The sequence below is a fragment of the Peromyscus eremicus genome, chromosome 1 (assembly GCF_949786415.1).
Source record: "Peromyscus eremicus chromosome 1, PerEre_H2_v1, whole genome shotgun sequence".
In the NCBI taxonomy this organism is placed as follows: Eukaryota; Metazoa; Chordata; class Mammalia; order Rodentia; family Cricetidae; genus Peromyscus; species Peromyscus eremicus.
Genome location: NC_081416.1, coordinates 51,162,423 through 51,302,361, shown reverse-complemented (window position 1 = coordinate 51,302,361; position 139,939 = coordinate 51,162,423). Strand labels below are relative to the sequence as shown.

Here is a 139,939-nt window from a genome sequence, read left to right as displayed (position 1 = left end):
TTTCTTTCTTCAGTATCTTAAAGGCTTTCACTTGCTTAGTTAGAGTTACCCCACGACACTTTTTTGAGGCTCTTGTGAAAGGCGCTATTTCCCTGATTTCTTCCTCAGTCTGTCTTTGTATATAGGAAGTATACTTATTTTTTTGTATGTTTATATTGTATCCTGCTACTTTGATAAAAGTTTCCTAATGGAGTGTTTAAGGTCTTTTGTGTATAAAACCATACCATGTGCAAATAAAGACACTTTTACTTCTTCCTTTCCTGTTTGTGTTCCCTTGATCTCCTTCAGTTGCCTTATTGCTCTAGCTAAGACTTCAGGTACTATATTGAATAGGTATGGAGAGAGTGGACAGCCTTGTCTTGTTCCTAATTTTAGTGGAAATGCTTTGAGTTTCCCTCTGTTTAGGTTAATGTTGGCTGTGGGCTTGTTGTAAATTCTGTTGAGGTAGGTCCCTAATGTCCACTGTCTTTCAGGACTTTGATCACAAGGGGATGTTGGATTTTGTCAAAGGCTTTTTCTGCATCTAATGACATGGGATGAGGCTCACCTGATCATGATGGATAATCATATTGATATGTTCTTGGATTCAGTTTGCAGGTATTTTATTGGGATTTTTTTGGATCTATGCTCCTGAGTGATATTAGTCTATAATTTTCTTTTTTGGGGGTCTTTGTGTGGCTTAGATTTCAGGGTAATGGTGGCCTTGAAAAAGAATTAGGAAATGCTTCTTTCCTTTCTATATCGCAAAATAATTTGAGTTACTGGTGTTAATTCTTCTTTGAAAGTCTGGCAGAATTCTGTGGTGAATCTAATTGGCCCTGAGCTTTATTTTTGGCTGGAAGACTTTTAATTAATACTTCTACTTCACTAGGAGGTATGGGTCTGTTTTAATTATTTGATCTTGATTTAGCTTTAGTGGGTCATATATGTAAAGAAATTCACTCATTTCTTTTAGGTTTTCCAGTTTGGTAGAGTACAGATTTTTAAAGTATGTCTTTGTAATTCTCTGAATTTCCTCAATGTCTGTTGTAATGCCCTCCTCCACCCCAGTTTTTGTTTTTGTTTTTGTTTTCTTTTTGAGACAAGCTTTCTCTGTGTAGCTTTGTCTGTTCTGGAACTCACTCTGTAGACCAGGCTGGCCCTGAACTCACAGATCCTCCTGCCTCTGCCTCCCGAGTGCTGGGATTAAAGGTGAGTGCCACCACTGCCCAGCATAGATCCTATTTTCTAACCCAGTCTGTTAGCCTGTGACTTTTTATTGTGGAACTGAGACCATTAATATTGAGAGTTATCCATGAGCAGTGTTTATTTATTCCTGTTGTTTTGTTGTTATGTTGTGAGTTTTTTTTCCTCTCTTTTGATTTACTGGTCTGGGATTATTTATTCTTTGTGTTTTCTTGGGTGTGGTTACTCTTCAGATTGAAGTTTTCCTTCTAACACCTTCTATAGAGCTGGTTTTGTAGTTAATGCTGCTTAAATTTGGCTTTATCACGGAATATTTTCTTTCTCCATCTATTGTGATCTGTTGTGCTGGGTATAGCAGTCTGGGCTGGCATATTTGGTCTCTTAGAGTCTATAGAACATCTATCTAGGCCCTCTGGCTTTTAGAGTCTCTATTGAGAAGTCAGGTGTCATTCTTATGGGTCTGCCTTTGTACGTTACTTGGTCTTTTTCCCTTGCAGCTTTTAATATCCTTTCTTTGTTCTGCCCATTTAGTGTTTTGATTATTATGTGTCCTGTGGAATTTCTTTTCTGGTCCTGTGTATTTGGTGTTCTGTATGCTTCTTGTACCTTGATAGAGACCTCCTTCTTTAGGTTGGAGAAAACTTTTTGATTTTGTTGAAAATACTTTCTGTGTCTTTGAGCTGGGTTTCTTCTCCTTCCTCTATTCCCATTATTCATAAATTTGGTCTTTTCACGGTGTCTCGGATTTCCTAGATGTTTTGTGCCTGGATTTTTTTTAGATTTAACATTTTATTTGACTTCTACCTTCTCTGTTGGCGAGGCTTACCTCTGAGGTTTTTCATTTTCAATTGTATTTCAGTTTGCGTTTCCATTAATGATTCCATTTCTACTTCCATGTCTTGAACTGTTTCCATTATTTCATTCAACTGTTTCTTTTGTTTCCATAGTCTTCATTAAACGCTTTATTCACAACCTCTTTAAGGTCCCTGAACATATTCATAATTGTTATTTTGAAGTCCTTGTCTTGTGCTTCAGCTATGTTGCACTTCTCGGGGCCAACTGTAGTAGGATTACTGGGTTCTGGAGGAGCCGTATTGTCTTCTTGTTCATATTGGTGTTGTTGTGCTGGTGTCTAGGCATCTGGAGTTACGTTTGAGGAGTTTCTTGCTGTTTTTTCCAGTCTTCCCCTTATTAGGTGAGTGTTCTGTTCTTTGTTGTTGGTCTCTCTGGATCCTAGATGAATGTGGTGGCTGTGAGGTCCCCCTAGGGGACTCTGTGAATTGATATCCTCCTCCATCTCATTTGGGAAACTATCAGCTTGCTTTCTCTCTCTCTCTTTCTTTTGACAGAGTCTAGTCTCAAAGGCACATGTAGTCAAGAGTGACTCCGAGGCATTGGTATATGCCTGTAGTTCCGCCATGCCTGGCTTGTGTGATGCTGGGTACTGAACTCTCAGTTTCTGGCTTTCTAGGCAAGCATTCTATCCCTGGAGCTGCATCTTCAGTCCTGGTCATAATTGCTTTAATTTTTTTCTGCCCTAATCTTTCTTTGTAGCAGGGTCCTTTCTGTTGTTCCCTTTGGGGGAGGGGGCCAAGTAGGCACAGAGTCAACAGCACACAGACTCCAGGAGAATGTCAAAACAACAAGCTCAGTTTATTCAGGAAGAGGCAAGCCTTATATACCCTCCACCCCTCCCTGGGGGGAGGTCTGATGAATATGCATCAGCTGGTGTGACATGGCTGCCTCTCATTGGTCCAGGTCATCTCTAGATCATGTTTCAGCTGCTGTTGCTAAAAGGCCCTTAGGCAAACCCAGGCTGGATCTCAGAAAGTATCTTTTTTACTTGACTGGGCCTCAAGCCTGCTAAGAATGAGTCATCCCACATATCCACCCTTTTTATTATTTTATAGGACATGCTCAGTGGGAGCTAGGGTGCATTGCCCTAACCTTGTTGACCCCACCTCAGGAGAGCTCAGCATAATGGACTGTGCCTGTCTTAGATTGGCTTGCCAAACAAGCTCGTATCTGTCATTGACTACCAGCCCTGGAAGAGCATCAGTCCTGGAGAGTTGTCTGGGTGGTGGGCTTCAGGCAGTAGCCTTCTGTATCTCAGTGAGCCAATAATCTAAGTATCTGAGAGCCAATAAAACCAATAGGGTCACCTTTGTGTCTGCCTTCTGTTGGTGAACCTGTTGCAGAAGATATTTAAACAAGAGAAGGATTAGTAAAAATTTCAGTCTCAATGACATGGATGGGACCCCAGTCATTTTTATATGAAAAGTGCCAATCGAAGTCCTTCTGGTGATGTATAATTGACCTCGTAGGGGGTGAGACAATTGCTTAATCTCTAGGGTCACATGCCAGTGATGACATGACCTTTACTAATATCACAGTAGCAGGGCAAATCATACATTACCCCTCTGAAGCTTCTTCTTTGTCCAAAGTCTCTTGGTCTGTTGCCGGACGCACATCTCTGGAGGGTACCCGTATTGGTGTGATGGTATTCTGGGGAAAAATGCGAGTATACCCTCGCCCCCGGCTTAATAGGGGAACAGAGTGTTGTCACTGAAGGGTGATGGGATCCCTTCAATGCACCAACGGCAATGGTGTCTCAAGGCAAGTAACTAAACGTGTTGTCCAATTTGGGCTTGTGTGACAGAGTTAATATATGGTCCTCGGCCCGTGAGCATCTCAAGAGAAACAGCAATGTTGAACTGTATATTAAAATGAGTCTGAGCCTCGGCCTGGTCATCATAGGCAGGTTGCCAATTAAGGAAGACTACAGGCTCCAACACAGCCTTCATCAAATGGTGCCAGTCATAGTAAGTCTGTAAATGCATTGCCCATTGTCGTAGGACTTGCTCAGAATACGGTGAGTCAGGACATGATTCATTAGCAGCCTTACGGACCAAAGACAGGTCTGCAAGAGGGGTAGGTATCCATGACTGGTTAGCCGCATTGAGGCCCACATTAACTGGAAATGCCATGGTGGGCATGTGCGGCACCATAGGTACAACAGGCTGGGAGGTATGCGGAGCAGCTGTCTCAGTAGGCAGACATATAGTCAAATTACTCTGTGGATACTGCAGTGAGGGGGTAGCCACTAGAGTCATGGGGGGGGAGCAGAGAGAGGGGCTGCCGATATAGGCTTAGATGCTGCCGCAATTATTCCCTCTCTCTTTCCATCCCTTTCCTTTCCTTTACGCCTATTCTCATGCCTCTCCTTGCCAGCAGAGGCAGAGGAAACATCAGGCATGGATGGAATGAAGGCAATAGATAAGTTGGTGTTACATTTGTTTCTGACAGTGCTTGTTGTGGGCCTTAATGACCTCCTCAGTAGAGGATGACTTTAGGCCAGCAATTATAGTCAACAAAATGGGCATAAAAAAACAATTGGAGAGTTACTCCTGAGGCCACTTCTCTTTTTCTGGCCAGGAACAGAACTCTTATCCAAAGATCAGGTTCCCACATTTTCTCTGAAGGAGCAGCAAGTACTCTTAACTGCTGAGCCATCTCTCCAGGCATCACAACCCACAAGCACATGCATGCATTCACAAACACACACACATATACATACACATACACACATACACAACTAAAAATAGACTGTGGCTCTGTTTCCTGAGGGACCAGCCCTTATATGGAAACACCAGGCGAGCCTGGACAAAAGTATGTGCCACCCTACTGTACAGAGAGACTCACAAACAAGACAAACAGAAAGAAGAAAGTGGGGGTCCCACCATTTACCTGCTGAAGGGACCGAATTTACACAACGTAGAGGGGCCTACTCACCGAAATATAACGCTCAAGGGGGCTGGCCACACATGAGTAAAGGGAGACAAACAGACCCTGTTCCAGTACCGAATGCCCCGGGTTTCGGACCGTTTCTTTCCTCTCATTTTGAGATTGCAGGTGCATGCACGCGAGAACCTGACAGCGTCCAACGCTTACTTCCCTTTTCCAGCCTGCCCTGCACCCACTTGCCCGTGAGCATTGCTCTGGAAAAATGCCATTTTCCTCTCAAGTTCACTGGCTTTTCTTCCGTAGTTTTCGTTCTACTGTTGGATCCCACCCACCGAATTTTATTCCAGATGTTGTGCGTCAGTCTACAATCTACTTCATTTTGTTTTTGTCTCTTCATCACCCACAGTGAGCTGCTGCAGCTCACCAATGGGACTCATTCGCCCCATGTGCTAGTTTGCCTTTACTTTCTATGCTCACAACAGCTGCTTAGAAGTCACTATCTGCTTTTTCAATGCTGGATTAATTTATGTTGTTTTATAAATATGGTTATGGGTCATATTTTTCTGATTTTTTCCCCTAATACTTAAGTTTACACTTTATAGTGGACATTCTGAATACTAAAGTTTTTGGTTGTCAAGATTTGGTTGTGTTTTTTTTTTCCCCCAAGCAGACAGTAATTTATTTATCTGGAGTCTTTTGAGCCTATTTTTAAGCTTCCCTGGGAAGATCTATTTAGTCCATATTCTAGGACTAGGGTAGCCCTACTCCTAATACATGGCTTTCCTTTTATGTCTTTTTAAGATTTGTTTTGAGACAGGGTTTCTCTGTGTAGCCCTGGTTATCCTGGAACTTACTCTGTAAAACAGGCTGGCCTCAAACTCACAGAGATCTGCCTGCCTCTGCCTCCTGAGTGCTGGGATTAAAGGCTTGTGCCATCACCGCCTGACTATTTTTAATTTTTATTATATTTGTTTAATGTATTTTGTGTGTGTTTTTCCTGCATGTATGCATGTGCACTATGTGCATGCTTGGTGCCTGATGAGGTCACAAGAGGTCATGGAATCCCCTGGATCTGGAATTAGAAATAGTTGTGTGTTGCCGTGTAGATACTGGGAATTGAACCTGGGTCCTCTGCAAGAGCAACAAGTGCTCTTAACTACTGAGCCATCTCACAAGCTCCCAATTTACTTTTATTTTATTTTAGGTGTATGAGTGTTTTTGCCTGCATGTACGTGTACCATGTGTATGCCTAGTGCCCAAGAAGGTGAGAAAAGGCATCAGATCCTTTGGAACTGGAGTTACAGTTGTGAGCCATCATGTGGGTTCTAGGAACCAAATCTGGGTCCTCTGCAAGAGCAACAAGTACATTTAACTGCTGAGCCACCTCTCCAACCCCAGTAAAAAAATCACATTGATTGATTGATTGATTGATTGATTGATTGATTTGTGTGTGTGTGTGTGTGTGTGTGTGTGTGTGCGCGAATGCATTCAGAGTTCAGAGGACAACTTGCAAGAGTCATTTCTCTCCTTCCACCATGGGGTCCTTGGGGATAAAATTCAGATTGTCAAGCTTGGTGGCAAGCACCTTTACCCACCTAGCCCTCTCACCAGCCCAAGGCATGTTTTTCTAGAGTCTTAGTTGAATGTAAAGAGTAAATAGTGAGGTCTCTTGACCCCAGCTAACAGAGTTTTCTATATTCCCCCCAGCACGGTGAGGCCCATAAGCTACTCTCTGTCAGGCTTATGGAGTTCCACCCCAAACCTGCTTAAACGTTTAGCATTGATTGAAGACTTCAGAACTGCATGGAGCTACCTTTCTGTGCTCTCTCCTTTCTCACACACTGATCCTCAAATCCCAGATGTCTAAGCCATGTGCCAGTCTTTGCATGCTCTGCTTGGAGTCCCCACCGCTGCAAACAGGAGAAGGTGCGCTCAGGAGGGAGCCAGGGAGATCGGAGGACTCTCTTTGTTTGCTTCCTTTCCACCAAGATTCACAGTTTCTCACTGTTTACAAACAATGCCCATCAATTGCTTCATCTATTTTGTCCATTTTGACAGTGGTTTATGGTAGGAGGGTGGTCACCATGTAGAACTTCAAATGCCATATTTATGTAACTTGTCTCTAATTTGAAGGACATTTAGGTTGTTCTGAATGATGGTAGAGCGTGCAGCTCTGCTCAGTTCTTCTGCTACTTACTGGTTCTGAGTCCCTCGGGAAGTCGTCAGCCATGATGAAAGGATGTATGCTGACAGCAACTGCCTCAGAGTCCCTCTGGTAAGCACAGGAGACATTGTACATAAAATGCTTAGGATGATGAGATCTGAGACATGATAAGTCCTCAAAAATGTGAGATAATATTATTTATTATTTTACAAATAGCACAATAGTCAACAGTCTAGTACATAATTTGTTTCCAGTTATTGTATGAGTGTGTATTTGGAAATCCTGACTTATTGACTATAGGCCTTTTTGTTTTGGTTTGTGAGTTTTACTTATTACTGTGTATACATGATGTGTGTGGGTGTGCATGCCACGGCATGCATGTGGATGTCAGACAACAACTTTGTAGAGTTAATTCTCTCCATTTGCCTTGTTTTTATGTTTTCTTGGGTTGAACTCAGTTCATATGCGTGTGACACGTGGAAAACTTCCCACTGGGAAGTTTTGCCAACCTTTGCTGCTGTTATTCTGTTGTTCATTTTTTCTTCTGAGACAAGGTCTCCTGTAGCCTGGGCTGGCCTTGAATTCACTATGGAGCCACATGACCTTGACTCTCGATTCCCCCCACCCCTCTACTTTCTAAGTGCTGTGTTTGCAGGCACACGTGACCACATCTGGACCGGTTCTGAGTCTCTTATCAAATCTTTCCTTCGGCCCCAGTACATTTTAATGGCCCTATTTTATGAAAAATTCATGGTTTTGTGTTTTATGAGTTATGAATGATATCTGATAAGGAAATGTGTTCATGTTTTATTTACCAAGCTAACGCAATCACTCAGGAGCTGCCAGAGCCCAAAGAAGGGCAATTGTGCGTGCACGCATGCATTCCAGGAGGAAATGGAGATGTTTAGTCAACCACTAAGCAACCCTATTCCCAAAGCAACTGATCTGACTGAGTTAACCAGCTGAGTTTGAGTGTCCAGGTAATGCACTGATACTGAAGGCATTGTGTTGTCTAACTACTGTTGTGCCCATGTCGCGGAGCTACTGCAAGGACTGTGTCTTTTGTTCGTGATGCTCCCAGAAACTGCTTGCTCAAGTCTCAGGAAACTGAACTTGAGGCCTGATTTCTGAGAGAAGACGGCGCAGCCTGTTATGGCGTCTGTTTGGTCCTTTCACTACTAGCTCTAGGCCAGCTCATTGACTGTCATATGCTGTAGCCAAAGAAACCAAGACAGATGGTCGTGTGATCTCTAAAAGCCCTTCCATTACCTGTTTGCCAGATTGTTGCCCAGTCTAGGCCTAAACCTGTAAAGGTTACCAATCTGATAGGTGTGATGGAATTTGTTTTTAAGTTTTGAGACACAGTTTGAGCATCCATTTATGCCTATTGGCTCCTGTGTTTTCTCGCGACCACCTGTTGTCATCACTCATTGTGATTTTAAAAAATATTTAGGTTCATTTATGTTACTATTTTATGTTTGTGGGCATTTTGTCTGCATGTATGTCTATGTACTACATGCATGCCTGGTGCCCTCAGAGGTCGGAAGAGGGTGTCAGATCCCCTGAGACTGGAGTTACAGATAGATGGTTGAAAGCCACCATGTGGGTGCTGATCTCTATGGCTTACTTGGTGGATGGAGAAGTACCATTGGGTATAAATTCAAGTGCAAAGGAAAACCAGTGGCAGATTTTAAGGAGGAAACTGACATGAACTTAAGTGTTAAAAATCTCTCCAAGACGCTGGGCAGTGGTGGCGCACACCTTTAATCCCAGCAATGGGGAGGCAGAGGCAGGCGGATCTCTGAGGCTGAGGCCAGCCTGGTCTACAGAGTGAGTTCCAGGGCAGCCTGGAACAGAGAAACCCTGTCTCGAAAAAACAAAACAAAAAAGATCTCTCCAAGGGCTGGGGAGATCTCTTGGTGGTACAGCGTGGCCTACTTGGTCCAATTTCAGGGCAGTGCCTGAGGAATGATACCCATTATCCTCTGGCCTCCAAATATGCACACAATTGCTTCAGTGAGCTCTCTCTCTCTCTCTCTCTCTCTCTCTCTCTCTCTCTCTCTCTCTCTCACACACACACACACACACACACACACACACACACACCAAACAGCAGCAAAAACCTGTCTAGCTGCTCCGTAGAGAGTGGACAGGAGGGATTCAAATGGAGAGAAAGGCGGAAGGCTGGACAGACAACTGAGGAATCAAGACAAGCGACCCAGCTTGAGCAGGAGTGCAGCCCCGCAGACAGAAGGAAGCGATGTTTGTTTCTAGAGGTAGAACTAGCTGAACTTGGTACTGAGTCAAAGCGTGTGGTTTCAAAACCTGCTCCTCTTCGGCTTGGCTTATCAAGCCAACAGTGTTTGTAACAACGGGACAGAGGAGAAAGACCGAGAAAGGGAGTGTGTTTAGGAGCAGGGAGGAGACGGGGAAACTTGAGCATGGACATGTGAACTGGGTAAGACGCCCCAGTTGAAATGGCAAGAAGGCACTGAACACACAAATCAAAGCTCAGAAGAGTTTGGTATGGAGGCACAGGCCTGTAATCCTAGCACTGAGGAGGTTGAAGCAGGAGGATTGCAAGTTCAAAGCAAGACTCTGACTTAGTCACAGTGTCTCTTCACAGCAACAGAACACTGACTAAGACACAAATCCAGAGGAATGGGCCATGAAGCGGTCTTCCACACGGTTTAACCGAGGGGAGTGAGGAAGCATTTAGTAGGGAAGGGAGCACCCCACTGCAGGAAGGATGCTGCAGTCTGAGCCTCCCCCAAGTGTGGGTTCTCCTCCATGAGCCAGAATCACTTGACCACATACCGAGAAAAAAAAAAATCCCATTCTCCTCAGTTCTTAAAAACCAAGTTTAGATGTTACAGCACCTGGGAAGAGGCTCTTTTTTTCCAGGGCTCTATGATTAGCCTTTCTAGATGAGGACTTTAGTCTGGGGACAGTAAATAAATTCATGTACAGAAAGTGCTAGCCCACAGTCTATATTGACTGATCTGCTATAAAACCAAAAGACTGTAATAGAAGGCATCTGCTTGAAGGGTTTAAGCCACTGCCACCCCAGAACCCAGTCTCATCAGATAAACTTGCATGTGTTCTCAAGAATCTCATGTCATACGGGACTTAAAAACACGGAGAAGGAAACAGGAAGAAAGCAAAAGAAACTATGACCAACTTGCATAAGTTGTTTTCCAAGGAAGGTGACTGGCCTAGACAAGTAACCTGAATGTCAGAGTTCTTGCTATTGGTTGCTATAGTAACCTTCACTACTTTTAGGTGAAAAGTCTTGAACCATGCAGGAGAGAAACAGAAGCACAAAGAGAAGCAGAGTTGTGAAGCTATAGTTACCCTGAACAAAGGGAGTCACTGTGGAGTGGCAACAGTTACCGTCCTAGCTGGACTGTACCAGTTGTAACCATCATTTCAATGTGTTGCTGGTTTCTGCACATTTGACTGAGCTACCTCCATTCTGGGACGGGCAAGATTCCCTCCTCAAAAGGGCTCGGTATTCTCTGAGTCTCATCATAACTGATGTGACTCCTTTTTCTCAGGGTCTTTATGAAGGTTCACATCCTCCCTTTTGTATGTGTGTCGGGGTAGGGGAATGCATGTGTGTGCACCTGTGTGTATTCATATGCATGCACAACTGTGTTTGTGTGTGTGAGCCAAGGAGTGATGTTGGTGTCTTCTTCAGTCACTCTCCACTTTAGTTTTTGAGAGACGAGTTTTAGCTTTGGAGCTCACTGATTCAGCAAGAGTAGCTGCCAGCGCGTCCCAGGGTTCCTCTGTCCACCTCCCCAGTGCCGGCATTAGAGGTGCACAGTGCAATGCCCGGCATTTTATATGTGCTGCAGATAGAGCTCAGGAGCCCTGGGCCACACAGGAGGGAAACAGACACGTGAGAGGGGAAGCAGAGTCAGCCTCACGAAACTATAGGTAACACCGGAGCAACAGAGGGCGTCGCTGTGGGGTGGCAGCAGACGTCATCCTAGCTGTCTTGTGAAGTGTCATGGAGTCCAGGCCACCCTAAGGCAGATGTCACTGGCAGTCTCGTGACAAAGGGAAACTTTCAGAAGAAGGCGCTTTGCTAGGGTAATACACCACGGTAAGGATATGAAGCAGAGGAAGCCTGTTCAGCCCATAGCTGGGATGGAAGACAGAGGAAGAAGTCGGTGTTGCTCTATCTCCTCCAAAGACACGCTTTCAGTGAGCAGAAGGCATCCCACCTTTGACACGTTCTGCTGGAACCTGATGGATCATTCTCCAAATACGAAGTACATTTAGAATAGAATTAGATATTCATTTGCTATTGTGATTGTTTGGATAGAACATAGGCAGGTCCAGAGACCCTCTCACTGTGAAGTATAGGGCTTTGTTCCTGAATGGTGAGGGCCCACAGTCCTGAGGGGAGGTAGGCGACAGAGCTGCAGGGATACCAAAGAATGTGCAGCAAATGCTTTAAAAAAAAAAATCACTGAAATTTGTCAGCACAAAACAAGAGCCAAAAAAAAAAAGTTTTTATCATGTGATTCACTCATTACACATGCAAATTTATCCCAAGAAAATGCTTCAAAATACAAACCAACATCTGTACCCAAAAATGCTCATCATAATATTTACACAAGCAAAAAGCTCTATCCAAAGGTCTGACAACAGAGAAAAAGTTAAATACATTGCATGTGTATACATACACACATCATATAGCATTTTAGTCAGTAAGAGACCGTGTGTATGTGTGTGTGTGTGTGTGTGTGTGTGCATGTGTGTGTGTGTATGTGTGTAACAATATTCTGTAAGATTATAGTGGTGCTGAAAACTTTCTGTCGACTAGTGGCGCAGGGAAGAACGTATGACACTCATACTTGTGGACATGCTGGTATCAGCAAACCTGCTATGCGGCCAGTCATATCAAACTGCAGTGTACACGGTTATGTATACAGCATACTCGATAATGGCGATGAAAGACCATACTACAGGTCATGCATTAGCATTTTTACCTCCTATTGTTATTTTAGGATACACGCTTTCTCTCATAAAATATGCTGTTACACTAACCACCAACTGACTCGTATATCTCACATTTACTTCGCCCTTTCTTTTGCATTTGCGTGTGACATGCATGCACATGTGAGTGTTTGAATGTTTGTAGGTGTACCTGTGCATGGGCACATGCATGTGGAAGCCACAGGTTGACATCAGGTGTCCGTCTCAATCACTCTCTACTTTATTAACTGATACAGGGTCTCTCACTGAGCCCCGAACTCATCAGTTAGTGCTGGGGTTATGAGTGGCCCACAATACTCACCTGGCTTTTATGTGGGTGTTGGAGACCTGAACTCTCGTCCTCGTGTCTGTACAGCAAGTGCTTTATCTGAGCATCTCATGGTAGCACAAAGAGGCCATAACAAGTGACTGACCTATCTTGCCTCAGTTGGGTAAGGGTAACTCCAGGATGTTTGCACAGTGATGAAATTGCTTAATTGCTCAATGAGTACATACATAAGTGTACATGTGAGTGTGCGCTGCGTGCAGTGATGACATGATACATTGAAGAATCCCCTCATTCCGAAACTCAGGGGAGCCTTTTTGTTCTGTACCTGAGAGATCCTGTGCAACACAGCATTAATACCTGCAAAAGCTGCAGTAATGAGCCTTTCTTTACTCCCAGCACTCTGAGGCAGATCTCTGTGAGTTCTGGGAAAACCAGAGCTATATAGTGAGACTCTTCAAAAAAAAAAATGAACAAACAAACAAAAAACTGCAAAAAAGCTTTCATGAAGCTTGAAGCACTCCAGATCAGTTCCCAGGAACAACCTGAAGGCCTGGAACCTGCTCTCTTTCATTTGAAAGAGGCAAGTGCACAGGCTAGGGACAAGAGGGCAGTCAAAGAGGCCAGAACAGCAAGACTGAGCCATCCTCTTCTCTGAACTGGGAGGTCTTGTACCAAAAGCACACACTGAACCCGATTTCTAGGAACTCCTCCAGAGGGGATCTGAAAGTCAGGGAGGAGTTGGCAGTGAATCCCAGCCCCAGTTTGCCGGTTTGCTGTGGGTGACTCCAGCTCCTGGATCCTCCATCATCTTATCTCTAAAAGACAGGGTTCAGTAGACCTGCCTCTGGGTGTCTATGCTCTACACAGCAATAGCAGGAAGACTGGATAAGTTCTTGTGATCTTTTTCTCCACCAGACCCCTCTCAAGCTCTTGCACTTCTACAACATAGGAAAATGAAAGAATCCTGTCCCTCCTTGGTTCCGTCTTTGTGGCAGAAGAGAGGCTTTGGGGTGTCTCTCCTCAGCTGGGCACTGTGTGCCTTTGGACCCCTCTCCTCAGCTGGGCACTGTGTGACATGCTATCTCATATCAATCTTACTTGATGTTCATCTGGAGAAACATTTAGCTAACTATTGGTGTAAATATTAAGGCCACTCCACGTAGTTAAAAGGAGATTTATTTAATGGCGTAACTTACAAATTAAGGGATAGGTAGGTCGTGGGATCTGGGGAAGGTGTATCACAGTCCAGTGGTGTTCTCTGGAGCTCTGCGAGATCCAGATCTAGGGTCCCCAGGCGCCTCCCTTGGCCCCGCCTTGTAGGCGTGACAGTTGCCGAAGTCTCAATGGGGGTTGGAACTTCCAGATCAAAGCTGGAATGGCTACCCACTACAGCTAACTCCTACTTCGTGCTCAGTGCAGGCCTGCAAGTTACCAACCTTGACAGAAAGCCAGATTCCCCACAGTGAAGCTGATCTTCCGAGGCTGGAGGGGCTTGGCCAAGCATCCATCTCTCTTCCTCCTGTGCTTGTCGACTTTATAAAGCATACCGTGCATCAATGGTCCAGTAATTACGGCATAACTCTGTCAAAATGGCCCAGTACTTGAGCACCCATCCCAGGCCATCCCAATGGCCTCTAGCAGTTCTATTAGTCAAACTAGACCTGATTCAAATTGTCACTGGAGCTTTAATCTTTTACTTGAAGGGCAGATTTATGGAGAACAATTAATAGTCACAGACGTCATCCTGGAATTAAGCACATGACGAATATCATGAATACCGAGAACTCACTCAGGATTAGCAGAGCCCCACAGGCAATGGAGTGATCTACCACACACCCCACTCAGGTTTAGAACTGTGACTTATACTCTGTATGCCTTCTATGTAGGAGGGTGGGGACATAGAGGGTAATGGGACTTGATGCTTACAGACTTGTTATTTTTCTGGGTAGAAAGCACTGCACAACACATTCATGTGAGATTCCACATAGAACTCCCAACTAGGATACTTTGAACACAGTCATAAGTTGTTCCATGATGGGGCATGTGTTCTGAAACATGTGCCTTTAGGGGGCAATCCCACCATCACAGGAACACCACAGAACCAATATGGTCCAGCCTACCTCACATCTAGCCTGTGTTGTACATATGTCTGTTGCATAGACTGTCACTCCTACAGCCATTATAGACAATACAATATTAATTAAATCATGCATAAGAAAAAGGATGCACTCAAGACCTCCAGTAAACAGCAGGGGGCTGCTTCTGACATAACACTGGGCATTACTTGGCAGTAAAACATTTTTGTAAACAAAATAGTACATCCTAAACAGTAAAGCCCTGGCAAGATGGTTCAGTGGGTAAAGGCACTTGCCACCAAGCCTGACCACATGAGTTCAGAGACCCACACGGTAGAAGGAACAAACTGACTCCCATAGGTTGTCTTCTGACCTCTGCGGAGAGGTCAGAGAGAGAGAGAGGGAGGGAGAGAGAGAAGAGAGACAGAGATCAACATAATTTATTACAAGATTAATTTATATATAAACATGATTAATTTATATATACAATTTATTATATGATTATGATTATATTTATCAATGTAATTTATAACAAGGTTAACGTAATTATAATAAAAAGGAACACAGCAAAAGCAAAGACATGCCGAGAAGCACAAATGAAATAAATGACTGAACTACACTGGTGACTTACCTGTCCATCCCCTCCCCCCACCCTGTGACTTGATGGGTCCTGACACAAACAGTCTTGGACTAGGTGTTCCTGCACCAACCAAACTGACACTCCACAAATGTTGAGGAAAACAATGAATAATGTTGGGTAGGTGGAGTTAAGCAAGAAATCATCCTACTAGTGGTATTTCTATGTAGCCCAGGCTGGCATGGAACTTGTAGCAGTCCTCCTGCATCAGCTTCTTGAATGTTGTGATTATAGGCCAGACAGGAACCACTACTCCTGGCTATGTTGGTTTTATTTTTCATATTCTAGAGTAACTTTACAATCCCAATTTAAAAAATAATAACACTCATTAAAAAAATTCAGGATGTATTAAAGACTATATAAATTATCTTCCTCTGCCCCAAGGCAGTCACTCCTATAATTTGCTTCTAGTTTCTTTCAATTGAACAATTCTTGCCAAAGATGAATTTCATTATATTATTTTTAATATCTGCTTAACATTTCTTAAAATAGTAATTAAGGTATTTCTGGGGTTTTGTTGATGTCAGACATACTGGTTCAATGAATTTTTTTCCTAATAAACATTTTCCTTAAAAAAAGGATCCATAGAGGAGCTGCAAAGAAGACTCAGTCCAAGTGTGGAGATGTGATCTTGGATCCCCAGCGCCTACATAAAGTCCCCTGTGGTGATATGTACCGGCAATCCCAGAGCTCTTATGGTGAGAGGGCAGGCAGAGGCAAGAGAATCCTTGGAAGACACTCACAGGTCAGTCAACAGCAGGAGATGCTGTTTCACATATGCTGGAAGGTAAAGGCAGACACCCAAGGCTGTCCTCTGCTGTGTGTGTGTGTGTGTGTGTGTGTGTGTGTGTGTGTGTGTGTGTGTGTGTTTTTCTCCAAACACTAAGAAGAGATCGCCATATGAACTGGCTGTACCACCCTGAGTATTGACCCCAAGGCCTCCAAGTCAACAGAGCTTAGAGATACCTGCACATCGGTGTTTACTGCAGCGCTGTTGACAGTCGCTAAGGTATGGAACCAACGCAGGTGTCTGTCAGAGGGATGGATAGAGAAAGCATAGTGTACACATACAAAATGGAATTGTTTTTCAGCCAGAAAGGACAATGAAGTTGTGTTCTTTTCAGAAAAATGGATGCAACTGGAGACAAATCATATTAAGTGAATTAACCAATCCCAGAAAGACAAATATCATATGTTTTTTCCAGTTTGTGGTTCCTAGATTTTATATAGTTGCATAAAATCGTATATGGCAGATATGAAACAGGAAAGTAGAAGCAGGGGCTGGGAGAAGTTTTCGCCGGTGAAGTGCTTGCCATGTAAGCTTGAGGACCTCAGTTTGATCTCTGGCAGCACATCCAACGCCTGGTGGAGATGGTAGGCTCCCTGGGGCCTACTGGACTGCCAGTCTAGCTAAATTGGCAAGCTCAATGACAAACCCTGTTTCAAGCAGAAGGTGGAGAGCTCTGCCTGCCCCTCCACCAAATGAGTAAAAGTAAAACTGCCTAGGAAAAGAAAGGGAACTAATTGGGAAAGATGGTATGAAAGGGGAGTGTGAGAAGGCTGGGGGAAATTTTCCCAATGTATAATGTATTCTTACATGAAACTTTACGATAACTTAAAAGTGTATGATCTATAGCCTACCTCCCTAGGTGTAGAACCACCAAGGGCACTTGCAAGGTTCTAAATATATCTGTCAGACTATTTTTCCAAAAAGGTTAACCGAGGCTGAGGGTGTAGCTCAGTGGAAGAGCACTTGCCTAGCATGCACAGTGCACGAGGGCCAATCGACCCCCAGCATGGGAAGAAAAGATAAGAACTCATAAAAGGTTAATCAGGACCTGCGTCTGTTTACATCACTAATCAGGAAATCCACACTCCTTTGATTCCTACTCTATTTCTACCTGTCGATATCGCTCACATCCTGACCACTTAAACTTGTTCCTTGGTTCTCATTGTGCTGGCCTGTTCTAGAGAGTAGAAGAATTTTCTTACGGTCAGATCTTGGGGCTGTTTCCAACTTTTGCTATTGAATGTACTAATTTTTGCACCTTTGTGTCGTCTCCCACCCCTACTTTCCCAGGAGTGCAATTACTCCACCAAAGGCGCACAGACTGATTTATAGCTCTCTTACGCACTGCCAAATTGCTGGGCAAGGCTTTTTTAGAAAGGTGTATTGGCTGTTGGGAGGGGTAGCTGCAGGGACTGCCGCTCTTGAGCAAGGGACCCATGGAAGTTGGAAAGCCTGAACATCCCCAGGGGGAGGTGGTAAGTCTCCTCCTCATTCCGAATCTCTTCTCTCGTCAGTAGACAGAAGATGCTTGTCTGCCGAGCTTCCCCTAGCCTGTTGTCCTAAGTCACCCTCTCAGGGATGGCAGGGGCTCAGGTTTACACCACTTGCCAAGGTCTTTCCTCCCCAGCAATGGCTTATGCTCATGGAATGCTCAAGAGGAACTGAGGATCTGGAAACGTTCCTGTGACTTTTACAAGCCCTCTGCCTCAGTCCTTTCACGAGGAAATATTTCACTGTGGAGAAAACAGCTCCATGAAGTGCTTGTTAAAGAAATGAATGGGAGCTGAGGCTGGGCATGCTGCTGGGTGGGAGAGCCACTTGCCTTACAAGGCCCTAGATCTGAAGAGCCCTGCAAAACTGTACAAATAAATAAATGATAACAAAGAAAACTGAGCACCTCCATACTGGGTCTCCTCAGGTCAGCTTCAGCGTCTAAACTGACCCACTCACTACCTTCAGGCTGTGTTCCCCTTCCTCTTCCTAAGACCCAAAGACCAGAGTTTTAGTCTTTGTTGCCAAGTCTCCTGGGGCCCCTCCAGGCTAGAGGACAAAGGCTTGAAGTTCTGGGCTTTTCACCTGGGCTGCCCAAAGGTCAGGGGATACCGGCATCACCAGTCACAAAAGATCTCAATTTATGTAAGAAACAAACCAGAGATGAAGACAAACAAGACTGCAAAAACTGTGGAGCATTTTTAACGTTATACTAAGTAAATTAGGCCACCACCAACCTGTGGACCACCACCAAATTCAATAAGCGATAAACACTAAACTGGCAAAGGCTCTCAGAGAATTATTTTAGGCAGCAGAACAGGCCCAACACTTTGGACAGTGAAACACTAAGAATTTTGATTCATATAGGGTCGGCCCTGGTGACCATGGTGAAAGTTTTCATAGCTTAGAGCTGAGTGTGCCCTCCCCACTTCACCAGAAACCCTGCCCACAAATAGCCTTGACCCCAGCTGCAGGGGTCAGCCTCCCAAGCCCATCCTCTTACCAAGAGCCCTACCCCAGCCTCAGCTCTTTTCTTCATCTGTTTTTGTTGCTGTTGTTTGGTTATTTGGGTTTTGTTTTGTTTTGTTTTGTTTTGTTTTGTTTTGTTTTGTTTTGTTTTGTTTTGAGACTGGGTTTCTCTGTGTAGCCCTGGCTGTCCTAGAACTTGCTCTGTGGACTGGGCTGGTCTCGAACTCACAAAGATCCATCTGCCTCTGCCTCCCGAGTGTTGTAATTAAAGGTGTGCACTGCTGCCCAGCTTTCTATTCACCTCATTCGAGATAGGGTTTCTCTGTGTAGCTTTGGAGACTTTCCTGGAACTCACTCTGTAGCCCAGGCTGGCCTTGAACTCACAGAGATCTGCCTGCCTCTGCCTCCCAAGTGCTGGGACGAAAGGCATGCGCCACCACTGCCCTCTATTCACCTCTTAAATTACTGCCTCTGTATACAGTGAGCAGAAGCAGTACTGAGTATGCTTGTGAACTGCAACCTAACAGAGTATATTCTTGCAACAAATAACAGAATCTCAATCACATCAGCTGAACTATCAGCCAACCACAGGCTGCAGATTGCTCAGAAGTGTGTTCACAGGCAAATGCTGAGATGTAACTAATCAGATTCTTTCTGCATGTCACTTCCTTTTGCTGTCATAAATACTACCTGCCCACTTCGCTGCATGGAATTTTCTGACCCTTTCTTCGCTCAGGCTACTCTCTGATTCATAAATCTTTTCTTAGCAAAAATAAAGTCTGCTAAATTTAATTAGTCTGAAGGTGTTTTCTTTTTCTTTTAACAGACTGTCGTCAGAGTGAGATTTAGTTGACCTCCAAAGTGACCCCACAGGATTACCAAGTGACCAAGTAAAGGTGCTCACTGGGGCCATGGAACTCCAGCATCAGTTGTGAATCAGTTCTACGTCCAGTAAACCTCCTGGATTTGTGTTTAGAGCTCTCAAGTCCTCTTTGAATAGTTTTAACTGGAGAGGAACCTTGACTTGATCAGACCCAACAAGTCTCTAGTAAGAGCTTAGGGATTTTTTGAAAAGAGGTCTCCTCAAATCTAAGAAGTCTGGGAATTCAAGAGTCTAGAATTCCATTTTCTAGAATCTCAACTAACTCCATATACAAGAAAAAGAAGTCCAGAATGTGTGTACTTAGAAAAAATGAGGTCGGGCAGTGGTGGCGCACGCCTTTAATCCCAGCACTTGGGAGGCAGAGCCAGGCGGATCTCTGTGAGTTCGAGGCCAGCCTGGGCTACCAAGTGAGTTCCAGGAGAGGCGCAAAGCTACACAGAGAAGCCCTGTCTCGAAAAACCAAAAAAACAAAAAAGAAAAAAAAAGAAAAAAAAAGAAAAAATGAGCTAGCACCAGAGGTAGTGGCACAAGCTTTTAATCCCAGCACCCAGGAGGCAAAGGCAGGTGGATCTCTGTAAGTTCTACTGTTGTGCCCAGGTCACAAGACTCCCAAGCAAGACCACCACAGAACCAATATCCAATGCAAGCACACAGAAGTTTTTTAATAACAAAACAGGCAAGTCCAAGAGTTGGTCTGCATCCAACATCAGACACAGCAGGTGAAGGAGAATGCCCCCGAGCACTCACTTTAAGAGGTTTATATAGGAAAAGTTTACATACAGCTTGGGATTGGACGAGGGGGCTGGGCGTGAGGTAGTTCTTTGAAGTTACTGGCTGAACTATAAGCATGAGGTTACTGACGGCTAACAGGATTCAGGGTATCTACAGAGACATAAATTTTTACTCCCTATGTCCTGCTTTTGTTGAACCCAGGATATATACATTCAGATTTATTGTTCCAGTCCTACTCTCCCCTGAGTTCAACTTCTGGTCAGTTGAGCCCATTACTCCCCATATCTTGTTTTGCCAAGTCCAGGATGCATAGATTTATTGTCCCAGCCTTATAAGTTCAACTTCTGGTCATTTCTAAAATTGCTGGTCAGCAGATACCTTTGGAGGAGGAGAGGGGGAAGCGTCTCTCAAAATGGCTACTGATTTTCCCTTTCACTACATATTGAGTTCCAGGCCAGCGGGGACTACACAGTAACACCTCCAAAAGGAAAGAGAAGTGATCTGAATGAAGGATAATTTAGAATTACAACGGCCACAGTGAGGAAGCTTTAACCTGCAAAAAGTTCTTCACTGGGGAATGGCCTGGGAGAGAAAGCTGAAGCTGCAAGCCAGTGGGAGCTGGGCTTTCACGGTGCCCAGAAGCAACTCAACGACTAAATGAACCAGAGACTGCCTCTGTAAAAGGCTTGTTACAGAAAGCCAACGAAGCCATCTTAAAAGTCTTTTTTTATGAACATAGTCAAGAACTTTAGCCCATTAGTTTAGACAGGAAACATTGTCCCATAGGCCACAAAAAAACAATTTGGGTTCAGGGAACTTGTACCTAACACACAGCTGAAATCTGAGAGTTAAATATGTAGACTCTAGTCCGGGGATGGTGGCACATGCCTTTAAGCCTAGCGCTCAGGAGGCTGAGGTGCACGATCTCTGGGAATGTGAGGCCATCCTGGTCTACATTGTCAGTTCCAGGCCAGCCAGGGCTACGTAGTGAGATCTGTCTCAAATAAAAAGTAGAACATACTCTCCTCATCAGCTTACATGGTGTGCTTATATGTATGAAAGGTTTGATTTTTTTTCTATTTTCGTCCAATATTGTCAAGTTAAACTATAATTTCTAAACTATAAACTATACTAAAAACTATATAATTTCATTGGATTTAAAGCAAACATGCCTTTCTAAATAAAATTTTCTCCTCAGAACATAAGAACTATCCCAAATGCTTTCCAAGTACATGTGACTCAGGTAATTACTTGTGATAATGTTGATGGTTCACTTAAAGCAGCTGTATCTTCAGAAATTTCAACACGAAGTAAATACAGATGCACAACTTTTCTTATATATGCTTATCAGCAAAAGGAGTGTATGTTATCTTTTTTTAAAAGTGTGTATGAGTGTTTTACCTGCATGTATGTATGTGTAGTATGAGTGCACCTGGCGTAGGGGTCAGAAGAGCATGTCAGATCCCTTGGAACTGTAGTTAAAGATGGTGTGAGCCACCATGTGGGTGCTGGGAACCAAACCCTGGTCCTCTACAAGAGTAACAAGCTCTTAACTGACAAACCATGTCTCCATCCCGGGCTCATGTTATCCTTTGGAGGCTTACAGGTAAAATGGACTTTTTTGAAAAATTTTCAGCAAGAAAAATAAGTTGATGTTAGCATCTTAATACACTATCTTTGTAAGCAACGGCAATAATTATTCTATCAACTTGATTGGATCACCATCATCTAGGAGACACACCTCCAGGTATGTCTGTGAAGGTGTTTCCGGAGAGGATTACCAAGAGGGAAAGCCTGCTCTGAAAGTAAGGGGCACAATTCTACAGCCTGGTATCCTGGACTCAGTGGGGCAGCCCGAGGGGAAGGCATCTGAACGTGAACAGTTGTTTGCTCTGTCTCCTGGCTTACCGAACGTGAGCAAGCTGGCAATACCACAGCCGTAAGCTGCTCCTGCTGCCATGGCTTCTGGCCAAGCCCCCATCGAACCGTGAACCAGCAAGGTAGCTCAGCAGGGCAAAAGCACTGTCTACAAGCCTGATGCCCTGAGTTCAATCCCCAAGCCCCCCCATGGTAGAGGGATAGAACAGACCCCTACAAGTTGTCTTCTGACCTCCACACATACTTGCATACCTGTGCATGAGCATGGGAACGCACACACACACACACACACACACACACACACACACACACACACACGGTGAGGGTCTTCAGACTCCTGGAAGTATTCCTGTTCTACCATTGAATAAAGATGATCAAGGACTTGCCTCCTGAAGCAGCAGGCACCCTAGGACACAGACAGCCCTCCCCAAATCACCTTGTCATCACTTTCCTCCTCCATTTTTTTTTGGGGGGGGCTCTCCTAAGCCCCCTCCTCCACTTTGTGGGTGTGTGAGCATGCTTGGAGGTCAGAGGACAACTTGTGGGAGCTGGTTTTCTCCTTCTACCACGTAAGTCTCTGGGATTAAACTCAGGTCTTCAAGCTATCAAGGGCCTTCATTATGCTGACCCATCTCTTGGTTCCAAGAACTACATTCTTCTAAGTCAAAAGTGTTAGCCAATCACAGCAGACATGCCTTCTGCTAGCCTTGGGCTGCAGAGTGCTCAAACTCACCCAGAAACACCTGTAACTGTGGCCAACCAGGCTATTTCTTTATGTCAATTCCCTTTTCTGTCCACACATACTACCTGCCCACCTTGCTAGGAAGGGGGTCTCTGAACGTCTGCTGGGTCAGGGTGCTGTTCCATTGCTCAAAGCGCTGTGTTTAATTTGTCAAGCGTTTCCTTGGGGGCAGGAGATTGATAGAATAAACAAAGCCCAGGGTTAATCTCCAGCGCTGCATAAAACAGGGCATAGTAACCCAAGCCTGTAAACCCAGAACTCAGGAGGATCAGAAGTTCAAGGTCATTCTCAGCTACATAGTGAGTTTGCGGCCAGCCTGGTCTACATAAGAACCCATCTCCAACCTATTTTCTCCTTCATACGCCTACACCAAGCTTCTCCCTACGCCCACTTGGGGCCTCCACCTCAGCTGCAGCACGCTGTGGCGCACCCACAGGAACCGTTATCCTGTCGGTTCCTATGATGCTCAGCAAAACCCGGGCCAGAAGTGGAATCGCCTGGTGACCGCTTTCAGGCACCCGCGAGGGGGCGCGTCTCTGGCAGCTGGACGCAGCAGAAATCCCTCCGAAATCCCGCCGGGGACGTCGGTCCTTGCTGGCCCGAGAGAGGCGGAGCTCGCGCCCCACGCCACTCGGCTCAGCCAATGGGAGCGCGCGCCGCGGTCCGCGCCGAGGGTGCTGAAAACCCTGCGCGCGGACGGCGGTCCCCGGGCGCGCGCTCTCAGCAGCCCGACGCTCCCCGAACTCGCGAGGCGGGCGTGCGCTGTCCCGCGCCCCGAGCGCGCGCCTCTCCGACTCCCGATTCCTTAGGCAGGCCGGCTATGGCTCCCGACCCGGTGCCGACCCCGGTCCCGGCCTCGGCCCAGCTCCACCAGCCACGCTACTTTACATGGGAGGAGGTGGCGCAGCACTCCGGGCGGGAGAAGGAGCGGTGGCTCGTGATCGACCGGAAGGTGTACAACATCAGCGACTTCAGCCGCCGCCACCCAGGGGGCTCTCGGGTCATCAGCCACTACGCGGGTCAGGATGCCACGGTTAGCGCGGACAATGGGCGCGTCTGCACCACGGGCGGGACACAGGCGGCAAGAGAAATCTCCGGACCCGGGATGCAAGCGCGGGAGAGACCCAGGCTAGAGATAGAGGCCCGCAACAGGCACACTCAAACAAAGGGCTGGCTGCACGTCGGTGCTTTGCCTCTGGAGTCTCAGGCGTGGATTGGATCCTGAGCTGGGCTAGGAGTGAGCGAGCTTGCTGGGCACTGGGACCACGGTGCTGCTTAGGGCGGCCGGAGGAGGAGTCAGTTCAGAGAGAGGGGGTCACGTCCTGTCTGCTGGGCTGGGCGGGTGAACGCTGCCTTGTCTGATCTAGAGCGGGCCCTCACTCGGGATCCGGAGCGGGAAGGGAGCCGGAGAGGACCGCTCGCGATAGGGATGACACTGAGAACCCTGTGGTTTGCCCGCCCCCTCCGCCCCGCGCCCCCGTACTTGTGAAACCGGGAGGGTAGGGTATGGACCTGCGCCGGTCCAAGAAAGCCTACGAGGATCAGTCACTGTGGGTAACCGGAGAGATGTGACAGTAGGAGCGTCTGCATCTGCATCTGCATACACCTAGGTTGGGATCCCAGAGTTGTCTTCCGATCTTTAGTGCGAGGTCACGTGGCGGTAGGCCAGGGTGGTCTCCAACTTTTTTAGGAAGAGGGCCCCCGGGTGATTAGACACTTAGGAGGACAGCGTCCCTTTTGCCTTGGAGCTTACTGCAGGCCGAGTCGGTGCGCACCCCCAGCCTCTGTCTGGTGGCCCTGTTTGTTCTCTTTATAGACCATATCCTTCCTCAGAGCCTCGGGTGGAACTAGGACTCTAAAGTTAGAACAGAGCGCTCTGTGACTGGATTGCCAACTGTTGCCAACCTTGGGGTCCATCGTCTTCTAAGTCCTTAACGCAATCTCCCCTACCCTTTATTCCTTCTCTGCCAGTCTAATGTGCTTCCGGAGTGACAAGGGTTCCTATTAACCCTTGAAGTTAGATGCTGAGAGGTGGCGGGCACTCTGATAAAGCAAGCAAACAAACAAAACCCCACAGCCTTAGAGACCAGGCTAGATAGAGCCAGTCAGCGCAATCCTACGCAGACTCTATGGAGCAGACCCGCACTGTCTAGGCTTCCCATTCTGTGTGATTTGGGGGACCAGGCAAAACCAGCGATTGGTCTGGATGTGTGGTGCCACTGCCCATGACTCCGCCTCCACATGCAGCTTCTCTCCCTAAGGCCTAAGGTCCTCCCTTCCACCTTGAATAACCCATATTAACTCCGGAGCAGTGAGTAGTTAGAATGTTGGGGGAAATAGGAAACTTTGCCTAAAGCAGAAGAAATGTGAACAGTTCCCCAGCTCTGGCGTAGGGAATCTTCCTCATCACTGTTTATAGAGAAGCTGGCTAAGAAACGAAAGGACTTGTTGAAAGTACTATAGGCACAAAAGCCTTGTGACCCAACCTATACCTTGCAAGCCGCTTCTCTCCTGTACTAAATTCCTGCACCAAGTATCTGTAGACATGAAGGCTAGCCTGGGCAGGCCTTTCTGTATGGCATCCAGGGGAGGGTTCCCATTCTTTGAAGTACTGCTCTTTCAATGGGAACCCAACTGCTGAGTGATCTGGAGCTGGCAGAAAGCTAGAGGTACAGTAGCCGGAGGGAGGTGGCCTTTGCTTCAGCATGGGTGTAGACCTTGTTGCTGGCCTGGAGAATGGCCTTTGGTGTGAGGCTCTTAGGAGCCTGGAGGGCTAAGAGGGTCCTCATGGTCTTCTCCCCGTTCTTGCAGGATCCTTTTGTGGCATTCCACATCAACAAGGGCCTTGTGAGAAAGTATATGAACTCTCTTCTGATCGGAGAGCTGGCTCCGGAGCAGCCCAGCTTTGAACCCACCAAGAATGTGAGAGGCCCTGTTTGCTGTTTGGAGACTTGGTTGTGGAGGGAGAGGGGGCAGATGCCTGCGTAGGACTACAGGTGACAGTTCTTGGGGGTCCCAAATAGTCATGGGGTGATAAGCCTGCGGGAGCAGGAACTTCTGTTTCTTCCAATGATGCCATCACCAACAGCAGACCTATGTACTGAGTACCGTGTGCCAATGTTAACTCACATAATAATCTCTACATGTATACACATGAGAAAATAGAGGCTCAGAGTTTACGCTGCAGAGCCACAGATCACACACAGTGGGGACCCAAATTAAGTCTGCTGAGCTGCTGGACATGATGCCGTTCACAGTAGCTGCTTCTGTCAGATCACCCTTCCCCATCAGGGCATCTGCCAAAGACTGTGAACTTCCCACAGATACCTCCATGGGAGGTTCTCTGTGAGGGTTGGGGTGCTGCTGGGAAGAATTACAGCCCCACTCTCCCACAGAAAGAGCTCACTGATGAGTTCCGGGAGCTGCGGGCCACGGTGGAGCGGATGGGCCTCATGAAGGCCAACCACCTCTTCTTCCTGTTCTATCTGCTCCACATCCTGCTCCTGGATGTGGCCGCCTGGCTCACCCTTTGGATCTTTGGAACATCCTTGGTACCCTTCTCCCTCTGTGCGCTGCTGCTCAGCACAGTCCAGGTGAGTGCCTTCGGCATTCTTGGGATTCCTAGGGAGACATCAAGGCCAAGAATCCAGCCTGCTCTCCCGCCCCGGGATCTGAAGATACAGAGGCGAGCTGGCCCAGGGAGAGAACACACATTCTGTTGTGCATGACTTTCTTCTGCTCTTTAGTCACACGCATGTTTTGGTTCGCTCACAGCCTCTCCAGTTTCTCTTCCCCACGTCCCCTTCTTCCTGTGTGGTTTCTTCTCTAAAATCTCAGGTTCAGGCTCTACCACACTCCAGGTATGCCAAGAACCAATGCTTGGCTCCCTTCCCACCACCGGTATCACTCAGCATGCCAGTCACAGCCCAGCACCAGGATTTGGACTTCTGGTCTCTATTCTGCCCGTCTATCCTAAGTCATGTCACTTCAGAGGGAAGAAGGGACCGTGGTCTGCCTCCACGTCCATGTGACCCAGTGGCCAAGAGGGACCTGGGACCCAGGTTCCCTGACTTACCCCAGTGTGCTCCCTTGAGGCTGTGCTCTGGTCCAGTGTGGGGAGGCGGAAGGGGCTGCTGAGGTTTGTGAGGGGGACCCTAGGTGCGGGCTGCTCTGGGCACTAACCTTTCTCTTTTAGGCCCAGGCAGGTTGGCTACAGCATGACTTTGGGCACCTGTCAGTCTTCGGCACCTCTACATGGAACCACCTGCTACATCACTTCGTGATTGGCCACCTGAAGGTCAGTGAGTTGATGGGGCTCCCCTAAACCCCGGTCATCCACGGCTGCCAGAGGGTGGGAGAAGTGCTCGTGACACTGGGTTTTCTTTCTCTTCAAAAATTATTTGTTTGTGATATGTGTGCGGGTACCATGCTTGCATGTCTGTCTGTCTGTCTGTCTGTCACAAGTGAGGGCATCAGATCCCCGGGACTGAACTCAGAGGTAGTTGTGAGCTGCCATGTGGGTGCTAAACATTGAACCAGGGTCCTCTGCGCTGGGTTTTCACTCACATTTGCAACTCTCTGTAGGGGGCTCCTGCCAGCTGGTGGAACCACTTGCACTTCCAGCACCACGCCAAGCCCAACTGCTTCCGCAAAGACCCCGATATCAACATGCATCCCCTCTTCTTCGCCTTAGGGAAGGTTCTTTCCGTGGAGGTGAGCTGGGTGTCGGTACCGAGGGGATGGAGAGTAGCCTGTTCAGCAGGCGTAGGGAAAGTGCTTGCTCAGTGTTGGCGAAGGTAAGCTGTAGGGCTCTTACTTTCTGGAAGTTGTGGAGAACAAGAGGCTGTAAACCGTCACTGTCCAGGACAGAATCAGCAAACCATTACTACACAAAGGTACCCCATTCTGCCAAGGATTCAGTGGATGACAGGACATTCCTGGCAAGCCTCTGCTCTAGGAAGCCAGCCACCCCCTGCACTGTTTCTGTCTCTTACACCAGATACCCTGCTGCGGGGCAGCCTGCCTTGTCTGGGGCTTTCCTGTATCACATCTCTGATATCAGTGCCCAGAACACTCCCCCTGAACACAGCTGGCTTCTGTACCCTTAGATTCTGCATCTGTGGACTTAAGGAAATATTCAGAAAAAAATACATCCATCCTGAACGTGTCCAGGCTGTTTTTAATGTATTTATTAGTACACGTGTGTGCCCTGGCACTCGGGTAGAGGTCAGAAGGCAGCTTTTGTGGAGTCACTTCTCCCCTTACACATTTATATGAGACTTCGGAATGAAACTCAAGACACCAGGCTTGCATGGCAAATACCTTTACTCACTGAGCCATATCACCAACCCTACTGGGATTTTCAACGTGATTTATTTATCATTGTGTGAGAGCATGCGTCAAACTTAGTGGAGACCATTTTCCCCTTCCGCCTTTACCTGGGCTCCAGGGGTTGAACTCAGGTCATCAGGTTTCCTCAGAAGTGCTTTATTCTCTGAGCCCTCTCAGGGAGCTTTCTCATCTCCCTGGCTCTAGAGTGTTCTTGATTATTGGTTTCTAAAGAACACATCATAACAACTATTTTTACATAGCACTTACACTGTATCAGGTATAACCGGTCTAGAGAGAATTTATTATATACTGGAACGAGGCTGGAGAGTAGCTCAGTGGTAGAGCGTTTACCTGGCTTGAGTAAAGCCCTGGGTTCCACATACAGCACCAAAAAGAGAGATAGGAAAGGAAGATCAGGTGGGAGGGAAGGAAAGAAGCCAGGCATGGTGGTACATACCTGTAATCTCAGCACACAGGAAGCTGAAGCAGGAGGATTAAGGGTGTGAGGCTAGCCTGGGCTTCATAGCAAGACCAGTCTCAAGAGGAAAAAAAGGGAACAAAGCCTCATCTCTGCAGCCTGCAGGGCTACTGTAAGACATACCGGGAGGGCATGCATCAGTTATCCCAAGTAGCATGCCTCTTCATACAGGGGACTTGGGACGTCTGTGGACACCCTGGAACCAATCCCTGTGGATAGAGGGACAGCTGTACCCTTCCCCTCCCTCCGTGGTCTAGCCTGCCTTCTAGCGTGGTCAGTATTGGCTATGAGTAGTCAGCTGAGGCTGTGAGCAAAAGCTATAATGTAACTGCTGGAGGAAGAGTGCCCTAGGGCGGAGAGCTGCTGAACTGGCCCTGCGTAAATGATAGAAACTTCCAAATGCCCAGCAGAATTCCTTGAAAAGTTAATTAAAAACCCTTCCAGAGCTCTGCCAGTCCACCCCCCTCACTCGATGGCAGCTGTTTACATTAAGCTGTTGGGCACACAGTTCATTTTCAGACATGAGTTCAAGCTAGCCTGACTGCCCTGTCCTCTCTGGCAGAGACGTGCTGTGTGGAAGAGGCTTGGCAGCATGGGCTGTGCTGGCACAGGGCACTCATAGCTTGAGACTGGGACTCCATCTGTCCCTAATGCTCCCATTTCTCCCTCCCCAAGCATTGGCCTCTGCTGGCTTGTTAGGAGGGTTCCCCTCTGTCCCGGCAGCAGGGCGCAGCGGGGAACTGGCCCGAGTCTTTCTGAAACAGGGCAGACTGCTCATCAGGAAGAGCACTGGGCGCTAAGCACTCCCGTTGTTACCACAGATGGTTTAAGGAGAGGGGGGACCTTTGCTGGTTCTTCGTTCTGTGGCTTTCAAGAAACTCTGTTTCATGAACATGGGGGGGGGGCGCTAGGGAGACAGCTCAGTGGGTAAGGTGCTTGACACACAAACCTGGGGACCTGAGTTTGGATCTTGAGCATCTGAGTAAGCCCAGCCCAGCAGCTGTGACTAACCCCAGCACCAGGGTGAACGAGAGGGAGTGTGAAGACAGGCACATCCTGGGGATTTGCTGGCCAGGCAGTCCAGCAGAAACTGAGCTCCTGGTTCAGCGAGAGACTCCAGCTCAAGACATAGAGAGCAATAGAGACCCCTGAAGCTGACCTCTGGTCTTCACATGCATGGGCAAGTATACCTGCACACACGCATACACCTCTCTCCCTCACCCCCACACACACAGAGAAATGAGAACGAATGGGTGTGGGCTTGGTTTGGTCTCCAGGGACAGCTTAACTAGATAGCGATGCCCTGGTTAGTGGCTTCTGCCCAATGCCTCCTAACACTCCTGGAGAACAAGGAGGTACAGGGGACATTTGCCCTTGACCTTCTGACCTCTGAGAGTCTGAGCACAGTGGGGCAGAGCCTAGTGGCACTTGGTCACTGAGGAGCAGCAGTGGACAGGGTTCCTTTCCATAGCAGTTCCTCACTCACCCCACCAGCCAAGAGAGGTCCTTTCCTTCTGTGGCATCTCCTTGGTTAATAATATTGGGTGGCTTGTCCACCTGTCTTCAGACTGTATCCTAAGTCCATCAAACTCTCCAGCTCCAGTGCCATCTCTGTCTTGTAAACTGTCCACTTTCTGTGCTATAATAAAATAGCTGAGGTTGGGTACTTGGTAAAGAAAAGATAGGTTTAGTTCACTGTTTTGAGAGGCTGAAAATTCAAGATGGAGCAGCCCCATCAGTTTGACCCCTGGGAAGAGCCTCGTGAGAGATGCCAGACTTTGGTGGGAGCAACTATGAAAGCTGGGTGAGATAAGAAACCAGGTTGTCCTGCTGTCTTTAAAACAATTCACTCTCAAGGGCAAACTCACCAGGTCCCCGGAATCACATGAATCCCTTCAGAGGGGTTTCATTGACTCCAGAGGGCTGTACCTCCTGGCATCACTGCATTGGTGACCAAGCATGCAGCGTGGTCGCCTGGAAAACAAACCACACCACACCATAGCAGCCTACCGGGCCCATCTCTGCCTCAGTGGCCCCTGTACCTCTGGACTAAGCCACCAAACACAAAACACTGAGCAGATCATCTATGAGTGAGTTCAAGGCCTGCCTGGGCAACAGAGCACAGTACATCCACCCTCGCCTTTACCAGGGCTGAGGGCCTGGGTAACCTGGCCTTCCTAGCTTCCAAGTGTGATGGGTCTCAAAGCTTTGGTTCTGGCTGTGCCCTGGGCTTTGAAGGCTTGTCTTCGGATTTTTACATTCCTGACACTTCTCATGGTTCAGGTATCAGGGCCCAAGGGAAACCAGGCCTGAGCTGCTACCTTTGTCTGTCCTGCTCTCCTGTCTGTTCATCTGTAAATTATCTTGAACTCTGTTTACACATTTATTAGTGGTTTCGTTTCTCCAGGTTATAAGATACATGTAGGTAAGAAGTTCATACTGTTCACCTCTGTGCTCTCAGCTCCCCAGTGACTGAAGAGTGCTATCCCCTCACCTCCAGTGCTTGCTGAATAACTCCATGAATGCAGAAAGATTGCCTCATCTAGCCAAAGCAGCTTGAACAGAACTGTTTTTGATAAATTATTTGTGGATATGTAAAAGGATCAGCCAGATTGTGCTTTGGATTGAAGTCACCAAAACTAATTGGGGCAAGAAATGCCAGAGCCATGGAATGAGACAGCAGAGTATATATGAGCCTATGTGAGGGGCTCTGGGCTGATTGGCTGGCCTGGTGCCTCCCAGCCAGTCTGTTTAGTAGTTTGGCTTAAAAAATAACCCACCCAATGAGCAAAGCTTTGCCAAAACCTTCAGGTTGCGGGATTGTTCTTGGTAATCTTTCTACATATATTACTAAACTTTCAAGGAGGCTTATGAAGGCCAGGTTGAAGTAAAAAAGAGAGGGTCAAGAGATGACTCAGTGGTTAAAAGCACTGGCTGCTCCTCCGGAGGATCTGTGTTTGATTCCCAGGACCCACTTGGGAGCTCACAATAATCTGTAACTTCAATTCTAGATAGTCTGCTGCCCTCTTCTGGTCTCCAGAGGCACTGCATGCAAGTGGTGCACAGACATACATGCAGGCAAAACACCCCTACACTGAAATAAAAAGACAAGAGTCCAAAAGATTGTGATAGAAAGACTCAGGTAGCCGGGCGGTGGTGGCGCACACCTTTAATCCCAGCACTCGGGAGGCAGAGCCAGGCGGATCTCTGTGAGTTCGAGGCCAGCCTGGTCTACCAAGTGAGTTCCAGGAAAGGCGCAAAGCTACACAGAGAAACCCTGTCTCAAAAAACCAAAAAAAAAAAAAAAAAAAGAAAGACTCAGGTACCTATGTAGGGTCAAAAATAGTTTTCCATAGAGACTCTGAAGTCCAAAGAGTACCAGAAGCAGGAGGGGGTTGGACCTGGAAACCATGAGACAGAAACTTCAGATAGCCGTCAGGAGTCCTGTAGACGGCATCCTGTACACACCTGTGTGTTCCCTGTCACAGTACATTCATAGGTCACCATCCAGGGCTGCTTGCTCCAGGCATGGGCCTGCCAGAGCCTTCCAATGGCAGCAGCTAGCGGAAGGTTCCTGAAGTAGGCCTTAGAGTCAGAGCAGGGAAATCTGGCCTCTCATAGGGGATGGAGTGGGGTAGGTGTCTGGTCTAGCTACTGACTTATTTGTTTCTTCACAGCTTGGGAAACAAAAAAAGAAGCACATGCCATACAACCATCAGCACAAGTACTTCTTCCTGAGTGAGTATCCACAGGGAAAGCGGACTCCCCTGGGATGGCCTAGGAGGAAGTACAGCCTGCTGATACCCCCCCACACACACACACACACCTGGGAGCAGATGGCCTTTTCCACTGAGTAAAGTCAATGAGCTAATGCTTGGTTAGTCATTTGTGTTGGGGGACAAACTCAGTCCTCCAGTCTCACCCTAGCTTCCAGGAAGAAACTGAGGGGTCAGCAGGGAGCTCCTGGTTTAATTATAAGCCTCATCTTAACCCTAGTCACACAAAGGTGGGGTCAGTTAGGATGACTCCTTGGGCAGTGGGACCTGAGATGAAATGTTACAACTGAGCAGAAGACATTTTGGTAATCCATTCCCTGCCTTCAAAGCCTACTGCATAATGCCCAAAACTGGGTTTAAAACTCCTTTAAGACTTCCAGTTTGGGGAAAGTGAGGGGGAGTACTTTTATGGGTTTTGTTGTTGTTTGGTTTTGGTTTTGTTTGAGAGGGTCTTGTGTAGCTCAGGCTGGCTTCAAACTTGCTATATAGGCACGAGCCACCACACCTGCATGGATTTCAAGTTTTTAAAGGAAGAGAGGGGAAGAATTAAAGGAATTTATTAGAACTGCTTATTGCCAACTGTCCCTTCTAGAGAAAGCTGGACATAGTCGAAGAGTTGAGTAAAGACTTCCATAAAAATAATTTTAGTCTGGGCAGTAGTGGTGTATGCCTTTAATCCCAGCACTCGGGAGGCAGAGGAAGACTGATCTCTGTGAGTTTGAGAACAGCCTGGTCTACAGACCGAGTTCCAGGACAGCCAAGGCTACACAGAGAGACCCTGTCTTGAAAAACCAAAATAATAATAATGATGGTGATGTAGTAATAATGATGATGATGTAATAATAATGATGATGTTGTAATAATGATGATGTTGTAATAATGATGATGATGATGATGATGATGATGATGATGATTTTAGGACTGGGGAGATGGTTCAGTTGGTAAAGGGCCTGCTGTGCAAACATGAGGACCTGAATTTGGATCTCTAGACGCCACATAAAAATCCAGGGGTGGGGGCTGGAGAGATGGCTCAGAGGTTAAGAGCACTGACTGTTCTTCCAAAGGTCCTGAGTTCAATTCCCAGCAACCACATGGTGGCTCACAACCATCTGTAATGAGATCTGGTGCCCTCTTCTGGCCTTCAGTCATATATGCTGTATATGTAATAAATAAATCTTTAAAAAAAAAATTCAGGGGTGGTGGCACATGCCTGTAATCCCAGCACTGGGTATGGACAGGGTATGAGGGGCACAGAGATGGGTAAATCCCTGAAGCTCATTGGTCAGCCAGAACAGCTTCACACCTAGTGAGAGACCCTCTCAGAAACTAAAGATGGAAGATCAGTGAGATGACTTAGCTGGTAAAAGCCTGACAACTTGAGCTTAACGCCTGGAACTCACAGTGGAAGGAGAGAACCAATTTACACAGTCACCGCCTCCACTCCGGTGTGTGTGTCTCGGACCTCAGCGTGTGTGCCACGGCCCACACTCACACACACACACACATCGTACATGTATCAGGAAGGGAGGGAGGGAGGGAGGAAAGGAATTTTAGAATCTGTGGCATATCAAGATGAAGAAGCTATGGATGGGGATTGTCATGCAGTGGTTGGAGTAGCATCGGTGTACCTCAGACTGTGAAAGGTCAGCAGAGTTCTCCCCTGCCCTTTGACCTGCCTGGTGGAGCAGCAGCAGGAACGTGACAGGATGCGGGTGTGTGTGTGTGTGTGTGTGTGTGTGTGTGTGTGTGTGTGTGTGTGTGCAGGGCTGTGGTCCAGGCACTGTGGGGAGTATTAATGTGCCCTTGAAAAGGCCGGGACTAGAGAACAGGCCATGCTTGAGGCTTAAGCTCCCCCATGCCCCTCCTCCACAAGGAAGGGATACTGCTCCCAGCCCTCGGCCTCCCGTGTGTTCCTGCCCACCCTCAGTGCCCGTGACTTGCAGTTGATTGAGGGGCACTAAGGCAGTGAGGGGGGCGACAGGAGGCAGTTCTGTGCTGGGGAGCTCACCATAGCAGTCCTCAATCACCCCCAATTGCTCATGCCCCCTCCCTGTGTCCTTTGCCTCCCCAGTTGGACCCCCAGCCTTGCTGCCTCTCTACTTCCAGTGGTATATTTTCTATTTTGTTGTTCAGCGGAAGAAATGGGTGGTGAGTATCCCCGGCCGCAAGTCCCACGTGCCAGGTTCTCCAGAACCCCGCGTGAGGAAGGGTGTGCTCGGAGTGGCATAGAGACTGGCATAGGAGTGGCTGAGAGCAGACTAGAACCAGGTGGAGATGCTCCTCTCTTGATGAGATTCAGTGGCTCGGGCTCATGCGTGCCCCACCTCCCCATGACAGGCTTCATCAGGCTAGTCACCTGGGGTCCCCAAGCTGCCTGGCACTCAAGGAACTGTGCAGAAAGCAAAGGGAGAGAGACATGGGGCATGGTCCCTGCTCTGAGGGAATGTAGGATGAAGCTAAAAGTGATAGACCCGAGAGGGGACGTGCAGCAGAAGAGGCTTTGGGGATCCCCCAGGGGGCTGGCTGGGTCTGCTTTTCCAGCTGGCCTCAGATGTAGGACGCAGAGAAGACAGGTTCCGAGCAGACAAGCTGGGACCCGAGGTGTGAGCTGGACATGGTGCAGAGGGCCCAAGTGTTGTGGGAAGAGTGTGCGGCTTGGTTCACTGCAGAAAAGGACCTGGAGCTTCAGTCAGTACAGTGGCATAGACAGAGCCTTGGTCCTGAAACATTCGTCGGGCAGCATTGAAACAGGGTGGGGAGGTGCTGTAGCCAGGGAGACTGGGGGCCCCTGGGAAGGGACGGGCAGGGCACTGGAGTACCACCGGGAACAGAAGAAGCTGTGCCATTAGGTGTTGCAGGACAGGCAGCTAAGAGCAGCTGAGGATCAGACACACAACCCGGGAGGAGGGATGACCACAGCAGACAGAGATGGGGAGGGAAGGAGCAGTGGCTGCTGGGACGGTGCCACTCTCCCATTTCCCCTGCAGGACTTGGCCTGGATGCTCAGCTTCTATGTCCGTGTCTTCCTCACTTACATGCCCCTGCTGGGGCTGAAAGGCCTCCTGGGTCTTTTCTTCATTGTCAGGTAGTGTCTGATGGGCACGTGCAGGTGATGGGTCTGGGGGCCATGCTGGCTGGGGTCTTGGAAGTGGGAGTCGTTTGGGGAATTGGCTTGGGCGAGCCACGGGTTGGTGTTGCTACTGGAGAATATGAACTCTGTGCTCTGCTTGTACTGTTGGTGGCTGTCTGCCACATTCAACAGGTTCCTGGAGAGCAACTGGTTTGTGTGGGTGACACAGATGAACCACATCCCCATGCACATTGATTACGACCGGAATGTGGACTGGGTCTCCACCCAGGTAAGGGACAGTCACTTGGAAGACCTGGACATGCCACAGCTACTGAAAAGGGTGGGTGGTGGACCGAAGAGGGTGACCAGAGGGATAGGGGACAGTTCCAGAGAGCCTCCCTAGGGAAGACGGAGCACTTTCACACAGAGTCTGCCCTGCCTTGACTTTCTCCTCCAGCTGCAGGCAACCTGCAACGTTCACCAGTCGGCCTTCAATGACTGGTTCAGTGGTCACCTCAATTTCCAGATCGAGCACCAGTGAGTGGGGAGAGCCAGGAGGCAGGGGGTGGGGGAGGGGCAGAGGAGCCGACGCCACTAACTGCCCTGCTGTCCCTGAAGCCTCTTCCCGACGATGCCCCGACACAACTACCACAAAGTGGCGCCCCTGGTGCAATCCCTGTGCGCCAAGTACGGCATCAAGTACAAGTCCAAGCCCCTGTTCTCAGCCTTTGCCGACATCGTCTAGTGAGTCTGAGCCTGGGGAGTGGGCAGCAGGGTGATGGGCATGTGGCACGGAGTGGGGTGGGTTCCTGGCCATCTGCAATGGCATCACCATGGCAACGGCAGGGTGGTGTTGGTCCATGACCAGGCCAGCGTCCTCTAACTAAGCAGGGGCGGTAAAGCGTCTGAGGGGAAGGGGATGTGTCTGCAGGTGGATGACACAGCCCCCACCTCTCACTGTCTGCTCCTGTTGTCCTACAGCTCACTGAAGGAGTCGGGGCAGCTCTGGTTGGACGCCTATCTTCACCAATAGCAGCGGCAGTCCTCCGTCTGGGAGGGGAAGAGGACACTGGAGCCAAAGCAGAGGGAGCTTGCGGGGCAATGCCACTATGAATCGAATGTTGGAAGGGTTGGGGACGTAGATGTTTGTGCTCACACCTGTCCCCTTGCCTTCTAGGTACCAAACTTGAGGGAGAACTGTTGGGGTAGGGGTGCAAAGCTGTTCTGTTGTTTCTTCAACGTTGGCAGAGGCAAATGGGGGGACCTCCAGAGCCCAGCATGAAGCAGGGACCCCGCCCTAGAATTCCCCCCTTGTAAAGTGTGAGCCCATTTCACTGGGCTATGTCTCTGACTCTCTACCCTCCCTGTTAGTCTCCGGGCCAGTGTGACCCCTTTGAACAAGATTTAGAAAGGGGGCATTCATGCGTAGAATCCTGAAGCCTGGCACAGCTCCCTGCCCAGGAGCTTAGCTTGCTGCCGAGAGCTGGGTGTGACCATGTCCGCCTCTGGCTTCTGGGAGAAGCTGTTTTTCAGTTTCAGAAGCAGGCAGGGCAAAGGCCAGGACTATGGTTTGGGAGGCATTTGGCCCTGGAGGATCCTGGCACGAGTAATCCTGGTTTCCTGTTCCATCCAGGTTCCAGAGAGAACAAGAGATCCTAGCTCTTGACAAAATGGATGGCAGAATTACTGGCCTTTAAAAATCTGTTGATTTTTAAATCAACACAAGGAAGGAAGGGGCTTTCCTCCTCCTGAACAATTCCCATAGTTTCCTTTTCTGTCACCGCCTGTCATTCTAACAGCCACCAGCACAAGTGGCTGAGGCTCCTGTCCTAAGGGTCAGAGCTCTGAGCAGCGGCGTCCCTGTCCCCTGTGTCATGTTCCAGCATTGCACAGCACATTCCATGTCACAGACAGGAGGGTTCTGAGGTCTGTGAATGCCACCGCTGCTGCTGTTCCTCTTTCTACTTGTTCAAGAGTCTTACTCTTCTGGAGGCCAGACAGGCATTCGGGACGACTTCTGACAAAGCGTGTCTAACAGTGAAGTAGGGTTTTGTAATCTTCTGATTCTGTAAAAGTTAGGGACAGTTTAACTCACCCTTCCAGAGAACACAGGAACATGCCCGGAGAGCCTAGCCCTGCACATCCACGTCCACGCTCTCGTTCCCCAAACCCACGGAATTATTCCGTTGCCTGCTCATCAGGTATCTACTCAAAGCATATTGACCATCTGTCTGGAATCAGAGAGCCCCAAGCAGAAGGCAGAGCGCAACGCCTCTGTGGAGAAACGGCGGGTGGTCAAGATGAGGGCATCTGGGTAAAGGACGTTGGGGTACGGCGTGCTGACAGGCAGGGTTCCTTGAGTTTCCAGGACAATGCCCAGGGAGGGCAGGTTGCAGAAGAGCACAGAGCTTTCCCAGGGACTGGCCCTGCTTGAAAACGTCTGAAGCAGGCTGGGTAGGAAAGTCAGGATTAGAGTGCTACCTTTAGTGACTCCTTCCCTCCAGAATAGGTGCTGCCCCCCCCCCCCCCCCCCGCCATGCCTGCCTCCCTCCCTGCCACCTGGGGTAAGGGTGTGGCACTGCCAGCCTGCCAAGCCCACTGCCTTTGAGCCTTTAGCTGCCAGTCAGAGCAAATACCAGCGAGCTCAGTTGTCCCCAGACCAGGTCTTCAGAGCGCCCGAACCACTGTGGCCTCCCCTCCTCAGCCTTCACTGTGGCTTTTGTGTAGCCGCAGGGGACGCTGAGTGGTAGGAACGGTACAGTGGTAAAGCCAGGTGTCTCAACTCCACCGACAAGATAAGAAATCAGGATCAGAGGGAAAGTCACCTCTGCTCATGGAGATAGTGGCCAAACATTTGAACGGAACCTTGTTAACTCCAGCTTCCATGTGTATCTTTATTACCTTCGTCTTTCTACTTCCTGGCCGGAGGCATTTCCTTTAATTGGGCCTAATGTCAGTGTCTGTGTGTGCCAATGCCGTTATGACATCCTGATGAAACTAAAAAATAAAAATTAATTTCGACCAAAGCATGTTATTATTCATTTAAAATCCACACTGCTTGTCTGCACATGTCTACCAGATTCCCTGGTGCAGGGCAGGGGAGCTGGCTCAGCTGGCAAAACACTCCTGTCCAAGCCTGAGGACCTGAGTTCAGATCCCCAGAACCCATGTAAAGGCCAGATGTGAGGTCTATAACTCAGCATAGGACAAGGTGTATCCTTGGAGCTTGCTAATCAGCCACCTTAGACACATCGGTGAGCTTCCGGTTCAGTAAAAGACCTTGCCTCTAAAAATAAGAGTGGCTAAGATAGATACTTGATATTGACCTCTGCCTTTTTGGCATTCAAACATGCAGGAACATGTACACATACAAATGTACATACTATTCCCTGGTGCTGCTGCTCTAAGTCCCTGCCCCGCTGTGTGCTCAGCTCCCTTGGGAACACAGATCGCTGCCAGTTCCCTAGTATAACCTGGGCAGGATTGTGTAAGTCTGACAAAGCCAGGTTCCTCCCGTGACACCCATTTGTGGAGATGCTGTGCTGCTGCGGTACTCCGGCCAGCTCATGGATGTTACCGTTCAATGTGACATCCTTCATCCTTCAACTTTCCGTTTTGAGTCATTCCCCCTTTAAGCCCATTTCTAATTTCAAAATGGTTATACTTTCTAGTCCCGTTTGTCTGTCTCTGCCAATGCTGCCTCAGTCAGACTGCAGAGCAATGCCTCTCAACTCTTCATTGTGCTTAAACAGCTCTCCTGAGTGAAACATCACAAGCACACACCAGGAACCTTGGCAAAGGCTAAGCAGTTCAAATTTAAAGAAGCCAGAGCTCTAAGTGCTTGCTGACTACAGGGTACGAGCCCGAGAGCCGCTGGGCTGAGGCAGAGAGTGCAGCCTGGGCACGCACTTAGCACACTGCCACTGCAGATCTAGAATCAGATTGTGGAATCAAAAAATCTCAAATAAGTGCAGCTCGCTTTAATCGGGCAGTCAGTTCCATGCTGCCCTCAGGATACAATTTACAGTGTCTGTATTCACCCAAGACTTCACTTAGAAAATACTGATTCAAGGCTTACCCATTCTATTAGAGTTCCAGGCCAGCCAGGGCTACGTAGCAAGACTGTGTGTGTGTGTGTGTGTGTGCTCGGGGGCGGGGGCAGGGGGGGGGGAGGGGGGGGACGGGCAATGCTAGGGAGGAGATGGAAAGCCATTGTGCAAAGACACAGCAGGTAAAAACCCTGACAACTTGAAATCAATCTTCATTAACACGAAGTGGAGAAGATCTGAAATCTGACCTCTACACATGCTAACACACACATACACACGCACGCACTACCACACACACACACACACACACACACACACCTGCCCCCACCATATAATAAAATTAATTTTTAAGGACTTGAAAACCAATAGTATTAGTCTTCTCAATCTGTCAAGGAATTTTCAACTTAAAGTTGTGTGCTATTAACAGAACTGTGAAATCAGAACCAAAGGCTGGCTCCGAACTAAGCTTTACCAGCTGTAACGGCTGACCTTGGGTGTCAACTTGACCACATCTGGACCAACTAAAACCCACGCAGCCGGGCACATGTGAGGAGGATGTGAAGTAGGAAGAGCAACCCTAATTCTGGGCCATACTTTCTTGCGGCAGCCCACACAAAAAGGACGTGGAAGGAAGCTCTTGCTTCTTGACTGTGCACCCTCTCTCCCTGAGACATTCTCTCTTGTATTAGAACTTGCTTCTTTAGGATTCTTCATGGAGACTGAAGACCAGCTGAAGTACCCCTTGTGGACTCTACTGAATTCTTGGCCTTTTTGCCAGACACTCATTGTTAGGACGAGCAGGACCACAGCCTGTAAGGCACTCTAATGAACCCCTTTCAATATATATATAACGCATTCTGTCTGTCTGTTCCTCTAGAGAACCCTAATGCACCAGGACTCTACAGCTTTCAAACATTCATCCTGAGAACCTGAAATCTCAATAGGAAAAAGGTTTCTGAATGGCAGCTATTCACCCAGTGGCAAAACAAACTGCCTGGATGTTATGAGGAAGTTAATCTAAATTACAAGACTGTTCAAGGGGACTCCTTTACCCCACAGACTAGGTGGAACATGTGAAATCCAGCCAAACTAAAACTGAAGCACAAAAGCCTGGTGCCACCATAGCTGCTGTGGCCACATTACACGGGATATGGCGCCACCTTGTGGTCACTCTTAAACAAACCACTTGTTACCAGAGCAATCCCAGCCTGTCACCTAATTTTAGTGGGAAAAGGAGATCATTATAGTCTACAGGAACTTGAAGCACTAAGGGTGTTTTCAAATGTCCTCAAAGAACACCACATTCTGGTCACTTTTATAATTTTATTGATTTTTTTTTCTCTTCACATCTATTAAAATAGAAATAGCACATGAACAATAGCTGCTTCTCCCAAAACCTCAATTCAATTGATTGCTCAGAAAGGCCATCAGCAGTGTCTCTCAGGGCTACAGTCAGTGGTATGCGTGCTTGCTTGCCTTGCCCTGGGTTCAATTCCCAACACTGGAGAGGAACGGGACAAAAACAAAACTACAAATCCAAACCTCCAACACTGCCCCTTCCCTCCCCTGAGAAAGCCCTGGAGACCCACAAGACACAGGCAGGCAGTAATCGAGGCCGCTGTCAGCCGACTCCTGGCTGCATGCCCTCCTCCTTACAGCTCCTCCGTCCACCAGCTAAGCCTGGGCTGGGGGCTGAAGAACAGTCAAGGTCCACAGTCACCCCACCCACAGCGGCAGCCAGGGAACTCTCTCCCACACTCCCACCCCAGTCCATCTTTATCTGCTTCTTTCAAAAGTGTTGCTTTCAGCTTCACAGCACAATGGGTGCAGTGTCCGATAACCTGCCTGAGAAGTGGTTTGAGTCTGACATCATTCCTGAGCTAAAAACGAGGACAAGCAAAGCTGTGCCTTCCTGCCGCAACGTCAAGTAAGAAGGGGAGGCTCTGAAGGCAGTTCTGGGAAGAAGCAGCCTCTCTTCCAGAAGAGGAGCAAACGCTGAGGGTACGAAGCAGACATCCGGTCCGGGGACAATGGAAGGAGGACACGTTTATTTTCCCCTCTTGAACTTCCCAGCTCCCCCCGTCTTTGCTTTCTTCTTGGCAGGCCCCTTGGGTTCTGGCTCCTTGCGCTTAGCTGAGGAGAGTGAGCCGGTCACCTTGAAGAAATCGTCTAGGCGGCCCTGGGTGCTGCCCTGGCGGCTCTTACTCAGTCGCTTGACCCCACTGCGGATTCGCTCCTCAGAAAACTGCTTTTCCCCACACATGAATCTGACCAACTCCTCCTCATTTGGCTCGCTCCACTTCAGCTCCACAGACTCGGGGTCCAGCACCTCAGGCTCCAGGAAGAGCTGCTGAGCTTCCTTGTGGAGCCAGTTTTCTGGAACAGGGTATTTGTTGGGATCCAGCTGCCGCACGATCTCCTCAATGCTCTTATGCTTCTGGATGAGGTCCACGGCCCGCTTGGGCCCAATGCCCCGGATGCTCTCGCAGTAGTCACTACCCAGCAGGATGCACAGGTCTACAAACTGCTCCTGATTCAGACCCAGCTCCTGCAGGACTCGGCTCAGGTGGAACTCTTGAATGGGCAGCTTCTTGGCCTCACTGGCAGTCAGATGTCGCATTAGTACGGGGCTGCCAAAAGTGAGGCAGTCCATGTCCTCCGTGGCTGCGGCATAGACTTTGCCAGCCTTCACCAGGGCAGCGCAGCTGGCCTCCGCCTCACTGGGTGCATCGAGGTACGGGATGCCCATGAGACTCAGCAGGTGTTTGCACTCATCATTGTGTTGCTTGGTGACCTTCACCAGCCGCTTGGTGAACTTTTCCACCTCTTCCTCTACCCCAGCCTCCTGGGCCTGCTGCAGCTGCTTCTCGGCCTCGGCACGCCTCTCACTTCGTTTGGCCAGCTCACCTGACTTCAGCTGTGGTGGTTTGCCATCGAAGACATAGACAGGCTTGATGCCGTTCTCCATCATGCGGATGGTACGGTAGAACATCCCCATCAGGTGGCTGGTGGTCTCCCCTTCCTCGTTCTGCAGCACATCCCCACCCTGACGAACAGCAATCAGGAACTGGTAAATGCTCATGGAGGCATCAATGGCTACCTTGCGACCAAAGTAGCTCTTGATGTCATTCTCCCGGATGGCACTGGGAGCCACATCAGCAATTAGTTTGGCAAGGCCTTGAATTCCCATGGTAACACAGGAGCGATGGCTAAAACAAAGAGAGAGAAATAAGAGGGGGATCTCGGAGGACAAAAGGACAAAGGTTATAAGTGGCAACATCCACCAATTTCACGTTTAATCAAATTTAATGAGAAAAACAAGACTCCGAGTCAGCAGAAGAAGCTAAGGTGAACAAGATGCATCACTCTCAAGACATCTACAGTGCACCCAATTAACACCCCCGAAGTACCGGGAGCTGATCAGGTGCTTTGGGGAATGAGACCCCGGATGTCCCTGAGTAACTTAAGGGTTCCAAATAACACAGCGGCACAACCTGTCACACAAGGATCACATCAAGGATCACGGAGGACAAGAGTGCGTGGCTCAGTCTGAAGGACCCTGAGCTCTGAGCTCATCAGCAGAAGTGTGCCCTCAGGAGCAGGTAAACACCAGCTATGCAAATACGGCCCTGTCTGATTCACTGTTTCTCTGCCCTGAAGGACCCACTTCTGAATGAGGACCGGGGCGGTCTCACACGCTGCTATCCCTCCCCCCTTCGGCATCCCTGGAGTTTGTTTTCAGCAGGATGCTGGAGGAGTTTCAAGTCCTCCTCTTTGTGCTTTCTTCCCACCACTAAGTCTGAAACGTGAACCTCATGACTCCTACCACAGGTCCTGATTAAGGGCTGGCAAGCTGGACTCACACAACCCAATACTGCAATTCTGTGGTTCAAGACTTCCATCAACTTGTTCCTGGGGTAGTGTTTCCAAACTACCCTCACAATTTTGGCCCCTCCCAAATGAAACAGAATTTTCCTTCATCTAATGTTTTTCTTTAAATGGACTCTAATGAAAATAAAAGGGAAAGGGAGGGGGACTATTTGTGAGTTTGGGGGGGAGTTGTTGAGACAGGGTTTCTCTGTGTAGCCTCAGATGTCCTAGAACTCACTTTGTAGACCAAACTGGCCTCTAACTCACAGAGATCTGCCTGTCTCTGCCTCCTGAGTGCTGGGATTAAAGGTGTGTGCCATCATTGCTGGGCAATGGCACACGCCTTTAATCCCAGCACTTGGAAGGCAGAGGCAAGTGGATCTGAGTTCAAGGCCATCCTAGTCTATATAGCAAGTCCCAGGCCAGCCAGGGTTACAATGAAACCATGTTTCAAAAAAACAAACAAAAACTTAAGTTGGGAAAGAGAATCCACCTTAAGCAAAAATATCTGCATGTGTTGAGCAGTGGTGGCGCACACCTTTAGTCCCAGCACTCGGGAAGCAGAGGCAGGTGGATATCTGTGAGTTCAAGGCCAACCTGGTCTACAAAGCTAGTTCCAGGACAGCCAGGAATACACACAGAGAAGCCCTGTCTTGATGGGGGAGGGTGTGTGTGCATATATCAGTCATTTTTTGTGTTAAATGCATAATGAAAGGATTTTTTTTTTTTTTTTTTTTGGTTTTTCGAGACAAGGTTTCTCTGTGTAGCTTTGCGCCTTTTCCTGGAACTCACTTGGTAGCCCAGGCTGGCCTCGAACTCACAGAGATCCTCCTGGCTCTGCCTCCCGAGTGCTGGGATTAAAGGCGTGCGCCACCACCGCCCGGCATGAAAGGATTTTCTAATACATAGTTTACTAATGTCATTTTGCTTGCCCAATGATAGTGTTTCCACACAATAAGAAAATCTTATCAATTCTTCTCTGAAATCTAAGTGACACTTATACTCCCTCCACCACCACCCCCCAGTCCAAATACCTCAGCACACACAGCAGCATAATCTACCTGTGCAGCAGGGAAACCTAATGAAAAGCCCTGCCTCTCTCTTTTGCTCAGCTGTGTCTTCTTCCTGCCATCCTTTCTCACTTCTTCCTGGTTTGTATTATTGTGGTTCCCCCATGAATACAAGCAGCAAAAGTTCAGCCTTAGGGCTGAGGACTGTAGCTCACTGGTACAGCTGAAGTTCCGGGTTGATGCCCTGGCACTAGAAATCAAATAAAATGCCCAGCTTTGAATCCAGCCACCATCCGTGAAACCACTTGGTGTGTTGAGCGTGTGTATAACAATGGGGACTGACCTAGGACCTCACACATGCCAGTGCTCTACACTGAGCCACATCTTCAGCTCTGTGAAACACAATTAAGTCACTTATTCTGTGGTCTGAGTTGTAAAATAAGAAGCATTTCTGCTTTGTAGAACTGGTCAAGCGACACACCAGATGGAAAGCACACATCACCAGATGCTGTGCCCATGTTCCCCATTCAACCCTCTGGTTCACACTTCACTTACTGCTTTGCTAGAGTAAGTGCAAGACAGTACCCAGTGTCACACAGAGGGGGACCTGTTCTGTCCTGATATCATCACAGCCCTGCCACCTTCCAGATGGCAAAGCCTTAAATGGAATGGCTGTAGGGAGGATAAAAACCCCTGCCCCAAGGTCAACTGATCAACCACCGTATTAACTGGGTCCAGTTCTTCAGAATCTTTCAGACTTCCTTTATCCAGAAATGTCCCTAGGGCTTTTCCAACACCCCCCTCGGCCAGAAATATAACAAAGCACAGTGTCTCGGGGGCTGGAGAGATGGGTCAGGGGCTAAGAACACTGGCTGCTCTTCCAGAGGACCCGGGTTCGACTCCCAGCGCCCACATGGTAGCTCACATCTGTCTGTAACTCTAGTTCCGGGGCTTCTGACACCCTCATACAGACATACCTGCAGGCAAATCACCACTGAATATAAAATTATAAAAAAGAACCCAGCTTCGTCTACAAGCAACAACAACATAAGCACAGTGTCTCTTGACAACAATAACAACCCCACTCCCACCCCCCCAAAAAAGAAAAGATGTCAGCAGACCTTGGACCCATTTCCTTAGAGGTACAAAACCACCCCGCTCCATACTCCTCACAAGGGCCCCCAGAGAAACGGGCTCTGGTCTCTCCCGGTGGGCTGAGGTTCTGCTTCGGAGTCCCCGAATGCCGCCTAACAAACTCTTCGCCTCTCTCGAACCCCGTTTCTCCCCCAAACCTAGCAATACCCTGATAGTCGTCTTCCTCTAGCAGTACCCCGCAGACTCGGGCAGGAAAGGGGACTGAACAAGTCGTTTCTAGTGGCTCTGGTACAGGGCCTTAGTCCTCACAGGGGAAGATTATCGCCTTCCTACCGGTGAAGAGAGGGAGGCTCGGAGCAGCGCCAAAGGTCCAAGGCCGGGGCCGCCTGGAGCTGCTCCCGCGATACTCGCCGCTTTCAGAGTCGCTTCCGCAAGGCCTCACCCTACCTCCACTGCCCGAAGCGTCGGCAGCTAGTGGTGGTCCGGTGTCCCCAGCGTCCTCAGGACAGTCCCGAGCCCGCGCTTCTGATGCAGAACCAAAGCCTTTTCCAGCTTCGCCGCCTTCCAAAGCCCGCGCTCCGGTCACGTGATCCACCGCCGCGAACAGACTCCTGGGAAATGTAGTGCAGACCCCGCCACTTCAGACAGCAGCTTTCGTAGTGGGTCTTATTTCCGGGAAAAACGGATTAAAACAGAGACCCTGCACTACCCTCCCCCACAGTCCGACCCCACGCCACTCACACCAAGTCCTCATGGTCCCAGTTACCGCTACATCTGAAACCACGGGACTACAAATCCCACAATGCCACGGTGGAGGGACTACATCCTCTTCCTGTTGCTCAACGCGCTTGCTCCTGCCGACGTGTTCTTCCGGTGGTGGTGGTGGACCGGTGGTTTATCCTGTGCGGGGCAAAATGGTGAGATGGTGGGAGTTGTGGACAAGGCTGTGGGCCAGGATTCCTGGATGTCCGGTCCACACCGCGTTCTTCCGCGGAGCCCTCAGCATTCCGTGTGCCGAGGGTGGGTCGCTGCTGGATCCCATGTTTGACTTAGGGGACGGGGAAAGCAAGCCCCTTGTCATGGATTTCTCACACTGAGGTTTCCATCACAATGGCCTTATGATATCGTTGACTCTAAGGCTGAGGGGCGTGGGGGTGCACTTTGAATACTTTCGCGCTTTTATTTCTCTTTCCTGTGATCAGTTATCGCTCTCTGGAAAGTTTCCCCTGCTGAACTCATCCTGCAAGGCCCTTGGGTAAATTTCATTACCTGGTGAAACACTTGCAATACTCACAGGCACTTGTCTGTCTGCTGGGAGCTCAGTCTCTATACGCCTCTTGCCACGTTTCATGGACTTCTTTTATCTGCCACGCCTCCTAGTGACTGCATCTAGTTCTGGGATGCTCTCTATTCATCTTTGTATTCCTGTTGCGAAACACTGGGCCTGCAATTGGAGGCTCCATAAATGGCCGCAATTGTCTTTGGCTTTTTTAGGGGGGCAAGGGGAACATAATTGTTTACTGAATTGAATTCCTGTGTCTCTTAGAACAATGGGTTCAGTTTACTTCTCGGGAGTTGTTATGTTCTGGACTTTAGAAGCATTGGCTGGCAAGTGACAATAGAAGTTAACATTTGTACAGAACTTTACGTTTAGCCCTTTCACGGGCATTATCTCATAATCTTCTCTGCAACCTTAGGAAGGAAACAAATACCTATTGAGCAGTTACTCTATGCCGGGCAGTAAACTAGGTGTGTCAACATATATCATCTTTCTCCAATCATGCATCAGACCTGTGAAACAAGTACTGTTATAACTACTTAACTCAAACTCCAATGATTCAGTAAAGCCAGAATTATCACAATTGTCTTCTGCCAGGAGGTCCCTGTGGTTCCTGCCTAATGTAGTGAAAAGAGTTCTGAATTAGAACTTGAGATCTGGGTGCTAAGCCTTGGCTTCCTGCACAGATTAGTGCTTTAGAGTCTGGACACACGTCCAAAAGCAATGGAGATTGTGGGCAAGCTTTTTCTTTATGTGTTTTTTCTCCAGACAGATCCATGATTGTCTTAGTGGTCACTGGCTAGAAAATCCTAAGAGCTATTTATCTCTATCCCTTTCTATACCTGAGCCTCTGACTCAGCTTCTCTTCTTATCTCATGGAAAGAAAAGCTGCCACCTCCATACTTTGTTACTGTTTTTTTGTTTGTTTTTTCCAGTGCTGGGGATCACACACAAGACTTCATGTATGCTATGCAAATGTTCTACCACACAGCCTGTCACATGCCTACTTTAAGATGTGATTGTAAGGCTGGGGAGATGGTTCAGTGGATAAAAGGGTTTGGTGTGCAAGCCTAACCTAAGTTTGGATTTTTAAAAGCCAGTTGTGGTAATCCCAGAACTCATAGCAAGATGGCAAATGGAAGCAGAAGTGCTCAGAAACCTGAGGGCCAACTAACCTGGAGTGCGTGTCACAGTGACCCCCTCCCCAAAAAACAAAACAAAACAAAACAAAACAAAAAACAGAGAAAAAAAAGAGAGACCTTGCCTCAAGCACAGCAGAAGGTGACTCTCAGAAAGTTGTCCTTTAACCCCCTCACAAATTTAAAAAGAAAGTGGGTAGTGAGGCTGACCTGCAAAATGGTTCAGCAGGTAAATACACCTGCTGAGTCAAGCCTGGTGACTTGAGGTCAGTCCCTGGGAGCCACATGATGGAAGGAGAAAGCCAGCTTTTGCAAGTTGTCCTTTGACCTCCCCATGCTACACCCACATACATGCAGAGTAGCTAAATTTATAAACTTTAAAAATGCTTACACATATGTACATATATATATATATGTATAGACACACACGCGCACACACACACACACACACACACACACAAAATTATTGGAATTTCTATTCCCATAGTGAATCACTTGAAGGAGTTCTCCATTTCCCAGGCTGAAGTGTGCCTCTAACAGTCTCAGTAGTACATAGCTGCTCCAGAGTCTTCCCAGATTGAAACTAAGATTGATCTCCTTTCTTCCCTAGGAGCTCGAGGCCATGAGTAGGTACACCAGCCCGGTCAACCCGGCTGTCTTCCCACACCTGACTGTGGTACTTCTGGCCATCGGCATGTTCTTCACCGCCTGGTTCTTCGTGTATCCTTTTACTGAACAGCCAGGGAGCCAGAATTAGTGGCCAAAGAACTGAGGGAGAAACCACATTGGGTAACTACACCCTGCTACTTTTTTCCTTTAGGTGGGGTTGAGACAAGGTGAGTATAGGAGGAGGCTGGTGATGCCCAGGGCAGGCCATGGCCTTGGTTTCCAACTTTACGTTAATTCAGTTTGTTCTTGAGACAGAACTAAGGTTCGAAAGATGGTTTGTTGGTATTTAGGGGATTGGTTTTGTTTTGAGACAGGGTCTCACTGTGCAGACATGGCTGACCCGAAACTCACAAGGGTCCACCTGCGTCTGCCTCTAGAGAGTGCTGGGATTACAGGCGTACACCACTGCACCAGCAGGAAGGTGATTTAAGCAGGGATATGCTCAAGTGTCAGGAAGTCTGGTGCCTAGTCTTAGCTGTACCATGAGTAAGATGTGATTAGAGGTGATTGGCCTAACTACTGCGGGCTTCTTTTCCTCGTGGGTGTTAGAGGTGTGCTGTGGGGCATCGGAGCCTATGTCGTCCCTTGGACCCCTCTGCCTGGCTGCACCAAGCCAGACAAGCCTCCCAGGAAGCCCTTAGCCTATGTTTCCCCACATTGAGTAATCCTAGACAGCTCCTTCACTGTAGCCCAGGCTGGCCTCGAACTCACAGAGATCCGCCTGCCTCTGCCTCCCAAGTGCTGGGATTAAAGGCGTGCGCCACCACTACCCAGCTCTCTCTGCTTCTCCTTAACTGTCCTCCTAGTTACGAGGTCACTTCCACCAAGTACACACGTGATATTTACAAAGAGCTCCTCATCTCCTTGGTGGCCTCACTCTTCATGGGTTTTGGAGTCCTTTTCCTCCTGCTCTGGGTTGGCATCTACGTATGAGTCCACAAGGGTAAGAGCTGTAACAAGATGGTACATGCCTGAAGAAGCCTCCTACAGCCATATCAGTGCGTCATGGGGACAGAAACACTGGGGTACATCAGGACTCTTCCCCCCACCCTCATGGGGATTTGAGCCAAGTGTGACCTGGTGTGTCAGTTCTGAGTTCTCCACAGTACACAAGGCCTCACTCAAGCTTCGGGGTATACTTGGTAGGGCTGTGGGTGAGGGCTACCTGTGTTTTTACATCTGCGTTCTTCCAAGTCATACCAGTGACTTGGAAAGGATCTGGGCATTAAAACAGATAAGCACCCAACAGGTTACTGAAAATCCATTCTGGTGACCATCTTCAGTGACTCTTGCACAGCCCTTGTGCTCAAGGAGCACGGGGCTACAGGGAGGGGCTGTAGAAGGTCATTGGGCTCATTCTTAATTCTGCTTTCCTCTTCCAGGTACCCACCAGGCAGCTTCACCAAGTCCCTGCTTTTGTAAATTAATTTTTTACCATTGCGACAAGTGTCCCACCTGCTGTTTACAATAAAGACAGATGTGTGACAGACCTGCCTCATGTCCATTCGGGGCGGGGGCGGGGGCACTGGGGTCTCCTTGACTGTTAAACTCCCACCCTTTGCCACTTCTTGGCTGCCTTTCACCTGATGCTGGGAGTTGGTGTTCTCTTCATGGGCCAGGGCTGTGTGGCAGTGTCGTCTTGTCATTACTTTGAGGCTTACCTGTCAATGGGAAGGGTCCAGGCCTACTTATAAGTTGTTTTCGAACAAACTTCTCCAGTCAGTTTCACCCTGGGCCAGTCTTCTCTGAACTCAGCCACCCTTCTGTGGGCTGTGGTCCTCTAGGCTCAACTGTTCCCTTAGCTAGATTCTTTCCAGGTGGGCAGTGGCAGGTCCATGGAGAAGGTTTGCTGGAGGTGTATGTGGCCAACCCAACCCTCAAATCCAAGAATGAGGGGCATGAAGATCTGGAGTGGCTCTCTGGCCCTCTGGTGTGGGGGCCAGGATATTCTAGGCCCCTCAGAAACTAGATTCCAGCCAGCTTGGCCTGAGATGGCTCCCCTCCCATCAGAACAATCTCAAGAAGACGCCAGGAGGCAAGTTCAGATACAAAGCAGTATTTATACATTTATTTATATATGTATATTTACTTCAGAAGAAAAGGACAGTTTCGGGGACAGGAAGCAAGTAGGCCCAATGGCTTCCCTCTGCATTCCTCAGAGTCAGTGAGTACATGATAAATAGGAGTCAGAGCTCAGGGAGAAGACAGGGAGTTAACGGCAAGGGGACACTATGAACACACAGGCCACTAAGGGGTAAATCATGAGCACGGGTCTGTCCTGGGGGGCCTATATACAGCTTAAAGCAAGGGGGAGATTAGCCCAGTGGCTATAGGAACCCACCAGAAGGGAGAGGGGAAGGGAGGACCAGCCAGGCTGTCAGCTTCCAACCTGTGGCCCTTTTACCTTCCCCTAAGCCCTTTTATACTTGGGGCTTAAGGCAACTTTGGTCCAAGGTTGACCCCCTCAAGCAGCTTGGAGCCCACGTTTGGCCCACCTCACACTGAGGACCGCTCCCCAGGTGTGCAGACAGGCAGCTGCCAAAGGGCCTAGGCTGGCTGTGTCCAGATGGACTCCAGGGGTAGTGGAGGGTCACTTTCCAGTTAAGGACTGAGGGGCCACAGTCCAAGAACACGTCCCCCTCTGGTGAGGGAGCTCCAGCATGCTACTAAAAGCCGTGGGGCTGGACAGTCTTAGGCACTGCAGGAAGAATACGCTGTGGGAGGGCAGAACGAAGTGGTTTAAGGCAGGCATGGCCCGTTGTGGGGACCATGATTCCTATGGCAGAATGAAGGGATGGAGCCAAGTCGGGGAGAAAGCTTGGGGGCAAGGTATCCCTGCTGTTTCCCTATCCTGAGGATAAGTGCTTTGAGATCCATGGCAGGACCCATGGTTCATAGGCTTCTCGGACTCAGCTCCCCTATAGAAAGGCCTCCCATTTAGGGCTGAGAATGGGAGGTTGGAAAAGGCAAGGCCAGGTGTTCAAAGGGTCAGAATACCACAAGGTCCGAGCCGTTCCCTCCCCACTGCTGACCCCATGACATGTGGCTGAATGACTGCAGTACTCCTTCCAGGAGCTGCGTGTGACCTCAGAAGGCTGCAGGTGCTGCTAAGAAATGCTGAAGCTGTCACTTGAGTGAAATCTTCTAACCCAAACCCACCACTCCTCTCCTGGAGGTGGAAGAGGCGGAGATGGGGCCCACCAAGCATGGATCCAAGCCTGGAGAGAGGAACTTTGATCTGGGGGGACCAGGGTCTTCCTGTCTACTAGTATCCCTCCAAGCTGAGGCCCACTCAGCTTTCCAGCTCCTTCCTACTCCTTGCTGCCCTGGTTTAAGTGCATTTAGTAATTACATCATTAATAAAAGTTATCTGCATCCACCTTCCAGCGGAAACCAGCCTCCTGCTTGCAGGGATTCCTGCTCCTCTGCTCAGAGAATGATCGTGTTACTAACTCCATCATGAGCTTGGGCAACTCCCAGGAACACAGATCTTGGGAGCTCACAAGGGCACCTCCCCTTCTAGGATACTCCAAGTTCAGGGGTCCAAGGCTTACCTGACTTATTGGCCCCACTGGTTCAGGTCTGTGAGGGTGGCTCCATCAGGCACCAGTAGACTTAAGTAAGGCACAAGGGCAGCTTCTCCAGCCATCCAGGGCTGGCCCTGACTGCCTCAGGGATTCTTAAGAGCTAATCTCTCCCGGGGAGAACTCTCCTGAACCAGCCACATTAAAGCTTAGAAATCCAGGTCTAGTGTAACAGTCAAACCCCAGAAAGTCTACTACCAAGCTGTCCCTCCTGGGAACAGCATAAAGGGTGAGAGTTATCAGCTCTCCATGGACTCATGGGATCCAGCTAGGTGTTACAGGTCTGGGTCCAACCCCCACAGGCCTTCTCTCCACCACAGCTCATAAGGAAAGGCAAGGAGAGTGGGAGGGAGTGGACCAGTCAGGGACGTAGCTTCCCCATGCCTACAGGGCCCCTGCACCCAGCCCTCCAGCAACCATATCTAGACAGCCATGAATTGGTCCTGTGCTGCCCCAAGGAGGTGGCCAGAAGGAAGGCCCAGGATGCTGGTCACTCTAGCCCCCTCTATGCAGTGTGAGGGTGACCAGCTTGCCCAGCAGCTCCAGTGTGAAGATTTCCAGTCTCCCCAGTCAAGGGGAGGCAGTGAAGAGCAGAAAGCTGGCCTGCAGCAGGCTCCAGTGTAACACATTGGCATCCAGTGTTGAGGGCCCAGGGGAACCGATCCCGGCTGTGGCACTGCCTCGGGAGACAGCTCAATCACACAGGCGGTAGAAGTGGAAGTAGTAGTCTGTGGCCGGCTGGATGACGGCCTCGGAGCTGCAGTTGGCCTGACCCTGTGCGGAAGGGATGTGAGGATGGATGAGGTGGTTGCCCCAAGCCCCACCATGCTTCGCAAAGCCCTTATTCTTCTCCCAAGGCCCACACTGCATAGACGCGCCCTCTGCCTCTGTGGGCAGGAGGGCCTGTGTGCTCACCAGCAATGCCACCCGGAAGTGGTATGTGAATTCACGGAAGGACAGGATGGTCACTGGCCACCGATGAGAGGTGCCCTAGAGAGGGAAGGAAGAGAAAGGTCAGGGCAGCCTTGTCCTAACCATCATTCCTCACTGAGAGAGCAGGGGCAGCCACCCTCCCATGCCCTGCCTTTCCTAGCCCTGGCCTCCCTTTGTCTTGGAGTTCCTTGTGTGCTAGGCTTGTGCAAGTATCTCATTAACCCTGCCCACAACTGCTACCATCTGCATCTCAGACAGGAAACAGTCGCTTGCCTCCTCAAGATGCACATATGGCAGAGCTGGGTTCAGCCCCAGGTCTTTGTGGCTATCTATCACAGTATGGCATGGGGACCAGCAGTGAACAGCTTACCTGTCTTACCTAAGGCTTTGACTTGGCCTGTGTTGTGTGGGTTTAGGCCAGAGCCCCACTGCTAAAAGTGACTCATGGGCTGTCCCTCTGCTCTTAAGTGTCCCTCTTTGTAAAGCCATGGATCTCCTCTCTTCCCTTGGGACCCTCGTCTACTCCCTCCTCAGCTCAAGGTATTTTATGCATGTCTTCTCTCCCTCCCTGGAGAACAGGTTCTTGGAAGCTCAGGAAAGGAGACAAGAGAGGCCTGAACAGATACTTGTTGAATAAACACAACTGAGCAATACTCGCCATGAGCTGGGCTGCAACAGGACCTCAAGGAAGCCTTCTACCTTGAGCCCAGGGCTCTTCTAACACCATCTGTCAATCTCTGTCTTGCCCTGAGTCTGAGGGCTGTGGACTCCACACTTGCCTCCCGGGGAGTGGGGGTGGGGAGCTCAGCTCTGCCTGCAGTGGGCACTACATGCTCATCCCAGATCAGTCCCTATAAGCTCTCCTCCCCTGGCCACTGTCACAGGAGATAGAGGTGCCCAACAGAATGGATGAAGACTGAGTCGCATGTCCTCTCCCCCAGACACAGGAGCCCAGCTGGGTGTGTTCCAGTAGACACCCTTGCACTCTGCTTTCCATCATTTGGTGATCACTACCCAGAGAAGAGGAAGGTCTGAGCCCTGACCAGTGCACAGCTTCCTCCCTGCCCCTACCTGGGTGTCCTGATGGGGGTGGAGCCTCTGCAAAAAGCCCCCCTCCTCACAGGGCTCCTCCTTTGACGTCAGGCTACACAACACCACGGACACAGGGGCAGAGGAACTAGGGAATAAGTGGGTTAATGCAATGGGCTTCCCATCTGAGTAGCTGTAGCTCCCCCATCTCCCACGCAGCCAGTCCCACCCACCATCCCATGTAGTCCCAGTGAGGCAGGGGCTTATAACCCCTCTGCAGCCCTTCCCCAGGCAGCCTGGGCCCTCCGTGTAGGAAATGTAGGGGGCACTCAGCTTTGACTTTTCTGAGACTCTGGAGGCTTCCTCATGGTTCCCTCCCTCCCCTACACCAGCACTCACTTCATCTGTAGGGTCAGGCTGAGGTGCAGTGGCGTGCTGCTGCTGACAGGGATGTGGTAGGTGAAGTTTCCAAGCCTAAAGGGGCAAAGATGGTACCTCAGCAAGGCCACTTTGCCAGCCTCCCTCTCTCTTCCTCAGCCTCCTTCTGTACTGAAGCCCTGCCCAAACTTGTGGGAAAAGTTCCTCCTCAAAGGGCCACAATCTGAGCATCCAAACTCCTTGGGCTCATGGCACCTGAGGGGCCCTCTTAGGAGTGACAGGAGGGAGCCCAGCCTACCTGCAGGCATCCTCTGGCACACAATACTGGGAAGTAATAGGCATGGAATTCTCCAGCAGCTGGATGGAGGTCAGGGATGGCACTGGGTCTGTAAGAAGAGAGGCTGTTGGTCTGTGAGGAAGGGGACGGGGTAGAATTATAAATGACAGCCACTGGGACTTCCGCTCACACCTCAGTGAGAGCAGTAAGTCTTCTTCCCAGACCCTCACAACAGGATCACACCACACCCTTTCCCCAGCTGCTCTAGAACCAGCTAGTTCCTATGAGCCTGAGGTCCGCCTCCTTCATAGACCCAAGTCACCCAGAAGCAGGGAGAGGTCCTTCCTGGACCAGCAATGCACAGGAAGGCATTCTCAGGCCTCTGCTCCTGGCCACACACATTTCTTCCCAGCCCTGGGTTCAGCAGGGGTCACCCTGGCAGCCAGAAACCAGCCATGGAAGGGCAGAAGAGCAGTACACACAACGTGGGCTGCCTCCAGCATGTGGTCCTCGTGGAGCAAACCCTCTACTGAGGAGTCACGAGCAGCGCGGAGTTGAGGAGGTGTGTGCATTTCGATGTCTCGGGCTTGCTGCTGCCTAGTCCTGTACCCCAGAAGTGGGAAGCTGTGGTCACTGGCCTCTGAACACTTGCTTGACCTGGTACATTTTCAGTTCTTTGAGGCATAAACCCAAGGTTTCTAGCAGCACCCACAATACCCTGTGAAGCCACCTGATACAGACACGATGGCTTTCCTCATAGGCAACCCCCGGATGTCTTTCAAAGATGGCTCAATGTCACCTCCTTAGGGAAGCCTTCTCTGGTTGCTTTCCTCCTTGGTCGCCCTAGACTAAGCTCCCTCCCTACTCCTGGGGACCCATCACTTTGAGGTGTCTTCACCTCTGCACACTCAGGCAGAGCCATGCGTGTCTCGAGCATCATATCTGTCTCGAGCATCATATCTGTCCCGAGCATCCATGGAGCGGAGGTGAGCTCCCCACCCTTGGAGCTGCCCCACCACTTTGAACATCTGTCTCTGCACAGCCCAAAGTGTCTAGGTTTCTGTTTGCTAAGCCACAAAGTCAAAGTGAGGAAGCCCACATCTCAGTGTAGAGACACTGGTTAAGGCTACCGGGAGCCCAGAGAATACACACAAGTCAGCCTGAAAGAACGCTTCGGTGCTAAAGAGTTCTACCTTGGTGAAAACCAAAGATTTGAGGCTGAGGTCCTAGGACCTCATCCTCTCCACCTTGGCATAGAGACAGAGTGAACATGATCTGGAATTTGGCAAAGTGGAGACATAATTTTAGCTGGCCTGATGATGGGCTATAGGACCCTTCACCTAAGTCTCCAGTTCCTCACTGAAACCATGGCAACAGTGCCTTCCTCTTTTTGTCCGAGACAGGGTCTCTCACTAGCTGGAACTTCATCAAATAGGCTAGGCTAGCTGTCCAGCGAGGTCCAGGGATCTGCCAGTCTCTGCCTCCATCTTGCTATCCCTGGGATTACAAGTGTGTGCCACCACACCTGGTACGTTCTAGGGATCGAACTTTGGTCTTCATATGTTCAAAGCAAGTACTTTGCCTCCTGGGCCATCGCTCCATCCAAGTTGTGAGGACTAAATGACATGATCTGCATGAGGCTTCTGACCTGATCCCTAGTGTCTGCTGACTGACAGTTCTGTGCCCAGGCAGCCTTGTGGCTGGGCCGGCTATAAAGAGTTGAGAGGGCAAGTACCTAGCTGGCCCTGGGTCTGAGCAAGTTGGGCAGGGCTTGGGCTGGGTTGAGGGGCTCCTCTGCGGGCACGACTGTGGAGACCGAAGCTGGGGATGTTCTTGCCCTTGCTCTGCCCCCCAGGAAAGGGGACCACAGGACTGGCTAGAGGGTCCAGGCTTTTGGAGTGCTTGGAATAGCCGATGCCATTAGCTGAAATGCCCCAGGATTTGGCTCTGATGTTGGTGACTGGCAGCGGGGCCATCTGGCTGGGGCCTATAGACAGAAGCAAAGATAAGCTGAGAAAAGGAGAACCAGCTGCCTCCTGTCCTGGGTTTCTGTGAACCCTCTTGTGTTTCCTGGTTCCCTTGGGGGTGACCCCCCCCAATCCAGGAATCCCTCCCACTTTCCCTCTGGGGCCTTTCTCTGGATGCAAATAATACCAAACACCCCTGCCCACCCTGGTTCTGCCCCTAAAACATCCATACCTGAGTGATTGGGGCTGGGGCTGGGGCTGGGCCTGGGGCTTGGAGCAGGGGTAGCCGTGGGGCCAAGGCTAGGATCTGTAACAGGACTGGAGGTGGGAATGGAGCAGCAGACGACGGGGCAGGGCTGGCTGGAGCACAGGTCCAAGGTACGGAGAGCTGGACCTGAGGCTGAATTGGTAACTGAGGAAGCCAGAAGCTCTATGAGCTGGAGGAGGACCCTGGAGCCCCACACCCAGCCACCTGCCCCACCTCATCCCTCCAGACACACACCCAGCAGCAAAGAGGGTTGTGTGCTTGGCATGCCGGTGGTCATAGAGGACTGTCGGAGCTGCGTGGTCCCAAAGCTCTGGCTGGACCTGCTAAGGAAGGGTAGGCTGAGCTCAGAGGCATCGGGAGAGCCCGAGGTCAGGGGGTAGGAGGGCTGGGAGTCCCAGAGAAGCAGGGGTGGGCAGGAGGTGGTGGAGAGGGAATGTGGAGCAGAAGCAGGAAGGAGGGTAGCAGGAGGCCGAGGAGGGAGGGGTGTTTGGTCAGACACATACCATGGGCACATGGCCTCACTCCCCCCAGGATGCTGGGGCCGGAGCAGGGCCAGGAGACAGGAAGTGGACACGGCAAGAGAGCTAAGAGACAATAGAGAGACCAGGAGGGGGACAGTCACAGGGGAGGAGAGAGAAAAGACACAGTCAGGGGTAGCCCCAGGAGCTGGGGCGTGACAGTGACAGACAGAGCCCAAGGTCCTGCTCTGGCCCTCCTTCCTGGCCCTCCTTCTTCCTACAAGTGTTCTCCAGATGGACTACCTGAAGGAGTACTGAGCAGGCCAGAGAGGGCCTGTAGAAAGCATCCACTATACAGGAGCCAGAGAGGACCTGTAGAAAGCACCCACTATACAGGAGACCTCCCCTCCCACCCCAACAGGCTGTGGCAGATTATAAACCCAAGGTTGGACCCCGTTAGAGAGAGATGCCTCTGACCCAGGCCACCCTCCATTAGTCCCACCTGGCCAGAGAGCTTAGCAGCAGCCTGATCTCTAGGGACATACCCATCAGCATCCACCAGGTCCTCTTCGGAGCGCAGGCTCAGAACATACAGTGTGGACATGGACACCACGCTGGGAGCCACAGAAAAGGGTCACTGTCTGAATGCAAGCCACCACCCAACACTGTCTCTCTATGGCAGACTCTGTGGTCTTCCCAGGTGATGTCTGCAAATAGCCCTTCCCAGACCCCGGGGGAGGAGACAGACTAGGCAGCCCACCTTCCCCAACCTCAGCTGCTTGATTCCCAGTCCGTGGTCCTCCCCAACTGCAGGGCCTGGACCCAGGCACATCTGACCCACTGGGGTAAGGCAGCTCTACTCTCTCTTCCAGCCTCCCCAGAGTCTAAGAGACAAGTCACCTGAAGGCCATGACCACCACCAGAGCAATGATAGTTCCCTGCAGGAAGCGCTGACTGATGCAGGCCTGGTCTGGGACCACTGGTGATGACTGGCGACCAAGGGGAGAGAACACAGCAGAAGATGGTGGACTTGGGAACCCTCCTTCCTGGCCCAGTCTCCCCACCACCACTCTTCACGGTCAAAGGGAAAGGAAGCAGGAAGGGATAGAAGGGCCACAAGGTCAAGAGCGGAGAGGGGAGGGGTTAGAGCTGGAGTTTGACGAGGTTGGAATGGTGCCAGCTGGAAAGGGGGAGGCCGTGGAGATAAGGAAGGCCTGGCCCTGTGAGCCTCCCAACCCTGCACAGCCTCACCTTACTGGCCACCTTAGGGGGCCTCTTCTTGTGGGGGACACTGCCTGCCCGGCTAAACTGGCTTCCTGCATGGCTGCAGTAAGAGGACAAGGGGTCAGGATGCTTTGCAGAAGGAGGTCTCTCCTGCCCCCCAAGCCCGCCCGGTACCCCCACCTGAAGGCGCCAGAGCTGCCAGTTGACTTGAGGCTGTCAAGGCGACGCAGTTTGGCCAGCTTGTGGCTCCAGCGCTCCAGCTCATCAATGCGCGTCTCCAGGTTGTCTGTCAGTTTGCACAACTCCTTCACAGCCCCCACATTCTCCATGAAGATTCGCTCCTGCCGGGCAACAACAGCCTTGAGGACACCATCAGCAGCCCAAGAAGTCCCCAAGCTGCGGGCTGGATGGGGGGCAGGAGCAGAATCCCCACTCTCCACAGCCAACAGAGGCCCTAGACACATCCCTGCCTGGAGGTGGCCTCTGCTCCAGCCGAGCCCTGGTTCACACAGCATGTCTTTTGGCCCCTGCCTAGGCTGAATATCTACCTGAACAGCCTTGCCTCTCTCAAGCCAGAGCGCCAGCCCTTGGGTCTGCTCCCTCAGGCAGGTAAAATGTGCCATCTGTCTGTTTCTGTACACAAGGTTCATGGCGCTAAGTGCAGATATTCCCTTCATAATAAACCGTACCTTCGAGTCTTGAGACAACTACGTGACACACTGAGCTATCCTCTTTTAATTGACGGGGGTGGGGGGAGTGCAACCTCAGTGGGATTCATCTTGCCCTGTACCAGACAGCCTCCAGGGGTTAACTTGTCCCTCCACCTTGAATACTGGCCCCCTTCCTGTGTGGTGGGGAGGGACTCTGGAGGAAAGTTCTTCCTTCCTCCCTCTGCCAGCCAGTGCCCCCCGCTGGCTAGCCCCTCTGTCCCAGAGCTTCATCCAGTCCCCCATAACTGACCTTGTTCACTACCAGGAAGTTCTCTATGGTTTTCCCGTTGGCAAAGACTACATCTCCTGTGTCCTTCACAGCCTCAGGCAAGATCTCCTTCACTTCCTGTGCGATGACACCTGGGGACAAGCCAAGGGTGTGTTGTGTGGCTGGGGGTCCTGCCCACAGCTGCTCGTAGCTTCCTGGAGAAGTACCTGAGAGTTGAGTTTTGAGGAGCCCTGGAGCAGGGGCTCCCTCAGACAACTGTCGAAGTTCCCAGGCTCAGGATGTGAGATTTATGGGGAAGGTAGGATCCTAGCAGTGTCTTAGGGGAAGGAGGTGGGGTTCTGAGAGGATGCAAAGTCTCTGAATGCTGTGTGACAAAGATTTCAGGCCAGGTGACGCTTAGGATGACGAGTCCAGGGGCAGGGATCCAAAGATTTGGGAGACATGCTAGTCCAGTAGCAGAGGGGTCAATATTTCAGAGGGTGGAACTCCAAAGATCAATGCAGAGGGTTCTGGGAACAAGTTCCAAGAGATAGGACAGACTGGTCAGAACTTGAGGACACAGGCACATCTCTACCTGTCTCTGGTGCGGTGGCCTCAATGCCCGCGCTGGCAGCGAACTCGGGCTTGTATCTGTAGTGCACCAGCCGCATCCGCGAGATCCGCTTCAGCTGCTCAGTGGTGTCCACCTGCCAGGGGATAGAGCCAATGAATGCTGAACCCTCCTCCCCTCCTCCAGAGCAGGCCTCAGGTACAGCTAGGTGGCAGCCTGGGGCTGCAGTGTGGAAGGGAGACTCTGGTACAGAGGTGCAGAGTCAGCCTCCCCACCCCTACTCTGGCATCCTTCCCACTGGTCCTACTCATCACCCACAGCACTGCCCCTCACCTGTGGCCTCAACCCTACCTCCTGTACATGCTCCTTGGCCCGCAAATCTGAAGGGTGCATGAGAGATCCCATGACCTTGACATTGCCGTGCACAACCAGTGCCTCGTCGGGCCGGTCTGTGTTGATGCCCACACGGCCATGGTGGAAGACAGTGTCTGGCAGCTGTGCCCGTTGCCACAGAACGTCACTGTCACTCTCAAACTGGCCTGGGTTAGAGGCCTACGATGGCAAGTTGGATCTGGATCAGTCTTGGAGTTAGGGGGAACTTCAGGGCCCTGAGAAAAGGGGAAACCCCAGGAACACCCTTCCTAGTCAAGTCTCCTTGCCCCGACGTGTTCAATCAACTGCCCTGCTCCTTGTGACAACCTTGAGTCACTTGTGGGACCCAGGAGACTACTAGGTGTGATCCACCTTCGTGCTTTACGGTGAAAAGGACCCTGCGGCCTAGATAGGGTCACGAAGCCCAAGGCCACACAACCAGGGCCCAACAAGAGGTGCACCCAACCCAACCCCATCCCATAGTATTTTCTTGATGCCATTTCTTCTAGCTCAAGGGAGATGTTGCCCCTGGGGGGAGATGACTCTCACCCGCACAATGATGCGCTCTGAGATCTGGGCTGCCAGTGTGTAGTTCTGGTTCTGTGCATGCGCCTGGAGGGCCACCACCAGCATGAAATACCTGGGATACATCGGGGACTCAGTAACACTCAGGGGTGCCCCTAGCCACCCTCCCTGGGCCAGGTGCCTGGGTACACTGCCTCACTCTGTCATCACACCCCGGGAGGTGGAGTTATCCCAGGATCCCAGAGGAGAAACAGGAGCCTCCACTAGGGGGCAGAATTCCTCTCTGGGTCCACCACTAGGAGCCCCAGAACTGTTTCTGAACTCAGTCATCAGTCTTCTGAGCCTGAGTCCCTAAATCTGCCAAATATTTTGAACCTCAGGTTCCCATTGTGGACCCTGTCCCTGGCTTGCCCCATGGAGGCCCCTATTTGACCCGTTGCTCGGAAGGGAGAGACTCATGCGGCCAGGCTGGCTTGCTCACCTCTGGTCAGGGTTGGGCTTGCCTTTCTTTCGCATGTTGTTGGCAGTGGTCTCACTGAAGTGGAGCCGCCCCACGGTCACCTTTGTGACCTGCTCAGGGGGAAGATTGACCCTGCAGAGGATGAGCAGATGCTCAGGGAGCAGAAAAGGAGGCTGCCAGGAGCCGTGCAGCAGAGCGACCGCAGGCAAAGCACACCGTGCGCGCCCGAGTGTGTCTCCCTGGCCAGGTCTAAGATGGGCCCTTCCAGGCACCACCCCCACAGGGCTGGACACTCACGTGACAGGGTTGAAGGGCCTCTTGCTTCTGTCCGACTGTGACTGCTCAATGTTGATAGACTGGTTCAGGGCCTCTAGCTGGAGAGGAACAGGCCCAGGGCACCTCAGGATAAGGTTCCCCTCCTGGTCTTTTCCTCCTTCATCCCTTCACCCTGGTCTGCAGCAGAATTCTGCCTCCACTTCACTTTCTCACACACTCAGGGGCCTCCCCATCCACACTCCACACTCCCAAGCCATTTCAATGACACACGTAGCCTTCACGTCAGCTCACAGTTCATTACTTCCGCTGCTTCCGTATGGTGAGGTATGGTCACCTCCATGATGTCAACACGTCACCGTGTCATCCCTAACTTCTCCATGCACATCCATGTTTTCCAGTTAGTCTTATGACCCATACCCATCCCTGCACACTCTTCTCGCCTGCAGCCAGCCCCCTCACACACACACACACACACACACACACACACACACACACACACACACACACAGCATCTCAGTCACTCTCACATACCGGTACATAGCCTCTCAGAAACAGTGGCTGAACCATGCCAACACGCCAGGCCCAGCCTGTGACAGAATCAGACACACCTTGTCTTGTCCCCAGGCAGCTCATGGGCTCCAGTAGCTGTGCTATGGAACCCCTCAGTCACAAAGGGCCTTGGGGGAGGTTTCCCAGAGGGACAACAAGATGGCGTCTGCCGAGAGGAATGGGACTGGACTGGGATGGAACTTCAGGAGGGCATCTCAAGGAGTGCAAATGTGGGACCCAGCACACGCGGCGATGGATTTCTAAGGCCCTGTGGGCACAGCTTAGAAGACAGTGGGAAGACTCTGGAGTCTTGGGAAGGAAGGGGTATACTGCAACCACATGTGTCATTGGGATTGGGGCCAGAGTAGAAGCTGATTGGATATTCAGACATGGGATGACTCAAGCCAAAGGAGAGGCCGAGGGGTGGAGGTAAGGGCTACTCCAGAGCCTCCAAACAGAGCCAAGTGTACAGCAAGCTGAGGTTAGGAGGGTCCCTAGATATCTGGCTTGAGTAGCCAGGACCCTGAGGTGGAGCAGGGGAGAGGGACAAGTGGCAGGGAGTTTGGTTTGGTTCTGAGAGCTGAGGCATCCACCAGAGGGCCAGAGGATGGGTCTTGGCTTGGAGGTGAAGCCTTGAGGTCTGGGGTGGGGAGGAAGGCAAGGCATAAGGGAGATGGTGAGGTCCGAGCAGCCCCACATCTAGGTGGCGGGCACTAGAAGAGGCGGAGGTGGAGGGCAGCCATGAGATACAGCTGTGGGGTATCTCCTCATCACTTGCATCCCTGGTCCTGCTGCTCTCCCTTCCCAGCCAGACCCCAAACCTGCCTTCACTCCATGCAGCTTCAGGTAGAAGCAGTCCAGTGGCTTGAGGCCCTCTGGCGTCTTCACATACTTGGGCTCACCCAGCATGCCGATGTACACGGTCACCTGGAAGTGGTTCTTCTTCTGGCACACAAAAGCGTCGTCACCCACCGAAAAGTTGAAGCCCTTGTCGGCGTCCACCCGGTAGGTGAGCATAGGCCTAGAGGCGGGGAGGGGGACGGGGTCGAGACTCACCAGTAGTCCCCCAAGCTACATACGGAATAGTGCTTCCTCCTATAGGCCCTGTTCCAACGCCATTACTTATTCTGTGTCCTCCAAGATCCCTCAAACCACCAAGGGGTCCAGTCCCATGCTCGCCTGGAAACTAAAGCCCCCAAGAGGAGCTGCACAGGTTTTTTTGTTACATGCCCGGGGCCACCCACTGTTCTATGCTGGGATGAAGGAAGCAAGCCAAGGCTCTAAAGGCCCACCAGAAGTGAGGGGACTCTAGAGGAAGGCCTTGGCCACCCTTCAGCACACTTAACCATTTCCCACACACTGCCTTGAAACCCCCTCCCTTGTGGGAGATGGGATGAGAGGGGCCGCATCTGCAGAGTTTCACTGTGTCTGACAGCTGGTTGCCATGGAAACGGTGGAACCAGGAGCCAGCTCTGCCTTGGGCCCACCCTGACCCACCCTGGCCCACCCCCTTGCTCAAGGCCCCCAGTGCCCTCATTCTGACTCCCACAACTGCCCCAGAGAGGGGAGTACTTCTGGTTTCTGACCTCCCCCTCAGGAACAACTGAAACTTGCCGTCTGTCACTGAGCCAGTGTCTGGAGCCTTAGGGCACCTCCAGGGGCAGTAAAGAGAGCACTTACTGACTTAGGACTTGACTCATCCTCCCCTGAGGTACCCCGCTGGACACCCACAGAAAGCTGGACAGGGAGAATGCCTCTCCACTCATGAGCAAGTTCCAAGGGAGGGCCTGGTCTCACCCTCTCTTCCCTTACAGGGCTCACCCATCTGTCTGACCTAAGAAAATACCAGAAAGTACCTGGGCCACACTGGGGACCTCTGCTGCTAGCTCTCTGGCCTTGGGGCCTAGATGGGGAGATAGCAAAGTGCCTAAGGAGTATGGAAATGTGAATAGAGGGATTTCTCTCCAGGCCATAGGGACCAGATCCCATAAACACCATCTAGATCATTTCAGTGGCCATCACAACTGGGCATCGCACCCCACCCAGCCCTGGGAGCTACAGGATAGAAATCCCACAGCTCAGGACACTCACTCCAGGAAGCCTGTCTCAGCCCCAATCATCTAGCTCCTGCTTGGCTAAGTCGGAAGGACCTTGAGGGGCGTCATCCTCTGACGCACCCACTGGCCTTTTAGGGGAGGAAGGAGGGTGGTCCCCACTGGGCTCTTGGCCTGGGGCCTGGGAAGCTAGATCCGTGTGGTGCTGAGGAAGAAACAGGAACGCCCTGGGCAGCCACACCCCCAGCCTCCCCTTCCCCTCCTCCCTCCGCAAGGAGGGGGCTGCTGTAAGGGCCTAGCTTCTGTGAAGCCTCTTGCTACCTTCCGGGAATGTAGGAGGAGAACCTGGAGGAGGGGCCAGGAGGCATGCCTCCGCCCACTTCTTCCTGACTTGGCTCCCATGGCCCCTCCCTGGTAGATACCACTACCTTTAGAGAGACCTGGGCTGACCAGAGGCCCTGAAGCCTGAGCCCTGGGCCTAATTCTTCCCTGAGCTTGTTGGCTCTTCTGTCAAATGTGATTCTTTTAAAACCCTGAGCACTCGGAGGCCCTGACTTAGGACCTCAGTGGGGTCCTAAGCTGTCCCAAGACAAGGTGGCTAGGTGGCACGGGTCACTCACAGCTCCTTGTAGTTGGCGTCATACAGGGTTGCCCACTTGTTCTGCTGATGCGGCTGCCACTTGATGGACTGGTAATTGGGGTCCAGGTAGGAGCCACTGAGGCTATCACTGTCCTGCAGGAGGCCTGGAGGGAGGGAATACTAGGTCAGATTATATACTAGGAGCCCAGGGCTCCCACTCCCCTGCTGCAATGGTCAGTCAGTCACCTACCTGGGGAGGGTGCACCTGGTGGGTGCCAAGGTGGAGTCTGGACTCGGGCAATGCTGAGGGGCAAGGAGCTGGTGCCAGGTGAGAGTGGGCCCTGGGGAGGCCATGGTGGGGATGGTGCTCTGGCGGGGTGTGGGGGCAAGGCTGTCACAGTCCCAGGTTCCTGCTTGATCATTCCGTTCAACATTTGGGCATTGAGGGTGTTGGGGGGCGATTCGGAGTGCTTCCTCTTCTTTGAGGGGTGTGGAGGGAGTCTGGGAAGCAAAGGTGAGTGCCATGGGGGCCGGCTCTCTCTCCCTGAGCCTTCTCCTGTGCAGTGCCCACCACTCTCCCCTAGGCACCATTTCAGCAGGCAATGCCCAGCCAGGAAGACGCTTCCTACAGGAAGCCCTCAGGTACCTTCTCAGTACTCTAGCCTGTCACTCAGTGTTCCTATTCTCTGTCTTTGCTACAGTCTTACCCCTACCCTGATGGAATCCAGGAGGGCGGGGGTCTGTGCCTCCACAGAGCAACAGAGCATCTGTATCACACAGAGCACCCTACAATTGTTACTCTCAGAAACCTGAGGATAAGCTGGGGGGGCGGGGGTGGTGGTGGCGGCGGCGCTCGCCTTTAATCCCAGCACTAGGGAGGCAGAGACAGGGGGATCTCTGTGAGTTCGACGCCAGCTTGGTCTACAGAGTGAGATCCAGGACAGGCACCAAAACTACACAGAGAAACCCTGTCTCAAAAAAAAAAAAAAAAAAAAAAAAAAAAAAGGAAAGAAAAGAAACCTGAGGATTTCAGTAAGTGGGCAAAAAGGCATTGGGGTCTGGATTAAGAATTCAGTTCCAGCCGGGCGGTGGTGGCGCACGCCTTTAATCCCAGCACTTGGGAGGCAGAGCCAGGCGGATCTCTGTGAGTTCAAGGCCAGCCTGGGCTACCAAGTGAGTTCCAGGAAAGGCGCAAAGCTACACAGAGAAACCCTGTCTCGAAAAACCAAAAAAAAAAAAAAAAAAAAAGAATTCAGTTCCAGTTTCAAGTCTTGGCTGTGCCTTTTCCTAGTCCATGACCTGGGAGAACTATTTTCTTTTCTTAGAACCTCAGTTTACCCATCTGTGACTGGGGTAGCTGTCACTAATCAGCTATGGCCGTAGGCCCTCCAGGCATCGCTCCTGTAGGGCCTCTGTTTTTCCCTAGGGTAACCTTGTCTCCCTGCTCTCGACACCCTGGCTCCCACCCCACCTTCCTCCCACCCCACCTTCCTGCCAAGGAGGCTCTAACCAGGCCTTACTCAGCTCCGTGCTGCTGCAGCAGCTGGTGTAGCACCTGAGTCTGCTGGGTGTGGTGGAGTTCGGGGGGCACCAGACCCGGCCCCATGGCAGCATAGGGGGGTACGGGGGGCTCAGCCTTCATGTAGAGGTCCCGCTGAATGACAGGGTAGTGAGGTGGGGGTGGCGGGGGTGGTGGGGGGCCTGGCAAGTGGGCTGGAGGCGGGGGCGGGTGCTCCAGGCGGGAAGGAACTCCCACGTGGCACAGAGTCTCCGGGGTTATGGTGCGCAGAAGATGGGGGTCTGAGAAAGAGAGGGGAACAGGAGTCAGAGACCCACCTCACCCATTCTCCCTAGGCACGACCTCTTGCTTCCGTGCCCTCCTGAGCCATGCCAGAGGCTGGGTGGGGAGACTGGAAAGCCAGCTACTAGAGTCTGGACAGAGAAGTCAGACTCTGTGCCGGGGTGGTTCCTCATCCTAGCCAGCTCTCTCCCCTAGGCTGTCCAGGCCAAGCCCCTCTGGAGATCCCCAGTCTCTAACTCCTTTGAAGCCTGAAGAAAGAGTCTCCGGGAGACCCCAGCCCAGTCCCCCACCCAGCCTCCTCCCCACGGCCGCCCCACTCCCGTTCCAGGGGCCAGCCCCCCCAGCCTGAGGGGGCTGCAGCTCCCTTTGTTCCTCAGGAAGCATTCCAGGGATGTTTTGGTAGGATAAACAGAACTCTTGACCCCTCTTCAGTCTGCCCGTGATCATTCTACTCTTGGCCACATGGGGGCCCACTGTGCCCCTCAGCGCCCTGGAAAGGTGGGCCCAGCAGCACCCTTCCTCAGCTGTCCACTTACCGCCAAAGGGCGCGTCCATGATGGCGCAGGGGGCCAGACGGTGGCATCACCAGCGGGGACACTTGCTCTGAGGCAGGACCAGGCTCCCCACCCGCCCATGGGGGAACAATAGCCAGCGCCGAGGAGTATTTGACCAGCGATAATCTGGCCCGTTGGGCAGCCGCTGGCCCCCTCCCTCCCTCCTCCCTCTTTCCTTGATAAGCCTGCACCAACCACTTGCCCAAACCCAGAGGGGGAGGGTGGCGCTGCCCGCTGGACTCACCATTCACCTGCTGAGGGGAGTAGGCCTCAGAGCCTGAGTCTGGGGGCGAGTCTGGCAGTGTGCTGCAGGGGGCCGGAGGAGGGAGACGGTTGGGCCAGCAGTTGAACCCCCAGACCCCACCAACCCTCAAGCCTGGCAGCTCCTCTGGTGGGCAGGGTTGCAAAGATCCCCCCCCCCCATCTTCGCCAGAGACTGAGGCCATTGAGATCTCCTCACAGATACCCCAGGGTATCTCTGTTCAACTATCCTAAAGCCCTGGAAGGATCCATGGCTTAACTGTGGGTGAAGGACTTTGGGATCCTGCCCTGGATCTCCAAACCTAATAATGGTTATCTGTGGCTCAGTGGCCAGGTCTCTCTCTGATGGTGGTACAGGGATTGAAGGATCCCCCTCCTCGGAACGAGGGGACAAGCCTCCACCTCCCTTCAGCACCCACTGAAGCCTCCAGCTTCCTGGAAATCCTTGGACCTGGGGGCTGGGTCTAAGGTGGTTCAGTGGGTCACCAGGAGTTGCCTTGCCATAGGCAGGTGTGAGCCGGGGTGTGAACTGGGCAGGGAGCCAGCTTTTCTGGCTGGTTTTTTTTTTTTTTTTTTTTTTTCCCTTGTAAGTTTTATTTTATCAGTGGTTCAGGCAAAAGAACAAACGCAAGCCCAGAGGTCAACATGTCCTGTGCAAACCGTGTCCTCGCCCAGAGAGAGGACGACTGCAGCTGCCCAGGGATCCGACTTTGCTTTTGGTCATCTGTCATCTCCACATCTGGAGAGACTCCCCTCCACCATGCTCAGGGACCACCAGAAAGGCTTCAGGGGCTGACTGTAGAGTCTTACTGCATCCCTGGACAAGCCATGCCCACTTCTCTCCCCGGCCCCCGCCGCCCCCCACTTGTGGAGGCCTCATTACATCTCTGAAATCAGCTCAAGAATAAAGATCCTGAATCTGATGCAGTCATGTACCCCAAGTTACTCAGGAGGCTTGAGAACAGAGGATCACAAGTTCAAGGCCTGCCAGGGCTACAGAATTAGTTTAAGGCCAACTTGGACAACTTAGTGAGACCCTGTCTCAAAAAGTGAAAGAGGGGGCCCAGGATGTAGCTCAGTGGTTGAGCACTTGCCTAGCATGCATGAAGAGCTCCTGAGTTCGGACCTCAAATAAAAAAAGTGGACCCCAAAACAACGGTCCTAAGGATAACATGGGACAGTAGGCAGGGTAGGGCCTCAGTCCGTGTGCTGACCCAGCTCTACCCCAAGTCCACCTCCCATCTGGCCCCCGTACCTCCTAACAGTGTCTCTCACACCCTCTGGTCCCTGACGTCAAATGTCCCGGCTCACATGAGCCTGTGTTCTTTCATATTCTCACTTGTTATTTCCTGTTTGGTGGTGTATTCTTTTATTTTTACAGTGCTGGAGAGGGAATCCAGGGCCTTGCACACACCAGAAAGTACTCTGCCACACACCCTCAGCCCTGTGGTACATCGATGCCTCTCTCACCACCCATTGTGGGGCACATGTCTGTCTTGTTTATTGCTTAGAACAAAGCCTAGACCAGGGTGCCATGTGACTCTGAACCAGCTCTGCAGGGGCCATTTGAGCTGGTTCAGGGGAAGGCCAAGGAGCTCACTTGTGCCTGCTAAACCCTAGCCCTCTCCCTTCCACATCAGGCAGCTTAGACTTAGAGACATCCTCAAGCAACTAAGGTTTGTCCCTGGCACAGTGTGCCTGGCCTCCACTACAGTCACCCTAAGCCAGGTCCTCAGGAGCCTCTGTTGACAATGTGTCAAATATATCGACCCAGTACTTCCTCCTTCCTCTCTGCTTTCCTCCACTTAGTTTCCACCATGAATGTGGGCTCATGTTAAAGGTGAGGAAACCCAGCCTCTGGCAGAGGTCATGGGTCACCAAGCCCAGAAGCTGACGAATGGGAGGACTGGGCTGGTGCCAGGCTACTGGACACTGCATCATCTATGCCCCCTGTAGCCTTCTACCTAAAGACAAGACCTCTGCCCTGCTTCACTGAGGTCTGTGGAGAGCCTGGTGGACATGTCCCCTTGAGCATGCTCTGGAGCACAGGTTCTCAATTTGTGGGTCATGACCCCTGAGGGGGGTGTCAAATGACCCTTTTACAGGGGTCACATATCAGATATTCTGCATATCAGATATTTACATCACAATTCATAACAGTAGCAAAATCACAGTTATGAAGTAGCAATGAAAATAATTTTATGGTTGGGGGTCACCACAACATGAGCAACTGTATTAAAGGGTCATAGCATTAGGAAGGTTGAGAACCACAGGATCTGGAGGCTGGCTGGGCCATAGCTGCAGGTGGTCAAAGCCAGGCACAGGGTCAGACCTGGGTCAAGACATCAGTGCAGTCAGTCATAGAGAGATGGGGAAGGCTGGCAGAGCCAAGTTCCCCCCAGGATGTAACTGATCTTGGCTCCACAAGGTAAGAGGCCACTCACTGGTAACTCTCGGGGACACAGAAAATGTCAGCTAAATGCTCCATAGGTCGATGGGGGCATGGGAGCATGCTTGGGTGCCCTGTGGGTGAGCATATGTATGTTTGGGTTCCTGTGAGTGCTGACTGGGGTCCTGGGTCTTTCCGATTCTGTTCCAACATTTTTCTAGCACTACCATCCATCCTCAGTGTTCTCAGAACCCTGGTGGCTGTTCGTGGCCTCAGAAAAAAGCACATAAGTCTCCTAATACCCTGGTGTCACCCCTATTGGAACCCACCCATAGGGAGTCTGTTATTTAAACCCTACCCACTGTGAGTTCACAGGCCAGCATCTGCCCGACAGTGGCCGCTGTGCCCCTGTATCCTGTCCCCACCCACTCCCTGCCCCCACTCACCCTGGGGCATAGGGAGGCTTGGGCTCTGCCTTGATGGGAGGCCCAGAGCCCCCCAGGAAGGGCTTGGGGGCGGTGCCCATGCCGTTGTTGTTGTTGCAGTTGAGTGGGGTGCCGTAGGTCGGGGGTGGGAGGGGGCCATGGCGCCCGGGGGATGGTCCACTCCCAGGGGGGCTCAGGTGGTGGAGCCCGCTGGAGCCAGGAATGGCTGGTGGCCCGTGGGGGAAGGAGGCTGTGCTGGCTGGTGCAGAGATGTCAGGGAAGCAGCTGTGGGGAAGGGAGGAGGGCTCAGCCCCCAGGTCCCCAGGCCCGAGGGGAAGTTCCATCCCCTCCCGCAGGGAACTGCCCAGAGGTCTCAGCTGAGGTGACTCACAGATCAGAGGCGTCCTCCTTGCCAATGTACTCCTCCAGGATACTGGTGTCTATATTGGAGGGCTCCAGGGCACCGCTGATGTCATGGCCTGAAAAGCAGAGGCAGCTGGATTTGAGACAGCTCCCCGAAGACCCTAGGCCTAGCGCCCACCAGTCCTCCCCAGACTAGGCTCTCTGAAACATATGACCCAGCTGCTCTCTACGCACGGTCTTTCACTGTCCACCCCTGAGGCCCCTCCAAAAATAACGCCTGCCCACAACCCTTAAGGATTTCCCAGATCAACAGCCCAATGTGTAGGGTTGGGGACACAGAAGTCACTCTTGTCCTTCCACATCCTTTCTCTGGCTATATGACAGGACCATCTCGCTCCCTCTCATCTAAACCTCTATCTTACAGAGTGCTCTGAGGAGCAAGCAAGACCCTATCACCCCAGTGGCTCAGACCGAGAATGAGTTTCCTGCCCTGTACTTCTAGGAGACCCAGCCTTGAGCATGTGGAAGCATGAGGTCTGGCTGGGCAAAACACACACCCTGGGGCCCAGGAACTCAAGGACCCATGGCACCCCAGACCCCAGCTTCAGGGAGAGTTGGAGACCAAGATCAGCAGTGCCATGGAGGCCCGTCTCTGATGGCTAGGCCCACTACCTCAATGCTGGAAGTGGGGAGCACAGCCCGACTCTCCAGAGGAGACGGAATGAGAGAGGCACAGTCCTGGCCTCACACAGGGAGGGGCAGTGGTCAGAGCTCCGCTCTCTACCCTCCACCTGCCTGCCTGCCTGCTCTCCTTCCCTGGCCTCGGCCCTACCAAGGAGAAGGACAAAGAAATGCAGTCCAGGGCTCCTGGGCATGGCAAGGAAGGAGAGGGGGTGGTGATGGCCTTTCCTCTCCCAGGGTCACCTTGTGGGGCGAGGAGGGGGGCAGCCAAAGGGAGGAGTGATAAGGGGGCTGACGTGAGAGATGCGTCAACCTCGATAACAGTGGACACCCCACCCACACCGAAGATTCGGGCTGGCCAGCTCCACTGAGGCAGCAACGACCCTCTAGAGCAGTGCTTCTCAACCTGTGGGTTGCCACCCAAGGGGGTTGAATGACCCTTTCCCAGGGGCTGCATATCAGACACCCTGCATATCAGATATTTACACTATGATTCGTAACAGTAGAAAAATTACAGTTATGAAGTAGCAACAAAAAAACTTTAGGGTCGGGGGTCACCACAACATGAGGAGCTGTATTAAAGGGTCCCAGCGTTAGGAAGGTTGTGAACCGCTGCCCTAGAGCCTCAAGTCCTGGGTTGGCATCTTGAGTTCCTCCTCTGAGGAGTCCTGGGAACAGGGCTCAGGCTGGTCAGGACAAACCCCACCCAACTCAGCCTCCTGTGTGACCTAAAGGAGGTCATGCTCTCTTTGGGCCTTGGTAGCTTTAGGAAAATGGGGAGTGAACAGCTGTTTTCTTGGAGCAATTGTGATAACTGTAAAGCTGTAACGATATGGATCATAAAGTGCAGTATACACAGTGGGAGCCCTGCAAATGTGGGGGAGCTGTCCTCACCTCCTGAACCCAGCACCCTAGGGTCTCTGAGCCCCCAGCCCAGGCCCCTCCCTGGCCCCAGCAGGCATTTGAAGAATGCTGAACCCCGCTTAGGTGATTAATGAATTAATGAGCATGAGTGGCTAAGCCTTCCTAGGAGTCACACGCTGCCTGCGACAGGCCAGGGCCTCTTACTGACCCCCACCCAGGCTCACCCTGGCTGTGAACAGAGGGTACCCACCCACCATGCCTAGCTAGTGCCGACCATGCCCTGTGGGGCTGCACACGGCCAGGCTGTCTGCCCAAGCCCCGACTCCACCTCACTCATTTCTGGTAGCCACAGCTCCCAATAACTGAGTGCCTACTGTGTGCCACATTCATCACCAAGTTCACTAGAGCTGAGGCATTCTGCCGACTTCATAGGTACGGTGTCACTAAATCCTAGCAACCCCTGGGAACAATGAGGGAAGTGGCACTGTTGGCCATGGCAGCTCATTATGAAGTGCCCACCAGTCCTGAACTCACGCTGTGCTGATGACAATAGGGAGGTTCACACTCTCTGGTCCGGCACTAGTCAAGTCCTTACACACTGCATTTTACCCCTCAGTCGCTCCCACGAACTTGGTGTTACTACCTCCGTCTCCATTGTTCAGAAAAATCACCCCTCACCCACCCCCAAAGCCACACGGCAAAATGAGCCAATCTGACCCCAGGGAGAAAGGTGTAGCTGATGTTTTTGTGTCTTCTCCCAGCCCGGTCCCTGCCCCACAGCATTGCTGAAGGATCTCTGAAGAAGGGAGGAGAGCCTAGGGCCCCACCCCCACTCTGCCCCAGCTGCTGAAGCTGCAGGTTTTTGAGACTGAACTTGGCACCTTGGGTGAGTGATGGGCTGACGCGGTCATGGGCTGCTGTTTATAACCATCCTAGCCCCTCCTCCTGGGCCCCTCCTTCCCTGGCCAGGAGCACTCCTAATCGCCCCTAATCCTCCTATCCACCTCCCCCAGGGGGATGGGGGCCTCAGGCCCAGGCATCCTGGGAGACCCTAACAAGAACCAGATGTGGCTAGGGGAGGAGGGACCCTCTCGTGCCAGGGTCCGGGAGGACCGAGGTGGGAGGAGGAGGCTGATGGCAGAGTGAGGTGGGTCTTGGGCTCTGGAGGGGGAGAAGCTGAGGCTTCCTGAGGCATGCAGGATCCCCCTACTTCCTTCTCCCCACACAGCCCAGACACCGTGCAAGGGTCCCAGTCTAGCTGGTAATCAACCGATCTCTATTGGCATAGAGGCTTGTGGAAATCCGGGGATCTTGAGGCTGGAACAGGGCTCCCCAAGGGCCCAGGAGAGGACACAATCCTCAAGGAACACTCTAGGAGTGCTGCCCTACTCTCAAGAGAACCAAGGAACACTGGATCCCAATGAGGAGCACCCGTAGGGCTGGAGACTCGGGACAGGACACATGCCCCCCACCTCCAATCCTCAAGACCACCTGGAAAGTGAGCACTGCCCTGCCACAGGCCACCCAAGGCCCCACGTCCAGAAAGTGGTACCCCAATGTCACCAGTCAGTATCCATCCTCCCCCCCCGCAAAACCTGCCAACAAATTCGCCCAGCAAATGATAAACCCAGAACCCCTCGGCTGTCCAAAGCCTGGCACTGGCTGCCCTCCTCTTGCCCCTCAGCCTCCTCCTCTGTGCCACTGTCTGGAGCCCAGCTCCTGCTTCCTTCCTGTCAGGGACAAACACACCACCCATAGGCCTTTGCGTATGCTGTTGTCTCCACCAGAGAAAGCCAACTCCCGTTCCTTTGTAGGTTTTTATTGTCCAAAATCCCAGCCCAAGTGGCCTCCGCGACTCTTCCTTTTGCCCTTCTTCTCCTCTCGTGTCAGGCTGTCTACCTGCTCCCCCAGCTGGCTCACACCGCCCTGGAGAAGGGGAGTGAGTGCCCACAATCTGACTTCCACATTCCAAAGAACATCTCTCCCATGAGGCCGCTGTCCTCTATTGTACAAGGGAAGAGACTGAGGCCAAGAGTGAATGTCTTGTCTATAGTTCCAGGGCAGGAATGAGGCTATGGCTCCCGTGTGTCTCTGCAAGGTAAGAATCCCAGTATACAGCCGGGCGGTGGTGATGCTCGCCTTCAATCCCAACACTTGGGAGGCAGAGGCAGGTAGATCTCTGTGAGTTCAAGGCCAGCCTGGTCTATAGAGCTAGTTCCAGGACAGCCAGGACTACACAGAGAAACCCTGCCTCGAAAAACCAAATTCTCCTTCCCCCTAAAAAGGAATCCCAGTATACAGCAGGCAAGACTAATAGTCACAGAATGAATGAATGAACCAGATGATGAGCCAGGGACTAGAGGTGGCCTTACCAGGCCTGGAGACCTTGGACAGGCCATGTAGGACCTGGAGGCCAGGGTTAGACAGGGCCTCTCCATGTTCCACATTGTCCTGCAGAGCCTCCACACTGATTAGGCCCTTTATTACCTGCTTGAAACAAGAGCCAGACCCAGATGCCATTTCTTCCCAGGCAGGCCAGGGTCCAGGCTGTGGGAAAATAGCCTTTCTCCTTTTCTCCTCCTCCTTTTCAGACTACTCATCTAGGCACAAGGGAACCAGGACACCCAAGCCAGGTGCAGGAGGCGAGCGGGCAGGGGCCCAGGTGCTCCCTCCACCCTGGACCCTCCCTGTCCCCCTTCTCATGCCTCCCCCCACCAGCTGTGGCTGCTGGCTGAGTCTTGGCCATTGTCCTGGGGGGTGGGGAGGGTGGGGACACAACACAGTGGGAGTCTTGTGCCCTGCCTACCCCCTCCCCTGCCCCGTCAATGGAACACTTGTCAATTCATGCCTCAAACATGGCGGAAATCCCGTCAGCCACGTGGCCATGGGCAGGGTGGGCTGATCTGAACTCAGGGTAGCCAGGGCACTGACTGAGTGTCAACCTCAGGTGTCTGAGGATACCCTGACTCCAGCAGTGGCTCTGGTCAGATGCTTCCTACCTTGGTATCCTTGTGGTTCTCTGAGAGGCCTGGCTACCAGCGTGGGCCTCAGCTTAGCTGCAGAGTGACTTCCTGACCCCTCCGAGCCTCTGCATCCTTCTCCACCAAGTGTACACGGGTGGTCAGGCACCCCAGAAAGCTATCCTTCAGTCAACATAGCCGCTCTGTTCTCACTGTCCCTACTCCGTTCCTGCCCTCTTGCCTCTGACTATGTAGTTCAGCTTTACTGGTGCCTTTGAACTTTCCCGTACCTTTGCGTTTCTGAGAGCCCCTAAGTCCCTCCAGGTATGTGACCAGGACTATACTGCTTCTCCAGCATACCCCAGTAGGGATGCCTTCTGTGCCTTCCTCCCAGCCTGCCCAGGCAGTCGTTCCCCAGCCACCTAGCCGCGGAGGACCCCCGTGCCATGGCCCGTCTCCCGATGTGAACTGAGCTACAAGCTCCAATCAGTCCACACAGAGGCAAGGCACAGTGGGTTGTCACAATCCTTGGGCCTGGACTTTCTATCTTCATTAATACCCAGAACTGCTTGCTGGCTCGGATCAAGTTGAGACTGGAGCCTTCTCGATCAAATGCCTGCAGCTCGGATACTTGGTTGCAAAAGCAGTTCATTGCACTGATGCATCCGATTTTCAGTCAGTTCTGGCCCAGCAGCCACACCTGACAGCAATGCAGTTCTAGCCCTAGCAAATCCTTAAGCCTAAATCACGGCTGTTGGCGTTCCCCACACCTCCCCACCAGAGAGACGGGGCACCATAGCCTGCCTGCAGCGACGTTTGATCCTCAGCACCAAATAACTGAGTATGGTGGAACATGCCTGTAAATTGAACACTCAGAAGTAGAGGCAAGAGAATCATAAGTTTAGGGTCATGCCCAGGTACACACTAAGTTCAAGCCTGAGCTACATGAGACCCTATATCAAAGAAGGAGGGCTGGCTGGATTAACTTGTTAATTGACTTTGTCCCTTAGAACGTCAAATGCATGTGGCAGGGGGCATATGTTTGTTTCGTCTCTGAAGCGAGGCACTGTGAGAGCTTGAAGAAACCTTCCTGAACAAAGGAAGGGGCCCATGGAGAACATGCAGGTGTGTGCTGCAGATCTCTTCTTGGAGTTGTACCCCTAGGGCATGCTGGTGTGTTAACACAAATCAACAGGAGTACTTGATGAAGAGCCAAGTTCTCCATGCTGCAAGATCCTCCCACAGTCTGTGTGGCAGGTCCACCCTGGTTCTTGTGAAAAAGGTTCAAAGGTACTGGGTGGGGCTCTCTTTGCCCCTAGAGTTAGAGCCTTGGGCCCCCAAAGTGAAGTGCAAGTCTCTGGGAACAGCGTGGGTTTCCCCAGAACTGACTACAGATTGGCCGGCTTCAGGAGCATCTTGGTGCTGAGTTCAGACTGTGTTATTCTGAGCATAAGGTGATGGCTGTGTGGGAACTGGGGGATGATGTAGCTGTAGCCCAGGGGTAGCTGAGATTCTGACTCTCCTAGAAGAGCCGAGTCCCTGATGGCAGGCCGGGCCTGGTGGGGGGGGGCCACTTCTCTTTCTGGTACAGAATTGAGAGGGAACCCAGACAACTGTAGCTTGGACTTAAGGACTCGGTGGGATGGTTTGTGCTCTGTGCATGCCAGATAAGCATTCTACCAGCTGAGCTACATCCCCCAGACTTTTCATTGTAGTTTCATGGGTGCCAGGCTGTAATGAGAAAGCCTGTGAGGCCCAAGCCTGTTGGCCCAAGTTTACATTTCCACATACCTCCAAGGCATGCCTCAAGTGCAGCATGCACACTAAGAAGCCTGGCCTACAGCAGGCTCCCAAGACAGTTTCATATTCCTGGGTCAGGGTCCCCCAGCACAAGCTTCTTCCATTTTCTTTGCTCCTATCCTCTCCTCACAGTCCAAAGTCAGACCTTCCCCCAGCTGCAGCTGGAGTCAGGTAGGACTGAGCAAATCCACGTCACCGGCCCAAGTCCCCCAGAACCAGCCTCATTCGGTGGGTGGTTTAGAGGCCACAAACCCTGCACAGAGGCAAAGGGAAGGCAGGACACCGGGGACAAGGACAGGTCAAGCATCCTATAAGCCAGCAGGGGCTCTGGAGCCAACTGTGTCCCACCTAGGCGCTTTCCTCTTCTGCCCCCCCTCACTTTTCTCACCCCCCCCCCCGACCTGGGTACGCTTTGGGTCTCCCTGCTCACTCTCTGTAGCCTTGACCATGTGAGTGAGGGCTGTGTGGTCCAGGAAGGCTGAATGGACATCATCTATCATGGCGACCAGCAGGTCAGGCCCCTCAGTATGCAATGAGATTCCCCTTCCCTACCTACCCTAGGAGAGCTCCAACTGTGGTCCAGAATCCCATTCCTGTTTCTGCGGCTACCCTGTGTGAGCATGGCACCTCACCTTCAGCTCCTTCCTCTTGGAAAAGGGGTCTTACAAACTATCCCCCTGCTGTGTTGAGGTCTGCATGAAGAACATCTTCAGAGCACTCTAGCCCAAACACCCCACAGGCTGAGATCAAATTCCTCTCTGTTCCACAGAACAGGTTCCTCATCTCCGAGACTGAGGAGGAGACACGCTTGGTCCTGTCACACCAGACAAAGCAAAGCCAGGCCTATCACAGTACAGTTGCCTGCATGCAGAATCCACTCAGCAGATTACGACCGCCCTCCTCTTGGAGTAAGGTTCTCAGAGAGGGTGAAGGTCTCTCTCAAAGCACATAGCACCAGCTGTAAAACCTGAACCCAAGTCTAAGGCATCAACCTACTGCATGAGTGGGTCAACCAACCTGCGGATGGGCACACGCCGTCTATCCCAGGCCACACAAAGGGGCTGTGGGAGTCCTTGGGATGTTAGTTAAATAGGGCTGCTATACAGTCGTCAGGGCACTATCCCAGGCCCTTCCCAGGCACTATCTTACACAACCCCACAGGAGCTCTGGGAGGTGACCGCTAACTAGTCCAGCTGTGCTGCCTTCTGACAGCTGAGACAATAGAGCCCAGCCAGCTGTGGTGACAAACCCAAGAGGAGAGTCATGTGGATAACAGGGCTAGCTGCAGCCCCCACTGCCCACTAGTGAGTACACAAAAATCCCTGCACCCACTGTCCCCGTCCCTGATCAATGGGCCACCCACACCCAGTGGGAATGGCTGGCGACCTTGAGCTGGGAGAGGAGCCATGCCAACTGAGGGAAACTGAGGTGCGGAGGAGTGCCCGAGGCCTAGGCCGTGAGGAGGAGGAAGGGAAGGCAGGCTGTCTACTCAGGGCGGGGCCACCCCGGTTAATAATCCAGTTAATGATTTCTGCTTTGTCCTTATCAGGGAGGGCAAAGTCCAAAGGCAACAGCCAATCAGCAGCCTAGCTTGGTGGTTACCCAGTAGCCTCTGCTGCCAGGGCCCCCAGAGATGTAACCCTTTGGGAGCTGTCTGGGCAGGTCTCCCTGGGACATGCCATTCTACCCAGAGTGGTCTGTCCCCAAACCGCCTTCTTGGCTCTGCCTAAGACCTCAAGGGGTACTCTGCTCAGCACCCCCAGACTGAGGAAAGGCCTAGGACCAAGGGGCTGGTAACCAACTCTCCTGACCCCTGATATGACCCCAGCCACTCCCAGAGAGTGGCTTTCCATGACACATCCCCACCCAAGGCTCCTGTTACATATAGAGGATCGATTGATCATGGTCTTTATTGGCAGGGAGCACTTCCTGCCTGCCCTGTGTTGTGTGTCTCTGTGATAGGTGTGGGGACATAGGGATGAGTCAGACCCCCTCTATTATCTCTCCCCTCCTACCTGGCTCAGGGCCTGAAGGGTGGGCCCAGACATCAGCTCACTACAGACTGGGGCTGGGACGTAAGTCTTGAGTAGGGCTGGGGGTGGGCTCCGGGGGGCCCAGGAGGCCTCTTGTCTCTTCCCCAGGAAATAGAATCTGAGGGATTAAGGAAAGCTGGCATCTGGTGTCTCCCTACCCACCTGCTTCTGGGTGTATCACCAATGACAGATGACACAGGCCATACAGCCACCCCCATCTCACAGCCCAGCTAGCAGATGATGGGTGGTATCGTCTCTCCTGAGTTACCAGGTAGCCTCCACCTGAGATTTCTGCCCTCTGGAGAGGATGCAAGGATGTTGTCCCACCTGGCTGCCCTTTCCACAAGGCTTTGCTGGCCGAGGAAAAAGCTGGGGACTAAAGTCAGCCTAGACTACCCAGCTAGCCTTGTCTCTCAGAACCTCAGTTTTGGCCCGTGGGAAATGGGTTCGTTCTGGCTCTCCCTCCGTCCCTCCGCCCACCCAGGACTCTGCAGTCTACTTTGCTCATCCCATCGGAGGCCATGAGTGTGTGTTTGTTGGATGTCTAAAAATGATCCCATTAGAAGCTCCTACTCTGGTCTAACAGACTTACCCTAGCAAGAAAACAAGCCAGAGAGGAGAGCATCAGTTCAGGCTCACCCTGGGGTTCAGAAAAGGTGAGACTCAGGCCTCCTCCTCCAGCCCTGGAGGCTCCCAGAGGCCAGCACCAGCCACTTTCAGTGGCCTGTTCAAAATCTGCTGGAGACCCAATTCCCTTCTGTATCCAAACCACCCTGCCCCCACCATAAAACTGATCTGGGGACACTAGCCTGGCAACTTGAATCCCTCTAACATCAGCACCAGCGCTGCCTCCACCCAGAACCTTCTCTTCATACTAAAGTGCCCCTCCTTCCCAGGATTGGGACAGAAGGTTCACAAGAGAGGAGGTTACCATGGAGCCCTCTGCCACTGACTCCTATGTTCCAAGGGAGGAAAAAATCCCAGAGATGTCAAAGGCTCTGCCTAGGGTCACACAGCTCTTAGTGACCCAGCATGAATCAGCCCTTAGAGGTCTTGGTCAAGTCTTTTGAACATGGTCCTACTCCATCCCTGACCTGGCTCTGAGATGTCAGGGCCCCCACCAATCAGGTGAAGAGAAATGCCACATCCCCTATACCCAGTTACCTGCTGGGAGCCAATGCATCCTGCCCGGAGGGTCCACTCTCTACAGGCCTTGTGCCCTCCACTCTGAACTGCTGGTGCCTATCTCCAGGGGATTAACTGGGCAGTCACGGGGACCCAGCTGTACCAGCCTCGAGGGGGACGCTCTGTCCCAGCCTCCCACCAAAGGCCTAAAGCGCCTTAGCCCCCAGTCTTACTACCTGCTCAGAGCAGGGCAGGATATGCCCCTATGTGCTGAGCCAGTGGGAACCATGGCAGGAGAAGGGACTCTTCGAGACTGCCCCTTCAGCAAGGGATGTCTGTCTCCCAGCCCAGAACCCAAACCATGGAGATCTCTGCCCACTATCCAGAGGGAATGACTGAGGCCATGTGGGAATCTGGATGAGGACTCAAGGGTCCCCCATTTGAGTGTGAGAGCACATACACACTGTCACCAGGAGCTGAAAATGACACATCAGCATCCATAAAACAAGGCTTTACACTTCCTCGATGGGTCTCACTCACACTGGGAGCACACCACAGCTCTGTGCTTGCTCCCTCAGGCCCCTTCACCTCACAAGGAGAACCTCCATCTCACCACCCAGTGCATTCCCTGCCAAAGCCTTCCCTGAGGACTTGAACCAGGTGCCCACCCACCCTGCCCCTATTCCCAGGCTCTGGGAGACTTCTGAAGCCTAGCCCTCCTGAGCAGGCCCCACACCCCGCCTGCTCCCCACAGACATTCTTGAGTCTCCTCTTATCTCTCTGGAGGGAGCAGCACAGCCTCCCTGCCAGGCGGCCGCATGGCTAAGCTGTGGCGTCAGCCTCCCACCCCCCTCCCCAGGCCAGGAGGGAAAGTTTGGCTCAGAAGTGAGGAGCCCAGGCCAATTAGGCCCGCCCCTGTGCCCAGAGCCCAGGTGGGGGTAGGGTGGGGGAGGAAGCTTAGGGATACCTTCAGGTCATTAGAGCACCAAACAGCACAAGACACCCATCAGTACCTGTGCCCCACAAGGACCACTGACTTCTCCCCTCTCCCAAGGTCTTTACTCCTCATAAGGTCCCTGAGCACTCCTAACCTATGCACAACGTCGGGAAGAGAGCTCCTGGGGTCGAGGGGTGCTGTCTAGCACCCTCAAATGGCCCAGCTGCCTCAGTGACTGATCGCTGAATCCAGTCCAAGCCTAAGGTGTTGGGACCTCTTAGGACTTGTTCTGCATGGGTGTTCAGAATCGTGAAGTGAGGATGGCTGAGACTTGGGCTGTCCTTTCCTGGGCTGCTCAGTAAATAGGAGTGGGCAAAAAAAATCCATTTTGTGCTTCTCCAAGTCACAGAGAGGGGAACAGAGACAGAGAAAGGTCTCTTGCCCTGGGGAAATCTCTCCAGAACTAGGCACTGGGCTTTAAACTTGGGTCTTGATTTCCATCTCACAACTCACAGTTCCAGCCTGGTACTTCCAGAGCAGCAGGTTCTGCTCATGGAAGGTTCTTCCCGTACTTAGGAGCAGGATGTTAGCTTAGGGGCTAGCAAGAGGGTAGGGCAGGACTAGGCTCCCAGCATAGTGGGGATAGATACAAAAGGGGCTCAAGATCCTGGCCCCATACTCCAGCGAGGGTCTGAGAAACCCAGCAGGCTGGGAGATGTCAGCCTGCACCTCCCCCTCCCCCTCCCCCACCAGTCCCTTCCCTCCCGAACCCAGCTCTTGGGGGGGAGGGGCAGTCCTGGAAGAGGGTCAGGAGCTGCTCAGGAAGAGCCCAGGCGGTATTTAGACTAGAAACAGACTCTGAAATGCAGGGGTGAGGAAAAAATGTAGTGGGGCGTGCATCCATTCCACTGGAAAAGGGCCTTTTCAGGTCAAGGTGAGGGGGGACCAGGTCACTCCTGGTGGGGGGGAACAGAACTCCTGTGTCAGGTGTGAGGGACCCAGCCCTGAGGAGCCTCATGGGGCTGGTGGGGTGCCATTTACGGCACCGTGAAGGTCTCTAAGAGCAGAGGTAGCTGGTGGCCGAGATGCCAGCTTCAAGGGGGTTCCATCTCTAGGAAAGCATACTAAAGAGGGGGCCTTGCCCCAGGCAGGGAAGCAATAGCTGCTTAAAGGAGAATTTCAGTCTTAGGGGAGGAAGCAGCATTGCCCAAGACAGGTGACAGTCTCAAAGGGCATCACAGTCTCCAGGAGTGTCTCAACCTCCAGGAAGCAGTCAGGAGGTCCCACCTTCTAGGAGGTAGGCTAGGCTCTGAGGTCCCAGTCTTAAGGGCTATGGGAAGTCCAGAATAGACAGAGTGGGAGCCTGGCATGGATGGAGTAGCAGGGAAGCGGATACAGGATCCCCAGGCTGGAGAAGTGTGCTGAGGATTGAAGTGTCACCATTTAGGGGGACTGCAGGACCCGAAAGGCTCCAAGGAGGTCTTAGCACAGAAGGTAACCCATCCCCAGTGAAGCTGAGTGTTGAGGGTGGACGGGAAGCCCAAGTCCAACGGGCATGGGCAGACACCTCCTGGAGACTACCAATCTCGAAGTCATTCACTTCGCTCTTGCTGGTCTGGAGTAGAGTCCCTGCCCAAAGGAGGCTTTCTGGGGGTCCTTGCATGGTGGTAACCCCATGGGAGTCCTGTCCTCAGGGAGATCGGCTGGCATATCCCACCGTAAGAGGCTGGTCGCCCAGCCATCCCCGCAGTCTCTCACCTTCGAAGAAGCGCTGCAGCGCTTCGGTCTCGTCCACCACCTCCATGGCCCGCCTGCCCGGCGCGTGCGCTCCGGCCGCAGCCCCGCTACAGCCTGGCCCGGGGGCGCGGCATCGCCGGCGCGGCCCGCGCGACAGTCCCGGCTGGGCTCCCGCTACAGTCCCACCAGGCTCGCCTCACGCTCGCTACCCGCAGCCCTATCCCGGACTCCGCCTGCCCCGCGCCCCGCCCGCCGCCCGCAGCGCCCTCTGGCGGTAGGCTCGAGCCGCAATCTCAGGTATCAGGGATGCCACTCGCCTGCAAGGGGCGCTCGACGCGTAACCCTCGCCTTGAAGTCGTTGGGACTTGATGCAGGCATCAGCCGCTTTTCACTCTCTCCTTGGATGGATAAGGAGATTGTGAATCTAAGGTTTTTCAGAAACAGATTTCAGATACGGCTCCTTATTCTTTTTGGTACCCACCTTATCCCAGTGAGAGCACCGTGCATGCACCAAAGAATGTTTGTAATGTTCTAGGCTAGCACAGAGCACTCTACAGGTGTGTTACCTCAGTTAATCTGGGCAGGTCTTTTACCAACGAGGAACTTCCCCCCCCCCACACCACACACACACACACACACACACACACACACACACACACACACACACACACACACACACCCGGAGACAAGGTCTCACTATGTAGCTCTTGGTGTTATGGAACTCACTATCTGCTTTCTGCCTCTCAAATGTTGGGATTAAAGGCGTTCACCACTATACGCGGCTGGAAGGAACTATTATAACTTTCATTTACAGATGAGGACACTGAGGCTTAATGATACTCCCATCTAAGGAAGTGCTTCTATATAGAACTTTCTGGATCGATGGAAATACTCTAGGTGCTGTCATTAGCCACAGTGGCAGCTGAACGCCTGAAATGTGGCACTGGTGATTGAGCACCTGACTTTTCGGTTTGATTTTATTTTAATTTGAGCTTAATTAGTCATGTGGGATCATGGTGGTATTGGACAGTGCAGGTGGATGATTTCAAGGCTAGTAGGGTTCGGAGTTTAGTGAGAATCACATCTGGTCCCCCACTGCCCTATCTGATGAACAGAGACCTGGAGGTTTAATCTGAAACCGTGCAGGGATGAGGCCACTCCCTGTCTCCCGTTCTTGCTCTCACCTCCATCTGGCTCCACCACACAGCATCTCTCCGGCATGATTCTTCTTCAGCTCTCCCAAATCATTCTTCATCGAGCAGAAACCAGATCATACCATGCCTTTGATAAAAGCCAGTGGTCCCCCTTGCCCTCCAGTATCTAAACCTCTAACCCTGTTTTCTCAGGCCTTGCATTCTCTCTCTACTGGAAACAACGACCTCAGCTTCAACTGCTTCCTCCGTTACTCACTAAACTGTTGCCACCAAGACCTCCTGCCATCACCCAAACATGCCAGGCCCACATCTGCCTCAGGGCCACGGGCACGTGTTAGTTCACCATGATGCTTGTTCCCGGCAGGCCTCAGAGCAGACATCAGCATTCTCTCCAAGCTGCTCACTCCACCTCAGCCTTTCTCACCTTCCTGTGAATGTCACTTCTCACTTTGTTCCCATTCTCCTCCTTCTCATGGGAAGCCTTTGAGGTCACTGCTATAACTTCGACATAAAAACAAAACAAAACAAACAAACAAAACCCACCCATTACCTGGCACAGAGTAGGTGCTCAGGAAATACGCATTGAATAAGTGAACAAAGGAATCCGTGAACCTCAGAACTCTAGGTGTAGAGGCCGAGAATTCTGGAATCCCAGACCCAGCAAATCATCCCACTACAGAGTGATTCAGTGCATAACCTCAGAGGAGCACAGCAAGTCAGAACCAGAAAGACCTACCCCACTATACCACTGTTTGCGAAAGATGAAATTGAGGGGTAACCGCAGCATGGGGGTACACACCTGTAATCAAAGTACTGGGAAGGCTGAGGCAGGAGGATTGTGAGTGTAAAGCCAGTGGGGGCTACAAAGTGAGACCCTGTCTCAAAACAAAACACACACACACACACACACACACACACACACACACACACACACACACACACCCCACCCCAATAACAAGTGGAAGAACTTGCTGTCTAATCAAGATACTAACCTACCAGCCTAGTACTCTTGACTCTTCCTGTCAGTGGCCACCAGACTAAGGTGGGAAACTAGCCTAGCTTTGCAGGTAGTGAGACCCCATGAGCCCTTCTAGCGCCCCTCCTGCCTCCCTCTTTCTCAGTGGCCAGCATGGGGGAAGGGCAGCCAGAGCCTGAGCTCCAGATGTGGCCCAGTCAGCAGGCTTGTGGTGGCCCTCCGAGGAGGGCGTGGGGGAGGGGGTGCCCAGGCCGGCGGGTGCTTCACAATGAGGTTTTGTCCCTCTGGGGGCGGTTCTCAGAGCTGCCTCTCTTAGGTATATAGAGTGGGATTTTGCTGGAGGCCCAGCTGTGGGCACTGACCACAGCTCCCTCTTTCCAGCCGTGGCCTCGACCGAGGGGGGAGGGGGCCACACTGAGCGGCCCATTCTTTTCCAGCTCATGCACCCAGAGGTTTGTCTCCTCTGCAGACTCCCCTAAGACAATTGTCATTCTGCACTCCAGCCCCTCCTCCAACCAGGGTCAGGCCTGCCTGTAGACAAAATGCACACCCAGTCATACCATGCAACTTTGAAAGATGAGTTTATTTCCTGGGTTGCCTGGGACCACTACAGAAATGACATCACTTCGAGACTCCAACTACCCAAAGGGCTTTCCTACGTACTCCACACATAAATTCCATGCCTAAATGTCTGTTGTCTCAGGGTGGGCGGCTGACTTCAGTGTTGATCTTGTCAAGGGCTGAGGATGGGGAGACCCACCACATTATCAAGACCATGAACTCTCTCAAATCCAGGGTAGACCTGAGCGTAGACCAGGCAGGATGTAGGCCCCTTTTAATCTCATGGGAGCTGGCCTTGCTAACTCCCTATTCCACCAGGACCACAGAGCAAAAGAGCAGCCATACCCCAGGGCCTCTCGTGTCTGGGCTGGGGTGAAGGAGGAGGCTTAGATACCATGATGAAGTTGGGGTTCAGACACAGGTGGGCCTACCCCACAGCAGGGTGGTGCTGGAGCTGGTAAAAAGAGCTCAGGGGGACTTTTGTATCAGACTTTGTTATCCCTGGAGATGGTTGCCATCTGCTGTATAACCCTGAGCAAGCTACAGAACCTCTCTGGACATTTGCTCTGCTTCTGCTCCATTAGAGAGGCAGGATTGTTTGCAGACTAGTGAAAGGGGAAACCACTATGAAGTAAGGGTCCTAGGCTAGGACAAACCTCTGGATTTGGTCCTACGTCTGTCTGTACCTCATGTATGACCCAGAGCAGGCTGTTTCCTCTGCTGTTCAGAGGTTGTCAGGGGCAGACGGCTTCCAAGGCCAAGAGCTCTAGCTCCTCATCAAGTGGGGTCATACTGGACTTGGGGGGCAGTCTGAGTGGGCAGGAGGTGGAGTCAAGGCTTTGGCTGGGCCGGGATGTCTATACCAGCCTCTGCAGACCACAGTGAGACCAGTTGGAGAAACAGCGCCCCCTGCTGTGCAGAAGTTTCTGGGCCCGAGGCTGGCAGGATGCTTAGCACTGCCTGTTTACCCTGGGCTCTCCTGCCATTCCCCAGCCTCAGTACTCTGGATCCAAGCTAGGCTGGGTCCCTGTGGCTGCCCAGGTGTTTTACACTCCCACAGAGAAGGCCTCAACAAAGCTTCTAGTGGCTTTAACACTTCAGTGCTACTGCTCTGGTATTCCCATTCCTGCTCACAGTATGGGGTGCGAGGCAGAGGGATGGGTGGGTGTGATGGAACCAGCCTGGTATTCCAATGGCTGGTTTACATCTGGGGCCGTTTACCTACTCTTCAGCCTCAGTGCTCTCTGGAAGGGAAAGGGGGCACCATGCTTCAAGGGTACTATGTGAGAGACACAACCCTTCCCCCAGTATATCTTACATAGGCAGGACTCAACAAGTGGTTGTTCTTAGGCACTTGGGACTCCAGGAGACTTCCGCCTGCTTGATGTAACTCAGTGATGTCCTTGGCCTGGGCACTGACATGCAGGAAGCCAGTGAAAAATTCAGGCCCTTCCTTAACCCAGCAAACCATATCTGTGTTTTATTTTCGAATTTGTATTACGTTTATGTATTTATTTGTGGGGAGGTGTCCGTGTATCCCAGTGCATGCATGTGGAGATCAAAGGATAGTTTTGTGGGAGTCACTTCTCACCTACCATAGGATTCCTGGGAATCAAACTCAGGCGGTCCAGCTCAGTGACAAATGCCTTAACCTACCTACTAAGCCATCTTGCTGGCTTAGCACTTACATTTTAACAAAACCATGGGAACTGTATCAACTCTGAGTCACACAGTTCTAACCCACTGGGCTGTTCTTAGACAGCCCTACATGCCTTCTGTCTTTAGTGGCACAAAAGCCTTGATCCCAAGTATCCTCAAGTTTTCCCCTTATGCTTTCTGGCTCGTCTAGGGAATGGGCTCAGAGGTCCTCATTCCCTTACCCTGCTGTGATCTTGGCAGCATGTCCCCACACTGCCTCCATTCCCACCTGATGAAAAAAACCACATGAGGCAGAGGTGTGCTTCTACATCCAGTTTATACACAGCTCTATACAATATACAGAAAACTTTATATACAGATATATTTATAGAATAAGCTATATTAATTTGTCTCTCCTTTTTACAGCAATATTAGTGTGGATCTTTCATACATTAGGTACAAAAAGTCACGGGAGAATGGCACATGGAGCGCAGAGGGTTTACCAGGGCCTGGCTGCTCGCTACTGTTTGCATATGGAAGTCCCCCACTCCCTGGGAGGACAGGCCAGCTCATGGCTGGGAGAGCTTGTGCTGTGGGTCTGGGGGACAATGTGGGGGTCAATCTGAGCTGGGATGAAGGGGGTGGCTCAGACCCCCCCAGATGTGGCATGGAGTGACAGGAACGTGCAGCAGGCCCACCCTTCTGGGGGTCAGGCAGGGAGAGGACAGGGAAGGGGTGGGCTGGCCCTGGGTGTCTAGGGCTGAGTCCAAGTCTGCCCCAGCCCCAAGCCTGTAACACAGTATGGCTGCAGCCTTGGGGGTGGGGGGTATGTCCCTGATGGCTCAGTCCTGGGCATAGGGGCACACCCTAGAGGAGCCCCTCATACCTACCCTGGCAGAGGAAGAGTTAGAAGGCCAGATCCATAACCCTCCTGGCTGCTGGCTGGGGTGCTTGTTGTATTGTTTCTCTGATTTAAGATTTCTGTCTAACAGTTGAATTCTAAGAACCACTGATTTTTATCTCACTTCTGTGCTAGGCTGAGGCACTGCCTTGGCAGGGGGCAGGGAGGCCAAGAGTCTGGTGAGGTGGGGAGTCACAGAGTAAGGGGAGGCCCAGCTCCTGGGTCTCTGTCCTCATCTGTTAGGGTGGATAGCTATCTGAGCCACCCAAGCTCTGGGGGTTAGAGTTGGGGTTCAGGCCCAGATACCAGTGATCATGAGGTGGTCAGGGGAGTCTGGGTATCCCCCAGAGGCTGTGAGTGGGTCTTGAGTGGTAGGGACCATGCTTCCAAGGAGACAAGGGCACAAGTGGGCAGTTGCTTGCCTGCACACGCCAATAACTGGCTTGTCCCAAGGCTTCACTTCACAGGCTGTGTTCTAGGCAGGTTAGGGGCATCAGGAGGCAGGCAGAGTGGGGAAGGCGAGTGGCCCTCTGCAGCCCCTTCCTCAGGAGTGGCGCACATTCATGCGCATGCACACACACACCTGACACCAGCATGCACAACCGCCCCACCCCAGCTCGGGGGAAAGGCTAGGTTCCTACCTCCCGGGCTGCTTCTCCAGACCATACATAGCAAAACCTATGAAGGCCTCAGGCTAACTTGGGACAGCCCGAGTCCCTGGCCCCTCCCCTCGGCAGTGGGCAGGGGTTTCCAGCCAGGACTCACAATACCCTACTCTTGGCCCCTCTTCTTATGGGCAGGACACAGTAGGAGGTGAAGCCCAGACCCGGAAAGGAGCTAAGTAGCCAGGAGAGCAAGTGGGCAGAGGCATGTTTGGTTTCAGACCCCAGGGCCCAGAACTGCCTAGGCATGGTAGGGTAACACAAAGGGGTCAGGCAGGTTACCCAGGAGATGGGGCTTTGGATGCCTTCTTTCTTCCCAGGGCCCTGACTCTGCAGCCAGGGGTGATGTCACAGGAGTGTCCACCACCCTTTGAATGGCCAGAGTCCTGGGGGTAGAAGGTGATCCAGGAAGCCAGGGAGTGGCAGGTAGGCAGGCAGGCCCAGTGGCCAGGGCCCATGAAGATAAGGGGCACCAGGCAGAGAAGGGATAGCCCTGACCCCACTCTCCTCCAGACCCCTCTGGTCCTCAGGTCCCACTCACAGGGGACAACTGAACACATGATTGGGGATGGGGGCTTACAAGCCCAGGATACAACCTGAGCCAAGCCCAGCAGATTCTGTAAACATATACATCACTGCGGGCCACCTTGGTGGGGATCACCCCAGGGGGCTGGCCAGCAGGCACCAGATCTGGGGGATAGTGGCCAGGGCAGGTGCCAACTTGAACGACCTATGAGAGTATGTGGAAAGGGGGCTGCTTTCTGCCTCGGCTCTGGGAGAGCAGCTGAAGGGCAGTGACAGGAAGCTAGCGTGCCTAGTGCCATTCCCAGAACAGAGATACCAGGCCTGCCCACACAAAGGAGTCGGGCTGAGGGCTGAGGATTGACCATCCAACCTGAGGTCTCCTCCCTGTACCAAACCCACCCCTGTTTTCCCAGACATCTTGGTTCTGAGGGTCCTAGGCTGAGGTAGGGATGCAGACCCTCTGCTCAGCAGCAGTGTTCCAGGGCCTGAGGCCACTTGGCCTCTGGGAGCCTCTCCTCAAAGCTATTGGGCCCCAAGTGGCCATTAGGTACCCACAGGGCCTTGAGTTCTGGTCGGGGAGGAGGTGGCAGCCACTGCCAGGTGCTAGCGTGCTGAGATGACCAAGTCATCTTGCTTGGTAGGGCTGGCCCCGTGGCCTGTGGGGGTGGAAGTCCGGATCTTGTCTGTGGCCAGACACTCCTGGCTGCTGAGGCCCGTGGGTGTCAGGTCCATGAGCTCCCCTGAGGAGCTGAGTGGGAAGGAGGGAGAGAGTGAGATGCCAGACGAGGGGTCAGCAGATCCTGCAAAGAGCCTTGGGGGCTTGGGTACCAGATTGGGCTCAAATTGGGCCCGAAGCAAGATTTCCTGTTGGCTGGGGGACTTGGGGCCTTCAGCATAGTCACTAGTGGGACTCTCGGGCACCACCATGCAGTAGAGGTCCTGGAAGGAGCTGCTCTTGCTGTCCAGGTTAAAGAGGCTGTCAATGAACTCTGCAAATTCCAGCACCTGAGGGCTGGGTGAGTCCCCCAGGCGCCCATTGTGCAGAGCCAGCTCTCCCCGGGGGGCCGCTCCGCCACCCTCGCCACCTGCTGCCTCCTCTTCCTCATGGGTTGCACTTGGTGGTCGCTCAGGAGTGACACCCCCGCTGCCCAGAGCTGCCTCCAGGGGTTGGGTATCCTGCGAGTGCTTGGACAGGCTGTCGGCTGCCAGAAGCTCTGTGCGTGAGCTGAGGGACGGGTTCTCCTCTGGAATGGCGGGGTCGATGTAAAAGAGATGGCCCTCATCACGCTCCAGCACCGCGTGGAGGCTGGGCGAGCCTCGGATGCTGCGGAAGCCCGAGGAGCGGCGTGAGTCGAAGCTGTACAGTGATTCAGTGTCTGAGAGGCTCTCCATGGTGGCCAGTGGCGCCCGCCGGGACTGCAGCTCGGCCGCCAGCCGCTCCTGGGTGGACAGCAGTAACAGCTCTACAGGGTCTTGGCGGGCTGCTGATGCAGCAGCCACTGGGGACAGCAGCCGCCCCTCAGAGAAGCCCTCCAGGCTCATCTCAGACTGAGACTTGCTCCTGCAGAGGAAGAGCATAAGGATGAGACTCAGAAGGACAGAGGAGACAGACCCCTACTTCCCAGGCTGGAAAGAAGTGGGGGGACAAGGACAGAATTTATCCAGTTCTTGTCGAATGGTTCGGGGCAGAGAAGCCTGACTTTTGAAAATCAACTGATAGTGTCTGGAGAGATAGCTCAGTGCTGTAAAAAGCACTGGCTGGGGCTGGAGAGATGGCTCAGAGGTTAAGAGCACTGGCTGTTCTTCCAGAGGTCCTGAGTTCAATTCCCAGCACCCACATGGTGGCTCACAACCATCTGTAACTCCAGTTCCAGGAGATCCAACACCCTCTTCTCACCTCCAAGGGCACCAGGCATGCACATGGTATGGTACACAGGCATACCTGCAGGCAAAACATCCATACCCATAAAAAAAATGAAGTAAAATAAAAGCCAACTCATAGGGCTTGAGATATGGCCCAGAGGTTACGAGTACTTCCTGCCCAGTCATGGGGACATGGGTTCAGATCCTACCACCCATATCAGGTGGCTCATAGCCCCTAGTAACTCTAGCTCCAGGGGATTCAATGCCCTCTTCTGGCCTCCATGTGCACCTACACATATGTGTACAGATGCTCACATAGACATATACACCAAGATAAACAATAAAAATCAATCTAGCGAGGCGGCGGTGGCGCACACCTTTAATCCCAGCACTTGGGAGGCAGAGGCAGGCAGATCTCTGTGAGTTCGAGGCCAGCCTGGTCTACAGAGTGAGATCCAGGACAGGCACCAAAACTACACAGAGAAACCCTGTCTTGAAAAAACAAAAAAATAAAAAATAAATAAATCTAAAATGAAATAAACCCAACTCATAAGAAGTTAAGACAGAAAACAAAAGGCTGACGCTAGGTGGACAGGAATGGGGTCCCCAAAAGGCCTAAGATCCCACCGAGAGCATTACGATTCCCGGAGGAGTCTGGGTCCTATGCATCCATACCCATTATGGTACTAACCCATCATGGCATCAGGGGCTTGGCTGCTCTGGCTCACTCCTGAGGCCACAGTGAATGGGAGACACAGAGGGAAGGACAGAGAGACAGGGAAGGAAAGAGAGCAGGGAGGAAGGGAAGAGGGATTCTGCCCCCCAACTCTCAGATCAGCACTTTCCAGTGTCTCTTCTATCCCTTCCTCATCCTGGGGTTCCCCCACGTCCCCCATGATCCTGCCCTGTGCTGGAAGGGGCAGCAAACTCTGCAGCCACCTTGTTGTTGGGAAGGAAGAAGGAGCTGGGAAACGGGTGGTGGCCAAGGACAGGGTCTTCAGGGAGACACGCAGCCACCACAGGAAACACACAAGGAAGGGTGTCTTGAGGGGTCCCTACCAAAGACCAGGAAGCAGTGACATCCCACTTCTCAGCAGCCAGATGCAGAGCCTGAGAGTCAGGACAACCTTCCCCTGGAAGAGGCCCTGCTCTAGAATCTCCCATGATGTGTGTGCACATCTGTGAATGCATGTGCATGCCTTGGTACCTGTGTGCAGCTGGACCACATGTACCTGTGTGCCGTGGGTATGGCACAATACAGCCATGCATTTGCATGTCTACCTCTCCAAGTGTGCCCACAGCCATGTGTGTTCTGCCTGCCTTGGTGTGTATCCTGTGTAGAGCATTCTGTGTACTTATGAGGAAAGCTTGTCATAAGCCCCAATATATATGAACAGCTGTGTAAGTGCATGGGTGTATATCTGTTTAGCTCTAAGTGGGAATGGGCAAATTCGTGTTTAGGTCTAGTGTATGTAGGTCTGTGTATGCCTTGAAATCTCCCATGCTCCCTGGAGACCACCACCCTGTCCCCTACCCGAGACACTGATGGCAAAGTTAGAGACAGCCACAGCAGCGTGACCAGGATCCTGGGCAGAATTTACCTCCCACATCGAGCATATGGACACAGCTTTGGGGACATGCATGGGCCCCAAAGACGCACAGAATGCATGGATGTACACATGCACAATTAGGCAGACTCTGAACCCCGACTCCCTGGGGTGGAGTGGGGATGAGGGACTCACCTGACGCTGCTGTTGCGATGGTCTGGGGCAGGCAGCTCCAGGGCCAGGCCGGTGGGCAGAGGGGGCCCCGTGGGCAGTGGCTGCTGCTGGAAGATGAGCTCCGGAGTGAGGTCTACCTCAGTGGGGCTCACCATGACCTTTGCAGCAGAAAGCAGTGCTGTCTTTCCCTTGTTGTAATTCTCCAGCACCTGAGGACAGGAGGGGGTGGGCTGGTGGCAGCCGGGTGGCCAGCCCAGCCTTGTGCCTTCCCAGAGCAAACAGCCTGATGGCTCAGTGGGTCCCTTCTCTTTGTGGAAGGCCTGGGCTTTGCCATGGGATGCTTGTCTCTAGAACAGCCAAGGTGGAGTACTCTTCTCTTTCTAGTCCTTCAGTGGTCCATGAAGGCAGACGCTGTCCCCACTCCGCTACATATCTGGTAACGGCCAACTGGCCTTCAGGGCCTCTCAGTGCAGTCTGTCTCAGGGATAAGCCCCTAGGAATCTTCTAAATTCCCTCTTCCCTACCATGGGGCAACTTGGTGTGTGGAAAGAGCCAGGAGTGTGGAGTGGAAAGACTGGAGGTCTTTCTGACTACCAGGGCCCAGCTGGGGACTGTGCCTGGGCTGTGGAGCATCTGAGTCTCAGGATCTTGTCTTTCAGAAGGGATACAGGGACTCAATCTCTAGGGCACCCATGGGCTCTGCCTGCACTCACCTTGTTGAGCCCCTCCATGACCACGTAGGGCAGGTGCTCATGGAGCATGGCTGGTGAGATGATCACCTCGTTAAAGGCTTTGTTGTCACCCCAGATGGCGAAGTATGTGGGCTCCTCCTGCTCACAGCAGCTGAGAGGAACATAGGTAGGGAAGAAAGGGGTCTGGGGCTCTGTTCTGTGCACTTGCTGAGGAATCTAGACTGAATTTGGATGCTCCTGTCTACCCCAGGCAGCAGGTCAGTGTTCCCAGGCCTGGCTACTTTGCCTGTAGTCTATGAAAGGCTGATATGGAGCCTCAGTTTCAGTCCCTACAAGGCCTCTCGTCTGCTTTTGGTCTAGGCTATATCTGCTACCCCTGGGCAGGGCTCAGCTCCCCAGCTTTTTGTTTAAGGCAGGGGCAGCCTGTGTTAAGAAAGAGAGCCCAGGACCCAAGGCTCTGAGAGTATGGAGAAAGAGAGTCTACCTACTAGCACACTGTTCTTGCGTTTGCCTTGGCCACATTCTTGCCCACATGTGTCTGTCAGTTAATGCAGGGACACTGAGGTATGAGCTGGCCAGAGCCTGGTAGCTGCTACAGGTCATCTATTCCTAAATGCACCAAGAATAGGAAGAGCTGCCTTGGGAGACACCAGTGAAGGGCTGATAGTGGGTTGTGGGTGCAAGTCAGAGGCAGGACAGGCCTCAGTTTATCCCAGCTGGACAGCCACCTTTGGGTCAGGTCCCTGACACCTGCTTCTGGATCTGATGAATGCCTGGGCCTGGGCGTGGCCCTGTGAGGTGTAGACACTGCTTCCAAGGACTAGGCTCCTTCAGAGAAACACAGAATCATAAAGAAAGTCCTGTTGGAGATGGCTGGACTGTCACCTCTATCTCTGCCCCGGTTGTGAGTGGCTAACTGACCAGAGGCTAGTCCAGCCCTCAGCAGCCCCTGCCCTGGACTCACACCTGCAGGAGTGGCCCAGATCCCCAGCTGCACCTACCAGCATTGTTCTGCAGGATGGTTATGGACCACGTGGATGATGCGACCCGGTGGGTAGAGTGGGGTGCTAGCGGAAAGGGCGATGGTCAAGTCACTGGGGTGGGTCCAGAGCCGTGTGCTGGCCAAGGTGGTCACCTCCACCTGATCCTCAGGCAGCTCTGACTTGGGGATACACTTCGTGGCCCCCACAATGATCCGCCACTGCATAGGGCCAGAAAGAGGGGGATAGAGCTGAGTAGGTCTGGCTAGGTGGGTAGGATCAGGGGTGCTTGCAAGGAGGGGCTCAACAGATGAGAGGAGAGGGCTGGTGATGGGGGCAGTGGCTAGAGCATTAAAGGTCTGTGCCCACCTGAAGAGGCAGTGGCTGAGGTGTATGGTGGCCAAGTGGCCAATAAGATGCCAAGGACAGATGACACAGAATTGTTGCATTTCAGGACGGGCAAGGGCTTGGAAGACTAGCCAAGCCCTTCTCTAGTGGGTAAGAGACACACCTGGTAAGAGGAGGGATCTGTTGTGGGTCACTGTGCAAGGCAGAGGTGGGACAGGCCCAGTTTGACCCAGCGGGACCTGCCGGGTCAGGTCCCAGATCTGATGAATGCCTGGGCCTGGCTCTGGGAGGAGCAGATACTGCTTCCAAGGACTAGGCGTCTTCAGGGAGACAGTCTCCTAAAGCTATGCTGACCCCACTGCCTGACACCCGACCCAGGGTCCTGACTGCCAGAGAGGCCTGGGCAGCAAGGCCGGGAAGACTGCAGACAGGCAGCGGAAAGAGGGTGAGCAGCTGCGGGTGAGCAGCTGTCTCTCAGAGCGCCCTCTGGTCAAAGAGGGCTTCCTATTTTTGGCTTACCCCAGGATGTCTGGCCACAACACCTTGCCCCACCCCACCTGCCTGGCAGGGAAGGTCTCTGCATAGAAAGGGCCTCCAGGATCTTCCTCGGCCTGGTATGTAATAGAATAAGCTGGCTCTCTCCTAGCCCCAGCAGAATCGTGGAAGACGCTGGCCACAACCCTCTGCATAGAGCCTGGGCAACCTCGACAGGCCTTCTCTGCCTGCTCAAAGCACCCTTCAGGGATTGCCTTTCTCATGGCAGGCAGCTCTGTGCAGAAGCACCTTAGTTCCAGCTCTGACACCACGACAGCTTACTATGTGAGCAAAGTTCCTTCCACACTGGACCTCAGTCTCCTCACAACGGCAAGGACTGGATGGGCTGAGCTTGGACACTGAGGGTCTGATAGCCTGAAGTGTCCATCACACAGCTGTGGCCTCTTGCGCTCTGCCCCTGGGTCAGTGGGAGAACAAGAGGGACAGCCAGGACTTCCCAGTGGTCAGTGAGCTGGTGGGGACTCACTTTGGGCTTGGTGCTTCGCTGCAGGACATCCAGAAGCTGTCGGCGGAAACCTTCCAGCTGGGAAAGGCCAATCCTGTGGAAGGGGACGAGCATTAGCCTGGCCCAATCAGGGGCTGGAAAGGGGCAGTAGAGGAGGCAGTGGGGGGACCTGGCCTCCAGGAACTAGAAGGTAAGTCCAGCTGGGGCGTGATGTGGAGGCAAGTCAGGTCAGAGAGCACTGAGGAAGGTGTGGAACCCACACTATCCTCACCACAGGGCCACTAAGAATGGGAAGGGTTACTAGAGTCCTTAGGAGGAGGGTGAGGGGGCCGAATGAGATGTGAGCGCTGTGGAGTGGGGTGAGGCTTGCTAGGGGACCACAGCAACAGAGAGGGACTTACCTGGGAACAAGGTCTTTGCCCAGAACCACAGCAGTGACAAACTCTTTGGAGTACTCCATGGCATCCTCGCTGCACGAGAAGTTAAGGAGAGGACTTAGACCCAGAGCAGGGCCCTGGCGGGAGTGGCCCCACTCTGCACCTGGGTTCGAGGCTTCCCAGGGAGCTTAGAGTGCCAGGCTGGCCTTCGATTTCTGCCCTTTCCGCCTGTGTTTTACCAGAGGTCTTTGGAGGAGGGTCCACTTGGCACATAATAAAGCCCTCGATCTACCACCCAAATCCTGTCCTGTGCCCTTCCCAAGTCTCCAGTGGTCAGGAGGTGGGCTGCCCATCCAGCCACCAGCTTCCAGGCCTGGCCAGCCCAAGTCAGCCCTTGGCTTTCAAGGGTCCTAGTTGCTCCAGGTAGCTCAAAGGCCTCAAGATTCTTACCTCAGCAGGCCTCCTGGCGGGGAATAGGCGAAGCACTTGAGGGTCGGGTACTGAGGGCGCAGGAGGAAGGAGAGGATGGCAGCTGTGCCAGCGCCCAAGGAGTGGCCTACCACAATCAGGCCATAGTGTTTGGTTCCACGGCCCTGGGGACCAAGAGATGCCTGAGAGCCCTGCCTCAGTTTCCCAGCTAGCACTGGGAGGATGAGGGCTCTTCTCAGAGTCCTGGGATCAGGCTGTCCAGGCTAAGGGAGAGTCAAGCTAGGTCCTCACAAGGCAAAGGCTCAGTGAGACCCTTTTCACACACTCCTATGCATCCTCTGAAGCCTTTCTCAGAAATTCCCTCCTTGAGGAAGCCCTCCCTGATTTCCCAGGAACAGCTCCCTCCCTCCTAGGCATTGCACTTGCCCTGTGACCACTCTGGTGATTAGTTATAATCTTTTGATGACCCCATTCCTCCACCTGACCACTAGCCTAGAGTCTGGGAGACCGGGGAATGGGTGCTCACAGCATCATCGGGAGCTACCACACAGGGAGCAGTGGCTGGGCTGACTCAGGCTGCCACTTAGCTGAGGTGCAGCCTTCTCCCTACTTGACAGCTGATTTTGTCCCTGGGGTCTGTAAAATGTCCAGCAACAAGTAGTCCCAACTATGAGGCTGGCAGAGCACACATCTGCTAACTGGGTACAGGGTACCAAGTAAGGACTCTTTGAGAAGGGGGCCCTGGGAAGTGGGGTGGGCAGAGTGGAGCCAGCTATAAGGAGTTGGGAATGAGGGAGGGACGGACAGGAGCTAGTGTTTGGGGAGGGGTCCCATCATTCACCCCTCCTCTCCAGGATGGGACGGCATGGAGAACTCACCAGGTCTCGCCCAAAGGCCTGGGACAGGACCATCTCCTGCTCCAGCTTCTTCTTGATGTACTCAGCCGAGAGCACCATGCCCTGGGTGGGAGGAACAGAGCAGGGCTGGTGAGAGAACTCAGGGACCGGCACAGGCAGTGATCTCAGCCAGTGCCCGCTTCCAGCCCTCAAAAAACAGGCTGTGGGGGCTGGTGGGTACTTCTCTGGTTCCATTTTGAATTGCATTTTGCAAGTGAGAAAACAGAGGTTCAGAGGGAATTCTTCCTGACAGAAACAGGTATGACATCTCCCCACTGCCTTCCCTGGAGTTTGTAGGGACAGCCCCTGATCCCCCAAGCCTTAGACTGGGCCGGCAGACGAAACCACAGCCTTCTGACCGATCTCTGGGAGGGACGATCCCTCAACTGCAGGCACCTGAGTGCTGTCAGGGTTTGGGGGCAAAGGTCAGGGGACCTCAGGATGTTGAAGCTGATACCTTGTGGCCTAACCAGGTGCCTCGGTGTCCCTCCACAGGGAGGCGTTCAGCATCTCCAGTCAGGTCAGTCAGGGCATCCTTGAGGAAAGAGAAAGGCCACATAAGGGTGGCTGAGGAGGTTAGGCAAGGGCCACAATTACTTGTGCCTGTGGGGGAGCCATGGGCAGCTTACCTTGGGGGACAGGGTTCCCCGGATACTGATCACCACTTTCTTCTTGTCATGGTCTACAGCTACGTAGAAGGGAGTTTCATACACCTAGGAGTACCAGCTCATGAGCCAAAGTGACCCCAGAATGAGGCCAGACTTAGGGAATATCAATGAAACTCCCCACTGGCCACAGGTCCCTAACACCTGCCACATTCAGGGTTCCTGGAGCTCACCGAGGAGTCTTTGGTCCCTGACCCTCCCACTGCACTCTGCCTCAGGCAGCCCTGTGCTCAGTCCAAATGGCTTACTGCCTCTCCCCAGTATCTCTGGTTTCTTCCATTTCCTTAAGGCTGAGCCTGGAGGTCCTAATTCTGAATGGGACTGGTATCCATTTCTCCACTAAGCTTGAGGCAGTGTGGGCCTGGGTCACCAAAATGGAGGAGGCCATCTCTGGACTACATACTGAGATGATTTGGAGACTTACAGCTGGCTCCACTGGCCTAGGGATTGCTTTGGTGGCCTGGGTCCCCAGTGGCTTCCAGAGGAGCTGGGGCCCCAGCTCTTCCTGTCCCCAGCCTGGCCGCTCACCGCATCATGACAGGAGGTGTAGACGATGTCGACTGCAGTCATGTTCTCATCCAGGAAGTGACGGCGGATGGCAATCGCGTTGCAACCACAGCAGTTGTCTTCCTCAATGGTGACACCAGGAGCGAATCGGGGTCGTGCAGGGCAAAGACAGCACCTGGAGTGGGTGGCAGCAAGCTCAGGGCTGGTCAGCACCAACGGGGTGGTTTTCTCCTTCCATCCTCTCTGTAAGTGGCTCGGGGTCGGGGGGCGCTTCAGCCTCACCCTGTCTCTGTCTCCCGACTCATCCTTGCTAAGCCCTGGTGACCTCTTCGTGGTCAAACCCTGGACCAGCTCATCACACTGTCTCCAGGCAGGACCTGACTCATGAATCCCTCCCCATTTGGCTGGAGATCCCATCGCTCTTCTTTCTTCCAAGACGGAGCTTCCTCTCCAGTTTTCCAAGGTCCTGGCTCCAGCCTGGACCTCCCTCCCCTCTAGCAGCCTACTTCATGTGCTTGCCATCAGTTCCCTCTGGACCCCAGTAGACCCACTGCAGACCTCCAAAGGCACCTTACCGGACTCCTACATGGCACCTCCCCTCAGCAGGACTGTCGGCCCTCCGGGTCCTCAGCCTGCTCCCTGGCTATCATACCAGCTTCTCTCAATCACTCCACACCAGTCCACTCTGTCTTTGTATTTAAAACCAAACCCACTCACTGTCCTTCTCCATGAGACTAACTTAACTTCCTCTCCCTTGTCCACCCTTGCCCCTGCACTACCAACTCAGCAGCACAAGAACCCTTTGGAGAGACATTAAGCCACTGTGACACTTCCTCGTAGGGTCCCATAGGAATGCCCTCCTTTTCAGCAGACAGGTCTCGGTCTTTTCCAGGCTCTGCCCTGTCTGGCCTGGTCTGACGGGCTGCCCGACTCCCCTCCCATCCAAATCACTCTCGCCTTTCCTATCTCTGCCTCCGCTTCCTCACCAGATTCTATGCACCTTATCCCCTATACCCTTTAGTTTCCACCCCATGGGACCCTACAGTGAGGTCGGCCCCAGCTACCTCTCTAATGGGGGCCGTCCTGACATGACCCCTGGTCCAGCACTCAGTCCTTCCAAAGCCTCCATGTGTTCCGATCTGCCCTGGAGTCCCTCATCTGCCTACTGTCTTGGCAGGAGCTACACAGGGCAAGGTCTGCTCTGTGCTAGTCACAAATGTTTCCCCTATCACCAAGCCTAGACAAGCGTACAGGAGGCTCCACAGGTAGATGAGCCAGGGCTGAAATGGTCACTCAGCTAGGGGCGGGGGTGGGGGATGGGTTGGGGAGAAATGCATCTGCTTCTCGGGCCACCAGAGGGAGCCAGCACCCAACAGACTGGGTGCCAGGAGCTGGGAGAAGTGTGACAAGGCTGCCAGCTGTCTTGAATTGACATTCAGCATTCAGCGTGGCGTTTGTCCTCCCAGAGCAGTGACTGCGGGACTGTGACTTCCCAACAGGGAGAGGCCTCACTGAGAAACCCCAGCGTCAAGCCGAGACCCGGAAATGCCTGAGCTTGCGAGTGGGACTACCCCATACACAGGATACAATACACAGGATACACATCCCAGAGCTGAGCCTGGAGAAGCCACCATACCAATCAGGCCAAGTGGTGGCAGGCTTGGCCCAAGGTCTGAGCTCCTACCTTCAAGCCTTCAGGAAGCTCCCCTCTTTCCTCAGCTGAGCAGGAGGCTCTAATGAGGTAGAGGAAAGTCAGAACTTGGGTTCAAATCCTTCCTGGCATGTCACTTCCTGATTCTGTAGCCACAGTCCGGCTCAGCCTCAGCTTCCTTGTGGTCAGAGCCAACGCTGACTGCTACTTCCCCAAGCTACTGGACCCCTGCCTGTCCCTTGTGTCACGGCCCTTGTCCCACTCACCCTCCACACACAGCAGGCCCTGACAAAGTGGTGATGTCGCACCTGCTGGGGCAGACAACCTCAGTGTAGCATCAGAGAGCTGTGGAAACGACAGCGGCGGCGGATGGCGGAGGGTAGACGGTGCCCAGCCATCTCTCTCTCCAGTTATCCCTGTGCTTTGGGCCTTCCTCTCCACCTTACCCTAAGCTCACTCGTCCAAGAGGGGGCCTGATTGCGCCCCACCGAGGCTGCGGACTCTGTCCTCTGCCATTTCAGCACTGGCTCATACAGGTGCTTATATTCCCACTGTTCCCAGAGCACTCAGAGCCCACTGCCAGTGGCTCCGTGATTCTGAACTGTCCTATGGGCTGATAGCATCTGCTAGAGCCAGGGAAACAGGCCCCTGAGAAGTGGAGTAGGTCCACCTGCTTGGTGGGTGGCCTTGGGGCTCCTGGCCCACTGATCATCTTGAGAATCTCCCCATCCACCCTGTGCCCCAGGAATGCAGAGGAAAATAACAGGAATGTACATTTGGCAGAGATGGGAGAAGCATGTAGTGACCTGGTCTTCTCTGATCAGCCGCTGGGGGGTGGTGAGGACAAGGTCTCAAGAGCCACCAGCTTTCTCAAGAGAGGGGCACTGCAGAGCAGGTGTAGATGCTGTCATCCCCCAGGACAGGGCGTGGAGGACAGAGGTACTGGCCTATCAAGTCAGCTTTTCTGGAACAGGAGCCCAGGGAACTGTCCTGCTTCTGTCTGTCATGGACTGAGGGTGGAGACACCACAGAAGGACAGGGTCCTTCCAAAGCCCTTCTCTGGCCCACTTAGAAGCACAGAGCCCCGCCCCTGGGTGGGGCTGAGGGTGGAGCCAGTTACAGGCCAGATTTGGGTCCAGGTCTTTCTCTGCTCAGAGCCTGGTAAAGCCTTTCAAAGTGCCTTCTTGGTGCATTTCAAGAGACCTCCATGGAGTGGGCCTAGGTCTCCAGAAAATTCTTCTAGAAAGGCAGAGCACAGGAGGAGAGCCAAGAGAAGGGAGATGTGGTCAGACAGGAATGTCTGTAGGGGGCACAGGAAGGCCCAAAGAGGAGAATCAGCAGTGTAGACACTGCAGTATCGCATCTCAAAAATGGATGCATTAACATCCCACCTCACAGATGCAGAAAGCCAGGCTCACAGAAGTGCACTGACTTGCCCAAGGCTGCAAACGAAAGTCTGCATTCAAACCCAGAAGTGTCTACTTCGAGTCCGGGAAGGAAGCAGGAGGAAGGCAGTGGCCCAGTGACCATATGGGAGAGAAGCTGCTTTGGTGGGGGCCAGAGGAGGTGGGGGCAGGATAGCAGTTTCAAAGCCCTAGGGGAAGGAGGTACCAGCACATCACTGTATCCCTTCCCTCCACCCCATGCTGGTGTGGCTGGGGACTGACAGAGTACTCACGAGCAGGACCGAGCCAGTTGGCAGAGGCCACAGGTGGGCTTCCGCATCAGGTACATGGGCCAGCCGTAGGCGGCCAGGGCGAAGAGCATGTAGTAGCAGACTTCTTTGTAGCGTAGCATCTCATGCTGGAAGACAGGATAGAGAGGGTGGTAACCTCGGCCCCTCCTGCCTGCTACCTCAGCCACCACCAGCCCCTGAAGTGGGAGCCTGCCTACCTGCTCCAGTGCGGGGTAGCTTCTTGGGCCCCAGGGTGGAGGGGCAGCCCCTTCAGACACTGATTACATTTGCCCAATTATCTCCCTGTACCCAGGCCAGAACACTCACGAGACCTATCCTACCACAACACTCTTAGAATTCATGATTTGGGGACAGAAAATCACTGGGAGCACTGGCTTGTTTACCCAAGAAGGAAGGGAGTGTGGGCTGTGAGTGGCAGTTGCTCCTCCTCAGCAATCAGGCCCTGGGAAACTTAACCCTGCAAAGCCCTGGGGCCCACAGCTGGGGGTGTCTTGCTATGGGCAACAAGACAAGCCATGCTGGGCATAGAAACATGTCACCAAATGTCTCTGGCTCTCCAGTTTGACTCATGGAGTCCCAGGTTCCCGAGGCTCGGGGAAGCTGTCTCCCTGAGATTGGGATCACGCTAGAGAAAGGTGCCACTTTGAAACCCAGGAGTCTGCTGCCCGACAACTGTTCTTGATGCTGTGGTTGGTATCAGTGCTACAAGCTGTCCAGAGGCAGGATGGCACTGTCCCAGGAAAGCCTGTCAGTCAGTCCCCAGCCCCTGGGCACCAGGACTGTGGCACTTAGAGGGAATTAGTCACCTTGTAAAAGTTAAGGAGGGTGATTAGTCATCTTGTGACGTGAAACAGGTAGGCCTCAATCAGCACCCTCTGCCTGCTCTTCAGGAACTCAGGAAGGAGCCAGTAGCTGCAGAGGCAATTACCCTGGGTGACAGGACAGGGAGGGCGAGGCACTGGCAGCCTCTGCCAGGTGAAAGGTGCAGACTCTGCACCTCCCCCCAGGGGGGTGGGAAGGGCCAGCCAGGCAGGGCCTAGTGAGTGACTGGCATCTGGCTAGGGGCACCGGCTGTATATGTATGTGGCTGGTGAAATGAAATGATGTCTGATTGGGGAGACAAGAGGCCTGGGGCTTTTCTAGAGACAGATCCCCAAGGGCTAAAACTTCTCCAGACCTGTCTTAATTGGCACCAAGTTTCTAGCACCTTGCTGGACTGGATTTAGGATGGGTCACTTCCTCCTACTCCAGCCCCGGGTGCCTAGGGCATTTTACACCTCTCCTCAGGCTTTGAGGATGACAGACTTGCTCCAGATCGCAGACAGAAGCCATGGAGCAGGGATGAACATGGGTTTGCCTTCTCTGGGCCAGGCTGACTGTGGTTCCGCCCTTGGCCATGCTGGCCTGGGCTGGACCTCATACCACAGAACCCGCTTTCCCTGTAACACATGAGCTTTCTACTACAGGTGCTTGAGGAAAGTCTCTACTGCTAAAGAGGCTTTAAAATGGCAATGCCACCCCTCACTGCCTATCATGAGGGCAGCAGCAGCAATAATGTCACAGCTCATCCTTGTGAAGCACTATGCAATCTCTAGAAGCCAGGCTCAAACGTTTTGGAGCTTGGCTAAGAGACTCAGGGTCCTACTTATAGAAACAGCATGATGTGAGGGCTCTTGAGGAGCTGATCTGAGAGGAGACTCCCTGCACGGCTGAGCAAGAGTGGTGGGGTCAGCTCACACCATGTAGTTGTGGGGAGGTGGTAGAGAGAACTGGGGAGAGGAAGGGATTTCCAACTCACTGAGTTCTTGAGGTCGAGGTACTTGGTGTTTCTGGTCACTGGCATCCCAGACAGGAAGGCCAAGATGTCATTGTTTGCCTGGAAAACAGGAGTGGTAAGATGGACAGTGGTCCAGAGGCGAAGACGAGAAGGGAGTTCAGTTTCAGCCCGCTTCAGAGGTCTGAAGGAGCATGAGGCTCGCAGCTCTTCCAGTATCCAGAAATTTTCCAAAGTCATACTTCCCTGTATTTCTAGTTTCTCCCATTCTACACAGAGCTTCAGCCCCCAGGGGATGGTCTTGAGCCACCTCAGAGGGAAAGGAATTTTGTGTGAGATGTGCAGAGACTGGAACTGGTGTGCTAGTGAGCACAGGAAGGCAGGGTAAACTTCAGACAGAAGGCTGAAGCATGTGAGCGGGCACCGGCCATCTAACCCCAGGGATTAGGATGTCCTCGGAGGCTGGCCTCAGAAGCAGCCACAGGTGGCCCAGAGAACAGGTCACCCTATCAGGAGTCAGTGGAATGGCTGGCTGAAGGTTTCAGCTAGGACACCGGAGGGCAATGAACAGTCAACAGTGGCCTGGGGGCTCCTGGGGGAGAGGACGCCACAGGACCAGGAGCAGGGGCTCACGGGAGAGCTGGGGTGCTCACCTCATCCAGCACCGCATTGCGCTTGGCTCGCTGTCGCTGTCTAAGCAGCACCAGGCCGGCAATGATGTCGGAGGGTACGATGTCGAGGTCACGGAAAAATTCAGCGAAGAGGTAGGCAATTTCTGAGTAGGCATCCTGTCAAGCAAGGCCCAGGAAGGCAGGAGGCGGTGGCAAGGCAGCAGGAGAGAGGAGAGAGCAGGAGTGAATCCCCGGGGCAGGTTAACTAGGAACCTCCACAATCCTGGCCAGCGCGGGCCTCAGGCAGTGGCTCTGTGCAGCAGGAACCTGGGGACCCTGTTCTGGGTTCGGAGCCTTTACCATCTGTTGGTCCTTCCTCTTCCTCCCAGACCTCTTCTCTCCACTGAGGTCCTTACAGCTCATGCTACCCTTTGCTCTCAAATGCCAACCTGAGGCCCTCCCTCTTCTCTTTCTCTAGATACCCAGAATCAAGGCCCAGGCAACCCTTCTCCAGCAGAGAAGTCACCCAAAGTTTCTGGCTGCCCCTGCCCCACCAGCTGTGACCCTGGAAGAACCACTAAGAGCTCTGTAAGGCTCCCAGGTCTCATGCGCCCCCTGCTCCTCAGGAGCCTCAGCTCAGTGGGCCCTGTAATGCGCTTGAGAGAAGTACATCTCATAGTCGGTGGCCTCTCTGGCTTCAAACTGGCCCTGGGCCTTGGGTAGGAGGCAAAGGACAGAGACAAGCCCTGCCGGGTGTGGGTCCTGGGTCTCCACTGCCTTCTGCTGCCTCGAACCTGTCAGGAGAGGGTGGAGTGGAAGCAGAGTCACAGCAAGTGAGTCTGTCTCACTGGGTCTCACCCTTGAGTGCCTGGCAAGCCCAGGGCTGCAAGCACAAACCTCCAAAGGGCCACACAGCCTGATACTGTTCAGCCCCAGCTGCCCAGCCCAAGGTGCCCGGTTCAGACATACAGACATTTATGTAAATGCTACTGGTGTTTTCAAAGACTGACATTTAAATGTAGTTCTTCAGCAACAACATACAAGCTGACGAAAACCACTCTGATGGGATCTGCCCCTGGGCTGTCTGTGCCTAACAGGACCATGCTCTGGGCACCTGCGACCTTTACACCAGCTTCTCACAACAGCCCTGACTCTACGTTGTGTGCAGGAGAAGACCATACCCTTCACAGGCCCAGGCAAGCCTCTTTTCCACCTGCCAGGGCTCCACTCTCTGCCCTCTGCACAGCACATCTGCATCCAGGATCTAGAGATCTTACAGGCCTCCCTAGACACCCCACAAGGTACTTACCACCTGCCAGGGAATACTGGGGCTTTCTTCCACTTGAGGGGTGCTGTTAGGGAGGGGGTACTCCAGGCTTCCCGGGGACATCTGAGGTGAGCACTTCGCTGTCTGCCCCAGGGAGCAGTGGTCTACTGACTTCTCTAGCCCTTCTACTAACTAGCTGTGGGATATTGAACAAATCATTCCATCTCTCTGGGTCTTAGCTGCCTGATCTACACAATTAGGGGTGGGGCTGGATGACCTCTAACCTCCCTACCCTACACTAAGGGGGCTATCTCCCTGCTCAGAGCCACCCTTAGCTGATACTGCCTTCCTTCTGCTGAGCTTGCTTCTCAGAGCTTCAGAGATGAAGGCTGACTGTACCACCCAGACCCAGGCTAAGCACTCAACAGCACCCCAGACCTTCCAGATCCACCCACTTCTGGCCACGTGTGACTTTTCTTCTCTTAAACTAAACTGTGTTCCAAGGGTATCAAGTCAGTCTTCACACCTTTCTATTTTCTCAATAAAGCAGGTAAATGGTTGCTTTACACAGTGGAGCAGTCCATCAGTGGAAGGGCAGGCTGTCCCATGAGCAAGCTGTCACTCTGCTCTCAATCAAAGCCCTGCCTCCTACCGGCCCCAGTGAAAGGCACCTGCACAGCAGGGGGAGGACCCGAGTGAGGCAAGCAACCCCGGGTACTTACTGACTGCGAATCCTTTGTCCGGGTGCAACAGAGGAACACTTTAAGACGTCGGGACCAGCTGGTGGCCTGACCCTCCTCTAGCCGGTGCCTGTGAAGGTAGACCGTTGACAAGTGTGAAGTCAACGGGCTGGACAAGAGGAGCTGGGCCAGATGTTATGGAAATAGGACGGTCTGTTCCCAGGACACACCAAAGAGCTCCCCAGCGGGGCTGGGGGGAGGGTAGGCAGCAGGCTAGCTACAGCTGGGTGGCCAGTGACCTAGATATCAGCCAGCCACGGTATTCCCTGGAGACTCTTGCCGGCCAACCTGGTGAGTTGTTGTGGGGTGGGGCAGTCCCTGACTTTTGGTAGACTGACCCATGGGCATGACCTGGGGACTTCAGAGCTGGGAATCCAAAGTAGGGGCTACTCTGCAGCCAGGTATCTAAGGCTTACATGGAGAGCAGGAGAAATGTCAGCCAGTGTGGCCTTGCTGTCCTATGTCTTTCCTAGCGAAGGACTTCAGAAACTCATGCACTGAGTACTTAGAGGAAATCTGGGGGGTTGGGCAATGCCCTGGTATTTCCCAGTTCCTCACAGCTGCTGTCTGGGTAGAGCAGGTCCACTGCCTGCACAGCTGCCCCCTGTCCATTCTCTTCTCCCTCTACAGTTCAGGTGGGGAGTCAGGAGGCTCAGGAGTCAGTGAGCAGAGGCAGAACAACAGGCTACTTTCCCACAAAGACACCATCATGCTGGGCACACAGGAACTTGGTGCGTTTTAAGCACAAACATAATAGTCCTGGCACCAACCATGTAGATCTCCAAACTTTCCAAACTAAGTCAGCAAAGGCTAGCTGGGTTTTGAGCAATGTGCTGCCCCCTTAAACGCCCATTACAGGGTGGTGGGGGGAGGGGGAGGCAAGGTGGTTCTCAAATGCATTCAAGGCACTTTACAGTCACCAGAAACGATAGACTGGCTCTCCATGAGCTTCTTGGCTCCTCTCTGCAGTCAAGAACTGCTCCCCATTCCTTTAACCCTGGCTACATAGGCAGCTGACCAAAAAGAAGGGAGCAGGAGGGGCTAGGGATGATGTAAGAGACCAGCTGTCTGGGAGACCTGCAGTATTGGTGAAATTAATGGCTACCCACTACACTGCAGTCCCTAGAAAATGAAGCAGCCTTGCATCCCAAATCAATACCCCACCACCCTTGACAAAGAGAGAGTGAACATGGCCCAGCTGGGTTCTTAGGGCATCATATACTTTTTGCTTTCTAAGCCAACCGGGCTTTCAAATACAGGATGTGAAATTTCCTCCGCAGCCTCTGGCCAGATAGAAGAGCTCACTCCACTGAAGTACCTCTCATGAACACCAGGGGGCAGATGATCGTAGGAATGTATGAGAAGCTGACAGGTTTGGTCAAGTGCAGTCTACCGACCACGCCAGGGAGACCACATACCAAGTCTGAACAGAAAGTTCACGGACCCCAACAGCCCTCTGTTGGGAGACTCACTGTGTGAAAGGGGGCAGACACTCCTTCTACAAAAACCCAAGGTCAAGCCTCCTGGGAAACAGCCGGGAATAACACCCTCCCCCGGTCCTCACTAGATTTCACTAGAAAGACAAAGGACCAAAAACTTAGACACACTCCCGGCTTTCAGAAACCAAAATAACTTAACCATGTGGAAGATGGAATGCACATGTCCCCTGCCCTTGGGAGTTGATAGCTTGAAAAATGTCCCTGTTAGAAAAACTTGGTTTTAGAGCCAGTGGAGGACACTCAGGCAGGTGGTAAGCTTGACAAAGCCCCGCAGCCAGACTGTGCTCTCCAGCCTTGCAGGAGACCTGGAGAAACCACAGCAGGTCACAGGCCTGCGAGCTACGGCCTCTGACAGGGCCTGGAAACCACAGGGAGCTTCCTAATTAAAATGACAGCAAGCACCAGGCCCTGCTGTACAGGCTCCTACTGCCTGGAGCCCCAATCACCCAGAGTCAGGAAGGGAAGGAAGTTTTCTCCAGGGCCCAGGAGCCCAGAAACAGGTCGGGTGCGGCATGTGCTCAGAGCAGGCAAAGTGGGACAGGGGGTGGTGGCCAGCTGCACTGGGGACGGAGAAATGGGCTCCTGAGCCCTGGCCCCAAAGCCTGACATTTCAGGCTGGGAGGTGGCCAGACCAGGCATGGGTGTGGTGCTGGAGGCAGTGACAAGCTGATGGGCTGACGTGGAAGGTCTGAGGCAGGAGTGGGGGTGGGGGACAGGCCTTCTGGGCAGGGGTCTTGGCAGCCTGCTCTCCTGTGGCTTGGGATAGTGATTCAGATTCCTCATCTGTCCAAGGGGTCTCACAGCTGCTCTGGGACAGCAAAAGAACTAACTGGATTAGTCACAAAGGGCTAAGCATGGGGCCTGCCTTACAGGAGAAGCCTGATTATGGGGGCTACTGTACTGTGACTCATCCTGGGAGCATCCCTTGCTTTCAATAAAGAAGTCACTACGGCCATGCTGGACACCCTCTCTCATTTTCTCTGCCAGTCCACTTCTTTTAAATACCAGGTGAAATCTCCTCCAGGAAGCCTTCTATGATTAACTTCTTACAACCTCTGAGACCTAGAGGGAGCATCACCTAATCGTTAAGTAAGGGCTCCAAAGTTAGGCTGAGAGCTAGTTCTCAGCCTCACCACATAACCAGGCAATCATATAACCTTTGTACCTTAGTTTCTCTACTCCCGTTATAGGGAGGACATGGGATGGAACTCACTTTGAACAATGCTTGTGTCTGCTGTTATTACTCATAATTGAGACTATGAGTCCTGCTACTGCTTTTGACAGCAACTTCCCATTAACTCAGCCCATAGTGTTAACCACTTGGCACATATTATCTCACTTAAATCGCACACGGACATCCCGAGTCAGTCCTGAGCCAGGAACAGTTATTCTCACTCCCCCCGCCCCCCTCAGGACAGGATTTCACTATGTAGCTCTGGCTGGCCTCGAGTTCACTATGTAGACTAGGATGGCCCTGAACTAATCCGAATGCCCCTGCCTCACTAGTACTGAGTGCTAGGATTAAAGGCACGTACCACCACGCTCATCCTAGTCTTATTTTTTCAACAAAGGAATTGAGGAAGTGAGAGAGCGAGGCTTTCACAAGAGCTGCGGCTCACATGATGCTGACGTGTGATTTGGGAGGGAATAGGACCCCTCTCTGCCCATCAGTCTGCAAAGTTCACCAGGGCACCACCCGCCTACCCAGACAACTGACCGCAGGTTGTAAGTCCGCAGATTTCGCTGCCTCCTCTTGGTGGCTCTCAGCTTGACGAAGGTGCGGCCCGTGGGGTCAAAGACACAGAGGACAGTGATGCAGACGCTGAGGATCACCACCCAGTTGCAGACAACCATCCCTGTTGACAGAAATGAGAATGAAGAATTGGAATTGGGTTCACCTTCCTGGGACATGAGCTCTGAACAGAGAGACACTGTAGCCTTGCTGTCCCCGGCTGCTTCTAAGACCTAAGAGAAGACTCAGAAGTCTTTTGTCTCCAAGGCCCACTCATGGCATAGAGCAGGCAGCTCTGTGGGCTTTTGAGAAGGTGTTGAGAAGCCCTAATGTTGCCTGGACAGTTCTGTGTCTGCTGCTGCTCCCCCTGTCGGGCCTCAAGTGAAATGGCAGAACACAGCGTGAAGGACGTAGCCATGCTTGAGTGTCTCCCTGGAGTGGTGCCTGGGCCCCCTCCTCTGCAAGCTGGGTCCTGTTACCACCCCGCGGGCTGGCTGGCTTCAGCTGACGGGGCAGGTGGGGTGCATACCGAGGGTGACATTCTTAGCAGTGAGGTCATTGCAGGAGGTGTAGTACTGCGTGAGCCAGATGATGCCCACGATAGCGTAGATGAACTCGATCACCAAAATGGCTGCAAAAAGAGGTAGGTTCTGACTAAAGGCTACTGTCCTGCACCAGGGAAGGACCCAAGAGCCTACGCCTGGCTCCTGCTGCTAGGCCTCTAGCCACCTTACAGCAGGAATGCAGAGCCCTTGCCTGGTCGCTTGCACTGTGCTCTCCAGTCCCCAGTGCCTCCCCGAGACTATGACTGGATAGGTGAACAAGGAAGAAGTACTCCCCAGCTTCTTTGGGATTCCAGAATTTTATGCATGAGCTCTGGAATCAGACTCATTTCAGGCAAGTGACTTAATCTCTCTGAGCCTCCATTTCCTCATCCATATTTGAGAGTGCCAATGACTTCATCACAGGACCCTGAAGACTAGAACTCACGAAAACGGTTGTTTCTTTCTCAGCAGACTCAGGAACTTGGTTTGGTGGGACAGGGGGATGAGAGAGGAGTCCCAGAAGCCAATCCATGGTGGCCAGTCAGTGGTCTAAGTCCAGAGCCCCAGTGGGAGTGGGAAGAAAATACAACACACTGGCAGGCCAGCAACGTCTAGGCCAGCTAAGAGCCTAGACTACAGAGCCAGACAGATGCATGGGTTCAAATCCCAGCTCTGACTCTTCCATCCTGGTTTAGCTGAGTGACCCTGAAAGAGCTAATTAGTCTTCTTGGGCTCCAGTGTCCTCATCTACAAAATAAAACTAACATTTTCTTCCCCATGAGCCATGGAGAAGTTTGAGAGAAGTGTTCCCTAGGAATACCCCAGAGGCCGCTGGCACAGGGTCCAAAAGAGATATAGGCTGGTCCTCAGGGGAGCTGGCTCAGCCTGGCCTCAGGGTTTTCCTGGTCTGTTTTAGAAGGATCACCAAAGCACTTTGCAGACAAGCTCACAGTTTCGAATAGGGGGTCAACTAAGTTTGTCTATGAAGGGCCAAGAGGGTAAGCATTTTAGACTCTATGCTATGGCCATTAGTCACAAAAGCAGTTTCTCAGCTCTGCCATTATGGTACCAAAGCACAAGAAACAACGCATAAATAAGTGGGTGTGTTCCCCAGTGAAAAGGTTCACAAAACAGCTGCTGGGCTGGACTGGGCCCTTGGGTCTAGAATGTCAGTCCAGTAAGGCACCCCATGCTCCCCAAGGTTTGAGTCTTAGTTTGTGTTAACAATCAGAACCTGAGGTAGGGAAAGAGTGCAGGAGAAGGGTGTGGCACTCTAGAACATCCCCAGCCCCCAGCAAGGGGTCCCTTACCCAGGCGCACGTAGAGCACGTACTGCATGGAGTCCCGGGGTTCTGTGTAGAGGATGCCCCCACGCATGCTCAGCCAAATGATGGCCATCTCAGCAATCATGCAGCTCAGAAGGATGCCCAGGTAGCCGCGGCCGTGGTCCACTAGGTTTAGGGAGCAGGCCTCGTGCGGGTTATAGACCAGGCCGAAGAGCACCACGGACAGGATCACAAACCTGCGGAAGGGTACAGGTGAGCAGGGGTGGGCTGCCTCTGTGCTGGGTGCTGCCCATGGCCGGCAGAACCGGTGCAGCTCAGCAGCAGGAAAGGGAGGCAGGTATCTCCCCAACAGTAACATTGCCCACCTAGCTTTGCGTGCCCCTGAGGTGCCCTGCGGTCAGTATGGGGAGGCAGCGGCAGCTACTATGCCCACTGCCAAGGTCAGGAGGGGTCCTGACTCCTGTGGAATACCGAGAGGAGCGCCTGGGAGCAGGAGAGTCGGATTTGGGCCTGGCATGGAGGAGCAGGTAGTTGGAAAGCTTCCTTCCAGACCTCCTCAAACCCAGGACTGTCCTCAGCTCTAAGACTTACCAGGTTGGCCGGGCGGTGGTGGCACACGCCTTTAATCCCAGCACTCGGGAGGCAGAGCCAGGCGGATCTCTGTGAGTTCGAGGCCAGCCTGGGCTACCAAGCGAGTTCCAGGAAAGGCGCAAAGCTACACAGAGAAACCCTGTCTCGAAAAACCAAAAAAAAAAAAAAAAAAAAAAGACTTACCAGGTGGTGTGCAGGAGGAAGAGGAAGATGGCTGGCAGGACGAGGTCATCGCTGCCCACAGACCAGCGCCGCCGGAACACCACGATCCCGGGCATGGCTGGCGGCTCTTGGAGGTTCAGCGGGCCTGGCGCTCACCTCCTGAAAGCAAGAAGAGAACCCTGGAGCTGTCTGGGCTACTACCAGGTGATGTCAGCAGCACAGGCATCTTGGGTGTTGGCACCAATCCCCACCCATGGCTGATGGGCCTCCAGGCACCAGAGATGCTGGCCCATCTGCCCTCTCAAGTCCCACAACAACAAAGGCCTCAGCAATAGGATACCAGTCTCAGCAGGGACCCCTGAGGTCACTCCTGCCCATCACCAGACTGCCACTGCCTAAGGTCATTCCCATAGTAACTGCTCAGCTCCACTGAAGACCTAGGTTCTGGTTGGCCTGCTTGAAATCCCAGCACTTGGGAAACTAAGGCAAGAGGAGCATGATTTTGAGGCTAGCCTCCGTCTCAAAAAAAGAGACAAAAAGACCCTGAATTTATTCTCTTTCCACCATCAACGGGATGCTCAGTCCCCAGGGCCCTCACTGTCTTTCCACAAGGAAATCTGACCAGTACTCACAGTTCCGGGCCAAGGCTTCCAAAACCAAGAACAAGTGTCCCTTAGCCCAGAGCCCTGGCGAGCAGGAGGAAGGCTGAGGGCTTGGGGAGGGTTGAGAGGAGCATGTGAATGGCGGTGGCTGGGACTAAGGAACACCAAGGGTGGTGATGCCCAGCATATAGTCGTTCTTGGAAGTCTTTGCACTGCGAGGCCTTTGGTTTCTTGTTCACTGGAGTCCATTGAGCTGGGAGTGTGGTTTGACTTGGTTTTACACCCATCTGACAAAACTCTGAGCCACTGTCATGGTTCTAGGCAAGGAAGGCTATGGTGGAAGCATGAGTCCGGAGTGTGGCTAGGGCCATCTGCCCCTCACTGTGAGAATAGCAGCCGCTCTAACACACTCACGCCTAGCCTGATAGCTTTCACTGCTTGGTGCCTATGTCTCTGAAGTAGCTGGATACAAACCAGTCACCCACAAGCCCAGGAGTGCTGGTCAGGAGCTGGGGGCCTCCTTTGGAGCTGGGAGAAAAAAATGGTGGCATAAATGGAATGCTGGTGTGAGCAGGGACCCAAGACTGTGCAGAGAGGAACTCCTACCATAGAGGTCTAGGCACACTGCTAGCGGGCAGCTTCCCCCCAAGGCCAGCAGAGGCTTACAAGGCACCTGATCCAGTGGTGGGCAGCAAGTCTCCCTCTCCCTAATGACAGCTCCAAGGAAAATGTGTGCATGTGGAGACTGAACTCAGTAGGGAAGGAACCAGGCAAGCCTCTTCTTAGACCAGTGACCACAGCCCTGACAGTGGACACGGGGGCATGGGGCCAGGTGGCTGGGCAGCATGTCATGTTGGGCCAGGCTCTGCTGGGCTCATCTCCCGGGAGCAGCCACTGCATGCTCCCAGGAGGGTGCCCAGAAGCAGGGCTGGCTGCCTGAGCAGAGGCTGGGCTAGCCTGCTGGGGTCGTGCCTACTCCCCCGTCAGGAAGTGACATCATCCCACTCTCAAGGAGGAGTCAAGTGGATTGTGGGAAGCAGGAGAAGGATGAGGAGAAGCAGCAGCAGCTGTGGTGGCTCGGGTGTGGGGAGGTCTACTGTGCACAGGGGCTTAGGACTGGAGCCAAATCTGGGACAAGCAGCCCAGGACACAGCTTAGAGTCTGGAGGAATGGGATGGGAGGGAACTGGGGCATCATGGGTGGCAGCAAGGCTGGGACAGGCAGAGCTGCCAACAGCTGGTGTACCTGTTCCTTTCCCGTCTGCAGGTGACTCACAGAGTAGAAAGCTGGAGGTGGGACACACACACTCAATGCACCCAGTGACGTACGTGGGGCTGGTACGTGGGGCTGGTACGTGGGGCTGGTACGGAGCTGCCATCTGCTGAGGCCCTGCCTTTACCCTCATCAGGCCAGGGGAGATGCAGTGCCATGCTTGCCTGGAGACGCTGGTCAGGGAGGGCCCTGCCCATCCAGACTGCTGTCTGTCCTGCCCCTGCCAGCAACCCAGTCCATCTCCTCAAGCAGAATATGGCCCTTTCTCAGTCACACTGGGTACCTCCTCTCTCCCACCCTTCCTCAAGGAGTTAGCAAGGCTGACACTGTAGCTAACCAGGTGCCCAACATCCCAGTACTCTCACTGAAAACCCTGGCCTGGCCTTACCTGGCCTGCAGGGCCCTCTCCAGCTCACAGATTGGAAAAGTGAGCCAAGACGGACTCCAGATCTTGTAGCCGTGACTGCAGAACTATCAAGACATTGGAATGATAGAGCTAATAGCAGTCTCTGCTCTGTTTGGGGATGAGGAGATGACCAGTCTGTGGCGAACTGTGGTCAACACCAGGGCCTTTCTATCATGTGGCAGAGTTTTGAGGGGCTGACCCCACACATGTCCTGTTACTGGCATGGGGTTCCACCCCCCTCCAAGATCCCCTCCAGCTTCTGCCCAGGGCAGCTAACACAACAAGGTCCTAGACTCGGTAGGTGGGAGTCCAGGCCCAGGAACTCCAAGGCCAGCACCTACCACCCAACTGTGTAACTTACTAGCTGTGCCTTAGTTCCCTCATCTGTGAAATGCCGATCGATTGGGCTTCCCTCTTCAAGTCCCAGCCAGGATCCCAAGAGAGAAGGTCTGCAGAACCCTCACGACACTGGACAAACGCCAGAGAACATCAGTGGGGTTGGTGGAAGGGCTGAGGGAGTGCGTGTGAACCCCTGGCAGCCAGCTGCCCTCCCAGGCCAGGCTGTGGAATCTTCAGCTGGTCACCCCCAGGTCACAGGATGGGGGAGGAAGGGGGCATCCCCTGTACAGATTCATAAATCCTAAGGCTTCTATTTTTACGGGCCTGAAAGGCGTCCTTTCTCTGGAGACCCCAGCCCATCACAATGGGGGCCTGTTCCTCTGCTGGGGCTGTGATTTCATCTGGAGGAAATGTCTTAGGAGGGGGAGGGCCTGGCCACTTCCTGGCCTGGAGCGACTGTAGAGCACCTCCTCAGTCTCCCTTTCTCCACCCCCAGAGTGGCCCCTAATGACTAAACTGTGGTGGGGTCAGGACTCTGCCTCCCAGACCCTGAGGACTTCCAGAGCAGGCCACACCCTCTCCAACAGGAGCTCTGCTGCCCCTACCCAGGCAGGTGAGAAGGTGTACCAGGACCCAGGAGGGTGTGAAAGGGTACCAGGACCCAAACAGGTGTGAAGGTGTACCAGGAGAACCCTTCATGTGTACGGAATGACATAAGAGCCCTAAGGGGGCTCTTTCTCTGCCCTCTGCCTTACTACGGCCCAGTTTTCCTGGTGATGATTCACGCCTCTGGGTTAAATACTGACCATTCTGCAAGTTCCTCTTCCTAAAATGCAAACTTCTTTTTAAAATGCACATGCTGTCTTCTCCATTGATTTATTGTTATTACTGTTGTTGTTGTTACAATTACAGGGTCTCTGTATCTCAGGCTGGTCTCCAACTCTGTGTTTAGACCTTGAATTTCTGATCCTCCTGCCTCTACCTCCAGGGTGCCTGGATGACAGTTAATGTGCCTGGTTTCATGTGGTACTGCAGATCAAACCTGGGCATTTTCTCTGATTCTAGGCCTTGACCCCTGAGCCGAAAGGGTTCAGGTGCACGCAGCTTACCCTCAGGTGACAGGATCCTTCTAGCTTGGGAGGCTCTCCAACCCCTCCCAGTTCCACATTCCCTTCCTGAAATGCCCCCCCCACCCCACTTGTCCCAAGCTTGCTGCTCTCTGCCAAAAGTCACCTCCCTTTTGAAGCCCTCCTTGACCATTCCCTCATGGGAGGCTGCAGGTCCCTCAACCCAACCTGGCCCAGACAGGCCTTGCAGTCAACTTACTCATTACTTACTGCTGCTGTTGCCTGGGCTCAGCTCTTGGGGGTTGGGACTTCAGCAACCATACAAGGCCCAGTGGCATCACCCCAAACCACCACCACATGGCACAGCTGCCAGCGACCACCATGTCCTGGTCGGGAGGGAAACAGCAGTCCCTTCCTGGCTGACACTCGCCCTGCTTGCCGGCCAGTGCTTCCCTGATAGCTCAGTGGAGCCCCCTCCAACCATCTGAGCAGTCCTAGGTGGTTCCTGCCTTTGTAAAACGGGATGCCACCGTCACAGGCTGCAGTGACAACCGATGGGTGCCAGCCCCACAGGGCTGCCATAGGCCTGAGCACAGCTGAGGTCCCTGAATGATGGTGATGGTAGTAGAACCCTCAGGCCTACTGACAACCTAGAACTGCCAGGGACCAAAGGGTAGACGGAAGGCCTTGGCCTGTAGATCCCACGGTGAGGGCCAACAGCAGCCTGTGTGATCTGTCAGTCTGACATCTTCTTCTCAGGCACATCCACACACACCAGGGCCACGACTCCAGAATCCTGGAGGAAGTATTGTACTGTCTTTCTCCTTCCCAGGCCTGCAGCCCATCTGGGAAGGGTGGCCGAGGGGCTGGCCTCTGAAAGCACAGGAAGGGATGTGGCGGCAGAGGAGGTGATAGAGAGTTGCGTGGGCTGAGGGCCGCGTGCGCCACCAGCCTGTGCCCGGGCGTGTGCAACCCAAGTTAGGGGCCTGAAAGCTGTTGCTTTTCACACATCAGCTGTGCTGGAGCAGAAGGCAGAACTGAGTCTGCCCAGGGCCGGGGCAGAATTTCAACAGGAGAGGGGTCCTCAAATGCCTGGCCCCACAGGGCATAGACAGTGTGCCCGGGGCAGCTGGGCCAGGAGCGGAAAGCCAGTCTTCTGACCCCCAGCCAGGGCCTAAGACTGGCAGACACCTGCCACATCCTCACCTCCACCCATGGCCTTGAAGGGCCGTGTTTCACTTCCTCTGCCCCTCACCATTAGGGGTCCTCGCTATACTCCTCCAGGTTAGTCTGTTTGCATCTCACGGGGAAACTGAGGTGCCATGAAGTCAGTAACACAGCAAGGGTCAGAGTCAGGCTGTGAAGCCAGGCCTGCTATCCTGTTGGTAAAGCATCAATGGACAGGTGACCAGAGGCCGTTTCCTATAAAAAGCGCCACCTAGGGGTCAGGCATGGAGTTACAGGAATGGGGTCATCAGGAACCAACCCTACCACATAAGGTTGATGATACCTATGGCCACCTGCATTGAACTAGACATGATTCCAACAATTATTCAGCCACATTTAATTTTTTTAATTATATAGTGTTTACTGCTGCTAGATATGGTAGCAAGCAGTCACAGAATCCTCTTTTAATACTCCTAACACTCTCTACGAACTGCTATTTTTCTCCCCATTTTATAGATAAGGAAACTGAGGCTCAGAGGGGTTAACATACTCTGACCAAGGTCACTCAACTCAGCAAACACTGGAGCCAGGCATAAGGCTCCAGAGCCTCTGCTTGGCCCTGCTGGCCCTCCCCACCAACCCTCACCAGACTCCATTTATCACCAGGCTCCACTTCCAGTTCTCACGCTAATTATTTTCCACTCCTCTTCAATGAAAAGAATTTGCCATCTGCCACCAGGCCCTGCCACTGACACCAGCCAACTCCCTAGGAATCAAGTGGGGCCTTTTGCTTCCTGCTGGCTGTTCTGGGAGGGCTGCTGGCTGCTGAGGAATGGGGGAGGGAGGGCCAGAAAGAGTGGCAGGACCCTCTCTTTGGCAGCCTGGACCTGACTTCCCACATTCTGTCCTGGGCAAAGGGTTTCCTGAAGGTGGAAGATCCCTCTAGTTCTGGCCAGGCCAGGCTTTGCTGCTGAATTCTGTCTCCGAGATCATGTCTTTTCCTCCCCATAGGCTTCTCACGCTTGTCTCAGTTCTCTGGGCAGAGGTGGCCTGCAGGGACCTGGACAGGCAAGCGGTGCTGGCCTCAGGTGCCGTTCTTCCCCTGGGAGCTGCTGGGCTGCAGCCAGTCTCCTCCCACCCCTGCATCAGCTCACTCCACTGGATCTCCTAACCACTCCCCCTTTCAAGTGCACACACCTGGAGGCTGCTCCAACAGCAAGCATCACCTTCCCTCTGCCTGTTTGCATCTCACATCTGGATCAGGGCTGACATGGTGCTGGATCTTGGTCCTGTCACTTCTGTTGGTCTGTACTCAACACTTCTCTGAGCCTCGGTTTCCTTGTGTGTAAAATGAGACAACGAAGTACTCACTTCTCGGAGGGGCTGTGAAGGGCAGGTGAGAACATCACAGAGTCTGCTCCCATTCTGGCTCATTCATCAGTTTTCCCCAGTGTGTGTAGAATCTTTACCTCTGCACCAAGCCTGCTGCCCTGCAACAGAAAGTCCCTGGCCCTCTATTCCCAGGGGCAAGCACGCCGGCAGCTGTCCCAATCCTGTTTGAGTGATCGTCTCAGGTGGGCTTGGTGGCATCTCTGAGGAAACTACCAGGGTATTGACTCCTTGAATGCACAAGTCAGTGAGGTGGGAATACTATTTCTCTATAGGGGACAGCTTGGACTCCTGAGCTCTCGCCCACAGCCACAGGGCTGTAGAACACTCCAAATTCATATCCCTATAAGAAAGCTGTGCACCTATCTGTCTGTGCAACCAAGTTTCAGGTAGTCACGCTGCAGACCTCTGCCCCACCCAAACTCCACATGCCCTGGGGACAGAGATGCCTCATGCTCCCTGCCCAATCCAGTATTCTTTCCACCACACTGCTCCTCCCAGAAAGTTTCCCTATTGCTGGGGCCACATGCTTGGCTTCCCAGATGGCTCCCCTGCAGGGAAGTTCATCAGATCTCAGCTGTACCCCATTCTCGGCTCCTCAGAACTTCCTCCAGAGGAAACTGTCAGTCTCTGGTGCTAGTGACACCTCAGAGAAGAATTAGCACCTTCCTCTTCCTTAAGGGATCCCTAATGAGGTCGTTAATGAAGTGTGAAGTGGGCACACCAAGCCTGACACCTTCCCTCTGGGGACCCCCACCCCTTGGGCCCAGCCTACCCTGAGCCACGTTCAGCCCCACCTCCTCAGGCAGTAGACCAGCCTTTGGATCTGGTCTGCTTGGGTGCATGCTGTTCAACGGTGAGAGAAAGCCTCCAGGTGAGCTGTGTGCACCTCCGAAGGCCACCTCCTGGGTAGTCCAGCCATCTAGGGCACAGGCCAGAGGCTCAGGCTCTGGGGTTTCAGCCACTCCCCAGTCATCTTCAAAGCCAGCAGTGATCAAATGACAGCAGAGCTCCTTCCCCAGGGAGCTGCTCCACAGAGCTCTGGTGACTTGAAGGGCCAGCACCCACCCCTACGCCCCAACTGTGGAATATGGAACCACCTTCAGCGCAAGCTATGGCCCGCTCTGTCATTCGGCTCTCTTTCTTCCTGTGCCAGTTGAGGGGACCCCAGATGAAGGGAGGTGATCATGGCAGGCAGTCTCTGGAGCCTGGCACTCCATGTCATTTAGTGCACCGCAAGGCTTTGAACCAAGTGCTCAAAAAGGCCTGAAAACCATGAGATGGAGGAGCCCTCTAGTCAGTTCTGGCATCTAGGGAGAGCCTTGGGGTTGCTACTCAGGTGCCTGGACTCATGAGACTCTCACATATGTCTCTTCCCTTGCCTGAGCTAGGAGGGCAGAAGGGTCTAGAGGGGAAACTCTTGCCCGCAGGCCACAGCTTCTCCCATTCTCACACTCCCTCTTCCCTCCTACCTCTCAGTAGGACAAAGCTGGACTCATCACAAGTTACACAGGCCTCTGAGAAGGGAGAGTGCCTGGGAGGCCCCTACTGCTGGGTGGAGCCCAGGCTGGACCTGGCACTGGTCCTAGGGACTCTATTTCTCAGCCATCCACTGGGCGAAGACTTCAGAGTGCAGTGCAGGGGCCAGCCACTTCCTACGATGAGTCAACAGCCGTTTCCCCATCAGTCAATGGCTGACACTGATGACGGGCAGGCGCTTCCCTCGTGGGCTGGGGGATGGCAGGACAAAGCTCTTCAAAGTTGCAGAGTGTTGAGAGCAGGCTCTGGGGGAGGTGGGGGGAGGGAGGGGGAGCAGAGGAAGGAGGGGAGGCTGCGGTCAGGATGTATAATAAATAAATAAATTTTAAAAAAGCGAGAGAGCAGGCCCTGACACTGACAGGGTGCTTGGGAGCACAAACTACGCGTACTCGCTGCTTGAGGAAATATTCTCCCCCTCAAAAGCCGATCATGGAGCCAGTGAGACGGCTCAGCAGGTAAAGGCACTTGCCACGCAAACCTGATAATCCAAGTTTGACGGAACCACAGGCATGCTATGGAATGCATGCTTGCCGTCTCCCATCATATACACACCAATAAAGTTCTGTTTGTTGGTTGGTGTTAAAGAATGTCATGATTCCTAAATGGCCTTTAAATAAAATTAAAGCTCTCAGGCATTGGCTCTAAGGCTATCTACCGATGGCCCAGACCCCTCGCATCCTGCCATGATCGCCAAGACCCTCCCCTCTAGCCCGACTCTTTCTTGTGCGCCAGGTCCTGCTCCTGTCCAGTTTCCACCAATTGCACCTGGCCAGAGGCTTTGTCCTCTCCTGATCCCCTTGCTTCATGTGCTCCTGCTGTTGACGGTTTGGAGGTCTGTTCGGGTGCCTGTCCCCACTGTCACCAAGCTCCAGCCCTGGTGGTGGCTCAGCCTGTGGCCCACTTTCTGCAGATTTCTGGTATGTCAACTTCACATTCTCTGCTACATGGCAAGTTCCTGGGGAGAAAACTTGGGCTTCTGCCTGCTTCTGCCCTGGTCTGGGGGACAGGCCCCAGTACTCTGAGCAACCAGGAGGCCGAAAGGAAGAGGCACTGGGGAGGAGGGCACGGGCCTCCAAGCCAAAGCTGCCCACACAGGACCTGGACAGAACCCACGGCCCACTTTGTTCAGGGTAGGTTAAGGCTGGGCAGAGGCAGGGCCCAGCCTATTTGGTGTTACCTTCCTTCCCACAGGCCTTGCCCTTGATAGCCAGGTACCCAGCACCGCCACACTGCCACATCTGTGGTTTCACTCCCTTGGTGCATCAGGAGGTGGAGCTGGGGCCCTCTGCTGCCACTTGGCAAGACCAGAGCAGGGGCAGTGGCAGGGGTTTGGCAGGCCCTGTCTCAGTCAACCTGAGGCTACTGCCCACTGCAGAGGGATGAGGAGGCCTCTGTGCTGGCCCTCACCTGGCTGAGAGAGGTCAGTGGACCCTATCTTCAGGGGGCAAACCTTTTAAGGAAAGGGAGGGTGGCAATGTGCACAAGGGTAGGTGAGTGCTAATGGGATGCCCATCTGGTGTCTTCAGGCCAGACAAGGTCGTGGTGAGACCAGAGAGGCTGAGGCTCCTGCCAGGCCGAGACTAGTGTCTCATCTCCCCCAGGGCTCAGCGTGGCAATGTGACAAAAGCTGCTTCCTCAGCAGGCACAGTCCTTTCCTGCACATCCCAGGAAGGCTCTGGAGTGGGGGACGGCAGTGGGGGGGGGGGGGTCGGGCCTGCGTCATAGCTCGTGCTGGCTTCTCCACCCTCAGTGGCCGCTGGCGGCTATAAATACCACTCCATTCTCTGGATGCTGCAGGAGATGACCTAGAATCGTGGGCTTGGAGGCCTCCTGGGGCCCCCTCCCTGCTCACTTCAGATGAAGCCTGTCTGACCAGAACATCCTTGCAGCTGGAGAGTCAGCTCCCTACCTGAAGCAGGGGCAAGACCTGAGTAATGCCTCAGTCAGCCATGGGAAACCCCAAACCCAAAGGACGGTACTTGACAGGCTGGGTACTAAGGACAGCAGGCCAAGAGACACCAAAGAGACAGTACCCAAGAACACCAGACACCTGAGACCTGCTGCCATTTGTACCACTACCCCACCTGGCCCCATACGGCCTTGGGCTCTCTCCAGAGCCCCACTCAGAGCTGAAAGCTCCAAAGCCATTGGATCCTAAGCCATCTTCTTTTCCTTCTCAGTCCCACAGTCTCTCTGTGGTTTTTGATTCAAACTGGATTCCAAACATGGCATCACCCTGGGAGCCTATCTGGGACATACTCCACTTTGTCAGTGACCTTTGGAGGGCTGAGTCGTTGTTTAGACAGGTGGCAACTTCCTCCTCCTACCTGGCAGCCTGCCTCTGAGGGAGGCCTTCGCTCTTAGAAGTCCAGAACTGGCTGACCAGGAGCACAGGAAAGAAGGTGGTTCCCAGACAAGGAAGAGTGAGGACACCAGTCCTCACAGTGATGGGGTTCGGTTCCAAGTTTCCTAGCTTGGGACAGGCCAGGCTTCAAGAGAAGACAAGGAACAGCTGACTGGGGAGAGACCAGGGCCGTGTGAACACAGGTGTGATCTGGCAATTGTTTTCTGTAGCCATCCTCTACCCACCAGACAATCAGAGTGCCCACCACATGCCAAGGACCTATGGGGTGGCAAAAAGGAAAAGCTGAGATGGAGTGATGTGGGGTCAGACTCCCATGGCACCTACAATCCAGAAGGAAAAGGAGAACCCAAGCTAATCTTCACATATGGCAAGGAAAATTCTATTGTAAGACAGAGAGGTCACAAACCCTGAGTGTGGCTGCCCAGGGAACACGGAGCTGGAATTGGGTCAAGCAAGGAGAGAGACTACAGAGAAGACAGGAGGGGACAAGCACAGAGCACACACCTCTACACAGACTTCATGTGAGGAAACAGAGGGTGTGGCCAGGTTAGCAGGGCAGGGACCTGTGAGGCTGAAGGGCGGACCAGTGGGGCAGCACAGCAGGGTCTTGTGGGACTTGGGCCAAGGCAGATGTGAGGTGAAAGAGCATCTGTGGTCCAGGTTGAGAGTCAGCATAAAGAACAGTGATAGGTAGGGTACCGGGCTGTGCAGTGGACAGGTCCTGGAGGGATGCCTTTAAATCACCGGCCTGGAGCTACCTAAGTCCACAAAAAAGCACCGTATTTCCAAAGAGTTCTGGTTCAGCCCAGTCCTGATTCAGGTGAATCTGTGTACAAGCATGCCAGAACATGCCCATGGCAGGTACCACTCAGGAATGGTCACTGGGTTCTGTTCCCAAAGTATACTCAGAGTTTGAGGCATTTCCCCTGAATAGTCACCTCCTCACTGTTCTTGTCACCCAGGCTTGGCCATGATAATCACCATACAGGGAGGCTGAACTCAGGAGAGAGGCTCAGCTAATGTAAACTCCACACAGGGAGGGGAATGGAGAGCAGGTCTTTCTGAAGTCAACCATCCACCAATTCATCCATCCATCCAATTACCCATTCATTAAAACATCCATCCATCCATCCATCCATCCATCCATCCATCCATCCATCCATCCATCCATCCAATCATTCATTCAAGCACCTTCTCCACCCACCCACCTACCTAACACATCCATCCATCAACTAACTTAAGCACTCATCTACACATTCCTGCTTCCTCTACAATCCTCCGATTTCTACTCATTTCACAACGCCCATCACACTAGAAAGCATTCTCTTTCTCACACTGGGCTGCTGGTCCTGTAGGAGCTGGTCTCTGCCTACATTCACCTCCTCTCATGCTGTCTCATCCCTTTCCTAAACACAAGCCTTTACTCTGGCCTTCCAACCCTGTCCTTAGTCTTCACTCACTCCCCAACTCCACCTCTGAAGGCCTGCCTCTCAGGTGTCACTGAGTTCCCAGCCCAGGCCCTCTCCTTAGGTCTGCCTGCCCTGTCTCAGGTAACCCTCCCCATCACACCAGTCGGCTGCGTTTGCCTCTCAGCACTGTGTACCACCTAATGCTCTCTAGTCTTGTGTGTGGCTCTCCCACCAGGGGGTGGCTCCCCAGGGGCAAAGGCCTCTCCTGTTCTCATCCCTACTATGTCCTCAGTCCCTAGAGAATGGCCTGGGAGGTGGAAGGAGCTCCCCAAGACTCTGCGGCCTGAAGGAAGAACCATTTCTGAGCAAGGCCCAAGAGACAGAGAGATGATGTACAGGAGCCAGTGCAGAGCTGCGTCCAGAGCCCAGGGCTCTGATCTCAAGCTCTTTCTTTGCCAGGATGCCAAAGCCCAAACCCAACTGCTCCTGTAGCAGGGACTCTGCAGGAGCTCACACTGGCCCCCAGTGGGTGTGCTTTGGGCAGGGCAGGAGTAATATGGGTGTCCTTATCCTATGGAGGAAGCTTGCGGCAGGGAAGGAAGGCTGAATGGTCTGCTTGCGAGGAGGGTCTGTTGCCTAAGGGGCTCCCCAGCAGTGATAAGTCTGGCTCTCCCTCACTCCCAGATCTGAGCTCCAGGTCTTCCTGGGCAGTGTGGCTTGGGCCATCTTCATTAGGTATCTAGGGGGGGAAGGAAGGAGGAACTCAGAGAAGAGTACTGAGGCCTGTGTTCTCAGGACAAAGCCAGGGGAATCGAGCCCTCTCCTAATGACAGGGCCCGACCAAGGATGCAATGGGGCCTGCCTATAAGCAAAGAACAGGGCCTGGGGAAGACTGTCTCTGGGTTCCCTTCTTCCCTGGCACCCTCAGTTTCTACCGTCTTCAGCCTCTGCCTCAGGAATAAAGCCCCTGGGAGATATGGAGCTCAAGCCTGTTGTTGCCTTTCTAGGGACCCTGCCGTGCCCTGGGTATTATAAATGGAACAGGAATTACTACTGTGACCTAACTCTATAGGGGCCTCCACTTTTGAAGGCTACCAGAACAAGCCTATTCAAACCTAACACCTGTGAGTCCCTGTGATCCAGGCAAGGCTCTAAGCCTGGGCTCCTCTTCATACGATGCATCCTTGGCCACTGGGGAGAGGAGGAAGATCCTGAGCACTGAACCTGCTCTCAGGATGCTTACTCCTTCCCCCTCCTTCCCTGGGACTCTTGCTTGCCCTCTGCCAGCTTGCTACAAGGAAGTGCTACAATGGCCACGCCCCATTACTCCTGTGAATTCACACGAGATACACCCGGACACGGGTGGTAGGGTTCACCTTAGCTTCTCTTCCTCCTGCTTATCCCAGCACAATCCCAGAGAGACGAGAGGAAGAGTTCAGAGGAGTTTTCACGCCAATAACTCTTACTCGGAGGCTGAGAGCTGAGGAAGGGCAATAGGCTGGTGTTGGAGCTAAGGCTGGGTAACGGCTGATTTGAAGTCCCTGTGGCCCATGGGTGCCAGCCTTTCCCCATCATCTGCACAGAGCCTCCTCATAGCTCTTCTGGGGCTTTGACAGGATGCATGAGATCACGTCTGGGAAGTGCTCAGAGAGAGAAAAGGCCAGAGGGATAGAGGTAGGATTAATTATGTATTAATGTGTGTATTTTATTAGTGCTTCTGTTGACTGCAGGGGCAGAGTGGGAAATGCACGGGACTTGGGGTCAGTCAGTGTGAGCTACAGTTGGACCTTAACAGGTATGTGCAAGGTGCAGCCTCTGAGCTCCGATGCCTGGAGAAGAGGAATAACAACTGCAGGATGCTGGTGGAAGAGCAACTCAGACCACTTTCCTTACCTGTAGAGGAGAATGCCGGGAGTCACGGACCACAGGGCTGCTCATGGGGAGGAGCGGCAGCAGGCACCTGGTGCCAAGGTGTGTATGAATGGTAAACAGTGGGCACTCCTTCCACCACTGGAGGACAAGGCATAGGAAGAAAGCCCCCAGGGTGGGCTCTGTAGTACGCCAGCCCCCGCCAGGCTAGCCAGCTATGTTTGTACCAGGCAGCATGCTGAGACAACTCCCCCATGCCCATCCTGGAATCAGAGAAACAGCTCTCTCTTTCTCATCCGTCCTGCTTAGTCTTGGGCACCTGGGATCCCCACAGCTAAAAGCCAAAGGTTATCTCTGCCATATCAGGATGCCTTCCCGCTCTTAGCACATGGGTGAACTCTCCCAGGCCAGTCTGAAAGTGACCAGGCAACCTCCTGCAGCTGTGCCCACCTGGAAAGGTTGTTATTAAGTCTGAGCGAACGTGCTCTCCCAGCCTCCCTGTTTACAGAGCTCTTCACTCATGGGAGGTATAGCACAGCTTCTTGGTGACAGCCTGATTGCCCTCTTGGCTCATATGGGCAGGTACCTAGTGACACAGAAGTTATGAGCCATAGTGTTGACTTTGTTAGAGGTGACTACAAAGCAGAATGGAAACTCAAAGATGGTGCTTAGAGTTCCCATCTTATAGGACTAAAACCACTCCACAAGGCTGGCCATAGGCAAGACTACAGGAAGTGAGGTACCTGGCTGCCTGCCTAGCTAATGCAAGTCCCATCTTGGGCTGCCAGCTAAAGGATAAAGGGGGTTCCTCATCCTTGGATCTAGTTACTATTTACTTAGCCTGTTCCTTTTGACCCAGAGAACCCAGATCACAGTCTCCAGGAGCCAGTGTGGATGAACTCCTGCCAGGCAGGGAGGGTGCCGGAAGGGCAGATCTTTAGGAGGCAGAACAGCACGGGAGAAGTTCAAGTTCAAGCTGCTGAAGCAGATTCAGCTAAAAGGGGTGAAGAGAAGGTCAGGGATAGGATGGCCTGAACCAAGACAGGCTCTCCTGCTAGGAGGAAGCGTAGAGGCCTGCAGACTGGCCATTCCCGGACAGAAAGGAGCAGATGTGTCTGCACAGGGCTCCTGGCTCTGGCCATGTGTTTCTCTGTCCTAGCCACACAAAAGTCCCATTGATGCTGCCCCTCACCCCCGCGTCCTGGGGCCAGTGCCCCAGCACAGGGCTCTGGGGGCCTCTCCTGCTCCTAGCTGACAGTCCAGCTGTTGCTGCTGCCGCTGCTGCTGTCCAGGCATGCCAGGCATGCCAGGCCTGAGCAATATGAAGTCACATGCTCTGCGCGCGGGCGAGGCCATGCACTGGCTGGGAGAGTGTCAGAGAGCACAGGAAGGTACGTGTTCACGGACAGTACAGGATCTGCAGAAAAGTCGGGTGCCAAGAAGCACTGCCACCTGCCTGTCTCCCCGCCTCGGTCCCGCCCACCTTCCAGGAGGGCAAATCCCTGGGCAAACAGTCAAACAGGTGCAAGAGGCAAAGCAAAAGGTGAGGCAGGAGAAAGCAAACACCAAAGCCTCTGCTCTGCCGGCCACTGTGCCCCAACACTCAGCCTGTGGTATCTGGAGAGTCCTGGAGAGCAAATGAGTTGTCTCTGCTATGTACTCCCCCAGAGGGCCTGATTATGAAGCAGGGGAGGCAGCAACAGGAAGAATGGGCAGGGCCTGAGGCCTCCAAACTAGGCTTTGACAGTTGCCTGCCACCCACCTAGGCCCGCCACACATCCCCCTCAAGCTTTGTCTAGGGGGACAGGCTAAGTAACTCCACAGGAGAAATGCTGGAGAGGGGCCGGCTCACTTGGGCGTGGAATCTGCTGAAGGACTTTGAACAAGTCACAGGGCCTTGGGGCCAGTGATGCCCACCACTCACAACCTTCCAAGTTAGTTGGATGAGGCTTATTTGTAAGTCCTTGGCATAGGAGAGATACTCTAAAGAGAGACACTTGAGCCCCTCCCTTTGGCTATCAGGCTATAGAAACAATAGTCCCCAAAGACTGAAGAAATGTCCTTAGGAATCTCATGCTGGGGAAAGAGAAAGGCTGAAGCCTGGTGCCAGCCAGAGGAGAAACTTGACTCCTAGGAAGGGATTTCACACAATTCTGACCACCTTGCAGGATGGACTGAAGCAGAGCCAATGATCAGCAAGGCCACACCCTGACCAGGACTGTTTAGTCAGGCATACATCTTGCCTTCTATTTAAACCTAAGCCTCCCGCCAGGACCCTGGAGACAGCCGTGGAGGAGTCACTGGACCCTTCACTCTTCTTCCCCCCAGCATGGCCAAGTTGAGCTCTTTTTTCCCTGCTATTTGATTCTAACTGGCCAACAGGGAACAGATGGTCAGTCTAGTTTGTTGGGTCTGCCAGAGCTCAGGCTTTGACCCTAACAGCTCCAGGAACAGACACAGGGTTCAACACACGCACGAGACACTCACTGTGTGGATGCTCAGTCTAGAGCTGCCTGTGGGTGTGGGTGGACTGGGGACAGGCTCAGAATGAGGGGCAGTGCTGCAGGGGTCTAGCATGCTCACCCAGCTCTTCTTGGACCCCACGGGCAAACAGTGCCAACACCTGACCACTGACCTGTGGCTGTAGGGCCAGGCAGGAGGAAGGATAGGCCATATCTACTACAGTATCAGAGGCTGCTCTTGCTGGCCTCAAACCCAGGGCAGAACCCCTAGAACTGAGAGAGCTTTGGCTGTAGGCTGACTCCAACCTAGATGCAAACAGGCGACAGGCTATATTCTAAGGGCCCAATGGAGACACCATGGTCTTCTTTTGCTCCACGTGCCTCAGTTGGGTGAGCTGCAGGCAGGGCTCTTCAGGCCTCCTGTTCTCAGCCCACAATGCTTTCTCCAATCTTGCTGTCTTCAGAGCTCTTCAGGTTTCCCAGGTTTAGCCTAAACAGCCCCTCCAAGACACTGTTGGGGCCGTCCAACCCCCTAAGTGGAACAATTGATGTTCCTCCATCCTACATTCCCTGAAGGCTGGGGGGTGCTACAGGGCAGGGCTGCACGCCCTGCATCTCCATGTCCTGGCATCTAGCACAGAGCCTGGTGCCTAGCAGCTGCTCAAGAAATGTCAAACAAGGCCGCAGCCTGGCTCCTTGCTCCTCTCGGATCATGCTGCCAGCACACTTGGCCAAGAAGATTCGAAGTCGGCTAGCAGGAACCAGGGCAGGACTGTGTCTCTGAGCTGGGGAGTTCAAGGCTTCTGCGCCTTAAGAACGTGCCCAGCTTGCATGCCTCGAGCTTTACCCGCCATCAGAGGCAGCTCTGGGGACATGAAGGCTGCCTCTCCATCTCCAAAAGCAGAAAGCAAAGTTAACAGGGGGTGAGCAAGGGAGGTACACCGGAACTGCGGGAGAAAGGCGGTTGTGGCTGCCATCTGCTGTGAGCAAGATGTTTGGAGAACATGCGCTCCTAGCTCTGAGGTCTCCCAGCCAACTTTGGGGTGGCCCCTCTGCAGATGGGAGCAGGCAGCTCATCCAGGACCTGAGAGGCCACCAAGGGGCGCTAAGGCCAGTCCTACCCACCCAAACTCTGTAGCTGCACCTGCCTGACCTTCTGGTTCTTGAGCACATGGGGGCCAGGACGCTATTGGCTTCGGGGAGTCGATTCCACAATATGACAATGGTAACTTACACGTAAGGGTAATAAGGACAACAGTATCAGCTACTGTTAACTGAAAGCACGGTGCCTGTCTGAGTCTCTTCCAGCCATCACCTCACCTCACCCCATCATTACCACAGAAGGGCAGAGAGGGTCCAAGAAAAGGTGATACTGTGGTGAGACTTGACTAACTAGGACCCACCCAAACAAGGTTCTGGGGTCCTTGACTTTTTTTTTCCACCTCAAGACAGGATTTCTCTGTATAGCCCTGGCTGTCCTTAGATCAGGCTGGCCTCGAACTCCCAGAGATCTGCCTGCTTCTGCCTCATGATTGCTGGGATTAAAGGTGTTCGCTGTCACCACCGTGTCCCTTGACTAGTCTTTAAAGTCCAGGAAGCAGTAAACAGAACACCCTGACAGAAAGGAGCCTCCTGGGCCACTGAAGACCAAGGATGCAAAGACCTGTCACAGGCCATCTATGCTCAGCAGCAGGAAGGAAGCAGACCCGAGAACCCTGCCTGCTCCCTAGGTTCCTACGATCTTGCCCCACCCTGGTCCAGGACTGGCCTCACCTTCCTGTCCTCAGCGCTACCTAACTTACCACACAGGGCTACCCTGCCTCCACACAAGCAGCTTGACACTGTGCTCACCCACTGGGAAGAACCATCCCAGCTGGGACCTGACGCTCCTTCATGTCACCCAAGTATGTTGTCTGCTTAGGTCACAACTGGCTTAGCCTCTGTGCTCCCTTCCCCAAGTTGTGGGCCAAGCTGAGGACCAGATTAGGCTTAAGGCTGGTCAAACCCAGGCTTGCCAGCCTCATTGCTGCCTGGGACATCTTACCACTGTGCCTGTCCACAAGGAATCAGCACCCTTTGGCCCAGATGTGCTATGGACATTCGGATCCCCTGCTCGTCAGAGGTGCTGGCTCTGGCACCTGACCACCAATGCTGCCACATTCCTCACAAGGCTGGCTGGCTGGGTGTCGTGACTGAATCATGCCTGAGCTCTAACTCTCTCTCCTAGAGGCAGCCATCTCCACAGCTCCACTAGCCCAGGGAGTCGGGGGCAACACCCTCCCCCACTGGTAACAGGAAGACAGGGATTCTGGGGCTAGTCACCCAGAACTGCACATCCCCCCAGCTACCCCCCAGCTCATCCCACACAGCACTGCTGCCACCGCCCCCACGGGCCTGCTAGCAAGCCACGCACTCCAGTGCTGTCTGCTCAGTCCTCCCCCGCCCCTCCCCACACCGCGATTGCAACACCTCTGTCCTACTGCTTGCCTGAGGACAGGCTCTGGGTGTCTGAGAACCAGGTACACAGGACCCGTGGGTTTTCTGGCAGGAGTGGGGGGAGCCAACAGTGTTCTCCTTTCTCCCAGGGGTCCTTGGCCACTGCTAGGTCACTGGGCTGACCCCACTTCCTGCCTCTCACAGTCCTCAGCCTGGCGACCCTGTCTGTGTCTGGGAAGTGCCTCTGAATCAATGGCTTCCCTATTCCCTGGTCTCTTGTCAAGGGCAGGGCAAGAAAGGCCTTCGGCTCAGGAATTTTCAAGACCTGAGCCTTACTTGTCTCACACTGGGAAGCAGGGGTGGCAGGCTCTTTGGCAGCCCTGGAATGCTGTACTGACTCTACTCCCCTCACCCCATCCTGGGACTGAGTGTGAGCCGCTGTCACCACCCAGACACCTTCACAACTCCTGTCTCCTCGGCAGAGGCCCAGCCAGGCCCAGGGTGAGTCAGCCAGGGAAGTCCCCGCATCAGCACCCACCACTGGAGAGGCTCCGCTGACACCTCTGAGTGGGGCATCCAGCCCCTCCCACAGAGGGTGAGAGGAACACCGGGCTCCCTCACCCCCACCCCTGCTCCCTGAGAGGAGAGACAGGCAGGTGGAGCAGGAGGAACTCAACTACAGACAGCCCGGAAAGGTAGGCCATGGGCCTCTAACCCCTCAGGCTTGGCACATGGGTAGAAAGTAGTCTCCGGTGGCTCCTGCCCAGTGCCAGTTACCCTGGCCTCCAAGTACCCTGCTTTCCAGCTGCTGGCACCTGCATAGCTCCAAACGATGATGGGATGGGCACCCTACCTATTCTTGAGGTGGCTCATCTTTGTCAAGCCAGGACAGAGGAAGGACTGAGGCCCAGATGGGTGGCCCACCCCATCCCCTTTCCAGGAAGTGAGACAAAGGCCAAGTAGAAAACAAGGCCAGGAGAGAACCAGGCAGAGCCAGCAAGAAGTCCTGTTCTGAAAGAGACAGAAGAGATGGCCAGCCTGTAAACCCACCAGACCGGTCGGTGCCGGAGGTCACTGGCTACCTCCTGCAGCTTGTTTGACAGTGCAAAAGAGATTGCTGCCTTTTGCAGGATGCCCCCTTCCCCCCAACACACACCTACCTCTATCCCTTTCTGGTCTGGCACTCACATAGGGAGGGCCCTCTGTCTCTGCCTAGGTAAGAGAAGTGAGGTAGGGATGATGTTCTGAACATGCTCCACCCACAGCCTTGGGTGGCTCAAAGCCCAGGGCAGGAGAGCAGGTCTATGGCCTGGGAGCTCCCAGACCAGGAGGCACTGGCCACATTCTGAGATGCCACAGTCCAACCTCTAGGAGTTTGCTGGTCAGATTGAGAAGAAACCCAAGGTGGGCCAGTGAGTACAGGGTTACAATGCAAGAGACCTCAGAATGGAGTCAGTGCTCAGTCAGGAGACAGAGAGGCATCCAAGAGGGAAGATGCCTGTCTGGGTCATATTTCCTCTCCTCCTTCCACCCCGGGACCAACTGGGAGATATACCTTGCACGGGGCCCACTCTCCTGCCACTGCTCTCAGGAGGCCCCAGAGCTGAGCACCACCATTGGTTCCCCACAACCACGTGCAAAAGTAGCTCCTCTGGGCTCCTGGACTAGAGGGTGCACATCAGAGAAGACACAGAGGCCCAGGGGCTGCTTCTCCAGCTTCTCAGGGTCACATGCATGCTGGATGCTGCCTGGGCAGGTATTAGAGACCCTGTCCATGGGCTGTGGGCTGTGATAGGTAGCCGGAACGCTCCGTTTAGGCTTCCCCAGTCCCTGCTAGCTGGGCTTGATCTTCAGCTCCTGCTGGGCTTGCCCTTTCTCTGTTCTTCCTAAAGCTGGGCCTCTTGCACTTCCGGGGCAGGGAAGTGGGTGGTGGGAAAGATCCAGAAACCCATCCACTACTTTGAAAGAGGACTGGAAACACGAGGGCATATAAATTTCCTGGTTAACTCAAATGTCTTAAATGGCTTTCTCCTACCCCTTGGGTGCGCGCACGCACGCATGCGCGCGCGCGCGCACACACACACACACACACACACACACACACACACCACAAACTGAGCCACTCAATGGAAAAATAGCAGCTCAAAGCCCTGAGTCCCAGGGCTGCAGGGCTGCTGGAGTGAGGCAGGCATTGGGGCACTTGTGAGGCAGCTCAGACCAGGAAAGAGAGAGAGAAGGCAGGATAGACTACACCCATGAAATCCAGGAGGCCAATCTCAGGGCCAGGGTCATTCCAGCACCCTGGGTCTCTCGTAGGTCTACAAAATCTCCCACCACTCACCATATCCCTATGGCTACAGGCGTGGAGGCCTAGATACCAGAGACAGATGGCCCTGAGCAAGCCCTTGTCCATCCAGGGGACCATGTGCCAGCAGCCATTTAGATACAACCTTGGCAGCTGGAACAGACAAGAGAGGTCTTCTCAGGCAACCTAAGCTGCTCAGAAGACCAGACAGTAGAGTAGGAATGTAGGGAAGGCAACAACTCACCACAGACCAGAGCAGAGCTAGAAGTGCCAGAGTTAGAGTTCAGGCCTCTCCATCCTCACAGTCTACAGACAAGGGCCCAAAGCCCAGGGAGGTACACTGGCCTGGCCAAGGACACACAGCTTTGGGTTTTGCCCTGTCAGAAATGCCACTCAAGTCTCATTTAGTCAACCATTACTTCCTTGGCATGCTGTTCTATGAGCCTAGATTCTGGAGTTTGTGTTTGGGCACCTAGGTGGCACATCCTGGTGGAGAATGAACTGTCCTGTGTGAGGGGGCTTCTGGCTGTCTCTCCCCACACTTTTCTCCTGTGTAGCAGACAGGTGTCTTCACCATCACCAGAGGAAACAGAAACAGAGAGAAGTAAGAAATAGATCAATGTGACAGACAAGGAGCACCAGGACCTGGAGAAGGTGAGGGGACTGGACAAGGTTACCTCGGCCAAAGTGCCACAGTCCTGGCAGATGAATTTTCCACTAGCCAAGCAGGTCCATTGTCTCATGCTGAGTGAGTCTTCTGTGTCCCAGGAACCCCGGACCAAACATGTTTATGTCACATTTTCCTCCTTACTATGAAATTACGTTCTCTATGAAAAACAGAAACCACCACCACTAACAATAAAAGAACCAGAAGCTGCCCCCGATTCCACTAGGAAAATTAACTATGAACAACCATCTAGTCCTTTGTTTTTTCTGTCCAAATACAGCATGTGATGGTTCTGCTGACAGAATCACCTAGGAGGCAGACCTGGGCATGCCCGAGAGAGAGTTTGGAGCTTGGGTTAACTGAGGTGGAAGACCCACTCTAACTGGGGGTGCCATTGTTCCACAGACTAAAGTCACAGACTAAATAGAAGGAGACAGTAGGTGGAGCACCAGTATCTGACTCTCTCTGCTTCCTGACTGTGGGTACTGTGGGACCAGCTGCCTCAGGCTTTTGCTGCCATGACTTCCCTGACATAATGGACTTGAACGATGAGCCAGAATGAACTCTTCCTTCCCTGAGATGTCTTTGTCCAGTATTTTAAAGAATCGATGAGCAAAGTAACGAATGCACGGGGCCACTCTGCATCTGCCACTTCTCTTCAGGGAACTAGAGAAAGTGGACTCTGCTCATCAAATGGTTTTTACCGCCTCTCCTCCACACAGCGGAATTTCTGGAGCTTATTCACCCAGTCCCTCAGTTTCCCTCTGCTGTGAGGAAACCGCTGAAGCAAGCCTAGCGAATACACCTCTGGGCCCCAGGCTTTGGCGACACACGACGACGACGATGCTGGATGATGGCAGGTGAAGCTTTTCTGCTCTCTTGAGTTTGAGGGGCCAGGGTTCTGCCCTTCACACAGCTCTAGGGTCGTGAGTGATTCCCAGAGATGTGCAAAGGGAAATAGCAGTGCTGACTGATAAATGCAAATTCTCAGTCCCCTTCCCACTTCCCCACCCAGCAATTCGGAATCAGTGAGTGGAAGGTGGGGCCCCAGAATGTGTTGAGAGGAGCCCTGATTTAGAGAGTGGGCCCCAGTAGGGCTGCCATCTAAGCATGCAGAAACTAAACATCCATTGTCAGGCCCTGCTGGATTCTGGGTTCCATCTCAGAGAAGTCAGATGGGGGGTGCTGAGAAGTACCAACTCAAGGACCTGTGTGAATACTGGGCAGTATAGAGACAGATCGTCACACTCACTAAGGGTCACACCCTGTGCCTTGGCCACTCAAACCACGTACATGGACCAGCTGCAGCCCACTGCAAGTCAGAAACTCAGCTTATTAGAAATGCAGATCTGGGTCCATGTGGCCTGAGCTGGAGCCTACATCAGCAAGCTGCCCACATGACATGTGAGTGTCACAGCAGCACCACACCCACTCCTGGACAAGCAACCAGAGAGTGATCCCGTGTTTCCCTCCCAGTGTTCTCGGGGGTCCAATCATGCCCATTCTACAGGCAGGAACTTCAGCTACAGCTAAATGACTGGGAAAGGACCCAGAAGCTGCAGCAGGAACCCCACATCAGAGCACTCACTACTCCCCAGGGAGTTCCAGACCCATTTCTCAGATCAGGCTGGGGCCCAGTTATAAGCCAGGGTCACAGCAGCAGAGGGGAAGTCAAATCAATGGCTCTGCAGCCCTCCCCGGCCAGCAGAGCTGTCTGTAGCTGACCCCCACTGTCTGTCTGGAGCCCCGTTTCCTCCTGGCCCACTGTGCCTGCAGTCTGCAGCTCAGAGCCAGGGTGGACGTCCTGCCTCCCAAGCTTTCAGTCTCTGTAGACACAGCTGGGGACAGGAAGTAGGATCTGGGGCGGAGGAACCAGGAGCTCAGTTTGGTCTGAGGACATTCTTTCTTCGCAGCCAGACCCAGTTCTGTGTGCCTTTTGAAAGGAAGTAGAGAATAGCTGTGCTCAGCCCAGTGAGGCCGGCTTCTTTCAACATTCCAGTTGCTGCCATTTCCAATTACAACTTCAGAGGGCTCCTATAATTTATACATCCCAGGATGCACTGCTCCAGCTGCTTTATGATGGGAGTTCATTACACCATTAAGGTTAAACTTTTATAAAGTACTGAGCAGGTGGTGGGCTGGGCGCCCAGCTTAGTTACCGCTCCAGAAGCCTGCTGAATGGGGTTCACCTGGGGAAGGGAGGGGGCAGGCTCTCTGAAGGGACCAAGAAACAGAGAAGGCGGCTCCTGAGGTGCCCAGAGCCTCCATTAGCCTGTTTATTAAACTGCATAGTATAGCAGGCAGGCAGCAGGGAGAACAATCTGGAACAGCTGACAGCACTGGCAGGGGGCATGCGGGGTGACAGGAACCGTCCTGTGTGTGGCTGAAAGGCGCTGCCAGGGCCAGGGAGGTGTGGGGTCTGAGGAGGACAGGGCTGGGAAGCCGAGCAACAAGGCAGCTACAGATGACAATCAGCCAACACACGGGAACAGAGCTGGGCTTCCGGGGAGTGGAGGAGATCGTCTTCTCAGCAATGGGGTGTCCAAAAGGAGGATGGCTACCCTCTGGCTTACAAAGTCCCCAGTGGGAGATGAAGGCATCGAGAAGGATCGACAGCCTGAAAGTAGGGGCCAGACAGACAAGGCAGCAGGGGTGTGGCTTCCAACAGATTTCCTGCACAATCAAGGAAGCTGAGGTTCTGCTCTCTCCTTGACTGTGGAACACTCAGCGCTCCTCCTAGGTGCCATGGGACAGTCTTGAATGCAAAGGGGATAAGTGTCCACAACAGAGAAGCTGCCAATACTCTGCATTAAATGTGACCCTGAGGTTGGAGTCCTTTGAACTGGGTCTGGAAGGACACCCCAGGGAGTATGTGTTGTAGCTGCTGTTAGAGCTACAATGTCATGTGTCAGCCACTAACAGAACCAGGAGGAATCTTTCCTCTTATGCCTCCCAGCTCCACGCAGAAGTCCAGCACACAGTAGGAGCTCAGCTCGACAATGACCTTTTTATCAACAGCCTGATGAAAACTGAAAGGACCCTTGAGAATTCCTTGGCTCAGCAAGAGGGAAGAGTCTCCATGGCTGGTGTTCCCAGGCCTACTTGGCTCTCCTGGCCTTCTCCTGCATATCTTTATAACCGAAGGGGACTTCTGCCTGGGACTTCAAGCCTCAAGGGGCATGCTCTGGTACCTACAGATTGGGATCACTTCATTCTCCAGTCATTGTAGAGGTTGTCACAGGCAGGTCATGCTGTGGAGCCTCTGTAGAGGCTGTCAGGGGCAGGCCGCGCTGTGGAGCTCAATCTGGTTTGCAGGCCCATCATCCATCATCCTACAGCCCCAAGGTGGCTGGGGGGCCACATAGCTTTGCTTACAGGATCTGAGAGAAGCTGGCTTCCCCAAAGGCCTCAGGAGAGGAACGTTAGACAAAGGCAAGAGCCGGATGGAAGGGGTGCCAGTGGGAAGCAAACCAAAATAGGAGAGGAACCAAAAGGAGCTGGGGGTTGGGAAGGCCAGCTTCAGAGCAGGCTGGGATGTGAACAGAGTGAGACGCCAGAGGGGGACCAGCAAAACAGTGCCAACTTGGAGAAGAGGTCCAGATGCTGGCAGGGAGGGATGCCCAAGAGGTGTGGCTTGCACTGAGGAAGGGTTTGGGTCATCTAGCTTCAGAGGAGGCATAGCACTGGGAAAAAGAGGGTCTTGGCACTAGCCTCGGCTGCTAGAACAACAGAGAGAAATAGTCATGGAAGTTACTGACGACTACGCTTAACCAGCATTGGGCATCTGTCATTCCGGGCTCTGGGGAGGAATTCCTATATGGGTGTCATTTGATACCTATGTGCCACATTCCAGTGGAGTCCCCTACCCCTATTTGGGAGAGGAAACCAAAAGGTCACATGACCTGCCCAAGTAGCACTATACTACAGTGAAGCCCTGTCCTTACATAGAACCCGGTGTCGTTTAAAAGCAGAGAGGATAAACCAGAAGCAGTCAGAGCTACTCAGGGGTGGCACGCTCTTGGTGACAGGCAGTCTCTGAAGAGGAAGAAGCAGACAGGGCACTGCGGGTTCCAGGCCCCTGCAGCCCAGGCTGCAAAGGCTGGAACTGTCCCCTCAGCTACCAGCCTAAGGCTGCTCAGCCATTCTGTAGCCTGCAGAGAAACTGCAGCAGGGCAGCTGTCCCAGGACAGTGGAAGAGCTGTGAGAAGTGGGAGTAGGCTGCAGGGCGTGCCAGGGGAGCCTGATGTAATCCCAGCATGCAGAAGGCGGAAACTTGGGAAGTGAAACGAATCGTCACCTAACGGCAGCATGGCCGCAGATTTCCAACAAGCGGTGCCAGGCCTGCCTTGCCCCCCACCCACAAGTCAGTCCTCTGCTCGACTGTCCTCTGTTCTGGGGCCCTGGGAGGATCCGCGCAGACCCACATAGAGCCCTGTGGCCCTCCTGAGAGAACCCCTGCCAGGCGCTGAGCTGATGGGCGCTGGCAAGAGCTGATGAGAAAGCAGGGGATTCCTAGCTGACGCCCTGGGAACCCTGCCACGGAGAGTCTGGCGGTGTCCTGCTTCCGGGATGCAAGGCTCACCTCTTTCCCAGACTTCTGCTGTTTTAGGGGGTGGGGTGGAAGAGATCTAGGTAGCTGCTTGGCAAACTATCTCTCTCCCTTACTAAACCCAGCCTGAATTGACCTAGTTAGGATGCACATGGGAACTGAGGGGAAATGGGGCCCAGAATCCTGGAGAGCCCTCTACACTTCATACGACCAGGGCCCGGGTACTTCTCAGGCAACCAGTAAACCTAAGCCAATACTAATGACTCTCTCAGGACTCCCTGCCCCTTTCCTGGAACCACAGGCTTCTGAAGTTCCTGGCAGCTGGCAAGCCACAGGATCCTCTCAAAGCCTGTCTAGGTGGCTTGGAGGGTGGGTATACATGCTCCAGCCTGAGTTCGTGTGTCCAGCCTTAAGTACTATTGGTCTGCATGCCAAGGACCTCACAGGCAATCCTAACCTTTGTTTAGCACATTGTCTTCCCAAGGTCCTTTCCCACCCAGCATCACCTTTAAACATAGGGCATCCAGGATGAATATCCTGACTGCTGGCCTGAAAACAGGGAAAACGAAGCGCAGAACCGACAAGTAACTTATGCATAGATGCCCGGCAGAGAGGAACAGAATGCAGGCCCAATCCAGCCAGCACACGTTGTTCTCTGAAAGTACCCACTCTATGGAAATCGGTACTCCTGGTCCTCACAGCAAAGGAGGGGCCTGACACAGGTGATAGGGTGGAGGAGTCCCAAGGAGAAGTAAACACCCTCAAATCCAGCAGCTGAATGACCTTTAGCGAGTTTCTAAACATTATCTATAAAAAGGGTTCATGCCACCTGCCCCTGGGGTGCTGAGGACGAAATGAACTAAGGAACAGAGGATGCTTAGCCTGGTGCTGGCATCTCTGCTCAGCAAATGTTACATCACTAGTTCCTCACTCCTCAGGAGGCAAGGGTAGGCAAAGGGAGCCATGTACATTCTCAGGGCTGTCTAGATAGAGTGCAGTTCAGTGGAGCGTGGAGAAAGGCTTCCTGTAGGAAGAGGCTTGTGTGGAGCCTGGAAGAGAGGCAGGGCCGGGACATGATAATGAACTCAACCTGTTCAAACCCTGGTTCCTGGTCTGGCTGCCTGTGTATCCCTGAGCCTTTAGTAAGATGGAGCTTACAGAGATGGAGGAGTGAAAAGGATGCCATTCAAGTAATAAACATAATACTCTATTTCTCAAGTTGGCATTCACAAGATGAAAGTTATTGTTATTATTATTACTGATGTTGTTGCTTTGAGGTAGGGTCTATCTACATAACCCCAGCTACCCTAAATCTTGCCATGCAGACCAGGTTCATCTCAAACTTGCAATGATCCTCCTGCCTCTGCCTTCTGAAATGCTGAGATTCCAGGTGATACTACCACACCCAACTCCTTACTGTTATTTTGTGACATAGCAAAGCCCCCACACACACTGATATCCTCCAAGACCTCAAATATACCAGGATTGGAAAAAGTCAAGTGGAGGGCCCTGTCCCCAGAGGGATAAAATTACAGTCCATGGAGCCCACCCCTCACATGGCCTGTCCGTCAGGGCAGCCACGAGGGGGAGGTGCAGAGTGTATGGTACATAATGAAGGAACATCAATAATGAATTAACCACAAGTGAGTCCAGGAACATCAATCATAAATTAATTAAATGGCTCCATGAGAGACCGTGACAAGAGCCTACTGGGGATGAATTAGCACGGGACTCCTATCTCAGCTTCCACAGCCAAGGCCACCTTCCCCAGGCCCCAAAGAGATACAGCAGCTCCTTGGCCACAAAGACCTCCAGGTGAGGGTATGCTGCTCGGAAACAGCGCCCCCAAACACAAGTGCAGAGAAGCCCTGTTCTCCCACCCAGCCCCCAGCTTGGAGAACTCTCCAACGCTGGAAGGATTTTGATGAAACTTCCCAGAATAGTAACCTCCTGGGCTGAA

At 52.9% G+C, this 139,939-nt stretch overlaps 5 protein-coding genes across 7 annotated transcripts; 2 read left to right on the top strand and 3 right to left on the bottom strand.

The window, feature by feature from the left end:
- Positions 1-23,286: 23,286 nt before the first annotated feature.
- On the top strand, positions 23,287-37,740 carry Fads1 (fatty acid desaturase 1). Of its 2 annotated transcripts, none has more exons than XM_059260958.1 (12): positions 23,287-23,601; positions 25,380-25,490; positions 25,964-26,161; positions 26,764-26,865; positions 27,153-27,281; positions 32,055-32,115; positions 34,225-34,301; positions 35,141-35,238; positions 35,416-35,512; positions 35,681-35,760; positions 35,842-35,967; positions 36,205-37,740. In XM_059260958.1, the coding sequence occupies exons 1-12, from the start codon at positions 23,389-23,391 to the stop codon at positions 36,254-36,256; spliced, it is 1,344 nt and encodes a 447-aa protein (XP_059116941.1). In that variant the 5' UTR covers positions 23,287-23,388; the 3' UTR covers positions 36,257-37,740. The 2 variants fall into 2 exon arrangements, with proteins under 2 accessions (XP_059116941.1, XP_059116950.1); XM_059260967.1 differs by having other exon boundaries at positions 23,504-23,587.
- Positions 37,741-41,305: 3,565 nt separating this feature from the next.
- On the bottom strand, positions 41,306-46,321 carry Fen1 (flap structure-specific endonuclease 1). 2 transcript variants are annotated; one of them, XM_059260929.1, is made up of 4 exons: positions 45,989-46,321; positions 45,695-45,858; positions 44,204-44,402; positions 41,306-42,481 (listed from the first exon to the last, which is right to left on the bottom strand). In XM_059260929.1, the coding sequence occupies exon 4, from the start codon at positions 42,460-42,462 to the stop codon at positions 41,320-41,322; it is 1,143 nt and encodes a 380-aa protein (XP_059116912.1). In that variant the 5' UTR covers positions 42,463-42,481; positions 44,204-44,402; positions 45,695-45,858; positions 45,989-46,321; the 3' UTR covers positions 41,306-41,319. The 2 variants fall into 2 exon arrangements, with proteins under 2 accessions (XP_059116912.1, XP_059116902.1); XM_059260919.1 differs by lacking the exon at positions 44,204-44,402.
- Positions 46,035-49,821, top strand: Tmem258 (transmembrane protein 258). The gene is given in 5 exon segments (XM_059260944.1): positions 46,035-46,130; positions 46,132-46,164; positions 48,276-48,385; positions 49,141-49,277; positions 49,717-49,821. Coding segments are annotated over 4 exon segments (351 nt in total). The 5' UTR covers positions 46,035-46,049; the 3' UTR covers positions 49,268-49,277; positions 49,717-49,821.
- Positions 49,822-50,374: 553 nt separating this feature from the next.
- Positions 50,375-82,754, bottom strand: Myrf (myelin regulatory factor). The gene is made up of 26 exons (XM_059252857.1): positions 82,709-82,754; positions 70,579-70,666; positions 70,209-70,472; positions 67,357-67,418; positions 66,278-66,557; positions 65,008-65,258; positions 64,798-64,921; positions 62,945-63,144; positions 61,596-61,668; positions 61,320-61,430; positions 60,863-60,953; positions 60,293-60,493; positions 59,966-60,077; positions 59,413-59,522; positions 58,633-58,793; positions 58,480-58,552; positions 58,129-58,217; positions 57,774-57,842; positions 57,005-57,093; positions 56,735-56,914; positions 56,271-56,522; positions 54,557-54,644; positions 54,280-54,354; positions 53,923-54,028; positions 52,834-52,908; positions 50,375-52,692 (listed from the first exon to the last, which is right to left on the bottom strand). The coding sequence occupies exons 1-26, from the start codon at positions 82,752-82,754 to the stop codon at positions 52,612-52,614; spliced, it is 3,351 nt and encodes a 1,116-aa protein (XP_059108840.1). The 3' UTR covers positions 50,375-52,611.
- Positions 82,755-87,334: 4,580 nt separating this feature from the next.
- Dagla (diacylglycerol lipase alpha) lies at positions 87,335-112,287 on the bottom strand. Its single transcript, XM_059260905.1, has 19 exons — positions 112,158-112,287; positions 111,408-111,619; positions 110,082-110,183; positions 109,538-109,676; positions 106,304-106,391; positions 104,357-104,491; positions 103,728-103,805; positions 101,912-102,036; positions 98,604-98,757; positions 98,040-98,123; positions 97,868-97,945; positions 97,393-97,473; positions 96,536-96,678; positions 96,110-96,178; positions 95,730-95,802; positions 94,382-94,581; positions 93,402-93,531; positions 92,710-92,897; positions 87,335-90,665 (listed from the first exon to the last, which is right to left on the bottom strand). The coding sequence occupies exons 1-19, from the start codon at positions 112,250-112,252 to the stop codon at positions 89,708-89,710; spliced, it is 3,132 nt and encodes a 1,043-aa protein (XP_059116888.1). The 5' UTR covers positions 112,253-112,287; the 3' UTR covers positions 87,335-89,707.
- Between the last annotated feature and the right edge of the window lie 27,652 nt (positions 112,288-139,939).

Coding starts and splice junctions, on each gene's coding strand:
- Myrf (XM_059252857.1), bottom strand. CDS start 82,754: ATGGAGGTGGTGGACGAGACCGAAGCGCTGCAGCGCTTCTTCGAAG. Junction 61,431..61,595: donor AGGCCCTTCAACCCTGTCAC/GTGAGTGTCCAG, acceptor CATCCTCTGCAG/GGTCAATCTTCCCCCTGAGC. Junction 59,523..59,965: donor GGCCACCGCACCAGAGACAG/GTAGAGATGTGC, acceptor GCTTGTCCCCAG/GTGTCATCGCACAGGAAGTG.
- Fads1 (XM_059260958.1), top strand. CDS start 23,389: ATGGCTCCCGACCCGGTGCCGACCCCGGTCCCGGCCTCGGCCCAGCTC. Junction 26,866..27,152: donor TCGTGATTGGCCACCTGAAG/GTCAGTGAGTTG, acceptor AACTCTCTGTAG/GGGGCTCCTGCCAGCTGGTG. Junction 34,302..35,140: donor TTCAGCGGAAGAAATGGGTG/GTGAGTATCCCC, acceptor TTTCCCCTGCAG/GACTTGGCCTGGATGCTCAG.
- Dagla (XM_059260905.1), bottom strand. CDS start 112,252: ATGCCCGGGATCGTGGTGTTCCGGCGGCGCTGGTCTGTGGGCAGCGAT. Junction 102,037..103,727: donor ACCTCGACCTCAAGAACTCA/GTGAGTTGGAAA, acceptor CCTGTCTTCCAG/CATGAGATGCTACGCTACAA. Junction 98,758..101,911: donor CAACTGGCTCGGTCCTGCTC/GTGAGTACTCTG, acceptor CACCCACTCCAG/GTGCTGTCTTTGCCCTGCAC.
- Fen1 (XM_059260929.1), bottom strand. CDS start 42,462: ATGGGAATTCAAGGCCTTGCCAAACTAATTGCTGATGTGGCTCCCAGT.